Source organism: Polypterus senegalus, chromosome 4 (genome assembly GCF_016835505.1).
Source record: "Polypterus senegalus isolate Bchr_013 chromosome 4, ASM1683550v1, whole genome shotgun sequence".
In the NCBI taxonomy this organism is placed as follows: Eukaryota; Metazoa; Chordata; class Cladistia; order Polypteriformes; family Polypteridae; genus Polypterus; species Polypterus senegalus.
Window position 1 is genome coordinate 75,454,350 of NC_053157.1, and position 144,179 is coordinate 75,598,528.

The window sequence follows — 144,179 nt, forward strand, 5'->3', positions numbered from 1 at the left end:
CAACTCTTGGGGAATAGGAAATTAAGACCTAAACTATTTCACTTCCAGTTAAGACTATAATATGACACCAAAAACTCAGAATCAGTGTCTCCATGATGGGACAGTTAACTTCGTAAGCTGGAATGTTAAAGGCCTGAATCACGAATTAAAGAGAAAGAAAGTACTTTCTCACCTAACAGGTCTAAATGCTAAAATAGTATTTTTACAGGAAACCCACTTACTAAGTAAGGATCAGTTCCGGCTGCAAAAGACTGGACTGGCCAAATGTTCCATTCTAGTTTTACAAAGAAAACTAGAGGGGTGGGAATTCTCATACATAGAACAGTACCATTTGTAGCATCAGATGTAGTATTGGATCCTGAAGGGAGATATGTGATGGTCATGGGAGACTTATCTAACTGTAAAATGATTTTGATAAATGTTTATGCACCTAATGTTGATGATAAGGAATTTATACAAAATTTATTTGCATCCATTCCCAATCTGAACACTCATAAACTTATAATGGCTGGGGACTTTAATTGTGTTCTAAATCCACTTTTAGATAAGACTTCCTCCACAGGGGAGCGGCAACTAACACCGCAAAGATAATTACAAAGTTTATAACTGATCACAACTTATCAGATCCCTGGAGGTTTTAAACCCAAATTCAAGAACATATTCTTTCTACTCACCAGTACATCATTGCTACTCAAGGATTGATTACTTCTTTATAGATAATAACTTCTTGCCTAAGATTAAATCTTGTAAATACGATGCTATTGTTATTTCAGACCATGCTCCGATGATCTTGGAGCTGAAATTACTAAGCCCCATACACTCACCCCAGATGGCGTCTCAATCCGCTTCTATTAGCTGACGAGAATTGTACTGAATTTATATCCAAACAAATTGAATTCTTTCTAGAGACAAATACATCCCCTGAGATCTCTGCAGGAATACTCTGGGAAACTCTTAAGGCCTTCTTAAGAGGACAGATTATCTCATATCTTTCCCACAGAAATAAATCCGAGCGAAGAAAGTAGCAGAGATAAAAGCGAAATTACTAAAATAGATGAAGAACATGCCAGACTACCAAGCGAGACTCTACATAAGAGGAGGCAGGCTCTACATTCAGAATTAAACCTCTTGACAACTAAAGAAACCGAACAACTAATTTACAAATCCAGACATCATTATTATGAACATGGAGAAAGCTAATAAGCTTTTAGCGCAACAAATTCACAAGCAAGATATGCATAGCGCAATCTCGGTAATTACTAACACGAACGGAGATAAAATCATCGAACACAAAAATATAATGTACACTTTTAGAGACTACTATAAATCCCTATATACTACTGAGTTTAAAGAAGACAATATACAATCTAATGCATTTCTGGATAAATTACAGATACCACAAATTGACGCTATTAGTGTGGAGGAGCTCGATAAACCTCTGTCATTATCAGAATTACTGGATGCTATAAAGTCACTCCAAGGTGGAAAAGCAGCAGGCCCTGACGGCTACCCTGCAGAGTTTTACAAGAAATTCTCCGCTCAGCTAGCTCCCGTCCTATTAGCAACATTTACAGAAGCCAGAGATAACCAATCTCTTCCACAAACCTTTCGCCAAGCACTAATCACTGTCTTTCCAAAACAAAATAAGGACTTATTACAATGTGCATCATACAGACCAATTTCACTTCTGAATAACGACGTTAAAATACTCTCTAAAATCATAGCTAGAAGGATGGAGAAAGTGCTCCCCTCAGTAATATCACAAGACCAAACTGGATTTATTAGGGGCCGACACTTATCTTCAAATCTTGACGCCTGTTTAATGTAATATACTCACCAACTAAATCAAACACCCCAGAAATATTATTATCATTGGATGCAGAAAAAGCATTCGACATGATTGAATGGAAATACCTTTTTACTATTTTGGAGAAGTTTGGGTTTGGCCCGAACATTTGTGCATGGATTAAATTACTGTATACTAACCCAGAAGCTTCAGTTTGCATCAATAACATTTGCTCAGACTACTTTAAACTAGAGCGTGGCACAAGACAAGGATGCCCTTTGTCACCACTGCTGTTTGCAATTGCCATTGAACCACTGGCAATACATTGTCGAAATACTGATCAGATAAAGGGGATTAGCAGAGAAGGACTGGAACAGAAAATCTCATTATATGCAGATGACATGGTACTGTATATATCGGACCCAGAAAATTCTGTGCCTGCAGTCTTAGCAGCACTCACAGAATTTCAAAAGCTCTCTGGTCTCAGAATTAATCTGAATAAAAGTGTACTCTTTCCGGTGAATTCGCAAGCATATAATATTAGATTAGACACCCTTCCTTTTATCATTGCAGAACAGTTTAAATACCTCGGGGTAAACATCACAAGTAAACATAAAGCTCTTTATCAACAAAATTTCGTCGTCTGCATGGAAAAAATTAAACAAGACTTGCATAGATGGTCAACCCTTCATCTCACACTAGCTGGAAGAATTAACACTGTTAAGATGAATATTCTTCCTAAGCTCCTTTTTATTTCAAAACATACCAATATACATTAATAAATCGTTCTTTAAGCAATTAGATTCAACAATAACCTCATTTATTTGGAATTCTAAACATCCACGCATCAAAAGAGCGACCCTACAAAGACAAAAGGCAGAAGGCGGCATGGCTCTACCTAACTTCCAGTTTTATTACTGGGCAAATATACAGTCGATAAGAACCTGGACACAAATAGAAGAACATACACAGGCATGGACCGCAATAGAAGTAAAATCCTGCAGTACTTCTTTGTATTCCTTGCTTTGTGCTCCAATAAACACACGTTATCGGCAATACACTAATAACCCAATTGTGCTCCACTCACTTAGAATCTGGAACCAATGTAGAAAGCATTTTAAGACGGAGAAGCTTCTTTCTGTGGCACCCTGCAAAAGAACCACCTCTTTCAACCCTCACAAACATATGCAGTTTTAATATCTGGAAAAATTTGGAATTAACTTGCTTAGAGATCTTTATATAGACAACGTCTTTGCATCCTATGAACAATTACATTCCAAATTTAACATTCCAGCTACAAATTTCTTTCACTATCTTCAAATCAGGAACTTTGTTAAACAGAACCTTCCAGATTTTCCTCATCTTGCACCCTCATCCACGCTGGAAAAATTATTGCTCAATTTCAAGGAGTTAGACTCCATCTCTACAATATATAAAATCCTTTTACAATCCCTTCCTTTCAAAGATCCAAGAGGACACTGGGAAAATGACCTCTCAATTAATATATCAGAAAAGGAGTGGAAAGTAGCAATGCAGAGAATTCACTCAAGCTCCATATGCGCAAAGCATACAATTATACAACTCAAAATTATATATCGAGCACATCTGTCTCGACTAAAACTCTCAAAATGTTTCCAGGGCATGATCCAACCTGCGAGCGTTGCAACCAAGCCCCAGCCTCACTAGGTCACATGTTCTGGGCCTGCTCCAAATTAACATTATTCTGGACAAAAATTTTTAATTACCTCTCAGACAGTCTTGGACTCACAATCCCTCCTAACCCATTAACAGCTGTGTTTGGGGTTCTTCCAGAGGGTCTTAAAGTGGAGAAAGACAAACAAATTGTGATTGCATTCACTACACTGTTGGCACGCAGACTTATTCTGATAAACTGGAAGAACCCAAACTCTCCTCTTTTAAGTCAGTGGGAAACTGATGTGTTATATTATTTAAAATTGGAAAAAATCAAATACTCAGTTAGAGGATCTGTGCAGACTTTTTTCAAAACATGGCAGGATCTAATCAGTAATATTTTGAAATGATTTTATAAAGCACAGAGAATTTGTTGATTTAGGTATTTTTACAAGCCTTAAATTTTACACCGTTTGGCTTGCTCTCTCTCTCAAGGGTGGGGATCGATCTGTTCTTATAATTCTTTTTTTTTTGTAAAAACTTGATTGCTATGTATTGATTGTAATAAAATTAATAAATAAATAAAAATAAATAAATAAATGCATAAATAAGTACATCCATCCATTATCCAACCTGCTATATCCTAACTACAGGGTCACGGGGGGTCTGCTGGAGCCAATCCCAGCCAACACAGGGCGCAAGGCAGGAAACTAACCCTGGGTATGGCGCTAGCCCACCTCAGGGCGCACACACACCCACACACCAAGCACACACTAGGGACAATTTAGGATCACCAATGCACCTAATCCACATGTCTTTGGACTGTGGGAGGAAACCGGAGCACCCGGAGGAAACCCATGCAGACACGGGGAGAACTTGCAAAATCCACGGAAGCAAACCCGGGTCTCCTAACTGCGAGGCAGCAGCGCTACCCACTGCACCACCGTGCCATCCTAAATAAGCAGATAAAATAAATATATACACATACTTTGGTCTGAACACACACCAGAATGACTATAAAGCAAGAAAATTCAAAAGAAAGAAAAGTTTTGACACAGGCGCAGTAAGGCATTTTGCAGACATATTGCTATTGGTATAAAGGACACACTTAAAAAGTCTTTGGCTGAAAGTATTCAGTATTAGTGTGTCAAAAAGAGGATGTGGAGCATTGTTCATAATCAGTTTGCTTTAATTCTGTCCTTCGCTACTTTCTCCAGGGGGTCCAGAGTGCATTCTGTAATGGAGCTTGCCCCTTTTAATTAGCTTGCTGATTCAGTGGACCTCTCTTGAAGTGATGTTACCAGCCCAGACCACCACAGCTATGGTAATCACAGAGTTACAGAAGAAGTGAAGGATGTCACTTCCCATATTAAAGGAACACAGCCTCCTAAGGAAAAAAGAGCCCGCTCTGCACTTTATTGTATAGTTCCTCTGTATTCCAAGACCAGCTCTCCATTCATAGATGATACAATGCTTGGTTACTAAAATTCAAAATATTGCCACATTTACTGTATAATCCCTACTTCCCAAACCACCTCAGATATTATGCAACAAAGGAATTATGATTTAAATGATATTATAAGAAGATTTTCATTCCGGTAATGTATATAAACTGCATTTCCCATTTCTCATATCATTTGTGAGATCCAAGTATTGTAGCAGTGTAATTTATTTGCTGGTTTGTCTTTTGTCTCTCTATGTGAAACCAGTCTCTGTCTGAGCATATCTACAGTATAGTATAAGATGGGCAGGTTTGATATATGTAAGTAGGGAAGACCTTTGTGAGTTGCAAGTCTGTTGCCGTGATTTCCAGGAGGGTGCCATGGAAACACAAGCGGATATACTGTTAAAAAAGAGCGCAAAAAGGCAGGAAAAGAAGAAGAAAAACAGCCATAGCTTTATGGCGGAGGGTAAAGGCGTGACCTATCTGAGGCCAGGAGACTGTTTCTTGTGGAGCACCAAAGTCCTATACAGTTGTACATATGTGCGGAATGTGTTTCTGTCTTATACAGTTTCTTTGAAATACATTTTTGAAATCTGCTCTTTCATTTTGAATAGCCATGTATATATACATACAGTGATCCCTCGCTATATCGCGCTTTGACTTTCGCGGCTTCACTCCATCGGATTTTAAATGTAAGCATATCTAAATATATATCATGGATTTTTCGCTGGTTCACGGATTTCTGCGGACAATGGGTCTTTTAATTTAAAGTACATGCTTCCTCAGTTTGTTTGCCCAGTTGATTTCATACAAGGGACGCTATTGGTGGATGGCTTAGAAGCTACCCAATCAGAGCATGTATTACGTATTAACTAAAACTCCTCAATGATATACGATGTGCTTCCCGAGTAGTGCTTGATTGTTTGCTTTTGGTCTGACATGCTCTGCACCTGATAGAGGGGGTATGAGCAGAGGGGCTGTTTGCACAGACGCTGTTTGCCTAGAAGATATGGACGCTACTCTAAAAAATGCTGAAAGACTACCTTCACATTGCTCCCTTCTTTGCGGCTGCTTTATCGCGGTGCACATACTTAAAAGCCCAACAGCACGTATTGATTTTTTGATTGTTTGCTTTTCTGTCACGCTCTCTCTCTCTCTCTGACATTCTCTGCTCTTGACGGCGCTCCTTTGAAGAGAAGATATGTTTGCATTCTTTTAATTGTGAGAAAGAACTGCCATCTCTGTTTTGTCATGGAGCACAATTTAAACTTTTGACTAAAGGGTGTTATTTCATGTCTAGAGGGCTCTAATAATTTAACAGTGTGGGAGAGTTTATAAGGGCTTAAAATATATAAAAATAACCATACAAACATATGGTTTCTACTTTGCGGATTTTCACCTATCGCGGGGGGTTCTGGAACTCAACCCCCGCGATCGAGGAGGGATTACTGTACATATCCTTCTATATAAAAGCGGTTGGGATTGTCCTTCCGTCCCATGAGTGCTACGCAGGCGCGGAGTTTCACACACACCCCGTCCATTTTGCAATGCACGATGGGATTTGTAGTTTAGTTTTTCCAGATAAAAGATGATTTTCTACTCCAGACTGTGCAATATCTTCTTCTTCTTTCTTACTATATAAAAGCGGTCGGGATTGTCCTTCCGTCCCGTGAGTGGAAAGTGTAGCGGTATTACGCTTATAATAGACTTACTACTTGCAGCTTGCGGTACAAAGCGACCTGATGTGAGCAGTGTTCTGGTGCTCCCATCGTTCCCTTGCTTTTGTGCGCGATGCGCTGGAAAAATATACAAAATTATGTCTCTGGAAATAATTAATGTTGATGTAGTACAAATACCTCACCTCGTAGTAAATATCAGGGGGGTTCAAAAGGGCGACCTCAATATAGAAAAAAAGTTTAAATTTCATCACAAAAATAACTACGAGTATTAAAGTAATACCGCTCAAATGCAATATAACCAAATTAATGAGTTTTTATAAAATATCAAATTGATCTACATATTGAATTGCCTTAAGAAGTGGTCAACTTAAAAATCGGTCGCCTTAAAAGGCAGGTCAGCCTAGTATATATATATGTGTGTACAGTACAAATACACAAATATGGAAATACCATACACAATTGAAACTTTGGAATAGCAGTCTTGAATGCCATTTGAGATGGCAAAAACAGATGAAAGATAAGTAGAAATTAAGGATGGTTTGGAAGTACTATCTCTGACAAAACAAAAGCTGGCCATTTCTTCAGGCTTTGCCCCATGGCGTTTGGCTTATTGATCTTCGAGGTGGCCACTTTCCTTGGTGGATACAATTCCCTGCACCAGTAAGGTTTCTAGTCACTGTGCTGCTTCCTTTCTCCTCTTTCCACACAATTGATTTGAGCAGATTGATCATAAAAAAATAACCTTTCTTGTTCATGTATCTTTTTAAAACCTTTTAGTGGCATCAAATTCCCACTACCATAACAACCTGTAAGCAAATCCTCTTCCAACCAGTGAACATTGTTTTTGAAGGGCCTTTGTGAGATGCTGCCAGTTTCCCTGGACTTCCACACATAGCTACCATTCCATATTCTGTGCAACACAGGGACAGTAAAACAAACACAATAGTAAAGGTGCTAAATGAAATTAGAAAATACTAAGTGGAAGTACTACAGTTTCCCCACCCTCTAAATCCTTCAAGGCCACCTTTATTGTATCTTCCTCATAATATGGTAGTTGTTAGGTAGTTGTTTAGCCATCCCTTCTAGAAATGGCACCACCTTTCCATACCTTTTGAGATGTAGAAGAGTTGACCATGGCATAGTACAAACATTATGATTCACATCCCATCATTATTTTTCAATTTCACCCCATTTCTTTGATAGCTCAGCACCAAGGCCCATGTTGTGCTTGTTGCATCCGCAGAAAGATAACTGGAGATGTTGTTGCAGATCAGGAAAGTAGACAATAATGTCATCAATGTATACAAAGCACAACTTTCCTATTAACTGCTCAGGATTTTCTCCATCAAATGCTAAACACTACTTGCAGTATTTTTCAGGCCAAAAGGTATATCCTGGAATTAAAACAAGTCATTGGAGCCTGTTGTCTGTGCAATCTGAGCTGCCTTTTTCTTTTTGCACTGTTATGAAAAAAAAAACATTATAATGGTTACCACATATTTTTATTCCAGAAAGTATTTCTTTTATTGTACCACCTATCTTTTGATAGAACTGAGACCTTGAAGCATACATTAATATTATATAATGCCCATATAGATCACAGTGGGACTAAATCCCAATAGAAGCCCCGATTTCTCTGTATTGGCAGATATAGGACCTATCTTATTGGCAGCGTTGCTCTCTGCTATGCATTGAGTTTTTTTTCTGTGGAACATACCAGTGCCCTGTAATACCATCCTGGTTCTACTTGCAACAGAGACAACTGCTTGCCAGCTGGGCCCCCCACCTCAGAATCCTTTTAATAAGTTTCAATGTGATTTGAAATTGCTTATTTAAATAAAAGATGCGTATAAGACATCAATTCATTAAATGAAGTCCCCAGAGTAAGTTGCACAGGGTGTTCAATTTTATTTTACTGATGTATATTTAATATGTAGCTGCTGAATGCTGGAATCAGTGTTAAAAGTTGAAGCTTTGTAAGTATGAGAAAGTTCCACAAAAATATTAATTCTGGCCTATTAATTTGCTCAGTTCTGCTATAAACAGTAAAACAGTAAAAAAGTAAATATTAATGTTTTTATTTATTAGTATTACAAAATCATTACCACACATATTGTATACATTGTAAACTACAATAAAAAATCAAAGCTTTTATTAATAATATTAACATAACAAAGTCAATATTTTTAAAGGTTTTCAAATGACATTTTGGCTTTTCAAAGAAGCAGATGAAATGTCAGCAGTTAAAAATGCAACAGACATTTTAATAGTATAATATTGTTCTACAATAAACAACAAGAAAACAATTTTATAATAACCTATACACTATATTTTTATTAATTCACCTACTGTATGTAGGTATGATGCTACTGTTACTTTAATGTTAGTGTATGCTCCCGTGCATCATAAGAATGTTAATAGAAGCAGAATCAAAAAACTTTATTAATCCCAAAGGAAATTACTTAATAGAATTTTAGATTTTATTGCACATTGTGCTCAGTACGTGTTACATGCTTTGAATGCAAGCTACGAGTTAACTCATATCTCATTGAGCAAGACATGACATATAAGAAAATTAATATTTCAGTATATAGCCTCAATCTTAGCTTCCGTGTCTAAGTTGCCTACTACAGTTCTTCATCTAGTAGATAGCCATGGATTTTTTTTGGTGGCAAAAGATTGCCGAAAATAGTGTTATACTGTAAATGGACAATCCATAGTTATGTTGTAGTGAAAAAGGTATAAAGCAGCTGATGTTTTGAAACAAATAGATTTGTTGCAAAATGAATATTTTGAGGATATGACAGTGATCGAGATTGTGATGTGGAACCTATTGGCTCTGATACTGATGTGAATTGCTGCCCTGAAGGTGCTTCTTCATCACAAGCCATCCGACCTGTCAGGACTATCAGGATATCACTACATGGTGTGGAAGCCAGCCCCAGACACAGACAGATAGACACCTCCATGTCTACAAAATGCACGTTTAATTGATAATAAAGTCCACACACAGCACACAGTGCCTCTGCACCAATCACCCTCTTGAGTCCTTCACAAGGTCCTTCACCACTTTCACTCCTCTCCACCGAGCTCTGTCCTCTTCCTCCCAACTGCAGCCCCCGAATTGAGTGAGGCGGCCCCTTTTATTCAGCCCCGGATATGCTCCAGGTGCCTGATGACAGACTTCCGGCAGCACTCCCCAGTGTGGCGGAAGTACTGCCCTTGCACCCGGAAGAACTCCGGGCATAAACCATCACTGGTTTGCCAGTACTTCCTGGCATCCCAGAAGTGCTGTCCCCCAGGGATCAAGGACCGGCAGAGTACCCAGGGAAAAGAAGTGCCGCTCTCCCGGTTCCTCCTTCCTCCAGGCATCCTGGCGGGGCAGGGCTCCTGGCCGTCTGTCACAATGGAAATTTTGCATGTTGTTGGTGAAAATAAAGTAATTAACAGTTTCTTTCTTATTTTGCACATTACATTTGATAGTAAAATTGCTGCTTTCTAATACATTTCTTTAGATTTTTTACAAGTTTTGGTACAGTTTGGTATTTATCATATATGAATAGAACATTACTAGAGCATCCTGGAAATAAATGGTCCAGAAGTCAATTTGTTAATCAGTACAAAGCACGAAATATAATTGGAATACTAGATGCAGTTTTTGTGTCTGTGTAGCAAAAAAAAGCATATCAAAGCTACCAAAGGTCAAGACAGATGAGCGCCACTAGGCTTATAACAGGACGGTGCAATATGAGCTACAGCAAAATACTGATGAAGTGCTTCCTTATAGTTAACAAAGGTTAATACGTTACATGATAAAAGTGTTTAAGGTAATCCTCCCTCTCTTCCTTGCCTCTGTTCTTCTACTGGTTGAGATCTTGTTCCAAGTCAACTTCCAACATGGCACTAAAACAGCCTTTGAGCCTGTATTTGCATTAAACTCCACCATATTATCACTTCTGTCCAAGATTCAAAATGACTTCCATAGTCAGAGGCATTCCTGCTTTTGCAATAGAAGCATCAGGCTAGAATTAACTGTTAGAGGCCCTGGAATCAATGAATTCCTGAGAATTCTGTGTACTTTAATAGATCTCCTCCATTGTGGGAAGGTATGCTGTTTTCTACTTTTCCCCCATGATCTTCATAAAAAGTTATATTTATCTAGCTCCTAATTCCCCTATCTGTAGTTCTTCTCCCTGCTTTGGCAAGTCATCACATGCCAGTTTGCACCACCTGTGCTCTGTTGTAGAATTTTGATGGGCCCTGTTGATGTTGATGGGCCTGTTTATTCAGCATCCTATCCTATATGGCAATCTATCATATGTACAATATATATATATTGTGATGAAAAATAGCACTCCAAAACTACAAAAAGAGTTGGGGACTGTCCCCGTATAATGTACAAAGGACAAGGAATTCAAAAAAGCCAGAAATGTGGTTAAGTAACTTTACAGTCATTCAACAACATACAGCAGAAAAATGGCATTTTTATACAGAGTACAAATAGATAGATAGATAGATAGATAGATAGATAGATAGATAGATAGATAGATAGATAGATACTTTATTAATCCCAAGGGAAATTCACATAATCCAGCAGCAGTATACTGATACAAAGAAACAATATTAAATTAAATAGTAATAAAAATGAAAAGAATTTAAATAAAATTAATGTTCGCATTTACTCTCCCGGGTGGAATTGAAGAGTCGCATAGTGTGGGGGAGGAACGATCTCTTTAGTCTGTCAGTGGAACAGGACAGTGACAAAAGTCTGTCACTGAAGCTACTCCTCTGTCTGGAGATGACACTGTTAAGTGGATGCAGTGGATTCTTCATGATTGACAGGAGTTTGCTTAGTGCCCGTCGCTCTGCCACAGATGTTAAACTGTCCAACTTTAATCCTACAATGGAGCCTGCCTTCTTAACAAGTTTGTCCAGGCGTGAGGCGTCTTTAATCTTTATGCTGCCACCCCAGCACACCACCGCGTAGAAGAGGGCACTCGCCACAACCGTCTGGTAGAACATCTGCAGCATCTTACTGCAGATGTTGAAGGATGCCAACCTTCTCAGAAAGTATATTCTGCTCTGAGCTTTCTTACATAGAGCATCAGTATTGGCAGTCCAGCCCAATTTGTCATCCAGCTGCACTCCCAGATATTTATAGGTATGCACCCTCTGCACACAGTCACCTCTGATGATCACAGGGTCCATGAGGGGCCTGGGCCTCCTAAAATCCACCACCAGCTCCTTGGTCTTGCCGGTGTTAAGGTGTAAGTGGTTTGAGTCGCACTATTTAACAAAGTCTTTGATTAACTTTCTGTACTCCTCCTCCTGCCCACTCCTGATGCAGCCCACAATAGCAGTGTCATCAGCGAACTTTTGCGTTGCAGGACTCGAGTCATATTGGAAGTCTGATGTATATAGACTGAACAGGACCGAGAAAGTACAGTCCCCTCGGTGGACATAAGTGAGTTGGCAGGAGATAACATCATGGCTGTCAGATAGAAGTGATGTCATCTTTGGAAGCCAAAAGTGAGGTCATTGGGGAAGAACTTGAAGTGACGTTATGGCGTTGGCGCCAGAAGTGACGTGGTCCCTGGGAGTCAGAGGAGAAAGTGACAGTTGGACACCATCTTGGGAACCCGGAAGTACAGAAGGTACTTTATAATTTTTCTTTTTGTCTAATGAGAGAGAGAGAGAGAGGCTTTAGTACCATATATCAACCCCTTGTCTCACGATATTTATATATATCTATACTAATAAAAGGCAAAGCCCTCACTCACTCACTCACTCACTCACTCACTCACTCACTCACTCACTCACTCACTGACTCATCACTAATTCTGCAACTTCCCGTGTAGGTAGAAGGCTGAAATTTGGCAGACTCATTCCTTACAGCTTACTTACAAAAGTTGGACAGGTTTCATTTCGAAATTCTATGCCTAATGGTCATAACTGGAAGGTATTTTTCTCCATTAACTGTAATGGAGTTGAGCTGGAATGACGTGGGGGCGGAGTTTCGTGTGACATCATCACGCCTCCCACGTAATCACGTGAACTGACTGTCAACGCAGTCGTAAAAACCAGGAAGACCTCCAAAAAGCGCTTAAGAAAACATGCATTATATAATTGAGAAGGCAGCGAAAAACAATAAGAAGCGAGCGAGTGACATATACTACCATATTCATGAGTGCTGCTACCTCGGAAAGAAAGCAAGGTGTAAACCTAAACTTGAAATTAAGTTCATAGACAGGCTACCGCTGGCGTTTCACATGCCCACAGGTAATGTGGGATACAAGTTTAATGAGAGGACGCAGGATATAAACGAGAGTTTTGATCACTTTGTAACTAAGTTAAAATTGTAGGTGAAGGGGTGTGCTTATGCAAATTCCGAGAGACTGTGTTTGTGGGGGATTGACAGTTAAGGTGGGTGGGGGAGTGATGTCATCATCTCCCCTCCCATTCATCTGATTTCGCTCTGAGCTGAGCTCCGCGGCTAACGGCGTCTTCCGAAGCAACTTCGTCAGACTGCCACCAAATACTCACAGAAAAATCCACAAGTTAATACACGCGCTGTCTCTAGAGTTTCTACACACTGAATCCTCCAGGCACTACTTACAAAAGGTCACATTGACAATCGTGTTACGTTATTTTAAAATCTTTCCTTTTCTTAGCACAAGCACAGCTGAGAAGCTTGATGCATGTGCTCCATAAGCGTTAAAAATAATGCATTTAATCACACTTTGCATTACAAGCAAAGGGGAGCTTTTGTCAATGCATGATTTCCTGGTAGACCGATTACATTGATCAACGCATCCCGATTAATTTTACCCTCGCACCACCTTAGTTTGAGAAGAAGTATGAAAAAATATGAGGTTAACACAGAAAAACAAATCACCAATTAAAGCTTTATGAATAATCGATTCGCCATCAATAATTGTTTTGATAAAGCCATCCTCCTTCCATTTTATAATTTTTCCGCCACTAGCCATGATTAAATGAACGGTAAAAAGTAAGAGCAAAGCGAGGGTGACTTATTTAGGCAGGCATATATATGACAGCAACACTCATGACAATGTCAATCATGTTACGTTATTATTAAAATGTTTCCTTTTCTTTTCATTACTTCTTTAACACACTACTTCTCCGCCGAGGGAGGGTATTTTGCTATATATCGATACTAATAAAAGGCAAAGCCCTCACTCACTCACTGACTCACTCACTGACTCACTCACTGACTCATCACTAATTCTCCAACTTCCCGTGTGGGTGGAAGGCTGAAATTTGGCAGGTTCATTCCTTACAGCTTCCTTACAAAAGTTGGGCAGGTTTTATATCGAAATTCTACACGTAATGGTCATAACTGGAAGCTGTTTTTCTCCATTTACTGTAATGGAGATGAGCTTCAACGCCGGGGGCGGAGTTTCGTGTGACATCATCACGCCTCCCACGTAATCACGCAGTACATAGAAAACCAGGAAGAGCTCAAAAAAGCGCTTAAGAAAACATGCATTATATAATTGAGAAGGCAGCGAAACAATAAGAAGCGGCGAGTGACATATACAACCATATTCATGAGTTCTGCTACTTCGGAAACAAAGCACGATGTAAACCTACACTTTAAATTAAGTTCATAGACAGGCTGCCGCTGGCGTTTGTAATTTAGTGCCTGCCCATATAAGGCCGTCCGTCAGCGGCAATCCAATAGCAAACTGCCACGGGTAAATATTCACGGGTGAAGGACTGTGCTTATGGAGAGGAAGATGAGATGGTCAGGGTGGTGTTTGACACAAACTCAGCGAAACTGTGAGAGAAAGTTTTAAGTGCCAGGACTAAGGTAACATTAAATACAGCCACGGACATAGCACGAGATGGCACCAGCACAGCTGGGAACCTTCGATGCATGTACACCGAGCGGCTCACGTGAACTGACGCAGTGCACAGATAAAAAGCAACAGTTCCAAAGAGCGCTGAACAAAAACCGAATTACACAATTGAAAAGGCAGCAAAAAATATGAAGCGTCTGATAAGCATATTCATAAATCCAGCTACTGCGGAAACAAAGCACACGGTGGAAAAATCAATGTCCCGCTAAAGGAAGACAGTGTAAAAAACCCGTGCATGCAGTGTGTCAGGTCTCAGATAAAGAAGAAGACGAGCTGTTTATTGATGCAGTAAGAAATGAATGAACACAACACATCCTACAAATACGAACCTGATTGAAAGAAATAATGATAATCAAATCCTTGATGACAGCAACACTCAGTAACACTCACAAAACAAATACTGTATATTGACAGTCATGTTACGTTATTTTTAAAATGTTCCCTTTTCTTTTTCTACCTTTTTTAACACACTACTTCTCCGCTGCGATACGCGGGTATATATATATATATATATATGTATATATATATATATATATATATGTATATATATATATATATATGTATATATATATATCCCGCTCTACATACTCGAATAATGGATACTTTATTCGCCATCAATGATTGTTTTGGTAAAGCCATACTCAGTGTATTCATTAGATGAACGGTAAAAAAGTAAGAGCGAGGGGAGGATGACTCATTGAGGCATGCAGGCTGTAGTGCGCGTCAACTCTATCTGAATTGCGCGATCACATTTGAAAAAACATATCTTTTCAAGTTCTATTTAGTCCATATGTGTCAAACTCAAGGGCCGGGCCACATCCGCACGGCGTGTAATTATATCCGGCCCGCGAGATCATTTTATATACTGTATTATTGTTATTAAAACCCGAGTATATGAAGCGCTGGTAACACAATAAACTACAGATCCCATAATGCAGCGCTTCAGCTGCCTTGCATCAGGGTAACCTGAATGCAATTCAGAAGATACAGAAAACAGCATAATTAAATAAGAATCTGACACTTCAGCGGACGTTTTAACCCGTGCACAATCACAAAGTGATTTCAAGTGAAGCTGCTTTTATGGGAGACACAAATGCACCAGTTCACCTTGCCCCACTTTCCCTGTTGCCAAGTACTGTTAAACCAAGTCGTCACTATGGTGTTCCCAAATACGCACTTTGCTGATAAACTGGCGCACTGCGCACTGAGTTTGCACGGCGCTTTGGTGACTTTGATGAACAAAAAGTTCGTCTACATGCGGCTCGAACCTTGGGCATGTTTGGTAGCACATATCTGTGTGAGAAGCTCTTCTCAGTGATAAAGACTAACAAAACGGCACACAGGAGACGCCTCACTGATGAGCACCTGCAATCCATCCTGAGAATCTCCACAACACAGAACCTCACAGCAAACAGAAACAAACTTGTGGCCAAAAAAAGATGCCAGGCGACCAGCTCTAAAATGACATCTGAGCAAAGACAACTGAATGATTTGATTTGTTATTGCACGTAAGAGCGGGAGTTATCCGTTTTAACAAGCAGCGTATTGCACTGATACGAAATAGCTGTGTGTGTATATATGTAGATATGTATGTATATGTATATATATGTTTATATATGTGTGTGTGTATATATGTATATATATATATATATATATGTTTATGTGTGTGTGTGTAAATATATATATATATATATATATATATATATATATATATATGACAACAACACTCATCACTCACAACAGTGACAAAACAATTACATTGACAATCAGGTTACGTTATTTTAAAAATGTTTCCTTTTCTTTTCATTGCTTCTTTAACACACTACTTCTCCGCTGCGAAGCGCGGGTATTCTGCTAGTATATATATATGAATGACCTCCAAAGAGCGCTGAGACTTTTGATATCATGAGCGTGTCTGCAAAACTGGGGTCTCCTGCCTAGCAAAAGTCGAGCAGCCAGCGACGTGCATAGCTGTGCCGGCCTTTGAGACGCTGACTGCGCTTCTGCCTTAAGTCAAAGTGAGCACTTTTAATTTTTTTCATCCTCCCCCTGCGCTATAGCCCAGACAAGTGCAAACACGGGACCCCTTTTCTACGCCACGGCAAAATAATATTAAGGCGATTCACACTTTCTTTTGCACGTATACGATTATGAGGTCCTCACCTCGGATTATGAAGACACGCACAGGAGTGGAAGACTGACAGTGCCATCACAGCCGATTAATGGCGGGACGTCTCACCAGTCTACACAAGACCCACGCGACTGTCCCCAAAAGGCGATCATAATGTCAGCGAACACATCTCTATACTATATAAAAGAAAAGGCAACTTTCCTTTCTTTACACTTTTTTCCTTTTATCCCAAACCAAAGCCTTTCTCTCTTAACACTGCAGAGGACACAAAACTAATTTTCTTTAAATGCCGGTAAGGCACATTACCAGAGGCACAAATTTGAACGTTCACATAGAAAATGTAATTTCTATATCACAGCCGTCGTGTAGCGCCTTTCAAAAGGGATCTACTACCGAGAGATGATCCATATACATTTTAGCTGCTGTTAGTTACTTACCTGTTGTGTTACATAGTCTTTAAAATGTAGTTTACCAACCACTCCAGTAGTGCTCAATGTACCTGTACTTCTTAAAACGTTAATGTTTTACTGTTTAATAACTTATAGACTATATTTTATTATTTTTCCCTTGCACTCAGTGACCAAAGCTATACACACACATATAGACACATACAAACATACACACAAGTATATGTATGTGTATATATATATGTATGTATGTGTATATATATATATATATATATTTATATACACACGCACACCCCTATCTACATATACAATACATATACTATATCTACTATATACATATCTACATATCTACATATACATACATATATATATATGTATATATATATGTATGTATATATATATATGTATGTATATGTGTATATATGTATGTATATATATATATGTATATATATATATATATGTATGTATATGTGTGTGTGTGTGTGTGTGTGTATATATATATGACAAAACAGTAAAAGGAGGCGTGTCACACGTCGTGGTACATTTTCTGATGCAGCTAGCGAAAAAACTTTGTGACGCTGCCGCCAAATACACAAAACAATTACTTTGACAATCATGTTACATTATTTTTAAAATGTTTCCTTTTCTTTTCATAACTTCTTTAACACATGACATCGCTGTGAAGCTGGGTATTTTGCTATATATATATATCACAGCGACACTCATAACAGTGACAAAACAATGACATTAACAATCATGTTACGTTATTTTTAAAATTTTTCCTTTTCTTTTTGTACCTTCTTTAACACACTACTTCTCCGCTCTGCCTTGGTATTCTGCTAGTATATATATATACAGTATATATATATATATATATATATATATATATACAGTATATATATATATATACAGTATATATATATATATATATATATATTGTGGTGGATTGCCGGCATTTTACTCCGCCTCACCCCTGGCGCTAGAAGGAGCTCTCCGAGAGCATATACAGGCCCAATTCCAGCAGGGCCTCATGGACTATGTAGTTTTTATACACAGCCCTGCTGGATACCTTGGGGGCCACTGGAAGTCGCTGTCGGGAGGCCAGTAGACTCATTTGGACATCATGACCCGGAAGTTCGTCACAGGAAGAGCGACGGGCTTCCGGGGTGAAGAAAAGTACTGTTTACCCTGACCCGGAAGGACTAAGGACTTGTGGAACTGTTGGGCAGAAAGACTCCCGGGTCAGGGGGAATAAAAGGACTCTGGGAACTCCCAGACAACGAGCTGAGCTGGGTGGTAGGAGGGCAACGCGTCTGGGAGTGGAGGATTGTGATTATTGATTTGGTATTGTGTATTGGTTTATGAATAGTGTAGAGTGGAGGGTGCTTAGTGCACGTAATTATTATAATAAAAAGAATTATTGTGGCACTTTTACCAGGTGTTTGGCGTGGTACCTGAGGGTTCAAGGGAGCACTACTGCCCCCTACTGCGACAATATATATATATATACACAGTCATATGAAAAGGTTTGGGAACCCCCTCTCAGCCTGCATAATAATTTACTTTCAACAAAAATGATAACAGTGGTATTCTTTCATTTCCTAGGAACATCTGAGTACTGGGGTGTTTTCCAAACAAAGATTTTTAGTGAAGCAGTATTTAATTGTATGAAATTAAATCAAATGTGAAAAACTGGCTGTGCAAAAATTTGGGTACCCTTGTAAATTTCCTGATTTAAATGCATGTAGCTAGTATGGGATCGTCAAAGCAACTCTCAAAAGATCTGAAAACAAAGATTGTTCAGTATCATGGTTTAGGGGATAGCTCTTAGTTTTTAACTTTAAGAAATGTAATCAGGAATTGGAAGGCCGCAGGAACAGTTGCTGTTAAACCAAGGTCTGGCACGCCAAGAAAAATACAGGAGTAGCATATGCGCAGGATTGTGAGAATAGTTACAAATAACCCACAGATCACGTCCAAAGACCTGCAAGAACATTTTGCTCCGGATGGTGTATTCAGCGCAATTTGCACAAAGAACATCTGTATGGCAGGGTGATGAGAAAGAAGCCCTTTCTGCACTCACACAACAAACAGAGTCGCTTGTTGTATGCAATTACTCATTTAGACAAGCCAGATTCATTTTGGAACAAAATGCTTTGAACTAAGGAGACAAAAATTGAGTTATTTGGTCATAACAAAAAGCGATTTGCATTGCGGAAGAACACCGCATTCCAAGAAAAATACCTGCTACCTACTGTCAAATTTGATGGAGGTTCCATCATGCTGTGTGGCTAATTCAGGGACTGGGGCCCTTGTTAATGTCGAGGGTCAGATGAATTCAACCCAATATCAACAAATTATTCAGGATAATGTTCAAGCATCAGTCACAAAGTTTAAGTTATGCAGGGGTTGGATATTCCAGCAAGACAATGACCCAAAACATAGTTCGAAATCTACAAAGGCATTCATGCAGAGGGAGAAGTACAATTTTCTGGAATGGCCGTCACAGTCCCCTGACTTGAATATCATCAAAAATCTATGGGATGATTTGAAGCAGGCTGTCCATGCTAGGCAGCCATCAAATTTAACTGAACTGGATAGATTTATATTTTGTATGGAAGAATGGTCAAAAATATCTCCATCCAGAATCCAGACACTCATCAAAGGCTATAGGAGGCGTCTAGAGGCTGTTATATTTGCAAAAGGAGGCTCAGCTCAGTATTGATGTAATATCTCTGCTGGGGTGTTACAGTATTTCTTATTTTATTTTTATTTTCAAAATAAAGACAAAATTGTAAGAGACTTTTTCAAACCTGCTCAAAGGAAATTCACATACATTGGAAGCTAGAGACTATGTCAGAAGTATTGGGGGCAAGGCAGAAAGCAGCCTTGATAAGGCACCATTTGATCACAGCAGCTGAATCACATATACATGAACAATTTGGCATTGACAAGTTATCTTATATGCATACATTTTGGAAAGTAGCAGGAAAAATAGAGTGCAAAGCAGAAAGCCCACACAGACGTGAAGGGAATGTTGAAATTTCACACAGGCAATGACAGAACGTAGGATTCAAACTCTCTGACCTGTTCACTGGGCTATTCTATGAGAATCCACTGTGCAGTCCTACGATGTACACTGTGCAGTCCTACGATGTACAGTAATATGGGTATTATATAAAATGAATGTATGCACCGGTACTTTTTTGATATATTCCATTTTCCTAGATACATTTACATCTCAACAGATAAGAGCAAGTGAATACTTCCTTTTTCATCTCAGTTAAGTGCAGTCCTATGATTTACAGTACAGCCCTATGATTTACAATAATATGGATATTATATAATATTAATGTATGTACATGCATTTGGTATTGCATTTTTTATTTTTCTGGCTACATTTACATTTCAACAGGTAAAAGCAAGTGTCGGTTTTCTTTTTCATCTTAATTATCTAAATAAGACTGGTCAATGGAAATTTAAAGTTTCTCCAAAACAAATTAAGCATTTCCTTTTATTAGAATGATCTATTAGACCTCCTTTAAATAAGGGAAAACTTTAAACATGGTTTCATTAGTTTTACTAGTAGAAAAGGGTGTTGTTATTCCTCCAAAGAAGTAGTGTGAAGCATTGATCCAGCAGGAAAGAAGGTTTTGTCTGAGTCAGCAGGGAATGGAATAAAATGCAAAGGCCAGAATTAATCATACGTAGCAATGATACCATTTAGTGTTTGTTTGTAATGAATACAAGAGCTAGAATAGGCAACTGATTTATAAATTGATCAGCACTTGGCAGATAAAACATAATGCATTTTAATGTCTTGTATATTACTTAAATGAGGTGTCCCTGAGACATGCTGATCCTGGTAATTCACCTAGACCAGAGGCACGGAGGCTCACCTTAAAACCTTGAGAGAAGAAAGACACTTTTAATCAATGTGACTGCAGCAATTTTTGGAGAATTTGAATGAACTGTGTTAAGATTGGGCACTATTAGATTAAATTAGTCACTTGGGATATCAGAAATACCATACACTTTGTGAAAAGAGCTTGTGATTGAATTCATCATCAGCAGGGGTACTTAAGAAAATTAGCTCAGCATTTAATGCCATTCCCCTGACAATATCTATTGTGTGTTTAGTACAATAAGAAGTCTTATGCAGAGCATTTGAAACCTTAATAACATTAAGAATAATCTTTAACACTTCTGCGGTCTCATTACTTTATTGAAGTATAACAGTTTAATAATTTTAAAAATATTATTCAGCTGTCACTTTTTTAATATTTTCTTCTGCTTAAGGCAATCTAATAAAATTAACAGGTTGAACTATATAAAGGAGATATTGTTCTGTTGATTATTTATAACCATCTGCCCATTTTGAACTCATCAATAATGCTCAGATTTTCCTTTGAGCATTCAGCTACAAGGAGGGAACCAGCACTAGATGGGATGCCAGCTCAAAGATACTGTTAAACAAAATACCATGTACTTGCTGCCACTGTGCCAGTTTGTAAATAAACCCATGATCACCTCTATTCCTCTCTGCAGTGGGCTGGCACCACGCCCAGGGTTTGTTCCTGCCTTGCGCCCTGTGTTGGCTGGGATTGGCTTCAGCAGACCCCTGTGACCCTGTGTTAGGATATAGCGGGATGGACAATGACTGACTGACTGACCTCTATTCTCACTCATGAAAAACAGCTTGAGTTTTTAGACCTCCTTAAATTGGGAAGCTACACATTGCAAAGGACCCTGTTTTCCAGCAGAGGATCATGGACTCAGATTTGGCGGTGTTAATTCTAATCCCAACTAAGGTATACTCAGTTTAAATCCATGCCAGTAGACAACAAAGTTGACAATCTAATAATGGTAAAGAGGAAAGAGCTGAAATGCCCAGGTTCCCAAAATGGATAACAACTACACCTCATCTACACCATTGGCAAAGTTTGGACTCTACACTTAACAGCCTAGCAGTTTAGTTCACTTAAATTATGGTCATTATATTTCAAAGAAAAAGTATTTGTTGTCAGTGTTGCTGTTGATGCAATATCAAAAAACACTTTGACAATACAGTACCTGGCACAAAGACTTAGTTAGCTGACACACTTCATGATAATTAACAAAAAGCAGTTCATATCAATATAGACATCAATCAATTTATAACAAGCAAAACCAAAAAGTGAATTAGTGTAAGCCACCCTAATTCTGGGTGATTAAAAGAAATGTAATAATTTACATAATGAGGTAAAAGTACCTAATAATTAACAATATTTGCATCAAAAATGTAAATATTAAATGTACTTCACTTTTTAAAGTCTACATATTCTTGAATGTAATAGTGGGCTAGATCCCTAGTAACGGGCTAAAAATCAAAAATAACATCATATTCCTAATCACTGAAAATGATACCTCACATGCTTACATTTGAATTGTCATTTTTAACCTTCTGAGAGTGTCATTTTAGAAGACATGGACCATCAGTAAAGAATCTAATTTCTAAATTACTATCATATGCATGATCTGCAGCCACGAATAGCATAAAACAACACCCTACATGCCTATACTGTATTACAGATCCCCATTTTAATTTTTTTTTTTTAAAAGGAGTAATTTTGACCCCTTGTATCGCAATAGGGGTGAACCCCCCTGAGGCTGATTGATGTGGCATGCACAATTCCAAGTCCTTATGGTTATTATTTCTGAAGATACCTATTGGTTTATTCTTTATCCTGCACAAAATATGGTCCAAAAAGGGCTTAAAAATTAATATGTGTTGTATTACAGTAATCCCTCGCTATATTGCGCTTCGATTTTTGCGGCTTCACTCTATCGCGGATTTTATATGTAAGCATAACTAAATATATAATGCAGATTTTTCGCTGTTTCGTGGGTTCTGTGGACAATGTGTCTTTTTACTTCCTGTACATGGTTCCTCAGTTGGTTTGCCCAGTTGATTTCATACTTTGAGATTGGTGGATGACCAAGAAGCTAACTAATCAAAGCACGCAGTTAAGTTCTCCTGACTGAGAAGCTAACCAATCAGAACACGCAGTTAAGTTCCTGTGTGCTGAATGCAGTGTTAACCAGGAAGTCTCGTCTCGCTCATTCAGCATCAATGTGTTTCGCTGTGTAAAGAGTTAACTTTTGTGCTCTTTTGTGTTTATCTTTGTGCATTGTCAAGCCCTTCATTATGGCTCCAAAACGATCTGCTCCTGCTGCTGCTTCAGTGGCCGTGCCCAAGTGCCAACGGAAGATGTTAACGATTGCCGAAAAGGTAAACGTTTTGGATATGCTGAAGGAAGGGAAAAGCTACACCGCTGTAGGATGCCATTACGGCATCAATGAGGCTACGATTCTTTTTATTTAAAAAGTAGGAAAGGAATATAAGATCTACAGCCGCAGTGTCCTTTTAACCAGAAACGGATGCAAAACGAGTTGTAAGTGGATGTAATAAGACAGTAGTCTGGATGGAATCTGCTTTAGGGATTTGGATTGAAGACTGCCAGAAGAAGAACAACGGTGCTACACATTTACCTGAAGTGGCTCCCTTATAAGAGCTGTAACGCTCTCCTTTGTTGTGCAGTAAAATTAAACTCATCGTTATCGGACAAGTCATCGTGTCATTGTTGGTGAGTAACCATAATTAATTTTCTACTTACAGTACTTAGTACATGTACGTACGTTTAGTGTCACTGTACACACATTTACTGTATACTATTTTTCTTGCATTGTACGTATTTATTGCTGTTGGCCTGTCTATCGTAATGGCTGTAACATGTGATATCAGAGACACTCGATATCTTTAAAATAATATTTAGGTTTTACTGTATATAAACAGTGTGTTTATATACATAATTTCAATGAATCTTACCTAATATCTAAGAGAATACAAAGGGATTATGCTGTATAACTCTGCGGAGAATATTTATAAACAGTGTGGGAGAGTTTATAAGGGCTTAAAATATATAAAAATAACCATACAAACATATGGTTTCTACTTTGCGGATTTTCACCTATCGCGGGGGGTCTGGAACGCAACCCCCGCGATTGAGGAGGGATTACTGTACTAAATATCAAGACGCATTAAACGGTACATCAAATGTGGGGGTTTTCTCCCACCAGTGAGTCAAGAGGCACTGCACCAAAATAAAATGAAGTGATTTTAAGCTTAATGCTTATGAATGCATTAACAAATACATGACAACATTAAGTGACTAGCAGAATGGCCAGTAACAGTAAATCAAAGTGTGAGGAAGTTTATTGCTGGGATGTACATGGCTCCGAAATGATGGACAATGTATCATTTAGATAGCTCTCTAACCTCAGTAGGACCTTACATTCTAAAGAAGTGTATTTTCCTGTGATGGTGCAGATCGACTCCATGCTACCAGGTCCATCCAGGAGCCTCTTGAACCTTATACTGATAACCTTATAACCTGAGTGATGAACCTAGCAAATGAGGACATACATGCAGCAGCAAGGCCTTAATAGCTAAATAGTAAAAGAGGAAGAGGATGAGGTGGTTACAACTGGTGACATAAATGAATGAATTAAGCTTTATTTATCTTTGGTTTTGAATTGAAAGATGAATAGAAAACTTTATTTATTAAACTCTTAAAGGTACATGTTTGACACATTTTTAATTCATGGTTAACTGTATACTTATTACAAAGATGCAAACTGAACTGTTTTGAAAGTATGAAATTGACTTTGGCACAATCAAAAGGATTTTTTTTGTATTTATTTGCACCTCTTTTGTTTGCCACATTTACTGTTCCACTGGTATCCAGGCCTGCTTAAACCACAAGTGAGGACATGGGTCGTCACAGAAAACGGTTGCCTAATGTGACATAACCAACAGCTAACTCCAATTAGTCTATGACTGGCTCCAATAAAAGCAGACAGTTTTTATTTTGTTTTTAGCATTAGGGGCAGACTTGTATGCATCAGAACTGACAGACCATGAATGCTCTTGAGGAAGTACAATGCATAGAATGTGGTGATAAGGAATAGGGGCTGCAGGTGTTTTAAATCTCATAAACAAAGAGAGGCTTGTCTTTCTTATGTCTTTTTGTACTAAAAAATGGATAAGATCTGCAAAGTTTTCAAAACAGTTAAACATTTCTAACTTAACGGTTGATGCTTCAAAGCAGCATTTATTTCTTAACCATTGCTAATGTCTAACAGTGAATCATTTGTTTATACCTCTCTGGTATGAAGTCTTCTTTAGGTATATCCTCCACAAAATCAACTACCACGACCATAAGGTGGTAGATTAGATAATATCTGTCATAGATGTTGGCCACTAGGAAACAAGCTTCTACAAACCCCAACATGAAGAAGAACTGATATTACTGTGGCTTCATTTTTAAAATTTTGGGTGCAAGGGATTTTATTTGTTTTTTTGTCTTTTAACAATTTAAACCAATTTAAAGCAGAAAACAGTACCTGTGCTACATCTACTGTCACTCTAAGCCCCAGTATTCACTTCTAATTATACTTTGAAATGACTTTGTGCATTTGTTACAAAACCACTGTCATGTCCTGCTGTGTGCCTCTGTCTTTACTGAAGTATGACTTTGATGCTGCTAGGCCTTCACCTGCTTCCTCTTTCCAGCAGTAGCTTATGCTGTATCAAAAGCCCCTGGCTGTATCCAACAATAATGTTCAGAATTTAATGTATTGATGCCATTTACCCTACTGTTTACAGATCAAATTTTCAGATTACCATTCTTTTATTTTGTGCTTCATCTCTTGTGTCTTTCTAGCACCACAAGTTCCCTGGCTTGTGCACATATTAAGTTATTTTCATTTATGCTTTTCTAATTCTTAATTTTATTTTCTATGTTTCCACCAGTAGGTATGCAGCTTCATTGACTCTTTTTGTCACAGAGACCTCTGTGTTCTAGCAGCTATAAATGGGTGAAACATTAGAGAAGAATGAATAAGGCAGAGAGGACACTCAACTTAAGCAAACTCAAAAAATGTTTCTTTTTATCATGGTGAAGTCTGTATTCTTGTAGCTCTGAACTATGAACAGTGCGTCCTTGGGTCCTATTTCACATTTTATTTAATAATGAAAACACAGAAATGTTATTTATTGGAGGGAATGAGGCATACAGCAATAATATTCTGCCACATTTAAGTTGGGGTTGGAATTATTTAATTTCACTGAATCAGCACACAACCAAGGCATTATTTTTGACACTAACATAAAACAACTCTTTTCCATCATGAAAATGTTGGGAAATTAAGAGGTTTTCTAATTATGTAGCACATATGTACTGACACATTAATTAATGCATTTATTTTTAGTAGGTTTGACTACTACAATGCATTTTTCACTGGCTGTTCAAATCGTTCTTTATGCAGCTTTCAGTTAATTCAAAATGATGCTGTAAGAATCATCACAAGAACTAGGAAGTATGACCACATTATGAATGTCCTGAAGTATTTACAATGGCTTTCAATTATGCTTTGGGCTGAATTTTCTTAAAGTTTTAAATTACTAAAACCCTGCTTAGTTTTCTTGAGCTTATTGCTAAAGACATCAAGGATTTACAAAGTAACACTGGGAGGTTGAACTGTTTGTTACATGGCCCAAAGCTATGGAACAATTTGCTTGCTTATACAGTACGAGAGATGCCCCTTCAGTCTTGGCTTTTACGTAAATCCAGTCTGAATTCTCACTACTTTTGTACAGCATACCCTGACTAGAGCTGCTGATTAGATGTGCATCTCTGTTTGTTAGTCATTTGCACAAAAATATACATATTACAATAATTATAAATCATTACTAACAGTCTTATTCCATTTCTCTTCACAGTTTCTTGCTGTGACACTTGGTGCTGCTGTTCTTTGTCTAAGCTTGTCTATGGAAAAGACATCTGTGATATTGGGAGCCTTGGAATCAGAAGATGGAAAGATTCTGTAATTAGATTGGATGGCTCAGCACACACTCTACTGTAGATTGCCAAGAGACAATGGGTGGCCAGTGCCCATGTCTGACTTTTTCTTTGACTTCCTCTCTTCTAACTGACCAATGACACCACTGAGGTTTATTTTTTCCAGTAATGCTGCTGACTGAGTTGTTGCTTTATCTCCCGTGTTTTCAACTGTACATAGTTCATTATGTAATTAGTAATATGTAAAGTTTGTATTTCTATTTTCCTTCAGAACCTGTCACAATGCTCTGTACCTGCAGAGAAGCATGCTATACAAAAATAAGTAGACTTGAAGTTTATTCTGTAATAATATAAGTGGGTAGCAACGTACTGTGTATAAGGCTTTCAATCACATATATGATTGTAACTCTTGTGAACAGGAAAGAGACCTGGATAACACTAAGCCAGAAGAAAAAGTGGAGAAAGAAGTGTGCCGGAGCAGCAAACAGAGGAAGACAGTACATATAATGCAGACCATGAATGAATTTGTAAGTAAGAATCAGATGAGGAAGAAGAGTCTCCTGCAGAAATGGAAGATACATTCTGTTCAAAGATTGGAAATTTGTTGTGGTGTTCATCGGGTAAAAATGTTATTGGAATGACCATAGAGCCATATAAGCATGCAGTGTCCCAGGCTGAAGATATGAATTCCAACTTTGAATGGCTTCTAAAAAAAACTATTAAAAGGACAGTGCTAGATGTGACAAAAATTGAAAGATATGTGTGTATAGTGATAGTTGGAAGAATTAGGTTGGCTGCACGCTAAACCACTTTAAGTCAGACAGCATGTCAGATGTAACGACTGCAGTTGCCAAATCTTGTTATTTTGGGGATGTTAGATTACATGGCTAGTACTCACACAGGATGATGGATTACATGAGTCCTTTATGACTTATCAGCACATTTTCAAACATTTAAAGAATTAGTATCTTGCTAAATTTTGATAGCCAGCTAAAGTTCTGTCTGATAATGCTGGCTGCAGTACAAATGTTTTCGGAATATGCATTTGCAGTCTTGGCCTGTCTTTTTTCATTTCCCATTCTGTTGTGAAATGAGAAGCACAAGGGCTTGGACAGACAATCCACTCTTCTGTTTGGGCTGTCCAAAACACCTGTTTTTCATGTTTCCATTCATCTTGTATTGTACTATTTGTATTTCTGCCATGAACACTCATTGGTTGTCATCTTTCACATACACGGAAGCTTTGACTTAAGACAAAATTAGGCTTATCTGATTTTATCATGGCGAGTTGCAGACTAGTATGATTGAGATGCTGGGGATGTTAAACTGCACAAAAGAAAGCCACGGGCACTCACCACAACTACAAGTGAAAATTGTTGGAAATGTTTTGTACCGTGACACAGACTTTAGATAGCGCTCTGGTGACATCACTTCTTCAAAGACTCAAGCACATTCACTGCACGTTATCCTGTGTCACTTTGTTGAGAAATGTACAGGAAGCAAGATCTTTTTCTCTTGCAGCTACCCCCCAAGAAAAATCAAGTCAGGTTTATTCTTGTGTTCATAGTACATTAAAAGTCTTACATGCATGTCTCCTCAAGGCAACTGACAAAAATACAATAAAAATAAATAAATAAATAAATGTTTACATAGTATGCAACTCAGATAAGTGTTTTTTTATTAAAAAAGCAATATACCAGAAGCACAGAGATGCATCTGTTAGTAGTAGCAGTAGTAGTAGTAGTAGATGTAGTAGGAGGAGGATGAAGGCTAGTGTTGATATAAAACCATATTAAACAGCCTTTAATCTACCTCAAATACAACTGGCAAAATGTTGTTCAGTGCACATAAGAGTCAAAAGGCAATGTGGTGTCACGAGAAGTACTCCCAGGTCCAATATAAAGAAAGCCACTGCTTCTCACTTAGGGAGTCACAGTTAAGTGGAAAAGGATAAAGCTCACCTGAAAGAGAGGAAGGAGAAGAAACACTAAAAGAGGGAAGATGATTACTGTTTGGATTTTGTGTACTATGCAATGTTTAAGAGAAGCTTCTGAGAGGTATTTATGGAAAATAAAATCTTTATTTGTACCCAGGACCTGTATTTGTGTTTGCTTTGGGGGCCACAGGTTGAGGGCATGGAAGCCCCACCCTGTAGGGGCCCGTGGTCACCGCCAGGAGGCGCCCCAATGCCTTGGGGACCTGTTACCTCAGCACTTCCGCCACAACAGGAAGTGCTGGGTGGAAGAATTAAAAGGACGCCCGGAGAGCTGTCGGGAGAACAGCCGGCACTTCCGCCTTGCTGGGGTGTGGCCAATGAAGGAGTGTCGGGAATCACCTGGAGCTCATCCGGGAGAATATAAAAGGGGCCATCTCCCTTCATTCAGGGCTAGAGTCGGGTGGAAGTAGGAGGAGGCACGAGGAGAGTGTGGAGGCGGCCCGAAGAAGAGGCATTTGTGGCCAGGACTGAGTGTATTGGGGTGTTTTGTGCACAATTGACTGGGTCTTAGTGACCATTATATTTGTAAATAATCTATACTAATAAAAGGCAAAGCCCTCACTCACTCACTCACTCATTCACTCACTCACTCACTCACTCACTCACTCACTGACTCATCACTAATTCTGCAACTTCCCGTGTAGGTAGAAGGCTGAAATTTGGCAGACTCATTCCTTACAGCTTACTTACAAAAGTTGGGCAGGTTTCATTTCGAAATTCTACGCCTAATGGTCATAACTGGAAGGTATTTTTCTCCATTAACTGTAATGGAGTTGAGCTGGAATGACGTGGGGGGCGGAGTTTCGTGTGACATCATCACGCCTCCCACGTAATTACGTGAACTGACTGTCAACGCAGTGCGTAAAAAACCAGGAAGACCTCCAAAAAGCGCTTAAGAAAACATGCATTATATAATTGAGAAGGCAGCAAAACAATAAGAAGCGAGCGAGTGACATATACTACCATATTCATGAGTGCTGCTACCTCGGAAAGAAAGCAAGGTGTAAACCTAAACTTGAAATTAAGTTCATAGACAGGCTACCGCTGGCGTTTCACATGCCCACAGGTAATGTGGGATACAAGTTTAATGAGAGGACGCAGGATATAAACGAGAGTTTTGATCACTTTGTAACTAAGTTAAAATTGTAGGTGAAGGGGTGTGCTTATGCAAATTCCGAGAGACTGTGTTTGTGGGGGATTGACAGTTAAGGTGGGTGGGGGAGTGATGTCATCATCTCCCCTCCCATTCATCTGATTTCGCTCTGAGCTGAGCTCATGCTACGGCGTCTTCGAAGCAACCGTCAGACTGCCACCAAATACTCACAGAAAAATCCACAAGTTAATACACGCGCTGTCTCTAGAGTTTCTACACACTGAATCCTCCAGGCACTACTTACAAAAGGTCACATTGACAATCGTGTTACGTTATTTTTAAAATCTTTCCTTTTCTTAGCACATGCACAGCTGAGAAGCTTCGATGCATGTGCTCCATAACACGTTAAAAATAATGCATTTAATCACACTTTGCATTACAAGCAAAGGGGAGCTTTTGTCAATGCATGATTTCCTGGTAGACCGATTACATTGATCAACGCATCCCGATTAATTTTACCCTCGCACCACCTTAGTTTGAGAAGAAGTATGAAAAAATATGAGGTTAACACAGAAAAACAGATCACCAATTAAAGCTTTATGAATAATCGATTCGCCATCAATAATTGTTTTGGTAAAGCCATCCTCCTTCCATTTTATAATTTTTCCGCCACTAGCCATGATTAAATGAACGGTAAAAAGTAAGAGCAAAGCGAGGGTGACTTATTTAGGCAGGCATATATATGACAGCAACACTCATGACAATGTCAATCATGTTACGTTATTATTAAAATGTTTCCTTTTCTTTTTCATTACTTCTTTAACACACTACTTCTCCGCTGCGAGGCGCGGGTATTTTGCTATATATCGATACTAATAAAAGGCAAAGCCCTCACTCACTCACTGACTCACTCACTGACTCATCACTAATTCTCCAACTTCCCGTGTGGGTGGAAGGCTGAAATTTGGCAGGTTCATTCCTTACAGCTTCCTTACAAAAGTTGGGCAGGTTTTATATCGAAATTCTACACGTAATGGTCATAACTGGAAGCTGTTTTCTCCATTTACTGTAATGGAGATGAGCTTCAACGCCGTGGGGCGGAGTTTCGTGTGACATCATCACGCCTCCACGTAATCACGCAGTACATAGAAAACCAGGAAGAGCTCAAAAAAGCGCTTAAGAAAACATGCATTATATAATTGAGAAGGCAGCGAAACAATAAGAAGCGAGCGAGTGACATATACAACCATATTCATGAGTTCTGCTACTTGAAACAAAGCACGATGTAAACCTACACTTTAAATTAAGTTCATAGACAGGCTGCGCTGGCGTTTGTAATTTAGTGCCTGCCCATATAAGGCCGTCCGTCAGCGGCAATCCAATAGCAAACTGCCACGGGTAAATATTCACGGGTGAAGGACTGTGCTTATGGAGAGGAAGATGAGATGGTCAGGGTGGTGTTTGACACAAACTCAGCGAAACTGCGAGAGAAAGTTTTAAGTGCCAGGACTAAGGTAACATTAAATACAGCCACGGACATAGCACGAGATGGCACCAGCACAGCTGGGAACCTTCGATGCATGTACACCGAGCGGCTCACGTGAACTGACGCAGTGCACAGATAAAAGCAACAGTTCCAAAGAGCTGAACAAAACTGAATTACACAATTGAAAAGGCAGCAAAAATATGAAGCGTCTGATAAGCATATTCATAAATCCAGCTACTGCGGAAACAAAGCACACGGTGGAAAAGTCAATGTCCCGCTAAAGGAAGACAGTGTAAAAAACCCGTGCATGCAGTGTGTCAGGTCTCAGATAAAGAAGAAGACGAGCTGTTTATTGATGCAGTAAGAAATGAATCGATGAATGAAACCTGTCATCTTTACAACGATTGACAAACACGGAATGTAACTTGAACACAACACATCCTACAAATACGAACCTGATTGAAAGAAATAATGATAATCAAATCCTTGATGACAGCAACACTCAGTAACACTCACAAAACAAATACTGTATATTGACAGTCATGTTACGTTATTTTTAAAATGTTCCCTTTTCTTTTTCTACCTTTTTAACACACTACTTCTCCTGCGATACGCGGTATATATATATATATATATATATGTATATATATATATATATATATGTATATATATATATATATATATGTGTATATATATATATATATATATATATATATATATATATATATATCCCGCTCTACATACTCGAATAATGGATACTTTATTCGCCATCAATGATTGTTTTGGTAAAGCCATACTCAGTGTATTCATTAGATGAACGGTAAAAAGTAAGAGCGAGGAGGATGACTCATTGAGGCATGCAGGCTGTAGTGCGTCAACTCTATCTGAATTGCGATCACATTTGAAAAACATATCTTTTCAAGTTCTATTTAGTCCATATGTGTCAAACTCAAGGGCGCGGGCCACATCCGCCTGGCGTGTAATTATATCCGCCCCGAGATCATTTTATATACTGTATTATTGTTATTAAAACCCGAGTATATGAAGCTGGTAACACAATAAACTACAGATCCCATAATGCAGCGCTTCAGCTGCCTTGGATCAGGGTAACCTGAATGCAATTCAGAAGATACAGAAAACAGCATAATTAAATAAGAATCTGACACTTCAGCGGACGTTTTAACCCGTGCACAATCACAAAGTGATTTCAAGTGAAGCTGCTTTTATGGGAGACACAAATGCACCAGTTCACCTTGCCCCACTTTCCCTGTTGCCAAGTACTGTTAAACCAAGTCGTCACTATGGTGTTCCCAAATACGCACTTTGCTGATAAACTGGCGCACTGCGCACTGAGTTTGCACGGCGCTTTGGTGACTTTGATGAACAAAAAAAGTCCGTCTACATGCGGCTCGAACCTTGTGCATGTTTGGTAGCACATATCTGTGTGAGAAGCTCTTCTCAGTGATAAAGACTAACAAAACAGCACACAGGAGACGCCTCACTGATGAGCACCTGCAATCCATCCTGAGAATCTCCACAACACAGAACCTCACAGCAAACAGAAACGAACTTGTGGCCAAAAAAAGATGCCAGGCGACCAGCTCTAAAATGACATCTGAGCAAAGACAACTGAATGATTTGATTTGTTATTGCACGTAAGAGCGGAGTTATCCGTTTTAACAAGCAGCGTATTGCACTGATACTGAAATAGCTGTGTGTGTATATATGTAGATATGTATGTATATGTATATATATGTTTATATATGTGTGTGTGTATATATGTATATATATATATATGTATTTGTGTGTATATATGTGTGTGTATGTATGTATATGTGTGTATATATGTGTGTGTATATATGTAGATATATATGTATGTATATATGTGTATATGTATAGATATGTATATATATATATGTTTATGTGTGTGTGTGTAAATATATATATATATATATATATGACAACAACACTCATCACTCACAACAGTGACAAAACAATTACATTGACAATCAGGTTACGTTATTTTAAAAATGTTTCCTTTTCTTTTCATTGTTTCTTTAACACACTACTTCTCCGTATTTTGCTAGTTGTAAATAAACGTGTGGTGGTTTGAAAAACAACATGTCCGCCTGTCCGTGTCCGGGTCGGCTCCACAATATATATATATATATATATATATATATATATATATATATATGCAATGCATCCGAAAGTATTTTCACATTTTGTTATGTTACAGCCTTATTCCAAAATGGATTCAATTCATTTTTTTCCTCAGAATTCTACACACAACACCCCATAATGACAACATGAAAAAAGTTTACTTGAGGTTTTTGCAAATTTATTAAAAATAAAAAAACTGAGAAATCACGTGTACATAAGTATTCACAGCCTTTGCCATGAAGCTCCAAATTGAGCTCAGGTGCATCCTGTTTCCCCTGATCATCCTTGAGATGTTTAATTAGAGTCCACCTGTGGTAAATTCAGTTGATTGAACATGATTTGGAAAGGCACACACCTGTCTATAGAAGGTCCCACAGTTGACAGTTCATGTCAGAGCACAAACCAAGCATGAAGTCAAAGGAATTGTCTGTAGACCTCTGAGACAGAATTGTCTCGAGGCACAAATCTGGGAAATCTTGTTGTTTATAATTTTTATCATTCTACTTGTCATGTCATTCCTGTGTCATTTTGTGTAGCGATCACCAAAATTTTGATGCTTGCTCTTCATGACATATGACTTCATCATGTCGAACCTACAGTATCCATGTCTTTGGATTGACAATAAAACAAAAATCATACATTAGTGATAGACAGGGGTAATTGAAAAGTTAGTTTTGAAATTGTCATAATTCATAAGGTTATTTTTGCATATTTGTTACGTGAAATATTCTTTATTTAGTTATTTGGTCTATTTTATTTTATGGCAATGCAGAGTTTTGAAACTTCATGAGTGCCAGTTGCTAATCATGTGACCCTTATCATGTGTAACATAATTGGGCCCACGCACAATTGATGGCAGCAATAAGTAGTCAGTATTTGCTGTAACTTGCCTTTCTTTTGACTTGATACTTTAGCTTAAGCCTTACGATTTGCTTGGGTTTGTATTATCTTTTTGATATTTTGACTTCTAGTTGCTGAGTTTGCTTTGTTTTCTGACCATTTTTTGCACTTTTCTCCCGAGTAATTTCCTGGTCCACTTTTTCAACCCATTCTGCCTTTGTACTAGCTACAGGTAGTATAAAAACATTATTTTCTTAACTTTGGTTTGGTTTTAGCGTTCTGATAATTTCTGCTTACATTTTCCCTCTGGACCTTTTTTTCTACTTGGTGTCTATAAACATAAACATCAAAGGAACAAGAACAAATCTCTGATTGTAATGCATGGTTGGGCATACAGTATGAGGAACAGGAGTTCACAAACCACCCTTTTACTTGGGATACTTACGCCTTCATGGAGACCCTGTACAGTAAATATTTGTCATTTTCTTCACTTCATTTTTATTTTTATACCCTTGTATAATAAACAATGAGCAATGCAACTGTAATATATAATGAATTAGATATTCATTGTGTTAGATATTCATACATTATCTTAAGCCAGTCATTTAAGTTGTCAAAGACACATGCAGTTCCTCCAGTCTAACTAGACAATTGCAGGTGGAAATAGTGACTTTTCATAGTCACAGAAACACACAATTTTATTAATTTAAAAATAACAAAAAAAAAAAACAAAAAAATAAAGACAGCTCATACTGCTAGGAATCAGCATTGTACTTTAAATTCTAATAATAATACAGATTATTGCAAAATTGGAAGAAATGTTGACTGGGGTCCATGAAGCTTAATCAAATGGGGAGATTTTACCTATACAAGAGAATTGTTAGTCATGCAGTATACATAATGTACATGATACCAATCACAAGTAATCAATATAAGATTTTTCTTTTACTTATATTTCTTAACTCATTGTATATAAAATACTTTAGTGCAATGGTAAGAATTGTTGCTTCACAGACTCAGCAGCTTAGATTTGAATTCCACTCCTGGTCATCATTTATGTGGATTCATGTTCTCCATGGTATCTATGAGGGTTTTCCATTCACATTCTCAAACACATGCGTGTTAACTTAACTGGAAATTCAAATCTGGCCCAGTGCATGTGGTTCTTTCCTTGTGTTCAATGGTATTGGAATAGGTGAGTGTGAGAATGTTATGTTATTTGCCGTTAAAATTTGCATTGAATACAAATTCAGTCACTCAATTGACATTTGGAAGAAACAAACTTCACTCACCGGTTGGCAGGTGAATCAATGAGTGCTGTATTCATACCCCGAATCCCTCACTCTGCTTGAGAAGTGGTTCAAGACTCCTGTGTCCTCTGAATCTCTTTCTATTTGATGATGGTTTTGAAGCTTGGTTCTTTGTAATGAGCTTGTGTTGCTTTGTTTGGTTTAGTGCTCTTTACTTGTGGTGGTCAAATCCCACAGTCCTTGTTTCCAAACAGTTTACTTAATTATGTCAACACTTTTTGTAAAACACTTTGGGTAAAAACGTCTGCTAATATCTCCTAAATGTAAATGTATTGATTAGCTTGTCGACAAGGGGAGCAGAATAACAGTATTACTTCCACTCTTCCAGTGTAGCCCTGACATTGCTATTTTATAGTTAAGTGAACAGGGATGGTACTGTCAGTCAAAGTTGTAAGGATTAGTGCCCTGTCACTGTGATTGACAGTTCTTTGGTTACAAGAGAAAAAAGAACAAATAAGTAATGATAAGATAACTGAATGTCAAAACATGGTAACAAAGTTCTTCATACTATAAACTTTTAACCTTCTTTCCTTTTTTCTAATGCCAAACCCTTTATGTCAGGTCATCTTCTAATCTTGGAATAGAAAAAAGACATATACAGTACTTTACTTAATAAACAACTAAATAACTGCAACAAATGTCATGTACTGTGAGTTTCTTTTTTTAAGAACTTACTGAAGTCCATGCAGTCTTCATTCTTTCTTTTTACCAAAGTAATCCTTTTATTCTATCAAATCAAGTAATGTTCAAGCCATGTCCGAGAGAATTTAGTCTTGGAGCCCTTTATTCAATTAGTTTTATTCTGTCTTTATTCTGTTTTCTTTAATCTGTTACTTGTATTCAATGAAAGCATTATATGGATTATACTCACTTTAAACATCATCAGAGAGACCACCAGTAGTGTTACTGCAGAAGGCTGGCCTACTTCAGATTATTGAGAGTCTTATTCTGGCAAAAATGAAGACAAGGGTGTTTCTAAATACAGTGAAATGAGCCGATACGTAGACAGTGTGCTAGATCTCTTATACTTAAATTACAAAGATGAGTGATGAGCAGAGGTGAGTGACACAGGTAATTAAACCATAAAATTACCTATATAGGTCATCCTGCCTGGATTTCCTGTCCAGATAAACAGTCAAAGTCCCACATTCCAGTCAAACACAACAACAGTCTATCAAAGCTGTACATAAAAAAGAAAATGTAAATACTGTACTTTACAAGTTTATAGGATAATTTACTGTCACATATACAAATTACAGTGAAATTCATACTAGCATATGCTAATCAACATGTAGCAAGCTGCCACTTTCAGGCACCATGATCAGTTAGTATAACTACCTTATCTCAAAACTTCTTTCTTTCGTACTTGAAAAATCTTAGAACACAATCTCATAATCTAGAAACAACATCATTTTGTGCTTCAATTTTTATTTGAAAATAACTACTTATGTCTGGCAAATTAAGTTCTAAAGTTCAACTACCTGCTCCCCACTAAATATCCCAATTCAGATGCATGCAATGTCAGCTCAAAGTAAAACAAACATAAGATTTCAGTGCCACCACCCATCAACAACGTTGTTTTCGTCATCTTTTTAGTTTTGCTTCAATCTGCCACTTAACATCCCCCTGCAGTAGGTACAGTAACTAAGGGCATCAGTTCCACTGTTTCAGACATCACACTTACATGATTACAGGAGTAAAGAGATTGAAACAACAGTATGCACAGAAGAAATGTTTATAGTTAAATAACATGGAGCCTCCAAGTGTAGATGCAAGCATGTCACCCAGTGATTCTTTGTAGTCACTTTGTCTGTCTATTGTAGAGTCACACTCTCACACTGAGACAAATAAGTGTAGATAATTACCATGATCTGCTCCACATTTGTTCAGCTAGCATATAAAAATGTATAAACTTGTGCTGAGAAATTATTATTTACTTGAAAACCAGAGCACACATTAATACTTCAAGATGGCAGCCTGATTAGGATTCCAAGGATTAATAAAATAGCAGTGGGCGGTCAAGCTTTTAGTTACAGAACCACCTAACTTGTGAAATGATTTGCCTGCCATTGTAAGAGATGCCCTTTCAGTCTCAACTTTTAAATCCTTGCTGAGGACTTGCATACCCTGACTAGAGCTGTCTGTCTATGAGTCATCTGTGCAAAAATATAATTAAATTTGATATTTATGAAACGTTACTAACCCTTCTCTATTCTGTTTCTTTTCTGGTGCCACTACCCTACTGCCAGGTTGTTTTTCTGCCTATGGAATTGTCATCTCAGATAAAGGGGCATTGGAATCTTCTGATAGAAGAGTCCTTTCATCAGAATGGAGATCCCCACACTGACTATAGAATGCCCAGTAGTGGGTAAGCAGCCAATTGGCTGAGGTCTCCAGGACTCTGACTATATCTGACTTTGTCTTTGACTCTCTGTCTTACAATTTCATCTTCTCCATTGACAACTGGCCGTAGTTCTACATTGGACAGATGTTGTTGGTTTTCTTTTATGTTAAGTGCTATGTAAGCTTCTGCCTTGGTTTCTGTGTAGTTTAGCAGATTTGTATATTTATATGTGTTCATTTTGCATTTAGAGATTGGTATAATCTATTCTTGCATTTTGCCTTGGGAGTTGTTATTTCCTTATTGTATTTCTGTGGTAACAGTGATGGATTGGCCATTTAGCTCAGAGAAGAGGATTACTTTACTCTGTCTGGTGTGTTGCATTTACCCAATTTTTTGATACTCATTTCATGCTCAATGTACCTGGAAGGGATTCTCTATTTGAATTGCCCTCAAGATTTCTCCCATTTATTTCCCTGCAAGTTTTGTTTTGGAGTTTTGTTCTTGTCTTCTTTGAGAGTCAAACTCAGGGGCTATCAATTAAACAGGGCCTGTTAAAGCCCATCGACCCATTCTTTGTATGATTTTGGGCTATACAAAAATAAATTATTATTGTTTTTTTCTATGTAAAATAATTAATTATAGTTTTTTTTCTTTTCCATTTATAATTGGTTATAAGAGGTGCCTTTAACTGCATGGTAGATCTGAGAGAAACAGATACGGCAGCAGCATGGAGGCACCTTGCAAGTGAAGTTCAATCTGGAGTGAGGAGGCTTGTCATGCTTCTCTTGATCCATCGAGCACCAGCATGTCAACACTACTTAGTTACTTTGTGTTTGCCAAGAAAGACATTCTATTGGATCTGTGTGTAGCAGAAGGGTTACCAGATGGTGAAAAAGCATGTATAAGCCAGGTGTACAAAGGATCCCATAAGAGTTAAACTCACACAGCAAAAGTGAGAAAGCACAGTAACTAAAAGATTTCTGAACAATACTTTTCCGATGTGGAATAATTAAGTTCAATATAATGGAAAGCCTTGGATAAATACCCTATAACTCGTTCTTTATTATTCCTCTTTAGGGAATGTCCTTGATGGTCTGAACTTGCAAGAATTCCCCATATGCGCAAATGTTTTTTTTTTTATATCTTCAGATTTTTGCCAACAAAAACAAGCATCTAAATTGGTTATACAGGTTACGTTATTAGAAATTCTAAATTAGTGAGTAAGTGGGCCATGTGTTGATTCCTGCAAAATGCCGAAAGCTTCCATTATGGCTCTGACTCTGTGACCTAGTTTTGGGAAATGTGGGTTTAAATGATGAACAGACCAATGAAAGATTATTATGCTCTCCTGATCTTGTGTGTGGAAATTGGTTTTGTGCAGCTTTTCACATTAAGATCAGCACCTACAGTCAAATGTCAAAGAAAAAAAATGTATATTAATATATAGGTGTTATATGTTTTATTCAAAAAATCTCAAGTTCTCTTTCTATTATATTCATGATAATAACCTTGTCATATAATGCGGATGCCATATTTAAAAAATGTATCAAAAGGATGCGATTAATTTTATAACACTTTGGTCAATGTGTTTTTAACTTTAGTCAGTATGATGTAATCCCTTATTTTTCCAAAGGTTATTTCTTTCATTTAATGCAGATGTTACTGTTATTGTTATTTCTGATTCAAAATGATATACTGATAGAACAGAATATAAGAATAAACAATAAAGCAAGAAACCACTGACAAAAATGATGTGTTTTGGGTGTTTGACATATGTATCTCATTAAATATGCATTTATAATAAAAAAAAAAATTAAGTGGCAAAGAAGTGAAGGGTGTATCCTGTAAATGACAGAGTTAAAAATGTGAAAAGGTAAATTAGAATAACATTTTAATATGCTCAAGAAATCTTTCCTAATGAGGCACGTATGTGAATTGTTAGATAAGCTTGATTCTGTTGAATACCAGCGGAGAAAGCAGGCAAACCAGATGCAGAAGGAAAGACAAGAGTCTAATCAAAAAAGAAATTGAACTGTTATCTTTAAACTTTGTACCATGATAAAAAGTGAATACCAGTGAGGATAAGGATCATTTTAGTTGGATTTACAGTAGATGGACTTGGATTGGTATGTATTTTTATATAAGATAAATTCAGAAATAAATCTTAAAGGGAAGAGCTGGGATTTATAATTTGAAGAAAAAAGAACATTCTTTCTTTGCTTTTTCAGTTTCCTTATCTCTTCAGTTAATTACATAAAATGTCATATGAGTCCAGAGGTAGCATAATGTTTAATGTCGTAGAGAAGTAAAACACACAGATAAAATAGTGTTAATGGCTAAGGAATGAATGATATTCACTCATATAAAGTACTGTCAAGAAACCAGACCACCCTGGCCTACTAGTGAAAGCCTTGTCTAAAAATTAAATCAGGCCAAAAATGCACCGGAGAGACTCAAATAATAATAATAATAATAATAATAATAATTAAAAAAAGAAAAAAGCTGAAACTGGCTTGGAGAAGTTGAAGTTAAGTAATGGAAGTGTACATGAGAATGATAATAGCACAATTATGGTCTAATTCTACCCACTAATCTCAACCTTTGTACTGAAAAGGTTTCTGAAGTTCATCTATTAAGGTAGAGTCCTGTGTGGGATTATAGAAAAACTACAGGAAAACTAAATTGCTTTTTACTCAGATGTTATGCTTTGAAATATTGTTAGATTTTAAATCATAATAATGCTGTTTAGATAATAGTAAGCTTGAAGCTTGGGATAAATGTAATTAGAAATACATAAGTATTAGCTATACACATACTTATACATTATAATTATATGTTTTATAGGTTGTTAAATATAAAAACAAATTGTTTATTTCAAATATTACACAATCTTTGAAAGGAGAGGGTGAAACAGAAGTTTAAATAAGAAAGAGGAGGATCCGAAAAATTTGGTGCAGGTTTTCTTAAAGTAAAAATCAAATTATATTTTAAAATAAGAGAGATCTTCATGAAGATAGAGAGGAAGGTATGAATCAGTGCCATCATTGCTAAATTGGTATAAGAGTAATTATTTGTAATATAACTAATGTTTTGTATTAAATACTTAATCTTTGTATTGTATTTCTGTGCATCTCGATTCTTACCTTTTTCTGGTCTCAGATGTTCACATTGGGGATTGGGTGTCAATTTAGGGGTCTGTCCAGATACTTTATATATATTAAAAAAAGCACCTGCTCCAGCACTAATCCCTATGGGATACCACTTTTAACATCACCTAAATCTGATAAAGTTCTCCACACCTTAACCTTTTGCTTTCTGTGTTTGAGCCAATGTTGTACCCACATACTGCCACAATCATCACCAGGAGTAGTGAAGACATAGGGTGTAAGTGAGTGAGTGAGTGAAGAGTTTATGATCATCCAGCTATACTTCAGCAGATTTCATAAAGGTGCCCTTGCTCCTTACCTTCCAATCATTTGACTGTCAGCAACGACATGATTAATTATAAGATTAATGACTGTTGCAGTATTATTAACATATACCATGAAAAGATCTTGAATTGAAAGTGGCTGGTGAGCAGATCTGGTATGTTAATCAAAAAATTCTCATAAATGTCACCTAGGTATTGGAACAAAGAAAGGATTACAAATACTGTTTGCATTATAATGGACGTTTTCTATATCACATTGTCAATGTTGCAGTTATTTCCCACCTAGAAGGTGTGTGAAGTGGTTCTTGAAATGGTAATGCATGCTTAATGTACTGTTTGACATTGGTTTGGCTTACCTGGAATCTTAAACAATAATCAACTTGCCTTTAAATTTAGAATATAGGATAGTGTAGTGCTGTACTCTTAAAATTCACACAATTCTTGGATTCACTTTTGAATTCAGAAATGCCTTCATGTTAATGTTTAAAAATCAACCTCATTCCTCAGTTCAGGTGCTCAGAAATGAGAGACAAGTAGCAGCAGACCACTGGCATGATTTCAGTTTGCAGATCTGATTTTTAGATAAAACACATAGAGAAACACAGACTAGCTGAGCTCTAATTTTAGATAGACTAAAGTTTGGACACTGATGAGACCATTAGGATTAGCCAGTTTCTTACAAGTTCTTTGGTATTTATCCTCTTGTATTTCTTACTGTCTGAGAATATTCATTTTTTCTACATTTAGTACGTCTAGAAAAATAATTTATAAAATACTAGCTGTCACCCGCAGCTCCACCAACATAGTAGTGAAACGGGACAGTTAAGAGGACCCTACTCCTGACTTCATGCTTCTCCCTCCCCTTGGCCCACAGCCTCTGTCTTGGATTAGCGCGAATATATTGCTCTTGCAACTGAACTATGATTCTTAGCACGATGAGGGAAGTTGCAAAATCAACCGGAATGTTCAAGCAAATTATAGAAAAAACACGATATAAATCTGTTAAGCAGTTCTCTCGTGAAAAGTGGACAGACAGACATACATACATACATACAGAGAGACAGATTTTGGATTGTATATATATAGAGATATATAATTGTTTGTTAAATTATAGATTCTTATTCATGGTGGCTCACAAAAATAGTGGCCCACCTCCACCGAGGTGACTCATCTGCCGCTGGACAGGCGGCGGCGGTCGAGTCACTTGCCTTAAAGTGAATACCAAATTTGATCATTTTTTTGCAGTCATCTCGGTGGAGGCAGGTCACTTTTTCGTGGGCCACCCTGTGTTATATATAATTATTTAGAAAGCCAGAATAGCTCAGATGTTTCCATGACTTGGATCTCCTGTTGTTTATTACAACTTGTGAACATTATTTTATCTACTGTGTGTATTGTATTATAATACAGTAAATAATGTTGCCAAGCATTATGCTTGATTCTGCACTAAAACACCCTATGTAGATCTTTAATGTTGTCCTCATGTTGTGTGTAGTTCCTCAGAGTTGTCTATTGCCTACTTGATATCCAAAGACACTCTGATAGAATATTTTCCAACTGCATATCTCCCTATTATGACTATGTATGTTTGCCCCACAAAGGACTAGCATCCAAGTCTAGGGCTGTTTTCGTCCTTGCATGTACTGTCACTGGGACAGATTCTGTCTGCCTGTAAACTGAACTGGATAAGGTGGACAAAACATTGAATTACTTCCTGTTTAAATATTAGCTTCATTCCCAGCTACTGGACTCGTCTGATTAGATTAAAAAAAATACAGTATTTCTGTATATTATGCTCTGGGAGGTCAAAATGATGTGTAGTTTTCCTGAAAGTAACAGGCTGAAGTAGGCAGGTCAATTGATCAATTCATTTATTGGATGTATTTAATCAATCATGTGTTCAGAAGTCAAATATTCATATTCTGTAACATAAGACTTCACTTTTATTAAAAGTTGTTTAATATTTTGGTCACACTAAACTTTTTTTTTCAGCTGACCTTTAATGGAAATATTTAGAGGCAGTAATTTTTCAATGGTCTGAATTTTCAAAATTTCAACATTAAGTGAATCTTTTAATAGTAGTTTTTCTCTAGTTTTAAGTATATTATTAAAATGTAGCCTGTGTGAATAAAGTATAGGATATATAGAAAAGAAAAAAAGAGGAGATGAAACAGAATAATACTTTTTAAAGTTCTCTGGATTGCAATATTGCCATCCTTTGCTTGGACTTATAAAACTTCTCAAGAAGTGTATGAAATCATTTTGAGCTTAAATTATTAAACAATTTTTCCGAATTTGCAAGGAAGCAGTCAAATTAATGCTTCTAAAAATTCATTTTTAATTTCTTCAGAAACATGAATAAACAGTCTGAAAAAAAAATCCTGCTGCTGATGAGCAAGCAACATGCTTTTGCCTTTGCAAGAAGTAGTTTAACCGGAGATCTATACCTGCTATTCGCAGATTCTGGCAGTATAGTTTATTTATTGTAATGATAAAACAGAGTCCACATGGAACTGCACCCTTCTGAAGGGGAAGAGGCAATTTCACAGGATGGGAAGATTCTGGGGTACGATTTTCTACTATCACAATCTCATTATGTTGCGCAATTTTGCGGGGTTTAAATTCCGTAAAAGGATGACAAAGACTCCAATATTTAACATAATTATATGCATGAGTAGTCCAGGAGCATTGATAGTTCACGTGTGCAGTCAAATTAATGATCACATCTATAGAGTAAGCCAGTGTTTCTTAAACTATGAGTTAGGACAAACATTTGGTCACGGCCATGTTTGAGATGAGTTACCACATGATCATGTAGTAAAGTTAGCCTAGTTAATCCAAGTCCTAATCCTGTGGTGAGTGATATGCTGCTGTCTGTTTACCATACCATTTATTGTGGTAGTATGTGAAGCAACACCATTGACACTATGGCACTAAAATATAATTAGCAGTAGTGCGTTGTACCGTGTTAGCCATAGATTGATACAGGAGAAAGTAGGGTGAAATTACAGCTTTTATTGGCTAACTAAATAGATTACAAATGCAAGCTTTCGAGGCAGCTAAGGCCCCTTCATCAGGCAAGGTGTAACCATAGCTGCCTTGAAAGCTTGCATTTGTAATCTATTTAGTTAGCCAATAAAAGCTGTAATTTCACCCTACTTTCTCCTGTACTAAAATATAAAAGAATGCTCCCCCTGACAGCACCTATCCTCTCAAAACCAATGAAACAATTAAAGTAAGATGACTGACAATCAAAGCCATGTATAAGAATGGGGGAAGGAGGAGGGAGAGTCAGACAAACGTGTGAAGTGTAGGGGCTGTGGTGCTAGTTTCAAACTTTGAAGCAAAATTAACAGGTGCGGCATAATTTTTGGAATGTTTTGAAGGGTGAGTGATTAGAGTTGAGGTATATATATATTGTACAACAAAAGCAGTTACAGTGGCCATGGACAACTGGTCGTGTCGAATTGTGTGTTCGCTGTTACAGTATACAAAGTAAAGAAGATTTTGCTTAATGTTTAATGTGTCTCAGTGCATTAAATTGTTTTAAATTGGCTCAATAAATTTGGAAATCTACTGGTTATGTATAAAAAAATAGTATTTAAAACAAAGTAAATAAACTGCATCAGTGAATTTGTTTGACTACTTTGTCCCTTATCCAGTGCCATGAATCAGGTAAGTTAAGTGATCATTCATACTATCTTTTCAAAAATCATCCTATCCATGCATTGCACCCCAAAAAATAAACTTCTGTCAGCTTTACTAAAGCTTACACCTAGTATCTGCATATCTTTCAATTGAAACAAAACATTAACTGATTTTTATTGTATGGCCATTGTTAGTGGTCTATTGATGGCTCCAATGAAATTTTGATTATATTCCTCTTCTTGGGTGCCAGCATGGTATCAATTTTCCTACTTGGATCCTCAGATTAAAAATGTTTAGATACCTTGGAGCAGACAGTCGTTCCACCTCCACGTCACCATTAATACCGCCTGGAACAGCATTGGGAAACAATATAGTCTGTATTCTAAATAGGACTAATATTGAATTATTCCCCAGTTTTCCTGAACCTATATGTAGATGTATTTATGTAATGCAGGAACAAACTTACAGGTATATATCATAAAAATAGACACAAACTCAGATTTATTTATATTTATGAGATGTTTAAAATAACAAAACTAAGTACCTAGATTGGAAAATATTGGTCTGGTTACTAGCAATTTACAGTAACACTTACTGGATTTCATATGAGGCAATGTGATGCCAGAGTGGCCAGCACAATTCTCTCAAATGTACAGGGTTCCAGATATTTAAGTTAGATGAACTGGCAAATCATTTATTTGCTGTCTACGAGTAAATGGGAAAGGGTGTGTCTGTGTACTTTTGCCTTATAGAGTTGGTTTTTATCCGAGCATAGTTCCTTTATTGTACTTGAGTATTGCCAGGGCAAGCTCATTCCCTCCTGGCAAAACCTCGCCGACCACAACATGGTTGGATAATCAATAGGTAGACTGATAGCTTTATAAAAGTGCTAGGCAGATAAATAAATGAAATACAAGGTTAACACAACTGGTTCTAACTTTGTACTTAATTGACACTTGGGTATTTTTTACTGAAGCATTCATATTATGTTTTTGCTAGGTGACCACCTTTAAGATTGAAATGAATGCTATATTTCTTTATGCAAATAAATTCAATAAGTTCAATTTCATCAAAATACAGTCTAACAATTTTTGTCATTCAGTCTTGTTAATTTCAAGGATTGCATGTATCACATATGTGACACCATATTACTATTCCAACTTTAAAATGCATTACACACTTTAGCTCTGGTATCTAAAAGATAGCAAAGGAATGCAACCAACCATTTCTGAAGAGTTATTTCACATAAACAAGTAGTAGCAATAAAGATGTAAAAGCTAAAACAGAAATTACAATTTATTAGTAAATGTCTGAAACAAATTACTTAAGTCATCATGTATGAATATAAATTCAGTTTATAATAAATCTAGTTATACTTTTATTGTTTAAAATTAAATATTATTTGTAAACATGCTTGTTCATTTGAATTCTGATCTGGTACTTTAGCTGTCTGCTGCATGTAGCCAGACTAATTCTACATCTAATGAGTCTCATGCTATAGCTGTAAGAATCCCTGCTGGTTCCAATCATTCACATGCTGCTCGCAATTAACTGTGTGGGTTTAACCTTAATGCAAAAAATCTGTTGCTGGAACTTTATTACTGACTAAGCAAAAATGACTTTGTCGAACAAAACTGATACAAAAGAGCTGTGCTTGCAGTCCAAGAAAGCAGGTCTTTGTACAAATTCAGCCAACACAGAGCATTTCTATTATACCGTTTAATTTAAGTTCTCCAGTTGTAAATGTAAACAAAGAACAGAACAATATTTCATGAAAAAGGACTTAGAATAAAAATGTCTTTATGTGTTTTTCTTTAGCATTACCTTTTACTCATTTAATCTTTTCAGAATTTGATTTATGACTCCCAATCTGCAAAGTTGCATTGTTTTTGAGGTGGCCTTGGAGATGGAATTTGTGCACAGTTACTTCAGACAATAATATGGCTATTGTCTCCCATTAAAACATCCTCATAAAGTATGTCATTTTGCTTAAGTAAAAACTTACATTTTTGTTGACAAATGTCTGCAACTAATGTTTGTTTCTGATTTGAATTTTGATCTACCATTTAAGATATGTTTTGCTGAAAATTTCAAACTGAAATTGATCAGAATATGATCAGAGTCATGATGAATGAAATAAATCTAAAACTTCTCACGATTAGTTAATATAGTCCATACCTTCAATCATGTCTTGCATCATCGTGGGCAGTTTAACTGTATAAGACATTAGTGTATATCACCTATTTCAGCCTTCAGTTTGCCAACAGATAAGGCAGACTAAGTGCAGTACATACAATTATATTAAGTGCTTGTTTATTCTGACTGCAGAAGGCCTGAAAATATTATCAGCTATATAGGTCTATTTATAGTACCTCTCTATAAAGCCATTTGTACTTCCTTTCTGTACATTTATGAAAATGACAGGTATCTTTTTGCAAAATGTGGGACACTACAGCAGCTGCTGTTTTATTTTGCCAAGCATCAGACTGATGGAATTATATATTTTGTAAAAAAAACATCTCAGAAAATGAAATATTTCTCCTTTTATCTTATTATTCTATTCTTTTTTACCTTTATACAGTATATATTGTGACATGCAGGCAGTTCATTGTTTGAGGGAATGGGAAGGCTGGGAGGACAGGTTTCTAATTGTAAGGAGTGGGCACACATCTTAGGGGGTGAGTGACAGGGGCAAGGCTAAAGAAGGGGCAGAAGTGCAGGCAGGAAGGACCAAAGATGACAAAGTGGTGACAAGTGAAGTGGATAAATACGAATAGCAGCTGAGACAGCAAAGCTACAGGGCTTTTATAAGTAGCTAAGGTTTTGGAGGCATGCTCTGCAATCCAAAACAGCGGACCTAATGATACCAAACAAAGCAATAAACTCCAAGAGCAACGACAGCTGTGTGTCCTCCTGTTAATATTTACACGTATTGCTACAATATATTGTATGCATACAGCACTTTATGTGTTTATGTCTATACTGTATATACATACTATACTGTATATATGTTACAGCCAAAACTCAAAGTTCGACCAGTTCCCGATATGGCTGGCCATTTCACATTTTGGCCAAAAGCTGTAGCCAAAGTCCGAATTACTAGAAATGTCTAGTGTATATGCTACTTTGCCTGACCATTTCTCAAAGTTCAATTCAATATGCTGATGTAAGACTCTCCGCTCCAGGTGTGAAGATGCTTAAAAATTTCAGATGCAGATTCAGAAGTGAGTTTTCCATTCTGCACAATAAACTGCTCAAGGTAGGTCTTGTTCACAAAGCGGACGCCACTTGAGACGGCCTTCCCCTCGGCCAAACACTAACCTTAAATTAAGGTCAATAAAATAGGTCCCTGATGTTAAGTCACTATTTTAGGGCTAAAATGATAACAGAAATGTGAATCCTACTTATATACCTAATCTTAATTATTGTGAAACAACCAAGTGGCATCCGCTTTCTGAACAAGAGCCGCCAAGGCTACACTTGATGCAATTGCAATACTAAGTGTGCAACAAATCGCTATTCATGCTTTTTTTCTTCCAACTTTGGCCAATCGCCCCATGCTACTTTGCAAACTGGCTGGCCAAATCCCGAAATCTAGGAAAAGATTGCACATTGGTTGGTCAATTTACAGTGACATTGGCCGTTTCCTGATTTGTCCAATTTGGACACTTCCCACTTTAGCCGTAACATAGTCATAGATGGACTAAAAGAGGAAGCACTTTGCATGATTCACCAGCAAGGAAATAGCAAGCTGAGCGGTGCAGAAAAATGCCCATCACCAGTGAGCTAAATGTTTCTGAAAAGGAAACTTTCATTAAAGTAGCTAAAGCTTCTGCAAAAGTGACTTCTGCAAAAACAACTGCACATTCCTTTGGAAAACATAATGCTGTTAAAAATTGTGATTGGAAATAGGGTGGTAAATATTTATGGACTTTCAGGCTTTTACAATAAATAAAGCTTTGAAAAAAGACACATAATCATATTATATCACATCATAGCTACACAAATATGAAGAACAGTCTTGGCCAGACTTCTATGAACTGTCTATGAACGAAAAAACTTGTAGATCCGTCCCACCTTAAATTGCTTCTCACCTCTCCGTCAGTGTCTTTTGTCTTCTAAATGTGTGGATAAACAGCAAACAGTAAGAAACCTACTATCACATCCCCCCACCACTCACAGTTGTCTCAGCTCAAGTCTATTTTACTGCGTGTCAGTTGCTTAGAGTTGTATAGAGTGAGAAGTCAAGCAAAATTACACCTTTTTTAAACACTATATTGTTATTTGGAACACATTTCATGTGTGTTCCGTGTCTACAACATTTTCTGTAAACACATCATTAAAACAGAAACGTTTTTTCATGTTTTGGTAATAATTGACAAAATGTAGACATGAAGTATATATATATATAATGTATGAAGTCTGAATTCCAAATATCAAAGAAACACTATCACAAAAGGTACATATAACAGAACAAATGTGCTTTTATTCAAAAATATAACTGCAGAAAAACAACCCGAATTTACCTGCAACATTGACAGACAATTGATACGACAACAGTATCAGCTGCTGACTTGTAATCAAAGCTTTACGGGTTTGACCCCGGGTGAGTCTGTTTTGAGAACTAAACTGCACATATTCTTACTATTTTAGAATAAAAACATACATTTGATTCTATTCTGTAACAGCGGGTGTGATTTATGATACTTGTAAAGGTTAGCTTTGTTTTTTTTTCTGTTATTCTCTCAGCCGCATTCACAATCCCAACTTCCCTCTAATGTTATTTACCTATTTACCTTGAGTTATTTACTTACATGACGAGGGTTCTACATTGGATCAAGAATGCACTTTTGCCATCTCTGTACTTTGTATATGTACATGGGAAGCTCTGTACTCCTGACTTTACGCTGTAGGAAATAAGTAAATAAATAAAGGTAAATAACATTTGATCCTTACATACAAAGGATGGTGCATGTGCCCAAAACATTAACATTTATATGTTACTTACATAAAAGCCAGATCTATAGGTTTTTGGGATGGTGAACGCGGCAGAGAGAATAACAGGAAAAAAAACCAAAGCTAACCTTTAAAAGTATCATATATCGCACTGGCTCTTACAGACTGGAATCAAATGTATGTTTTTATTCTAAAATAGTAAGAATACGAGCAGCTCAGTTCTCAAAATGGATTCAGCCTGGATCAAACCCGTGAAGCTTTGATTACAAGTCAGCAGCTGATACCGTTGCGCCACCAAAGCTGTCGCAGCAAATGCGTGTCAATGTCGCAGATAAACGCGAGATGTTTTTCTGCAGTTATTTTTTTGAATAAAAGCATATTTGTGCTGTTATATTTGTATCTTTTGTTAAAGTGTTCCTTTGATATTAGGAATTCAGGCTTCACACACTATATACTTCATGTCTACATTTTGTCAATTATTACCAAAACATCAAAAAGTTTCTGTTTTAATGATGTGTTTACAGAGAATGTTGCAGACACAGAACACACATGAAATGCTTGTGTTCCAAATAACGATATAGTATTTATAAAAGGTGTCACTTTGCTTGACTTCTCACTCTATACAACTCTAAGCAACTGACACGCAGGTAAAAAGACTTGAGCTGAGACATCTGTGCGGGGTTGGGGGATGTGATAATAGGCTGCTTGCTGTTTATCCACAGATTCAGAAGACAAAAGACGCTGACGGAGAGGTGCGAAGCTTTTTAAGGTGGGACGGATCTACGAGTTTTTCATAGGCTCTGGTAATTCTAGTGTTAAATCTGTCCCTATAAGACTGGTGCAATGATCTAATTCATGATTACATAATAGTCACTGTTTCACTTTTCTCTGCTGCACCATAGAACATAAATGTAAACCACTTTTTAATTTATAAATAATGCTTCACTAAGCAGCACAACTTAAAGTGTTCCATAATTGTTAAAAATAATTTCCACTTCAAAAATACTATAATTATCCTGTAAGATTAGAATGACTTTTCAGGTAGGCTCACTCTCTTATCGTATCATTTGTATAAAATGATCCCCAGTATATCTTGATGAACTCAGCATTCATGTATCTTAAGTTTGATCTTTGAATTTATATAAAAAACACATGAGGTGAAAAGCTGAAAAACCTAAAAGGTTATTTAATGAACATAAATTCATTAACTTTTGACTGCTTAGTTTTGATCTTTTTATTGTCAATTGGCTCCAGTTGACGCTCTCTACAAACCAAGGTTTCTGAAAAAAAAACCCTCAACGTTCATCCAAAATTCATTCATAAATGTATGTTTTACAAAATTAAAAAAATTTCTACATCTCACATGAAAATAAAATATATTTCATCCACTATCATCTTTACAGAAAAAGCATATTATTAAACATATTCCTTATTATTCTTAATGTCGGATGACTGAGTGGTGCACAGGGAAAAGTGCTTTGATGAACAGTTAAAATAGTTTTTAAAAAGTAAAATTCTTCATGCTAACATACGAGAAATAATTACCTTTATGCCTAAAAATGACTACATGAACAACTCATTAGACTGTAAGTGAGTTTCTCATATGCTGAAGTGATTTGATGCTGGCCCATGGACACAATAAAATGATGCATTCTCTATGAAGACAGAAAAGTATTATGTGTAAATTATTTAAAAAGATATATAACCAATTCAATAATTCAATATTTCTCACAAAAACAATATAGGTGTTGCATGTTAAATGACCATAGACATAAATTTGATTTTAATAATAAATTGATTTTCCAAACAAATTCAAATATTAGTAAATACCTGAATGAATGACTGAATGTATGCCACTGTTGCATGGGTATGCTAATATTTGTGCAGGTAATATTTAATCACACGCTTCTTGTAATATGTTTCTGTATTCTTTTCAGATTTACTTAAGAATACATTTCAACATTGAAAAATTCAAATAATTGAAATATGTAACCACGCATAAAAGATGCTACACACTACTACTTTAATAGTGTACAGTATGTATTTTCTGCTCTTCTAAACCATAATGCTCTCAAGATACAAGGGCAATAAAGTGTGAAGGTTTGCAAAAAATAATGAGATGTTAATATGTTAAATGTATTGCCGTTAGTAGTTCCTGTTTTGCAGCATTATTCTTATTTTATTCATTTGAGGTCCTCAATTTTTAACAGAACAGGCAGGATATATTCCTTGAAAACAATTCTCTTTCACAGTGGCATGAAAATAATAATAAATAATAATACATTTTATTTATATAGCGCCTTTCCAAGGCGCTTCACAGAGTATTAGAAAAAAAACAGCAGGGTATATGTAACATAGGATACAAATGTTTTCCTGAATACAACAATGAAAGTTTACAAAGCATTAAATACAATAAAGGACAATAAATCAGAGTAAAATACTAAATTCAATACTAAAAGAAAAACTAACAAATAACCTAATTTGTGATATAACAGACACACAAATTATCCTGAGCACCTGGACAGAGAGGTAAACTGAAAGAAAGGGCAGAATGTTAAGTTAAGTTAAAAGCCTTTATAAATAGATCAGTTCTAAGTTGTTTTTTAAAAGAATGAATGGAGTCAGCTAATCTGATTAATTTCGGGATGTCATTCCAAAGTCTGGGTGCTATGGAGCTGAAGGCCCTGTCACCTATAGAGTGCAGGTTAGTGTGAAGCACAATAAGATTACCAGAATCAGAGGACCTTAGTAGGCAAACAGGAGCATAGTGTTTTAGAAGGTCACGGATGTAGTCTGGTGCAAGGCCATTTAAAGCTTTGTAGGTTATTAATAGAATTTTGCATTCAATCCTGTAAGACACAGGTAGCCAGCAAAGGCGAAGAAGGATGGGTGTGATGTGCTCACTGGTTCACGTAAGCACTCTTGTAGCAGAGTTTTGAATCAACTGGAGATGTGATATAAGATTAGAAGGGGCACCTGCCAGCAGTGAGTTACAATAATTGATGCAGGATGTGATAAAAGCATGGACAAGCTTCTCAGCATTAGAAAAGGAGAGGAATGAGCGAACAAGGGATATGTTACGGAGGTGAAAGTAACAAAGTTTCCTAATGTGGTTTATGTGGGCAGTATAAGAAAGGGAGGAATCAAAAATGACACCAAGGTTCCTTGCATCAGAAGAAGGTCTGGGGCCTCATGTATAACGCTGCGCTGTATGTAGAATTCACACTATAACATGGCATACGGGCAAAAGCGGAAATGTGCTTACGCACAAAAAAATCCAGATGCATAAATCTGTGCGTACGCCAGCTTCCGCATTCTTCTGCTACATAAATCCCGGTCAGCGTGCAAAGTAACGAATGTGCACGTGCCTGCTGTCCCGCCCAAACTCCTCCCAGAATTACACCTCTTTGAATATGCAAATCAATATAAATAGCCCTTAAGCTCAGCCTTCTGTGAAAAGGCAATCGCAAAAGCAAGAGAAAAAATAGAAGAATTTCAGCAAATACCAAGTGGAGGCAAAGAAAAACGTACTATTTGTTGGTTTAAGCAGTGGCATAAACAACAAAAGGAAGTTGATTGAGTGACATAGTGTGTCAGAGAAACTCAAAAGCTCTCGTTCACAAAGTCGCACAGTGGCTGAAAAAAAAAGAAGTTCTCAGATATCCAAGTCGCCGTGTAAAGGTGAGTCGTAGCCCAACGTCTGAGTGTCATATGAAAGCTTATTAGGGTACAGAGAAAAAAAAAGGCACACAGTGGGAAAAAAGCATGAAATGTCAACTTTAATCTCTAAATTTCCACTTTAATCACATAGTTTATTTTGTCATTAAAGCAGAACATCATAAACTTAATCTTAAATTCATTTAAGTTACTAGTTTCTCAATCCCATCGTAAATAAAGTAGTACGTTAAATGCTTTGTTTTGTATTTGATCTTCTATGTGCTCTATGTGTGTGAATCACTACATGCTTCCGGACATTCTTTTCCTCTGACAGGACACAGAATCCATTACATTCATGATATTACAGCACTCTGAATAATTAAAATACTGAGATGTATACGTGATATCATTTTCATGATGATAGGAGTTAAAGCATGTTAATAAGATGCTTGCTGCCCCGTGTGCTACCTTCGATGAAATAGTTTATTGTAGCAGTACTGTCTCTTTCAAACGAACTAACCTCCAATTCCTGTCCTTACTTTTCTTTCTCCAAATAACCAATTGCCACACAATCAGCTCTGTAATAGACATTAAGAATAAGCATAGTAGGATTTATTACAAAATGCACATGAAGATACCAAAACTCGGAGGTTTCAACATACAGACACATACATACAGCACTGGGTATTTTAGACAGGAGAGCTGCATTCAGCTGGGTGTAAACCTCAGATCATTTCTTAGTCATTAAACATGTATAGAAGGAATCGAGAGCAATCCAGTGTATAAATTCTAATCAAGAAGACAGACCATTCCTGGCACAGTGCAAAGATATGTCCATAGGGGTTGTCTAGTTTGCCACAGAAAGATTCGGTTTTACCCGAGGCTGCAAACCCAGTCAAGGCATAATCCAAATCAACACAGTTCGAGTCAATTGCATCCATGAACTATACATACAATAAAAAGAAAGTGAACAATTTCAAAAAGTTTAAGTTTAACGCGAATTGTAACGAAAAGTATTGATAACATGGAAGAGCGACAGCAACATGCGTGCACCAGCGTCCCCTCCACAGTTGCCGGAAGGGCCATATATGTACTGTATGCAGAGTTCTTTATTATAAACATTAACTTACCTAGCTAATAATATCTATCACCATTTTACTCATAACTTTGAAATATGCAAGTTTCATGCCACAAAAAAAAAATCAATCAAACAATTTGATGCTGGTACCTGGAATCAGATCATTTTGATACCCTCTAACATCATTGTCATCTCATAGAATACAGCCATACAGATTTTAGCTCTAAGTAAAGTAAGAACACCACAACCACCCACTGTGCAGGAAAATGTATTAACAATGAACTGCCTAAATTGAAATGGCAGCACCTCAAGGTTAAAATTGGAGCATGGAAAGAGCATCCAGTTTACAAACAGTTGGATTTTTCAAATTTTACGCTATTTTCCTCTGTGGTGGGTAAAAATCAAGATACAGTGTAATGTCTTGTGATATATTCCGTCCTAAAAGTGGTCTCTTTTTTTGACTATGGCTACCTTTATAGGAACAAAAGGTGCTAGACTTCTTCTACCACTTTGGTGGCATATGCTGCATGGCCTCAATTAGAAAATGTTGAAAGTTCAAACGCACAAGTAAAAAATAAAATAAATAGACAGTTCTAATTTTATTATAGACTATGCTCTTCAAGTCCCATCACAAAACTGAAAAATGCAGGTATAACCCAAGGGCCCAAAGAACATTGCTTTGCCAATAGCTCCAGCTCCTCAGCTGCAGATAGGTTTGCATTATCCAACACAAAGACAATTTCACATTCCACAAAAAGCAATATTTTCCTAGACAAGAAATTATATTGAACATATAATAGAACATTGGAAAAATGTCCAAGAAGACTAAGCTGAGGGTTGCTACAAACATTTTCACAATACATTAAATTACTGAAGGAAGCTTTTTTGCTTATTTTGCACAACTTTGGGTGTGGCGGTGCCCCAATGGCCCCTAATTCAGAAACACCACTACTGCTAACTCTATGTCATTTTATAGAATAATCTGGTCACAGAAAACTGGGAAAAATTCCTCAGACTAACCATAGTAATGAGATAAATAAAATTATTTTTTTGCCCAAACTTATTAGTTATTTCCACTTTACTAAAAATACAAATATCAGAGCATCATGAATGAATTTACAAATTAATCCTAGACAGGGAACCAACTTATCATTTCTTTCTTGTAAAAGAAATGCATCAGCATTGAAGAAAGGCATCATCGTTGAACATTTAAATGTAAGTCTAAAGTTAGGGTAAGTTTATAAACACACAAAAAAAACTAAAATAAAAATGAATGTTAAAACAGTTTTTAATGTATAAAAAAATCAATTTGATTGTGACATAGCTGGGGAAATTGTATTTTTTATACTGTTATAGGGAAATACAATGAATATCTATATATATAATTCACTAAGGCAAGACACCCATGGAAAGCATAATTCACTAAGGCTAGACACCCATGAAAAGCACGCCGGAAGGAACGTGGATTCACTAAGCTGCCGACAAGTAAGACACCTATGGCTCACGCAGGGAGGAGCCATGCCCACCAACTCCAAGACTATTGGATACGATGACAACAGCTCGGACGTGACGACACAGAAAAAACGGTGTCATTTATATTCGTCTGTCGTAGCGGCCTCATGCACCTCCGAGCCACCTTGACTGTTCATAGAGCATGTTTCTCGCGGAGGAGAATCGCCATATGCAGCGCGTAAAACGTTTTGCGAGGGGTATCCCATGGGATCCTTAAAACAATCCTTTACAACTGAGATTAAAACACAATGAAGTAAGCAGTCTTTAAAAACCGAGTTTTCGGTTATGACGCACGAACGCGTGCACCATAGCAAACTTTTTTACACGCTACATACAGCAAATCGCATCTGCAACAAACATGCGTCTTCTTCACTCACGGACAATTATATGTTGCGCTCTCCAGAGTTCCATCTTTTCATTCACTTTCTGTTGTATCCTCAAACCCTCCCTTTTTAGACAACTGTGTCTTTCCAGAAGTGTTCAACCATTAATAAATAATTATGCGGCGTTTGTTATGTCGCGGGTTCACTATTGTGTTGTATTTTGCTCTCTCCAGAGTTCCATCTTTTCATTCACTTACTGTTGTATTCTCACACCAACCCGTTTTAGACAACCGTGTCTTCCAGAAGTGTTTAGCATTCAATAAATAATTATGCATGAGATTGAGCGTGTGTCTACCTGGCGCAGAGAGGCGTGGGTAAGCTGTTGAACCCCATTCGAGCTGCAAACCGTGGAATTACCACTAAACGCTCCCACTGGTTACGTCCCTACCCTTTGTACACACCCTCCTCCCACCTTGCTACTACCGTGGTCGGGTGTCTTGGTGGATTATATATATAAAAGCAGCCAAAACCGCACAGAGCAATGAAACGTCTACGTGAGTCACAGGTGCATCTGGACTGTGTAAAGACGACAATGAATAAAGTGACGAGTTGTAGGTGGGCACATGAGCAGGCAGTGCATACTGAACGAGAAATCAGCAGACTAGCATGATGGAGGAGCTGAATGGACGTTCATCCCCTCTCCTCCCATTCCACACTCGGTCCGCTAGTTTTCAGTCACGGATGATTGTGTGTTGGTTCGTTCCGTGCATTGTTACAATGTTGCTTTTCTTGTTAATCTATTACATTACCGATTTTTCAAATGTTAATTTTCTCCCTGTGATTAAAAATCATTAAAAAACCAGGCTGATTATGCGGCGTATGGTACTCCACAGGTTGGCTAGTATTTTATAATTAACTAGCCACTGTACCTGTTGAAGACATGTAATAAAATAATTTAAATATATTTGCTCTCTTGTCCTACGTGTGCAATCAGCACCTTTCCTCCTATATTTGCGTGTGTGAACATCTCTTTAAACAGTGCTCCCTCCCTGCATTTGAGTAAAGTCTGTTTCTCTGATTCTGCAGTTATTTTCAAGGTGCCCAGCTGAATATTTACGGTCTTTGAAGGCAACTTTTTCAGCATGCCTCATATACCTTTACTCCTCCTTGTGCATTCTATACTTTCTCTTATGACACATCACCAATAAATACCAAGCTGACCAATCACACCAAAGCCATACCGACCAAATAGATTGCTCAGAGGAACTAGATACACAGACCTCAGTGTTTTAATATATAGTAGATGTCTAGTTTATAAATTTGGCATGAAGGCGTTTCTTTATTTGAACTGGCATCTACTGTACGGTAGGAGGTCAGTAACCATCTAACAATGCCTTTTGCTGATTTTCATTTTAACATGCACATTCCATCCTTTGGATATACTGCAGTTAATTTTATGTTACTGTGTTTATATTATAATTGTGTGCTAGTATATTCTCAAAAATGTTGTTTTTGATATTGTTTTAGCATTTCCTTTTTGGAAATCCTGGAAAGCATTTTCATTGTTACATGATTTCTTTACTTTTCATGTTTATTTTATTCAACCATACCTTTGTTAAGTTTATTGTTCATTATATTATTAGAACACATTAAGCTATTGAATTAGGGCTGTTGCACAGTTGGGAGCAGAAAGCTTAGAGCTCCCCTTACTGTTACACATGGCTTCCCTGTCCAACAGTGCCTCTCAAGTTCAAATGCAACCCATCAATTTGCATTGACACATAGGTGACATATCTTCCAAAGGAAACTTGAATGCCCCATAAACCTATGCCCTTTCCTGTGTACCAGCTTTCTGAATATGTTTAGCTTTTTTATCTCCTTTCTTTTCAAAACTTGCACATACTACAGGCTATTTATCTGACAAAACAACATGGACCCTAGCCTTTAAACATAGATAATATAGGTCAGTAACAACCTTTCCTTTGTTAACTGTAAAGGTTTTAAGCAGTGATGACTGCATCCAAAACTGCTCTGGCCATAAGCTTATAAACATGTCCAGAAATGTTTCTTACCTGTGCACTGCTAGACTTTGTGCCTTTCAAGAATATAAAGTATATACAGTATGTACCCAAACAAACACACTTTATTTTTATAGATAGATAGATAAAGATCTATCTATCTATCTATCTATCTATTTGTCCCCAGGGGGACATTTGGCTTTTTAAATAAATAAAAACATATAAATAAGTAAATAAATAAAAATGCACAAAGATTTTGGCCTGAACACACATTAGAATGACTATGAAGAAAGGATATTAAAAAGAAACAAAACTGACTATGCTGTCATAGGCTTAGTGAGGCATTAGTCCGACGTAATGCTACTGGTTTAAAGGAACCCCAGTATGGTTTCTTGACATACTTCTGAATAATTCGTTGGTTGTATGTATTCAGTGTTAGTGTGTCACAGAGAGGACGTGCAGCATTTTTCATAATGGCACTCAGTTTTATTTTTAACTCTTTCCTTGGCTACTACCTCCAGGGGGTCCAGAGTGCATCATATAACTGGCCTTGCCCTTTTAATTAGCTTGTTGATTTGGTGAGCTTCTTTTGAAGTGATGTTACCAGTCCAACACACCACAATGTAGAAAAATGTACTGGCCACCACAGAGTTATAGAAGATATGAACGATACCACTTCCCACTCTAAAGGAAACAGTTTCCAAAGGAACTGTCCTTTCATATATATTGCCTCTATATTCGGAGACCACTATAACCTGTCTTTAATATTGCACCTCAAGTACTTGCAGGAGTGGACTACCTCTACATTCACTATTTGAATAGTGACTGAACATACAGGCTCTTTCGTGCGGGGAAAGTCAAGAACCAGTTCCTTGGTTTTGCTGATGTTGAAATGGACCAAGAAACATAGTTCTCCACTTGACTCCTCTCCTCAGTCGCATCCCCTTTATCAAAACACCCCATAAGTGCAGAATCATCTCAGAATTGTGGCAAGTGACAAGACCCGGTGTTATAGATATAGTCTGAGGTGTACAGAGTGAAGAGAAAAGACAGGACTGTTCCTTGTGGTGCTCACATCCATAACAGAAACATTTACATAGAACACAAGTTGTTATGAGATTTTTTTTTGTACACACTTACAATTTGGTGTGTTTCTTCGCTTAACTTCCTGAAGTTGAGAAATAAAACCTTTGAATCAAGACATGCTGGGTAAGTTTATAATATTATGTTTGGTGCAGTTATTAAAACAAGGTCCACTTGAAAAGAAAATCATCTTCATGCACAAAATTCAATGTTTCACAAAATGGTAGTCTGTTTTCCAGGATAGGCTCTGTTGATTACATTTGCTGACTTAATAACATGGTGTTTGACCCTATGTGGAGTTCTGACATTCTTAACAGCCGGAAGGGAACAGTCCTTCCCTTCCGTTATTTATTTATTTATTTTATTTTTTATTTTATTACACTTTTTTAATCCCAAAGAAAATTACTTGGTTTTTCGCATACCCCTTAGGGTCAGAGTGCAGGGTCAGCCATAGGGTACTAAAAATAGACTATCCCCCTCCCACTCCCCTAAAAAGAACGTTAGATTAAATGCACCATTATAGAGATAAAAAATAAGTAGTAAATAAATAAATGAGATCTTTATATACATGTATATTTCCAAATAAATTAGGGTTAAAAACAGAATTAAGTAATTAAGATTAGGGGTAAAAGAAGGAAATACATAAATAAATATGACCTACACTGACTTCTCATAAGGGACCTATTTTTACTTATTTTAAGGTTAGGGGTAGGGGTAACGGGTAGACCTTTATTATTTCTTTTTAAAGAAGACTAAGTTTAATATTAGGGACCCTATAGTGAGTCTTCTTTTAATATCAGGGACCGTATAGGGAGTCTTCTTAACACCAGGGATCCTTCTATAGTAATTTTAGGTTCAGGTTTGGGGGTAGGGGTAGATCTTATAATCTATATTTTTATGAATATTATGGCCTCTATCTAATTTTTAACCTCAGGGCTCTACAACAAAGGAATGTTTAACATCAGGGATCACAAAGGGATAATTTTAACATCAGGGCTATACAACAAAGGGTACATTTAACATCAGGGCTATATAACACAGGGTACTACCAAATCAATCTTTATCAAAACATGCACAAAATCCTTCAGTAGTTAGCAATAAAATGCTTCCTTAACAGAAATAACTTTTAGTGTTTCTATCCTTTAAATTGTATCATAAACGGTAATGCAGAGAAGTTGCTGCACTAACTTCATTTTGCTTGCCTGAAAAAGTTGAAGATTTGATTTAGTTTTTTTCAAAACAAAGGAAAATCATATTGTTATAGGAAATAATGAGCTATCTTGTTAAACTTTAAACTCAGAAACTATTTATTATTTGCAGTAATCATATATAAGAAAAATACTCTCTTAGCCTGTAATGTACTTGTCATTTATGTTGACAAAACTAGAAAATTCATTCTTTTTTCATTGATTATTTTACTAGGTGCCCGCTTGAGAGAAAAGAATATAGTAAATGGTAGGCCACTTCATTTCTGTTATGCTATTTAAATAAAGTAATGTGATATTTCAAGCAGTATACACAGTCTTTGGTCAAATAATTGAAAAAGCCATACCTCAACTACTTTTGAAATGCATGTTTTTCAAACAGCTCCAAACAGCACCAGTATACATTCTTGTGGAAGTAGAAATTCTTCTTTTACTGTGTTCCAATTAAGATAATTGGTTGCATTTGACGCCTCATGCAGAAACAATTTTCTTAACCAATTAAAGTTTACCATTACATCTTAAATGAGCTAGTTTATTTCAGGAAGTCGTTGCTGTCTAAATGTTCTTTTATAGTGATTTTAATGTCTATAATTTGGATTCCTTTTAGTGAGCATCTGTCAGGTGCAGTTTTCAGTCTCTGGCAAATGCATGACAGATTGTTTTATATGCAGTTTGAAAAGTAATGTTTGATCAGTCTTTGTTTACTTCTTCCCTCATTGTTTGTTTCATTGTGTATGTAAGTTGTTTTCAAATGAGTCTTGATGCTGTATATTCTCAAAAAGGCCCTAAGATTCTTGATTTGTTGCATTAATTCAAGAATTTCTGCTAAAAATTATTATTTACCATCAAGTATAATGGATGGCACAATGATAAACAATGTTGTTAGAAGGCTATAGGGATCTACGAACCCAAATGGTGTGACTTGGCTGATGGACAGATTTATATGTGCACTGCATGCTTAAATCTTTCAGGGTACTGAAGACATCATTAACATTCTTTGTGCTTAAAACATGTATTACTCTCACTTTTACACAGTGTTCCAGACATGGTGAAAGGGTCTGAGGCCTCCAAAATAAGCCACGAAAGCTATGAGGACCTTCACTGGCCTGTTTGGAACAAACCTACCCCAAGGTAGGCAGTACCTAAATGTTACAAGCAGGTTTTGGCCTTCTCATGCCCAAATAATGAGCAGCTTGCTTCTTTAGTTCAAAATATTGCAAATGTCTCAAAATGTACAAAAAGGGAGAGAAACCATTAAGAGCACTGGCTTGTAAACAAAAAGTAAAAGATGTATCTTTGTAAATTGAGAGTTCATTTAACAAAAGATGGGAAATACTTAAAAAAATGTTCCAAAGAAAATCTGAGGAAACGAAGTCTAATTCACAATACGAAAGTAATCTAAGAAAAATAGTAGGCAGAAAAATAAAAAAACAGCTACTGCAAAGAAAGGAAACAATATTTACAAACTCAGTGCTCCAGTGCTAGGTCTTCTCTTTCTGACTAAATACAAGCCAAAAGGGGGACCCAGTAGCAGTGACTTCATGGTGGTCCTTCCTCATGGGTCTCAGCACACAAAACACAGAAAATGGCAGTACATTAAAAGAGACAGAATACAAATAACAAATTCTCAGATGACTTTGTACTTATGGGGTGTATTGATAAGGGGGTGACACAGAGTATAGGAGTCAGATGGAGAAGTTTGCTTCTTTGTGCAGAAAGAACTGTGTGTAACACAACATAACATCAGCAAACTAAGAAACTGGTTATGGACTTTTCTTGCACCAAACAGCCTTAATGTCCAGTCACTATTCACTATGCTGCACCCACTACACATTGAAAGAACTCGGGATTCCGGTTGGCAACCCCCCAGGCAGACACGTAGTCCAGTCCCACCCTCCGGAAATTACCTTTTATCTGCCACAGCCAGGTGTTACGTTGGCGACCCCTTGGCCTGGTCCAGCCACTCGGGTCCCCAACAATGAGGATCTTACAAGCTGGATCACCTTTGGGGAAATGCGCCACATGGCCATAGTGCCGTAACTGACGATCCCTCACAATGCAGGTAATGTGCCTCATTCAGGACTCCATTCGACACAAAGTCAAACTAACAGTACCCAAGGATTTTCCGAAGAGACACAGTACCAAAGAAGTCCAGTCTTCATCTCAGGTCACTGGATAGCGTCCATGTCTTGAAACCATATAGCAAGACAGGAAACACCAGGACTCTAAAGACTTGGACCTTCGTCCTTTTGCATAGATATTGGGAGCGCCAATCACCCCTTTCCAGCGACTTCATGATCCCCCCATGCTCTCCCAATACATCTACTGACTTCATAGGAAGAGTCACCAGAGACATGAATGTCACTGCCAAGATAAGTAAACCTCTCGACAAGGTCAACACTCTCTCCGCAAACAGACACACTGCTGATGGCTGTGCTCAAGAGGTCATTAAAGGCCTGGATCTTGGTTTTTATCCAGGACACTCTCAAGCCCAGACACTCAGAACCCTCGCTCAGTCTCTCGAGCGCCCTGATCAGAGCCTCCATTGACTCTGCAAAGATCACAGCATCATCAGCAAAGTCAAGATCCGTGAATCTTTCTTCATCAACAGATGCCCCACAGACGCTGGACCCCATGACCTTGCCCAACACCCAGTCCATACAAGCATTGACCAGAGTAGGAGCAAGAACACACCCCTGATGAACCCCAGAATCAACTAGGAAAAACGCAGAGGTTCTGCCTTCACTCTGCACAGCACTCACAGTACCAGTGTACAGACCGGCCATGATATCCAGCAACCTTGAGGGGATCCCCCGAACTCTCAGGATATCTCACTGGGCAGCTTGATCAACTGAGTCGAGCGCTTAATGAAAATCAACAAAGGCTGCAAAGAAACTCTGCCGATATTCACGTTTGTGTTCCATGAGAGCCCTCAGTGCCAGGATGCGATCGATGGTAGACTTCTTAGGTGTAAAACCTGACTGTTCTGGTCACTGAGAGGTGAGCAAGTGATCACGGATGCTATTGAGGACAACCCTAGCGAAGGACCTTACCTGGCACTGAGAGCAGTGTTATCCCCATGTAGTTGCTGCAATTCAGGCGATCATCCGTCCCTTTCCAGATAGGAACGACAAGTCTCATTGTCCACTCAGTTGGGATAGACTATTCAAGGAGTGGATGAAAAGGTAGTGCACTCCTACAAGTAGTTGGTGGTCAACATTAATGACAGGCTGGACTGGTCTCATAACACAGTGAAGCTACATAAGAAAGGGCAGAGCAGGCGCTCTTTCCCTAGGAGACATCCTTCACATCTTCTACAAATCTATGATGGCCAGTGTAATTTTTTACACTGTGGTGTGCTGTGCTGGTAACATCATTTCAAGCGAGGCCCACCAAATTAATACGCTAATCAAAATTTCAGGCTCAGTTATGAGATGAACCCTGGTTGTAGCACAACACAGAGAAGAATTTTAACCTTGGATACCATTGCTGCAAAATTAGATTTGCCCCTAATTGAAGTCCATTTTTTTCAAAACATGCTCTTGCTATCTCTCTGTATGACAGATTATTGGGACACACAGCTCCAGGATCAAGAAGTAGGCTATATGCTGTATGGTATGTTTGGGGCTTGAGTTGTGGTTGTAGGCGATGTGGAGACATCCTAACCCTTTACTTTTTTCTTTTTTCAGCAATTTTGGCTGTACCATCTCTTATGACAGGCTACAGGTGGCATAAAGATGATGGCTTTCTTTTACTATTTCAATCAAATTGTTCATGTCTTTAATTGTTTAATCTATATATATATACTGTATATATATATATATATATATATATAGGTCAATGTGTGTATGTATGAATGTATGTATGTATGTTTGTTCCAGCATCACATCTGAATGGCTGGACCGATTTTCATGAAACTTGGTTACATGTTTCGCATAGGTCAACCAAAAATACTGTAGAGTGAAATCAACCCTAACCCACCCCCTTCAGGGAAAGGGTGAGAGGTGATCTTATGGTCTTGTATGCATGTGATCATCCAGTTGACACTCAGAACGATCACCAGAGGGCAAACTGGAGGTGACTGCCAGCATTCTTTGTTTAAACACCACCGCGCCCCTGTTGCTTTTCAAATTAAATAGAGTTGGCCGGTTCCGAGCATCAACTGGATGATAACATACATACAAGACCGCAAGACAAGCACATTAGTGAGTCTTCATTGTTTGTTAATTTATTTTTATTTTTAAAGCTGTGTTTTTTTAATTATATTTTTCGCAAACAATTAAAAAGAAACTCTTTATTTTTCTCCCAGGCAACGCCGGGTATTTCAGCTATGTTAACTAGTTCATTAAAAATTTGATCCCCAGAAACAGTAATATAGTGGTTATGTTAAAACAGATGTAACATATTTCTGCTTAAATGAAAGGTTAAATGTATTGTAAATTTAACGAGTTAGAAAATGTATACATGAAATAAAATCCGGGGTTCATTCTGGAACTTAGTTAACTGTTTTGGAAGTCAGAGCATTTTAATTTTTGATCATTTATTTAATCAAAGTCAGAGATAAAATTGTTTATTACATATTTTGTAAGAATAAATTATTATCAAAGTCAAAGTGAACTTTATTGTCATCTCAACCATATACAAGTATACAGATAGACAAAATTGGGAAGCTCAGAGTCCACAGTGTAACAACATGATGTGCAAATAGTAAATTAAGAATAGAATAAAAATTTAAAAATTTAAAATTAAAACACAAACAAGACAAGACATTGTGCAAAGATAGGACAAAGAAGTAGCAGCAATATTGATGTGTAAGATATGTAATATAATAAATAAATGAATAATAAATAATAGATATAGATAATACAGAAATTATCAGTGTATGATAATAGTTGTTTAAGACGTGTGTAAACAATGACAGGTCAGAATGTTTCATAGCAGAAGGATATCAAGAGTGTCAAAATACTTAAAGGTCAGTATGAGATTTTCAGTTCTTTTCTACATGCACACTCATCTTTGCAGGATAGTGGTTTTCATGTATAAAAGTTCTGTTTTTAGTGGTGGTTGAGGCCGTGTGGAAGGTCCCGGGGGCAGCCTGGTGTTAAGGAGTCTAACAGCTTGGGGTAAAACTCTCCTGCAGCCTGGCAGATTTGGCTTTGATGCTGCAGTATCTTCTTTTGGATGGCAGAAGTGTGAAAAGTCCATGTGAGGGGTGTAAGGGGTCCTGCACAATGCTGCAGGCCTTGCGGACACTGCGTTTGTAGTGAAGGGAGAGGCACCCCAATAATGTTCTCTGCTGTCTTCACTATCCTTTGCAGGCGATTGCGGTTGGATATGTTGCAGTTGCCATACCAGACAGTGATGCAGCTGGTGAGGACACTCTCTATGGTGTCTCTGTAGAACATGGTGAGGATGGAAGGGGGAAGACATGCTTGCTTCAGCCTCCTCAGGAAGTGTAGTCTCTGCTGGGCTTTCTTGATTAATGATGAGGTGTTATGTGTCCACGTAAGTTCCTCAGTTAAGTGCACACCGAGGAACTTGGTACTCCTAACAATCTCCACATCTAAACCGTTGATGCTGAGCGGGATGTGGGCAGGACGTGATTTTCTGAAGTCCACGATTATCTCTTTTGTCTTGTCGACATTGAGAGATAGATTGTTGTCTTCACACCATGCGGACAGCCATTTCACCTCATCTCTGTATGCTCTTTCATCATCCCTGCTTATCAGTCCCAGCACCGTCGTATCATCTGTAAACTTGATGATGTGATTGGTGTTGTGCGTGGCTGTGCAGTCGTGAGTCAGCAGGGTGAAGAGCAGTGGACTAAGCACACAGCCCTGCGGTGCTCCAGTGCTCAGTGTGATGATGCTGGAAGTGTTGTGGCCCATCTGAACTGACTGGGGCCTCTCTGTCAAGAAGTCCAGGATCCAATTGCAGAGGGTGGTGTTTAGGCCCAACCTGCTCAGTTTTACAACCAGCTTTGGAGGGATGATTGTGTTGAAGGCAGAGCTAAAGTCTATGAATAGCATCCTGACATATGTGTCTTTTTTATCCAGATGTGTCAGGGAGAGGTGAAGGGCAGAGCATATGGCATCCTCAGTTGACCTGTTTGAGCGGTATGCAAACTGAAGAGGGTCAAGGGAGGCAGAGAGATTAGTCTTTATGTGTGACATGACTAACCTTTCGAAGCACTTCATTATGATTGGTGTGAGTGCAACTGGTCGGTAGTCATTCAGGCATGTCACTGATGACTTCTTTGGCACTGGTATGATGGTGGTCGACTTGAAGCATGTTGGGACTGACGACTGGCTCAGAGATGTGTTGAAGATGTCTGTGAGGACACCAGCCAGTTGACTTGCACATTCTTTGAGCACAAGACCAGGTATGTTGTCAGGTCCTGCAGCCTTCTGTGGATTGACTCTGGATAGAGTCCTCCTCACATCTGTTATGGAGAGACAGAGTGCTTGGTCAGTGGAGGGAGGTGTTGCTTTTCTCGCAGGCTCTTTGTTCTGTGCCTCAAACCGTGCAAAGAAGTTGTTCAGCTCATCCAGAAGGGAGGCATCACCATCACTGCTGTGTGGATTGGGCTTGTAGTTTGTAATTGCCTGAACACCCTGCCACATACGACGTGTGTCTCTGGTGCTGCTGAATTGTTTGTTGATCTTCTGCGCGTATGCCCACTTAGCTCTCCTTATAGCACGAGACAGGTTGGCTCTGGTCACCCTGAGGGCGGCCTTGTCTCCAGATCTGAAGGCTGCATTTCTGATCTTGAGCAGCTTGACACTTCTCTTGTCATCCAGGGCTTTTGTGGTAACATCCTTGGTAATAGTAACATCCTCTATGCATTTGGAGATGTAGCCAGTCACAGAGTCTGTGTACTCCTCCAGATTGATGGAGACACCATCCATAGCAGTCTCTATGAAAATGTCCCAGTCTGTCAATTCGAAGTCTTGGAGAGCTGAAACCGCACCAACCTGCCACACTCTGATGCTCTTGCGGGCTAGTTTAGTGTGCTTCAGCAGGGACTTGTATGCAGGAACCATAAAAACGCTGATATGATCTGAATAGCCCAGGTGAGGGTGGGGTAGTGCCTTGTAGGCGTTAGGAGCGCTCGTGTAAACATTGTCCAGACAGCTTCCCCCTCTAGTTGCAAAGTTCACATTCTGGGAGAATTTTGGGAGAAATGACTCCAAGTTGGCATGATTGAAGTCTCCAGCAATAATGAAAAATGCCTCGGGGTGCGTCGTTTGCAGTTTGCTGATGATCTCGTAGAGTTCTGCTAGCGCCTGGTTAGCATTTGCGCTAGGCGGGAGGTAGACGGCCACTACCATCACGCAACTGTATTCCCTCGGCAGGTAGAAAGGCCGACACCTTACTGATAAAACCTCTATCAGCGGGGAACAGTGTCGCGCAACTGAGGCAGCGTTCGTACACCACTCGAGGCAGCGTTCGTACACCACTCTCTGTTCACATAATATAAGTTATAATAATAATGTCTTACATATAATTATAAGTGAGAACGGAAGGTCATTGAAGACTCTTATAAGATTGATTCTTTAACAAAATCATCAACGCTTTTAAACAGAATATTTCAAATTTCACAAATTTGGATAGCAATGAGAATTGACCTTTCCCAGCATATCTGCGAGAAGGAATAGTATACCAAATTTCAATTTTTGCATTCTTTGCAAATACGTCTAAAATAGTTGAAAGCTGATTGTCTAAGGATTTCAATGTCAGTGTTTAAATGATGTCATGGCCAAATGCTTTTTTCATGCTTTTTGATGTTAAAAGACTGACACTTGTGTCATTGTCATCTTAAAAAAGGGTCAATATTGGAAACACTGTGCTTCACCTTGTATTTAGTGAAATACAAAGGTTCGTCTGCCTTGTTTCATCTTCTGATGTGAATGGGACAATCACTACATGAATCATTTTACTCAGTTGAGAAAAAAAATGTTTGCTAAGAAAAATAGCTTTCTTCTTCTTCTTCTTCTTCTTTATCCTAGCGTTTATCCTGCTTGGTAGGGTCCGCTTTTCTGCAAATCCGTCTCCATTTGGTACGATAGAGGGCATCTTCTGGGGCGTCATTGATGATCTTCATGTCTTCCTTTATTCTGTCCATCCACCTCTTCTTCGGCCTGCCACGTGAGCGCTGACCACCAGGATCAAGCCTCATAGCCGTTTTTGCTACCGAGTTGTCGTCTGCGTCCATGCGTGCCTCGCGCATTTTCTCCGTGATTGGTGCAATGCCGAGTCGCTTTCTGACGTCTTCATTCATGACTTGGTCCCAGCACGTGAGACCTAGGCACCACCTCAGCATTTGCATTTCCATTTTGTGTAGGGCCTGCTCGTGCTTGGCTTTGACTGGCCAACACTCCGATCCATACAGGGCGACTGGGTGGACTACAGTCTTGTAAATCTTGGCCTTGAGGTGGTCAGGCATTCGGCGGTCACACAGCATGCCCGTTACTTGACGCCACTTCGCCCACGCGGCGTTGATCCGAGCTCGCACGTCAGGAAGGATGTCCCCGTCGTTACTGACCGTCGATCCCAAATACTTGAATTCATGGGTCTTCTTTAGGTCTTCTCCGTCGATGCCGATAGTGCCATCAGTTTGGAGGCCAGCTTCCATATATTCAGTCTTCTTGATGTTGAGTCTCATGCCATGGTCGGTCAGGCATGTCTTCCATTGCTGCGTGTGTTGTTGCAGCTCACTTCTAGATTGGTTCGCCAGGAATACATCATCGGCGTATAAAAGTGACCATGGTTGGGGAGTTTGGAGATCAGCAGTCGTTGTGTCCATACAAAGGATGAACAGAAGGGGCGAGAGGGCCAAGCCTTGGTGTACTTTCACGTTAATGGCGAAAGGGGGTGAGATTCCCACGGGACATCTGACTACACAGGTGAAGTTTATGTAGAGCAATTTGATCCAGTCGACGTAACCTTCCGGGACTCCGTGAGATCGCAGGGCATGCCAGATAAGTTTGTGTGGCACTCTATCGAATGCCTTCTCCAAGTCCAGGAATACCATGTGGACCATTTGATTTTTCTCTCAGTGTTTCTCCACCAGCAGTCTCATGGCGTGTATGGCGTCAGTGGTTCCACATCCCTTAACAAACCCACACTGGTTAGAGGTTATCGTGACGATCCGTCGCAGACGGGCCTCTAGGATCCTTTCGAATATTTTCATAGTGTGGCATAGGAGGTGGATTGGTCGGTAGTTGGCGCAATCGTGACATCGCCCTTGGCTTTCCAAATGGGGACGGTGACACTGGTTGTCCAGACCACTGGTATCCTGCACTCTCTGATGATATAATGGAATAGGGTGCTGAGCGCGTGCGCTCCTTGCTGGCCGAGGAGTTTCCAGGCTTCGACGGGAATGTCGTCGGGGCCAGCCGCTTTTCCATTCTTCATTTTCTACACGGCATCCTTGATCTCAGCAGTCGTGATCGGCGGGACTGGGCCATAGACGGGGTCGGCGCTGTGGATTGGTGGGTGGGGAAATTCTTCATTGCTGATCTGGAAGAAGTGCTCACTCCAGCGTTCGAGGATAGCTGGTGGATCGCGCAGGACCTGTTGATTGCTAAGAAAAATAGCTTTGATTGTATTTAATCAGAATTCACATTGACACTGGATCAGCACGGTGGTGCAGTGGTAGCACTGCTTGCTGCTAATAAGGGATGTGGAGTTTGCTTATTCTCCCCATGTCTGCATGGGTTTCCTCTGGGTGCTCTGGTTTCCCTTCACAGTCCAAAGACATCCATCCATCCATTGTCTAACCCGCTGAATCCAAGTACAGGGTCACGGGGGTCTGCTGGAGCCAATCCCAGCCAACACAGGGCACAAGGCAGGAACCAATCCTGGGCAGGGTGCCAACCCACCGCAGCAGTCCAAAGACATGAAGATTAATAATACTAATACTAATTTAGTAATACTAAATTGGCCGTAGTGTGTGGTTGGTATGTGTGTTCACCTTGTGAAGGCCTGGTGCCTTGTCCAGGGTTTGTTTCTTGCCTTGCACCCTACACTAGCATTCCCCATAATCCTGTTCAGGACAACTGCTTTCAATTAAATTCTTAGGCATTTAGTTTGTTTACTCCTCACTTTTCACAAAACCCATTAAAAGTATTTCATTAACATGTAGTATATCTTATACTCCTTTGAGAATGGAACAATAATTAGTTTTAAAGTTTCCTTGTTACTCAGAGTATATATTTATTATACAAATTAAGTTCATTTATTCAATACTATATAAATTTTCTTTTCATGGTTCTGATTTGCTACTAAACATTTAGAGTTAAGACAAAAAATAAAATTACTTCATTATGAGACACATACGTATTGCAATTTACAAATGAACCAAATATAATTCTGCAATAAACAAAGCCTGCTGCGATGCAAGGTCAGGTTCTAAGGCTGGATGAATAAGATTTGTGTTTTTGTTAGAACCTTTCATAATGTTAATTTATAATTTCTGATTTTTGATCTTATTTTGCTCTAGAGATTCAAGGTGGCTACCATAATATTACAGCATGACACAGAGATAGCAAGGTCACATAATACAATGATCATAGTCATGCAATTTTTGTTGGACCATGGTCCTTTTTTTAAAGCATACATGAAGGCATTGAATAACATTTAGCTCTTCAGTCTTTTTCATACATTTGAAAGCAATCTTTCTATCTGTGTACTTTAGGTTTGGCAGTGTTATTGTTTGGTTGTGGAAAAGGCTGTTCATCTTTATTACAGGTAATTTGATAGATGTCAGTAAAATGTATGACAGAGGTGAAAGCTGTTACATCTTCACTAAGAACAGCATTTAACAAACTATGTTCAACTAATTGACCTGTTCTCATCAAAACTAGTCTTAATAGACCATTAGATTGTTGTAAATAGTATGTATAATTAATTTAGGGCATTCAGCCTAACAAAGCTCATTAATTTAAATCTCTTCATTTCTCCAAAATAACACTGAGTCAAATTTCAAAGATCTCCAAAGTACTACTTTTGTTACCATATCCGCTGGTAACTTGTTCCATGTATTTTTGAATCTCTATGTGAGGAAACTTTTCTCCTATTTCCATCTATGTATCCCTTGTTCTTTCTGAAGAACTTATTTTAAAAAGCAGCTGAGATCCACTGTACTAATATCCTTCATAATTCTGAACACTTCAGTCATGTCATCTTTTAATTAAATCATGTCATCTCTTATTTACTGCCTAAGTTGAAAGGTTCATGTTCTTTTATTTCTCATAGCAGATACCTTGCAGCCCTGGAATCAACCTAATTGCCCTTCTCTGGACTTTTTCTAATGCTGTCCTGTCATTTTTGTACTATGGAGCCCACAGTACTGCCATAAAAAAAGACTCTCTAGTCCATATAATTTAAGGGTTCCCACCTTTGAGTTGTTGAAGGATTGTCACTTTGTGAAGATGTTGCTCTTGCCTTGCGCCTGATGCTTGCTGGGTTAAAAATATGGATAATTATTACCATTATTATTGTTTTTCCTAGCTCCTGTTCCATGTTGACACAGGGCCTGGGTTTCGGCATGTCACTTTTCACTTCTTCTGAACCAGGACATCTCCAGGGGCAGTATTGACTTTGCGAATATAATGCCTTAACTGACTTTGGGGGTGCTTTAACCACATTTTTGGAGTGTTTGTGATGGTCCAGGGTTAGCTCCATGGTCCCTGGCAGTGTGAACCTGGAACTGTTGATAGTCATAGACTGAAAATGAGCTGGGGAAATGAAGATACACATACAGTGCGACGTGCTTCTGTACTTTTATTACAAAAAAATCAGCGTTGAAAAGTGCAGTGTGTTTTAAATAATAAACTAGCAAAATACCCACGCTTCGCAGCGGTGAAATACTGTCTGAATATTTTTATTAATAAAAAAGTAAACATTTTTAGACTGAATGAAAATATGTAAAAAATTAATTGTTAAGGATCTCTCTGTATACCACGTTGTCAGTTCGGCCCTCTGGTTGTAATATGACTAAGCTGTGTGCTGAGCTCACTCTTGAGCATGCAACATACAGTTGGCCATGTGAAAAGCAATCCCGCCTCAAATCAATGCCAACCTTTTGTAGTGTTTGTCCCTGAGACTTATTAATTGTCATTGCGAAGCAGAGCCTTACTGGAAATTGAACACGTTTGAATTGAAATGGGAGATTAGATGGTATAACGGGAATAAAAACTGTGTCACCTGAGGCACTGCCAGTAAATATAGTTGCTTCAATTAGGTTGTTTTGTAGAGAAGTGACCTGAAGTCTTGTGCCGTTACAAAGTTTCGGTGGTTGTAAGTTTCTACTTCCTTGGCGAAGGTCGTAAACGAAAGAAGACACCGCAGTGAACACAGAAGAGAACCCGTGGATTAAATAAAACCTACACAATAACTGTAACAATCGTAACAAATGAACAATAAAATAGAAGAGAACCCGTGAATTAAATAAAAAGGTTGCTTCGTTGGTGAAGCAAGGAAAAAGCACTTTCTTATATGTCGTTCGTTTTTAAAACAGTGCAGAAGCTGTGAGAAAGCTGCTTCCTTGGCGAAGCTCGTAAACGTAAGAAGACACCGCAGTGAACACAGAAGAGAACCCGTGGATTCAATAAAACCTACACAATAACTATAAAAATCGTAATAAATGAACAATGAAACAGCGGAGAACCCGTGGATTAAATAAAAAGGCTGCTAAGTTGGCGAAGCAAGGAAAAAGGACTTTCTTATATATCGTTCGTTTATAAAACAGTGCAGAAGCTCTGAGAAAGCTGCTTCCTTCGCAAAGTAAGGAAACGACTGAAGAGACGGCGGGACGCGTAAGTGTTCGCAAGGCAGCTGAAGCGCTGCATTATGGGATCTGTAGTTTATTGTGTTACCAGCGCTTCATATCCCCGGGCCATTAATAACAATAATACAGTATATAAAATGATCTTGCGGGCGGATATAATTACGCCGGGCGGATGTGGCCTCGGGCCTTGAGTTTGACACATATGGACTAAATAGAACTTGAAAAGATATATTTTTCGTACATCGAGCCAGCGTGCTATTGTGGTTTTGCCTGCATGCCTCAATAAGTCATCCTCCCCTCGCTCTTACTTTTTTACCGTTCATCTAATGAATACACTGAGTATGGCTTTACCAAAACAATCATTGATGGCGAATAAAGTATCCATTATTCGAGTATGTAGATCGGGTATATATATATATATACATATATATATACCCGCGTATGCAGCGAGAGCGTAGTGTGTTAAAGAAGCTATGAAAAGAAAAGGGAACATTTTAAAAATAACGTAACATGACTGTCAATATACAGTAATTGTTTTGTGAGTTTTACTGAGTGTTGCTGTCATCAAGGATTTGATTATCATTATTTCTTTCAATCAGGTTCATATTTGTAGGATGTGTTGTGTTCAAGTTACATTCCGTGTTTGTCAATCGTTGTAAAAATGACAGGTTTCATTTATTGATTCGTTTCTTACTGCATCAATAAACAGCATCTTCTTCTTTATCTGAGACCCGACACACTGCATGCACAGGTTTTTTTACACTGTCTTCCTTTAGCGGGACATTGACTTTTTCCACCGTGTGCTTTGTTTCCACAGTAGCTGCATTTATGAATATGCTTGTATGTATCAGACGCTTCATATTTTTTTGCTGCCTTTTCAATTGTGTAATTGTTTTTGTTCAGCTCTTTGGAACTGTTGCTTTTGTCTGTGCACTCGCGTCAGTTCACGTGAGCCGCTCGGTGTACATGCATCGAAGTTTTCCAGCTGTGCTGGTGCCATGTCGTGCTATGTCCATGGCTGTATCTAATGTTACCAGTCCGGCACTTAAAACTTTCTCTCGCAGTTTCGCTGAGTTTGTGCCAAACACCACCCTGACCATCTCATTTTCCTCTGCATAAGGACAGTCCTTCACCCGTGAATATTTACCCGTGGCAGTTTGCTATTGGATTGCCGCTGACGGACGGCCTTATATGGGTAGGCACTAAATTACAAACACCAGCGACAGCCTGTCTATAAACTTAATTTAAAGTTTAGGTTTACATCGTGCTTTTTTCCGAAGTAGCAGAACTCATGAATATGGTTGTATATGTCACTCGCTCGCTTCTTATTGTTTCGCTGCCTTCTCAATTATATAATGCATGTTTTCTTCAGCGCTTTTTGGGCCTCTTCCTGGTTTTCTACGTACTGCGTGATTACGTGGAAGGCGTGATGATGTCACACGAAACTCCGCCCCCACGGGTTTCAAGCTCATCTCCATTACAGTAAATGGAGAAAAACAGCTTCCAGTTATGACCATTACACGTAGAATTTCGAAATGAAACCTGCCCAACTTTTGTAAGGAAGCTGTAAGGAATAACCCTACCAAATTTCAGCCTTCTACCTACACGGGAAGTTGGAGAATTAGTGATGAGTCAGTCAGTCAGTGAGTGAGTCAGTGAGGGCTTTGCCGTTTATTAGTATAGATAAATAATCTATAAAATATACGTGCACGTGGAGGTTAAAAAGTTCAACAAATTGATACAATGAAAGCAAGGTTAAAATTTCGTCAGGAATCTGTTCATTCATTTAAAACAGAAACGAGCCACTGTGCAGCCTTTCAAAAACAATCTCCTCCGCTTACTCTGCATGGGATCTTGCAGTCTAAGGAGAGGTCCTTCTGACAGGCACAGCCAACCCTTTAACCGGGTTCATGTTCTCACTGCCAGACCATTGACTTCCATGAGGCAACTGAGACTTGCTCTCTTGTCTCTTGCTGCCATTTCTCAGATCATTCAGCAGGAGTGACAGTTTCCTCTTGTGCAACAACTACACACTCCTCTCCTAGGACTCTTTTCCTGGCTGCCTGCCTCCACTCCTTCTTTCTAAATTTACTTCCAAGGTTAATCAAATTAAATCTCAAAACAACAACAGCATTAAAAGTGGACTAATATAGTCTCTGCTCACCAAAACATAGTGCTATCTGGTTAACAACAGCAACAACTACACTGCTGAACCTTCAATAGCTTTTAATGGCCCACTGTCTCTTTGGTAGCCTCAGGATGATGCTGATTAACAACAACAAAAAGAATTTCTTTCTTGCATAGCCCAAAATCACACAAAGAATGTATCAATGGGCTTTAACAGGGTCTGTTTTTTGACAGCCCCCAGTCTTAGGAAAAAAATGGAAGAAATCTTGGGAAGGGCAATTCAAAGAGAGATTCCTTCCAGTTAGGTAGGACATGCAATTAGTGGTAAAAAATAACAGTTACACTGTCCCAGTCCTCATTACATAATCCTTGAGAGTAATTTTTGCTACCTAATTTTCCTGATAATAAAGACTGAATTCCTGTTTGAACTTTCTTGAATGATCCTTTAAAGTACGTACAACATGGTCCCAATTCATGAGTCAAACCCTCTTGCTTCCCAGAGTGTACTTTGAGGTTCTGGTACCGCTCCTTTATTGTCCTTGATACTTCATTTGTGGAGAATCGAGTCCACCAAGGAGTTATACTGATTCCTAGCAAACTGTCCCTCTCTCACACTGACCCCTAACCCACTAATCCCAGCCAATGTCTGTACCACCATCTAAAAACTTTGTAATGCTATACAATGAACAGATGTCACGAACAGGCCATCATTTAAAACTACAATTATTAAAAAGTAGTTCCATTCTTAGCAAAATTACATTAACCTATGCTTTTGCTCTGTAAAAGACTGCCAAGCTTTCTGTCTTGCTGATGACATTTTTCACAAAAAAACAAGGCATGGCATGAAATCTAATGATTAAAGCCACCCATTACATACAGCACAGAGCTTAATTTGAGGTTAGTTGTTTTAAAAACACACAAACATACAGTATTTGGTTATTCTCCACCCCCATTGGCAACAAGTTTTTAACCAAAACAAGCAGTGTAGAGACGGACTACGAATTTTTGGCTTAACTCTTTAAAACCTTAAGCCCACCATTGTGACTGGCACTTTTCTATTTCTTTAACTCAATATAGTGCATTCAGTATTAGGGTGACCAGATTTCCCTGAAACCAACAGAAAGGCAGTTGGAGAAAGGCAGTTTTACTTCTTGTTTGGGCTGCTTATAATGATTCATATTCAATTACTTTTCACTTTTGTAAATATCTTGATGTAATGTCCATTTTATAAAAGAAATGACAAGTCCACATGATTGGTGCCAGCGTATAGAACAGTCTCAGAAAATCCAGAATATGTGGTCACCTTAATGTGAATTTTGAAGCAGTTATACAGGATAATTTTCTTTGCATAGTGTTTTGTCTTGGTAGGGTTCTATATTACTCTACTTTCGCCTTTTGTATTCTTTATTGTGTAACTTTTGTCAGAATACCTCAAATCCCATAGAATTACCACTGTTTACAAAGTATTGTACCATAGAACTTCTCCCCACTTTCCCTTCTACATCTACAACCTCAGACAATTACATAGAGTAAAAGAGAAGCAGGAGTTCAACTACAACTTTAAATAATGTATTACTGATAATATTCATAAAATAATAACAATAAGCAAAATACATTTGAATATTGACAACCATACAACCTGATAAATTCTGATATGTAGTTTCAGGTGGCACACAGGCTTGCAGTTACTTTAAATGTCTCTAGTTAAGTCGTCATTTTATGGCTTTCTTCAGGCCGCATGCCTGTCTCAATATGGCTGCCGAGTTGTGCTTCTCAGTGTTGTCTTCTTTTCAGTTCATGGTGTGTGAGATGCTTCTTCATCATGATGGTGAGAGAGAAAGAGGGATAAAGCAATTGAATTTATACATCCTTTGTCCAAATTCTTACTCCAATAGGGTGTTGGGCTACAGAATGGCCTCTGATTCAAACCAATCCCAAACAGCCATACTTAAGATCAATGGGGGCACACAGTACCTTTTACACCTGTCCTCAAAACCATTTGTTGAGCTCATGCTTGCCAGCTACGTAATTTGGCTTTCCTTTTGGGGTTGACTGAGAGAGCCCTGCAGAGAATTACTTGCCAAACTGGTTTTAGACACTTCCTCCGACCCTGTCATAAAATTTCTCACTCAATCCTAAACAACAACAACATTTATTTATATAGCACATTTTCATACAAAAAGTAGCTCAAAGTGCTTTACATAATGAAGAAAAGAAAAATAAAAACCAAAATAAGAAAAGTAAAATAAGACAACATTAGTTAACATAGAAAAGGAGTAAGGTCCGATGGCCAGGGTGGACAGAAAAAACAGAAAAAAAAAACTCCAGACGGCTGGAGATTAAAAAAAAAATTTGCAGAGGTTCCAGGCCATGAGACCGCCCAGTCCCCTCTGGACATTCTACCTAACATAAATGAAATAGTCCTCTTTGTAGTTAGGGTTATCACAAAGGCACTTGATGTTGATGGTCATACAGACTTCTGGCTTTTAATCCATCCATCATTGCTGGAACATCACAGTGCTTTGAGTAGATGGTGGTGGCACAGGCCACCACCAAAAGGATACCGGGAAAGGAAACAGAAGAGAGAATAGGGGTAAGTACAGATTTTAGAACCACCATGAATAGTTATTATAATGAGTTGGAAATACAGAATCAGAATTTTAATTACAGTGAAATTATGAGAAGGCCATGTTAAAGTAATGTGTTTTCAGCAGTTTTTTAAAGTGCTCTACTGTATCAGCCTGGCAAATTCCTATTGGCAGACTATTCCAGATTTTAGGTGCATAACAGCAGAAGGCCGCCTCACCACTTTTAAGTTTTGTTCTTGGAATTCTAAGGAGACACTCATTTGAGGATCTGAGGTTACAATTTGGAATATAAGGTGTCAGAGATTATTTAAGGCTTTATAAACCATAAGCAGAATTTTAAAGTCAATCCTGAATGACACAGGTAACCAGTGTAGTGACATCAAAACTGGAGAGATGTGCTTGGATTTCCTTTTCCTAGTTAGGATTTTAGCAGCTGCATTCTGCACTAGTTGCAAAAGATTTATGTCTTTTTTGGGTAGTCCTGAGAGGAGTGCGTTACAGTAATCTAGTCGACTGAAAACAAACGCGTGAACTCATTTCTCAGCATCTTTCAGTGATATAAGAGGTCTAACTTTAGCTATGTTTCTTAAGTGAAAAAATGCTGTCCTAGTGATCTGATTAATATGCGACTAAAGACTGTTGGGGGCAGTTCGTAAACATCAAATCACTGCTGTTCTTATCAATGATATAACACTGATATTACATTGCTCTGTCTAACTTACAAATAAAGACATACAAAATATTTACCAACTTATATACAGAACAGTGGCATAGCTAGAGTTCATGCCGCTCAGGGCGGGGTGGTGCTTCAATTTGCCACCCTCCAACATATCTGAGTATGTTAACCTATTTAAATAGAAAATTAAAATGATGTATAGAGAAAAATTAAGATAAATCTTGCATAGATTTATTCATATATAGAGAAACAGCAGTAATTTTAACATATAATTATTTATAAGCATCAACTAAACAAGCATATAGCATAGATGCACTGATAAGCCATGTTCTGATTATTAGTTTAATATAATTAAGCTGCAAAAACCAGAACCAGTGTAGTGTACAAGTGATAGGTGGGGATGTTCTCTGTGCAGAGCAAGAACGCATTCGGATTAATAACAAAATGAAATTATACATTGTAAATTAGTTGTTTATCTTCCTAGAAATTATCGTTGTAATGCTTATGTTTATTTATGTTATTGCCTCATAAATTTCAACTGCTGTGTCTGGTGCCGTCACAGAAGGACAGTCTGAAACTTATTTTTGAAGCATTTGTGGATACAAATCTGAGAATTTTACTTTTTTCATTCATGAGTGATATTTATCCGAACCCTGCTGCTTACACACGAATTGTACTGAACCTTTTGGCCAATAATCCCAACCCCAAAAATGTGATGCCCACTCTGCCAGCCCCTAGCTACGCCACTGATACAGAATCTCACACCACAACACGTGGTATATATATTTATTTATGAAATATTTGGGACTGTTTCTAATTGTTTTATTTTTCTTTCCTGTTTTTGGTAGAAGCCAGCTATAAAAAAAAAAATCTTTGAGCCTTTAATCTTAATTATATTGCTCACTTTTGCAAAGTTATTTAATGTCTTTATCAAAATTAAATTGGAGAAAGCTGTAACTAATAAAATACCACATGAATGTGCTTTAAATTTAGGCTTTAAGGGCATAAGAGCTGGTGCTTTTCTATTATAAGTTTGAGAAAATAATAATTGGAGTCTCCTTGAAGGATTGTGTAATTAAATTAATGCCCAAATTCATCTTGTGAAAATTAAATCAATCTTAAGGTCAGATCCTGAATGTTTTATTGAAGACTTAAAGACAAATGTAATTTTAGACAGTTTCATTTAAACATTTGAGAAAATAATTTATTTAAAAAAGAAAACAACATTGCTTTTTTATATGAAACAAAATGTCAACTCAGGATCTAACGATTAACAAAACATTCAAATTTCTGTCTCTCCCCCAATTTTTCTGAGTTAGTACACCATTTAGCTGAATAGTTATAAAATAACTTTGTGACTTTTTATATTTAAATTACAAACATATTCAATTTGTTCAAAGGACTGTAAAATAATCCTTAATTTACATCCATGACTCAACAGTTAGATTCATGTTACTGTTAATTTAAGCACAGAAAATATCAACATATGACATTTTGCTGCATGGCTGCTACCTAATTTTTTGGAACTTTGTATTGTGTGCTGAATGTTATGTTAATACTTTTTTGTACTGAATTTAAATATATGAAAATACGTGGAAACAGCTCATAAGTTCATAGAAGTAATTGTGTGCCTTTTAAGGCTTAGAAAAGTGAAGCAAAACTGTATTATCTCATAACTGGCTTTATGAAGTGGACACATGCAAGGTTGCGACAAGCAAAAAATATCACACAAGAAAACATAATAATGTAAATTCTAACCCAACATTTAAATATAAAATGTAACATATTAAAAATAGCTTGCTAAAAAAAATCAAGAAGAAAACAAATGAGTTTCAGTTGTACGTGGAAGAGCATAATTAAGATATTATAGCAATAATGGAAACCTGGATAAATATCAAAAATGAGGATGAGTATACGTAACAAAGAGGAATACACATTTTTTAGAACGAATAGACAGAACAGAATAGGAGGTGGGGTTGCTGTTTATGTCAAACAGAATGTAAATGCAAGTCCTCTTCATTTGGACAATGAGCCTGATCCTAGTGAAGACATGTGGGTTTGGCTGGAAAGCATTAGGGAAAGATGCAGACAATAATTTCAATCAAAAGGGTAAGTTGACAGATAGCCCCGTGACCCGATCTCGGATAAGCGGAAGAGGATGGATGGATGGATGGATGGAAGTTTACAGGGAGATATTATAGTCATGGGGAATGCAAATTACCCAAATATTAACTGGGTTATCCTGGCAAATGGCAGAACACAAGTTTTTTAACAAGGAATGTTAAAGCACCAGCAAGGGGTGAAGCTTGTCGGGATTAAGTATTTTGTAATAATCAGGATAGAATTGAGGGTGTAGAGATGATTGAAACACTAGGGTCAAGTGACCATAATATTTAGTTCTCATTGTTCTGGAAGTGTGTGGATGCAGATACCAAAACTGCTTTAGTAGGGCAAATTTTGAGCAGATGTGGCAAAGTCTGAGGAACATAAACTTGAGACAGTCGAGGAGCAATTAAACTAATTTGGAATTAGTAGAAAATTTAAAAAACTTTGCAGTGGGTTAATAAAGAAGCTGCACAATAGAAAACAGCTGTATAAGGTGTATTACAGCTAACATCCACAATGTGAATCACATGGCATATAAGGAGATGAAGGCAAACATTAATAAGGATATTAGGGAGGCTAAAAGAAAATTAGAAAGGATTATAGCAGATAAGGTGAAAGATGGCCCTAAGGGATTCTTTCAGTATTTTAGTAGTAAAAGAACAATCAAGGAGTAGTAAAGGGGAATTAAAAAATACAGAAAGTGAAATAGTGGATGCACTAAACTCTCATTGTTTTGAAGTTTTCACAAGTGAAAAGGGACTACTAAGGAGGCACTGAGTGATTTCAAAATTGTGGAGGGAGAAGTACTGCATAGATTAAATAGACTGAAATCACCAGGACCAGATAATATTTACCCTTGAGTTTTCAAAGAGGCTAGCGGGCTAGCGAGTACATACAGTATATACACCCTTGATGCATATTTTAGGAAGTCATTGCGCACTGGAAACATTCTGAAGGCCTGGATAATGACAAATATTATTCCATTATTTAAAAAGGGTGACCAGGCAAATCCAACCAACTATAGGCCAGTAAGCTTAACATGAGTCACAGGAAAATTAATGAAAAGAATTAAGGATAAGATTGAGCAACACAGCAAGCACAGAAGTTTTACTGAACATGAGTTCAGAAGAGGGAGGTCATGTTTTAGTAATATGTTGGAATTTTATGAGGAAGCAACAAAAGGGTATGATCAAAGTGCAGCGTATATTATTTATTTGGACTTTCAGGAAGCATTTGATAAGGTGCCACTTGACAGGTTTGGGCATGAAACTAAAAGAAGTGAGAGTTCAGGGTGATGTTTGTAGATGGGTGCAGAATTGCCTCAGGCACAGGAAGTAAAGGGTTATGGTGCGTGGAACCTTATCATAATTGGCTGATGTTAACAGTGGTGTTCCACAGGGTCAATGCTAGGGCTGCTGCTATTTTTAATATATATAAATAATTTGGATAGGAATATAAGTAATAAACTGGTTAAGTTTGCAGGTGACACCAAGATAGGTGGATTGGCAAATAATCTGGAATCCATTGAATCATTACAGAGGGACTTGCACATCATACAGGCTTGGGCAGATTTGTGGCAGATGAAATTTAACGTCAGTAAATGTAAAGTGTTACATGTAGGAAGTAAAATTGTTAGGTTTGTATAAAAAAATGGGAGGCCTGAAAACTGAAAGTATAACTTATAAGAAGGATTTAGGAGTCATAGCGTATTCTACATTATCAACTTCCAGGCAGTGTTCAGAGGCCATTAAGAAGACTAACAGAATGTTAGGTTATATAGTACAATGTGTACAGTACAAGTCCAAAGAGGTTATGCTTTATAAATTTTATAACACACTGGTTAGGCCTCATCTTGAGTACTGTGTGCAGTTTTGGTCTTAAGGCTACAAAAATGACAGCAGCACTAGAAAAAGTTGAGAGAAGAGCAAATAAGCTGATTATAGGCCTACAGGAGATGAATTATGAAGATTAAAAGAGCTGAGCCTTTTCATTTTAAGCAAAAAAAAATTAAGAGAAGACCAGATTTATGTGAAGGTAATTATTAAAGTGGATTAAAACCAGTATTTTAAAATGTGTTCATCAAAAATACTGGAACACAGCTGGAAACTTCTCACAAACTTTAGGAAGTTTTTTCTTTACAAAGAGAACCATAGACACTTTAAATAAGCTGCCATGTAGTGTGGTAGCCAGTAGGACTTTAGGCAGTTTTAAAACTAGACTTGATGTTTTTTTGGAAGAATTCAGTGGATATTGACTGGCAAGCTTTGTTGGACTGAATGGCCTGTTCTAGACTAGATTGTTCTAATGTTCTAAGAACACCTCGATAAATACAGGTGGAATCCCATTATAATAAAACTCACAGGACCATAAAAATATTTCATTATAACAGAAATGTTTGTTATAATGAATATGGAGAAAATACATATAGAATTATGAGTGGAGCTACTGGCGATTCACCATGTCTAATGGCAGTAGCGCAAGGACAGTTCCATAGCTGCTGTGCTGCTTCTGGTAAACAGTAAACTAAGGGCAAAGCAATTGTTTTTTCTCTGTTGGATCAGGATTACTTTGCACCATGTTTATCACACAATGTTTAACATTTAACATTGGGCTTTGATCTGCTATTTCTCACAGTCTCTGTCTTCTAAAGACTGCATCTGCCATAGCAGTGTTCCGTGCCGCTGGTGTTCTTCTAATCTGAAGCTGGGAGTTAAAACAGGACAAGCGCCTATATCGCAGCTCCTAAGAGCTCCTAATCTGAATGAAGTCTTGAGACTGTACCTGCCTTCTCTCTACAGTATTAAAGTACCTGTATTTTTCCTGAAAACCTGTACTCACCTTCCTGTCTCTCCTGTAACTCTGTGACCCAAGCTTGACAGTACCTGTGCAAATATATTAAAAAAAAACAGCTTCTTAAACTGCAAAAAATATTTTACTTGAAAATTAGATGTTAGATGTAACTTAAAAAAAAAATAAAAATAAAGGTATGAAAATATGACGTAAGATATAACTTTTTCATAGAAATACAGTTATGAAAATACAGAATGAAAATGAGAGATTGGATGTAACTTTTTTATAGAGAATAGGTATGAAAATACAGAGTGAAAACAAGTTGTTTGATGAACATGAAGGCACAATTCCAAAATGCTTTCGCCACATTTTTCTTCATTCCGGAATCATCTTTTTCCTTTTCCAGGATTGTTAATTTTTCTTTCAGTGTAAACTGATGCTATTTCTGACTTTATTTTCATTTCAAAGAAAACTTTGAGAAGCGCTATGAAACTCCAACATTATGGTATAAGTACACAACACAACTACCCACGCAGACACTCGGTGGAGCACTGACTCAGAATTGAGCAATGTGTATGATGTCATACCTACACACTCGCCAAGACTGCCCAAGACTGGAAATTTTGCAACAGACTGTCTCTCTTTCTCTTTTTGAGATAATCTATTGCAGGAAATACAGTATGGAAAGTGTAGGAGTGGCATTAAGTATTTTTTGTATTGCAGCATTGCATTATTATCTTCGATGGCCATTTTTGATCAAAAACATGTTTGTTATACTGAGATGTGTATTTTGTTAAAACGAAATTCGTTTAACATAATGTTCTATGAGTGTTTGTCCAGGCCCAGAAAAAGTATTCGTTATTCTGAAAATTTTGTTACTTCAGTATTCTCTAAAATGGGATTTCACCTGTATATTGTTGTGTACTTCAGTGTTATATACTTTTATCCATCATTTAAGCTTGTTTTTCATAGTTGAGCTCAGAGAAAATTGGGTGCTTTTGTAATGAAAATTACCTTCTGGCCCCAGCTTTTTCAGGAATTCTTAGTTACACATATACTCTTTCAAAAATATTATCGGGCAACATGGAGGCACAGTGGTAGCATTGTTGCCTCGCAGTAAGGAGACCCGGGTTAGCATCCCGGTCCTCCCTGCGTGGAGTTTGCATGTTCTCCCGTGTCATGGGTTTCCTCCGGGTGCTCCAGTTTCCTCCCACGGTCCAAAGGCATGCAGGTTAGGTGCATTGGCAGTCCTAAATTGTCCCTAGTGGGTGTTTGGTGTGTATGTGTGTGTGTCCTACAGTGGGCTGATGCCCTGCCCGGGATTTGTTCCTGCCTTGTGCCCTGTGTTGGTTGGGATTGGCTCCAGCAGACCTCCATGACCTTGTGTTAGGATATAGCAGGTTGGATAATAGATGGATGAAGGATGAAAAATATTATCTTATTCCATAAGCTGAGACAGAGTAGAAATGAAGAACCAAACAAAGCTCTGTCAAGGGATAGTTATTGTGTTACAGCCAAGGTTTTTACCCAGGCTTGTATGCATTTTGTGTTTTATTATGGTTATTATGGTTCTTGTTATTTTTTAAAATTATTTCTGTATTTGTATGCAATTTCTGTTGGTTTATTATTTAATATTTATCTACTGTGTCTTTAAATGTGGGAGGATCACCAGAAGACGGGGGCAACGTTTATTTCACTGCTGCAGAATCCTCCCTTTGCCTTTATATTAGGTCAAAGAGAGGAAACCTGTAGTAGATCATTAAGTTTGTTATAAAGTTTTGCAAGTGTTGCTTTTTGTTTGTTATTACTGGTTAATGGTTTATTTTTGCTTCTGGTTATCGGATTCAGCTCTTTTAATTGTGATTTGAGACTTGTTCACTTCAGATGGCCTTTTAAGGCAAATCTTAAGGACCTTTTCATGTCTTTTTGTTATTTTTTCTATTTTTGTTACTAAATACTCAGTTGATAAAGATTCCTGTTTAGATTATTAAAAGCCACAGTTTTATTTATTATTCTCTCCCTCATAAGATATTTTTGATATCTTTTGGAACTTTTTTACATTTTCAGCTTTTAAAGCCAATTCCTTATTTTGGGTCTGAGCAGGCAAAAACTTATAGGTAGTGTTTGGGGACTGGCTGCCTTGGGATAATGTTACCTCTAAATAGGCCAATGAAGGTCCTGACCTGCTTTATAGCTCCTTTTTGGAGACCTGAAACACTCAGGAACTTCTAAAGACCAATGCTGGCATTCTAAGTAGTCCCTAGAAATAGAAAAACCCTTTGGACACATTTGTTTAAAACTGGTGCAGCTAGATACAACTTTAAAAAGTACTGAAGATATCAGGCCCCTTTAGGTTCTGTTTAATATGAGATTTTATTAGTTCTTGTGATTGATTGTTACATAGCCTTCCCATTATTTTCTATTCATGTTTTTGTGAGATTGCACTTATTGTCACAGTAATTTTGATCAGGTTTTATCTCCTGGCATTAGAAAAGGACCTTTGAGTAGATATGTATCTTCCGATGACAAGCCCGATGTTGGACTATCATTCTATTTTGTAAAACATTTACCTACTCTGTAGTTCTGGAAGTAGCTGAATAGAAAACTGGAATGTTTTAGATAAAATCCATAAAGACTGTGTTTTTGTCATCTTCATTTTCATTTGGCAGTGGCTTCATATATTTTTTACTTTTACATGTTAAACAATAGTAACTTAAGTGATAAACAGGCTACAGCTATGCATGTTTTGAACATGTGCGAATATTCTACTTCCTTATAAAGACCATAATAAAGCATACAGTACATAGAAAAGGTACATAATATCTAAAACAAAAGACCCTGTACTCTTTAAAATATACAGTACAGTACATTATATTGTCATGCATGCATGTTAGCAGATCACTTTCTGGGCTTGTTCAAGGCATATTAATACCCCACTGGGACGAAAGTGATGAGAAGATGCCTAGTAAATGCAACTCAATCCACCTCTTCTGGTTGCAGGTACATATTTCTGAGCCAACCACAGAGAGGCATTGAACACATTGCGTATGTACTTTCAAAGACTTGGAATTAAATGGTGAAGTCCAGGTTGGAGCCCCAACATTTTCATGGGTTGATTGTCGTTCCTTATACCACCAAAATATATTCTTCTCATCATCTCGTCATCTCTGAACAGACTAGTGTTTCCTAGTGGGATATTTTTTGTGCAAATTAAGAAGCAATTGATTTAGATTAAGGGTAATAGGAGACTGCTTTATTGGTTAACACTGCCCTTCCCATATAATTTACTGTTTATCAAATCAAATTTTATTTGACACCTACAAATTATATAAACAGTACAATACAGTATGTAGTGAAATGTTTGGTTGCTTAACTAAAATGACTGGGCCTTCAGGGAGCATATAATCGGACAATAACAATAATACATGAATTTATAAATATCAAAAAAATTATTAATAGAATTTTAAACATGTCATAAATAGTAACTAAATAATTAACTTGATAACTTAAGTAACTTAATCTAAGAGATTTAACAATAGGGCATTCTCACTTTCCCTGCTCAAGATGTGTATGGGCTATGGTCTGACATTGATTTGTAAAGATGTCCTTTTAAGTTTGGAGTGCACACCTAATGATGTGTTTAGCTCACTGAACCACTCTCTACAGAGCTTGGTGGTCCTGCTGTGTGCTCTTCAGCAAAAGAAAACCAACAATAATAACCGATTTTAGACAATATAAAAATAAACTCAAATACACCCCACTGGCTTAGCCCAGCAAACCCTAATCCACCGGATCTGAGATGGCTATTTAAATAGAAACACAATAAGAGAGAGAGAAAAAAGTTGATGAGTAGACTGGCGCACACACCATGGAAGAGTGCAAGACGAAGTATGGAAGAAAACCAAAAAAATAAAAAACAAAAACAAGGAAAGGTAGACAGAAAAACTGCCTTAAGGAGCAACTACCAACCAGCTCCTTACTAACTGAACAGCATAAAGCCAAATTCAGTTCAGGCTCAGTGGAGAAAGTTCAAGAAGGATAAAGTTGTAAAATGAAGACTCCCAGATTTCCAGAGAGATGAGGACAGGAGATTTCCAGCAAGAGACTAAAAGCAGTTTAGCTGCAATGGTTTTAGTCTTTAAAAGCCTCTACTAAGAGACAGAAAAAGAAGATGTGGAAAAGTCCAGGAATAGAAGAACTTGAGAGGATAAAGGAATGGGGAAAGAAAGAATCATGGAGAGGGATTCAGCCACATGGTACCAGAGGACATTCCCTGGAGAAAAGTGCCAGGGACCAATCAGATAATGGCTCCAGGGAGAAGGGCACAGTCTATAAACAAATTTAAACTGTATGTGCTGATGATTAGGATTTTTAAAGCAAATTTTTGATATTTAGAAAGATGGTTTGCTAGCTTAATGCAGTAGATGAGGAAAGATCTGTTAGCAAATTAGACATTATTGGAAGAGTTTTGAGGGAAGCTTTGCAAAGGAAGGAATATAGACAAGATACTGGTTTGGACATATTAAAAAGGGATGAAGCACATGAGTACAGGAGGTGTATTGGAAGAGGGGAAAAGAATTCCACATGTCCTGAGGACAGACCTCAGCTGCGAATAGAAAAAGTTGGGAGTGGAAGGGATAGGATGTCTAGATCGAAGTGAAAGGAATGCTTCCAGCCCTGACTCATTAAACATATCTCCTAACATAGATATACAGTGGACTCTTGACTTACGAACTCAATTCATTCGCGAGGGCTGGTTGTAACTCAAGTTGGTTGTAAGTCGAGACTATTTTTCCCATAAGAAATAATGGAAATACCCATAATGTGTTCCGAACCTCCTACTGCAACACTTACTTAACCTTTTCATAATAAAAAAAGGGTTGTATAATGTGCATAATTTACCAAAACACCAATAATTTTTCTAATGTACTAACCAAAAAGTTATAAAATGTGCCTAGCCTACCAGAAACAACAATTTCATACTGTACTCACCATTTAATGTGACATCTTTGAGCTGCAGGAATGGAGGAGGAGGAGAATGAAACGGAAGGTGGTTATTGTTTAGAAGGAGCCTCCTTATGCAAATCTTTTCTTTGTAAAATTGTCAAGATGGTGGATTTTGACATGCTGTACATATTAGCGAGATCAGTCACACGAACACCACTCTCATATTTCCGCACAATTTCCTTCTTCGTTTCGATTGTGATCGCTTTTTCTCAAGTTAATAATGACAGTAGTCGAGCACTCAGTTCAAAGCTGGTTGTGTTGTGAAATGCTGTAATAATACACTCCAAAGCAAACCGGTGCTGACTCAGCCTGATGACATCATCATCTGCCACGCCAGCCCGCTAGCTAAGATCCCTTAACAATCGCTTTCTTTACCTTTGTTACCTTCTCTTCCATCCTTAGCAATTATGCGTCTTGCTTGCCATGGTCTTTAGTGAATTATATATATAGTGTGGTGTATGGCCGGCTGTTTATCCCAGCCAATACCCACAAGCCGGCAGGTGGAGCCCTTCCTGCAGTATGGAGGTTCCCCGAAGACCAGCAGGGCATCATGGACATTGCAGTTTTTATACACAGCCCTGCTGGATGCCATGGGGGCCACTAGGAGACGCTGCAGGGGGGAACAACGGTTATTTACCCTATGCCCCGGAAGTACGTCCAAGTCACATGGACAAGGGGAATGACGTGTTTCCGGGGTGAAGAAAAGGACTTTTTACCTGACCTGGAAGTGATACAAGATCACATGGACTGGAGTTTGGGAACACTTCCAGGTCAGGGAATATAAAAGGATTGTGGGAGCTCCCAGACGGTGAGCTGAGCTGGGTGGTAGGAGGGCAACGCGTCTGGAAGTCGGAGAATTGTTTATTGTGTATTATTGTGATTGGTCTATGAATAAAGTGGAGGTGCTTTGTGCACTGTGACAATTTAATAAAGTCATCGTTTGGACTTTTACCTGGTGTCTGGAGTCATGGACAGGGGTTCAAGGGAGTGATAGAGCCACCTATCTGTCACAATAGATAAATCACTGCACTGACCGAAATTACATCCACAAACACATGTATCTGGGCTCCGACTGACGCTTACGAACGCTCTCGGCTGTTTGTTTACAATCGCACAAACGGATACACGTGACCGCATTCGGGTCATAACGCAAGATGTTGGTCGTAAATCAAAACAAAAATTTTGCCCATAAATCATGTTGTTTGCATGTCAGGCCGGTCGTATATCAAGGGTTGACTGTACCAAACTGACACCAAGAGGAGGAAGAAATTGGACAGCCTCCAATATTTAGGGACAAATTATGAAACAAAGGAGTGTTGGGGTACCATCTGGCAAAAGACACATTAATTTTTCAAAACCTTTCCACATCTAAAGGATATAAAACACAATGGGGCCAACAATAGGAGAAAGGGACTTTGTTTTCTTAGAAAGAAATGGAAATGAAGTTGAGCATTGGGGGGAAATATAATTTGTTACTATGGGCAACCAGGAAGGAGGACTCTGGGGAGGACAGACCCAGCTGCACACTAGCCTTAGAATAAAGGCAAGGTGGTACAACTTGAAATCAGGGAGGGAGACACAACCATCTAACCCATCGCAGATCAAAGTGGAATGTTTAATAGATGGTCTCTCATGATTCCAAATGAATAAAGATACCAGAAACAGATTGCAAGAACTTATGTGGGAGAGAAGATGGAGCATAGAGCTAACAGCTAAATTAATTCTGGGTAGCAAATTTATTTTAATAATTGCCTGTCTGGATTGGAATGAGAAAGGAAGGTGGGACCAAGAAGATACTGAGTCTCTGACACCTTTCAGAACATGGCAAAAGCAAATAGCTGCAAGCTCCTACCCAGGCATAGATGTCCAAATTAGGCAATGCAGAGAGATGGCAGGAAGAACTCAGTGGCAACAGAACAGATTTAGACCAGATAATCAAAACCAGACAGGGCTTCATAGATACTAAACAGATCAAGGACAGGCGGCAGATGAACAGGGGAATTACCAAGGTAGAGAAGAACATCATTCACATGCAATGAAACTTTTTGGGGGTACAGTATGTAATAATTATGGGACTGATATTGTGTAAGTCGTGGAGCTACTGCCAGAGGCTCTAATGAAAGAATAAAGAGAAGCAGGGAAAGAGGAAATAAAAGAAATAGAAATAAATCCTTCAAGCTTAGGAGCCAAATGAACAACAAATGTAGGGTTTTCAAACAGAGATGTATTAAATTTTCATTGTGGAGCCCAGGAGACCAGAATGGGCAAAAACATGTGTGAGGCAGGAGGAGGGGAGAGGAGAGGAGACTAGCATTAGTAACAGCAGAAGCTAGAGAGCAAGAAACAAAAATGTAATCAATGTGAGACTAAGACTTGAAGCAGTGAATAAAACTCTTAAACAGAGAGGTTAATTAAATGATATGAATCAACCAGATTAAAATTAGCAACAAATTTACAAAAACTGTGAGTTGAAGGAGGGATAAGAAGAATATTTATCCAGAAGTAGGTCAAGCACAGCATTGGTATCTGTGCCAATAATAAGCTCTTTGTCATGGAGTGGAAGAATCTGGCTATCCACGTCCTGGAAGAAAGTGCCATGCAAGGGGATGTGAGAATACATGGCAATGTATCCAATCTTCCTACCATAAACCTCAAACAGGAGATAACAGTACCTACCATAAGAATCACATCCAGAGCACAGAACCTTAAGGTGAAGAGATCGTTGGACAAGTATCGCAACTCTACACATTTGGGAGGGTGCAGATAACAATGAGACAACTGTATAACGTTTAGAGGTAGCCTGTGGTAAAGTGAGGTGCGTGGCTCTTTGACAGCTTTCAATTAAATAGTCACTGCTATGCGTCTTTGTGGTTGGAGTTGTAGCATGTTGAGAGCTGTTCACATGCACAATGCAGGGACCAAAGACTTAGTGCACAGGTGTAGGATAGCCCGCAACCCTAATTGATGTTGGGAGCTGCTGATTGAGACAGCTGTGTCACATTCCCATTTTAAAAGGGAAGCATGAGAGAGGAGAGATTAAAGAAAGAAAAAGAACCAAGAAAAACAAAAGATGGAGGTTAAAGGGATAAAGAAAGAGAAGGCAGGACGTGAAAGGAGCTGGTGCGAGCGAGCAAGAGGGAGTAGGCTTGAGGGAGAGGAAGCAGGCATCTGGGAAGGAGAGCCCCTTGAGCAGAATGAGAGGCTGACACCCGGGGGATGAAGGAGTGATCACTCTAGCTGAGCAACTTAAGGAGCCGGAACAATGAGTTTTAAAAGGAGCAACTCGCTGCAGAAGACCAAGATGGCAGCGGTAGTTGAAAAGGCTTGGGAAGAGAGCTTTAACATGAGCCCCATGGCCATTGGGGTCCCAAGCCTAGTTCCGGAAAACCATAGCCATGGGACAGCAGGGACCCGAATGTCAGCTACGTTTGTCAGTAGGGCGACTTCACTGCCCGTATGGGATAAGCAGGGGAGACTCAGTGAGAAAGAAGGTACTGGGCTTTTTAGTAAAGAAAGTTTTTCTGTCAGGAGATTTTAACTCTGTTTTCATGGATTTTTTTAAGTGATCATTTTAACCTCCACATCAACACTTTTTATGGATTACTTATTGAACTTTTTTTGAGCACTGCACTGTGGGACACTTCTTTTATGAATCTTTTTTTAAATAAAAGCACTGATCACTTTTACACCATCCCCTTGCTCCAGGGGCCTCATGTATAAATGGTGCGTACGCACAGAAATTTTGCGTAAGAACTTTTCCATGTTCAAATCGCGATGTATAAAACCTACATTTGGCGTAAAGCCACGCAATTTTCCACGGTACCTCATGCCTTGTCGTGCGCAAGTTCTCCGCTCGGTTTTGCAGACTGGCGGCACCCAGCGCCAAAGCAGTGCTACTGTTCCTGTGTGGTTACTCATTATTTTCCTGACGCAGCTTTATAAATACACTGAAACTAAACGCATATTGTTTATTAGTGTAATGCATCTGATTGTAATTAACTTGTAACAATATAATGGTCCAGGGAATAGCCATAGTATTCCAAATACCATAACTGCTTTAGCGTTGTTACTCTCACTTCTCCTTCTTCTTCTTCTTCTTTCAGCTCCTCCCGTTAGGAGTTGCCACAGCGGATCATCTTTTTCCATATTACTCTCACTGCACGACTCAGAGTATTTATATCACTGTATCTGAGTGTGAATCACAGCAGCAGCTGATCGGAAAGAGAATTATTGGTATACAGCTTCAAGGACACGCTGTCTCAGCCACTGTAAAACGTTTTAAAGCCTTTCCTGTACAGACCTCGCGGTTCAGAAACAGTTTCATCCCAAGAACTTTAAATGCACTCAATCAATTGCACCTTGTAGAACTGTTTGTACTTATAAGTACAATCACCCCACAGTAAACTTGCACTACAGTTATAATATCGCACAACCTGAGCCACTTTATAAAGAGCGTATTTACATATGATGACGATATCATTTTTAAGGTGAAATGCAGCAAAATATGTTTATTAAATTATACAGATAAAACTTTAACTTCATTTAAATAATCTATATTCTTCACTGGGAATGTCGTTAAGGATAGAATAATTAAACATGTACTACGAAGATATTTCAATGTTCAGTAAATGTTTTGAAGAATCGGCGCTAAGCTTACAGATGGCTTAACGTCTATTACAGAGCTGATTGTGTGGCGATTGGTTACTTGGGTAAAGAAAAGCACTGACTGCAGTGACGGCTACGCCAATATATATTGAATATAACACAGAAAGAGAAAATAACAACACAGCTAAAAACGCGACAAATTTCGCAAAAGTTAAATGCTTGTGTCATGAGCACGAGGCGGCTATGCAGTGTCTGCAATGGACATGGCCATCCACCGTGCATAAGCTACTTTACTGACATTGGCGGGCGAAGGAGCCACCGATTCTTCCTCTGCCCAGTGCCACCACAAGCCTAGAGCCCCTGAGTACTGCTGCAATAAATTATTTCATCGAAGTGAAAGACATGTTTAATAACGTGCTTTAACTCCTATCATCATGAAAATGACATCACATATACATCTCAGTATTTTAGTTATTCAGAGAGCTGTAATATCACGAATGTAATGGATTCTGTGTCCAGTTGGAGGAAGAGAGCCGGTTTAAGAAGCAAGTAGTGATTCACACACATAGAGCACATAGAAGATCAAATACAAAACAAAGCATTTAATGTGCTACTTTAATTACGATGTGATTTGAAAAACTGGTTAATTAAACGATTTTAAGATGAAGTTTATGATGTTCTACTTAAATGACAAAATAAACTACGTGATTAAAGTGGAAATGTCGAGATTGAAGTTGACATTTCGTGCTTTTCCCCACTGTGTGCCTTTTTTTCTCTGTACCCTAATAAGCTTTCATATGACACTCAGACAGTGGGCTTACAACTCGGCTTTTCACGGTGACTTTGATATGTGACTTCTTTTTTATTTCCGGCACTGTGCGATTTTGTGGATGTGAGCTTTCATGTTTCTCCAACACGCTATGTCACTCGATCAACTTCATTTTGTTGATTATACCACGGCTTATTTGAACAAATAGTATGTTTTTCCTTTGCCTCCACTTGGTATTCGCCTGAAATTCTTATATTTCCCCCAGTGCTTTTCCCATTGTCTTTTCACAGAAGGCTGAGTTTAAGGGCGATTTAAATTCATTTGCATATTCAAAGAGGCGTAATTCTGGGAGGAGTTGGGGCGTTACATAAAGCACGTGCACGAGCGTTAGTTTTCACGCTGATCGGGATTTATGTAGCGGAAGAACATGGAAGTTGGAGTACGCACAGATTCCTGCATTTGGATTTTTCTGTGCGTAAGCACATTTCGGCTTTTGTGCTTACGCCATGTTATAGTGCGAGTTCTACGCACGGCGTTATACATGAGGCCCCAGGTGTGGTTTGTCCTCATCTGCCAAGCTCATCTTGGTTACAGTACTGATGGTGTCAGGTTCAAGAGGCTCCCATAATAGAAGAGGAACCTGCACCATCACACATCTTACTTTAACAAATGCAAATACGTTGCAAATAAGAAAGCAAGATCAACGTTGTGTCTAAGTGAAAAGTCAGTCACACAAGACCTTTTTTCAGGTGTTGTCAAGTCTCTAACATTCCAAGATGCTATATTCAAATTAGCTATGGTCTTTAATAAAGAGAACAGTAAATGTAAAAAGGAAGAAAAACAGAAAGATGTGCTTAAAGAGCCATGGGTAATCCTGAAGCAACTCACAATTTACCGTTCATCTGTGAACTCAAAAAAAACTTCTCGGTAAACCCCATAAAACCCGTAACCTTGTGCTCTGGATGACCACCACCTCAGCGATTCGGAAAGCTGCTTGTGAAACATTAAACTAGACACTGCCCAAAGCACTCACACCCCCATCTCTGTCCTTGCATGAGTGAAGCAAAATGTCTACACTAAAAAACCTGGAAGAAGTAGTAAAAAGGCTTACAAGCAAACACATACAACCCAAGGATGCAATACATTGGAGTTAACATTTACACGGCGCCCATTACCAAACCATGAGCACATGTCCAACCATCTGCTTAATAAAAAGATAAAGAAATATGAAACAGAAATGAAAGCCCTTTAATCATGATCAGCAGTTATGCAAAATATAAGCTAATACCCAGACCCTGCTGATCACTACACAGTATTACTCTCCAAGGTTAAATTGTAATATCAATAATTACAAAATTTTAAATTAAAATAAAGTCACCAAAATATTAAGGGATAATCAGTCCTTGTAAAATTATTTGATAAAATAACAGTAATTAACAGCAGGACATTAGCTGCTGCTACTAGTAATTCTTGGGGATTAATAAAGTATCTATCTATCTATCTATCTATCTATCTATCTATCTATCTATCTATCTATCTATCTATCTATCTAGCCTGCACAACGTTGCCTGTCAGAAAAGTCCTAGTGACAGCCCAACAGGAACTAAAGGGTGCAGGCATCCAGCAAGGGTCAAAGAGGAAAGGTGCCAAGTGATTCAAGTCATCTAAAACTTTACTCACCTCGGCTGGAATGTTGTAGAATCTATGCTGACCTCCAAAAGAGATGAGCAGGAAATACCAAAAAAGTAGAATCTCCTAATTCCTTTGCCCTTCTGATCATCATTCTGACTGAAGTCTGAAATAAATTTTATGTCTTTCAAAGGAGAGGTCCTGAAATTTTCTTGACTGTCTAATAACTGTCAGGCAGTCTTGGTAATTGATAAACCACATTAAAATAGTGGAAGGGTGAGATGTATCATCTCATGCACTATACATCCTGTTTGCCCTCTTTATAATGGGCTCAAAGGAAGTAAGAGCAGAGCAATCTTTTGACCAGAGCTGATGATGGAAAGTTAACATATTGTTTCCTTTTCCACCAATCTATATGCTAATAAGTCTTCCATCTCGATGAGCTTTGCCAACACCAACTCAACCTCCCCATTGATGCCAGTGATGTCTGCACTTAGGCGGCCAGCCATTGTTTTAACAGAGGCAACGTCCTTCTGCAGCATCTTGAAGTCAGCCCTTAAGGCGTTCATATCAGTTTGGAGTTCGGTATGTTTCTGTTGGATTATGCCATGTAAAAAGTTCATCTGGTCCCCAACAAATTTTTTCATCTCCTCAACAAAAGAAGCCAGGAAGGGAGAGATGGCGTATTCCTTTGAGCTGCCTGCAGGCTGGGTATCTTTTTATCTGGACTACTAAGGGAGAAATAGGATCTTCTTTGTGAAGAAGCCATAATCAGATGCTCCAAGGTAGCTGAATCCTATATGTTGTTTTGGAAAAGTTTAGACAGCAAGATCAATCAGTGGTGAGAAAAAGGTGGAAAGGACAAAAGCAAAAGCAGAACTATGTTGCCATTAGCAGCGTATGCAATGTGATTGACCCCCCCCCCCCCCAAACACACACAGAAATAATGCTACTTACAAAAGACAGGTAAGAACTAACTAAACCACGTGCATGAACAAAATAAAGCTAAATGGATAAAGCTAAAGATTCAGGAGGCATTAAATGAGCCACTGAAGTGGGTGACTTGATGTAGTGATAGCATTGTTATATTGTATCAGGACTGTAGCTTGTAGCGGACTAAAAAACTCAGCTAAGATTCTCACCACCTTTGATGGTGATTTATTTATTTTTTCAGGTGGGGATCCCAGGAACACACCCAGCTTTGGCCCTACTCCACCAGACAGTCCATACACCAAACAAGAGATGATCCAGGACAAAACAAGAATCCACAGATATTGAACAGGAAGGCAAACAGACAGGTGACTCCAGACACGAAACAACAAAAAAGTCTTTTTTTTTCACTGTATAACTGGCCTCTTAAATCTTGCGCCAGCCTTCTTGTCCCCAGCAGCCCCTGCACCCTCAGCAGATGATCAATTAGAGCCACTGCAGGGACTGCTAGGAGTTGAAGTTTTTACTCCCCAGTAGCGCCACTACAGTGTTCCTTGAGTCCATGCACTCCACAGGTGAGTGGTGCAGTATTGTAGCAGTCACTGCATGAGGGTAAAATCTATATATTATAAAAAAAATACAGAAAACAAGCACTTGATGGTTCTTTATTGTTTAACTGTATTAACAAAAACCAAAACAGGCAGAAAAAATGATCTTGGAATCCTAATATAAGTAGGGAGTCATGCATGCATATCTGAGGGACACCTCAAGGACTCATGCCAGGTATGTAATGCCCCACCGGGGTTAGAGGGGGCACTGCCACTAACAGGCTCATCTCTTTTCTCTTCCTCAGCCCAGAGATGATGACGCATAAGGGCAAATGAAAACATCCCTTCCAGTAGGACTAGTATAAAAAGGAGATGCCCCCAGATGTCTGTGTCTCATTTGAAACATGAACATTTGATAAGGATGGAGCTGCCAAGACGTGTGATCTTGAAGAAACCACCCACATTCATCCATAGATGCAATTTATATTTGTTTCTGTGCCATTGAGCGCCTGTTTACTTTATTTGCACAACAAATAAACTAACTGACCCAGTTGGCACTCCAACACTCAGTGAGAGCGTCAAATGTTCCCTCCACCCATCCACAAGTGTTTGGTTAATTTTTTTTGTTGTTAGCTTTTGTATAACTGAAAAAAACCTTGAATGGCTGCTCTCTTGTTCCTGAATGACATATACATTCCAAAAATATTCTTATGCTGGATTTTGAATATATGTTTTGAGATTTATGCATATCTTAATTTAACTCCTTATCATTTACATCTGAAATATTGAATCATGTACTTTACTGTTTCACTTTCATTTTGCTTTAATATTTAATCTTAGGGCTGTTTTTTTTATTGTTTTGCATTCATACTGCTAAGCCATCTTGTATTAGAATAGTTACTGCCATTTTATTTCACAGTTGCTTAAACGATGGTGGGTTACTTTGGGTTTAAAACTGGTTTATATTATTGTCTGTCCAATATGGACCACCAGGAGGCATACAGCTCCCCAGCCCTGACACAGACAGTCAGTCTTATCACACAGCACACCTCTATTTAAATGGGGAAGTGCTTTTCTTTTATTCCTCCCAGCACTGTGCAGTACAAGAAACAAAAAACACAGATGTTACTCTGACCTACCTAAATATTATTGCAGACAATGTACACATCATCATGGTAATGATGGCAGTGGCGTCTTTCAGCAGGACAGCTTGTACAGGAATGGTTTGAGGAACAAGACAAGGAGTTCATAGTGTTGAAGTGGCCTCCAAATTTCCCAGATCTTAATCTGAATAAGCATCTCTACAAAGTGTTGGAAAAATAAGTAAGGTCCATGAAGACCCCACCTTGCAACTTACAGTACTTAAAGGATCTACTGCTAATGTATTAGTGCCAGATACCACAGGACACCTTCAGAGGTTTTGTGGAGTCAGTGCTGTTTTGGTGGTACAAGGAGGACCTACACAATTAGGCAGGTGATTTTGATGTTGATCGGTGTATAATAACAAATACCGCTTGAAGCTGAAACATTACAAGCAATTGCATTATCAAATTTTTGCTTCATTGTTTATTAAACCATTCATAAGGATTAATTGAACTACAGCTATTTTCACTTTTTCACGCTTGCACATTTAATTGTGAATAATGGAATGTTTTAAAGTTTGGTTTTACATGCATAATCTAACATTCTCACACCTGTTTAATCCTATTAAGTGTCATATGAATGGGGTTAGAGCCTATCCTGGCAGAAGGCATGACACAGCTCTGGAATGGAGGGGTCAGTCTTTTATACTTGTTTTTTCTGCTTTTTATTTATGCCCAGGACTTACATTTAAATCTTAAAACTAAATTAAGTTGTTAACAAATTTGTAAGTAATGAAACAACAAGAAAGGGATATTTTTTATTGAAATGTACATTGTTAAGCTTGTTAGTGAATAATAAACCTTTTTATGCAACTGTTGCTGTGATCAAAATTAGACATGAAACAAGAAATGCCAAGCAGTTACTTATTTTTTAAGCATATTAGGTAATAGTCCACAAGCCTGCCAAGGAAACCTGTTCTAAGACATATTTCTGATTAATGATTCCAAGTTTGAGATGCACCAGCAGCATTTGGGGAAAAGGACAGATTTTCTTAACAAAGACTGCAAGTATGAGATGCCATCAGCAGCATTTGGGTAATTTACATGTCCCATTATGAAGCTACAATGCTCTGTTAGTTGCTTTTCATTATACAAACTATAAAAATGTTAATATGTACATAGTGTTTAAATACACGTGTGTGGTGCTGGGAATAAAAATCCCAAAAGCTAACATATTCTATTTACAAAACTGATTGTTGGGTAAAGGTGGTGTATCTTTAAATAAAGCAATTTTATTGATTGCCTAAATTGTGGAATTGTTTATCTTGAAAAAAGGCTGCAAGTACTGAAGAGCCATGAATAAATAATAAGTGCAGAAAGAAATGTGAATGCATGAATAATTTTATTTAATAATTCATTTCTTATTTGGGTTCTTATTCCTAGCAAGGTGCATTTGAATGCTGCACCTAAATTAACATATTTATAGAATAGATCCCAAATTCTTTAATATGGTCTTTAAAAGACTGATCCTCTGCCATCTGAGTAGAAAGAAAGAATAATTGAATCTAAGAATATGATGAAGCTTTCGAATATCCACAGGATGAGCATTATCTTCATTTCAATGGTAATGATTTCATAACTGGACAAATGGGGAAAAAGTTCATTCATGGAATCAAAAGGAAATTGGAATACACCTTTTTCCATCCTTGCATTTTCTAACCTAAATTGCACAATGAGGAGACACAAAGCTGGAACCCAACTTAGACAGGTTGTATATTTAGGGGAATAAACTAGAACATCCACTGAAAAATATATTACTAATAAATGGAAATAAAGTGTTCCCATTTGAAGTCATATATAACTGTTAAATAAAAGAAAGGGAAACAGAGTTAGAAAAAAATGAGGCATCAGTTGGGCAAAAACTAAGTATAAGCAGTGTGTCGAATTATTTGTGTTAATCTTGGGGTCCATTGATGGCAGAAGACTGAAATTTTACTCTGTTACTGTGAAATACACAATTGGTTGTAAGCATGCTACCACTTAGGATAAGCCATGCCACCTCATACTTCTGACCAAGCATTATGTACATCTGACACATTTAATGACAGATAAGCACCTCTGTGAGGGACAGCAGAAGTTTGCAACTCATTTTCATAGCAGTGCTGACGTTTGCTTCAACAGCAGCAAAACCTTCAGTTGAACTTTCAGCAATTGGGGTATTTTTATTTTTGTGATTACATTTTTAAAAGTAAATCCAACATGTACAGTCAGAAAACTTTATTTCCTTTGTTTCTGAGCAGAATGGTTAGACAAAACTTCATTGACCTCATTGCTGCAGACCAGTACTGCATCTGTACTTAGTCAAAAACATAGAAGGCAGAAACCCAGCATTTCATGGGTAAAGCAGGCTGAAATAAAAGGAAACTATGGAGTAAGATTGCTGTCAAAAATAACTTGTAATAATTTAAGTCAAATTTGCATTCAATGCATGTCAATTATGCTTGCGCTTCAGAAAATTATGCTTGCATCTAAAAAAATATGCTTGTACTTCTGAAAGTTATGGTTGCTTCTGAAAATTACGAGTACAATTCGTTAGTATGAACAAACTGTCAAAAATATGTCATTGGGTACACAAGGCATTCTCTATTGAAGAAGAAACAATTGATTTTTGTTACTGCAAATGCGTCAAAAAGGTAGAAAGCTGGAGTTATTTTTGACAGCAATCGCACTTTATACTTAGCACCCTTTCAGTGGCTCCAAAGGGCAAAGGGCAAAATGCAAATTACAAAATATAACTGACCCAATAAAATTAATTAAACAATGACAACATACCATTAACAAAAAAAAAAAAAAACGAAGAAGAAACAATTGATTTTTGTTACTACGCATGTGCCACAAAGGTGGAACGACTTAGTTATTTTTGACAATGATCCTACTCCATATACAGTATACAGGCTAAAGCTTTGGTCATTGGTTCAATTGCCGCCTTGGTGTTACGTGTTTGTGATCTAATTGGAGGCCTCAGGCACCAGAGTTTTCCCTAGAAGGATTTAGTGAACATCTGCGGGCAATCAGCCCTGGCTGTGACACTAATCGATCATGGGGGTGCACTATTGGACCCTCTTATTTACTTCATCTGCGAGTCTTCAGGAGGTCTGGTGTAAATCCCACAGAGATATGGAGAGAATGTAACCATTTCACGTGAGCCTGAAGTTATTTGCTTTCAGCCAGTTTCTTATTCACGCAACTTGTGCAAAGCACTTACTTGTTCAAGTAAGCCAGTCAAAATATTCTGCAGCATAAAATGATATTAACGTGCATCACTTAAATGGGCCCTTTATTTGAAGAAAAGAAATTAGTTTTCCACATTTTCTACCTGATCGGATACAAAGGAGTTACATCAAACTGGACCAACTTAATTTTCAAAGTTTTGTGATAAACTAGGTTCCTTTGTTAAATGGCAGTTCAATTTTGCCCAGCTCAATGACAAACTTGGCACACTGTCATATACACCGAGTAAGATGTACTCTTATGTTTAATGGACACAGTAAAGCGTTAGGTGATGTTAAGCAGCCCTCATTTTCATGGCTTTGTGACAAGACAGATGCCTTTGTTATATATGAGTTGTGTATGTGGGTCAAATTGACAGGCAAAGTTGACACATTCCCATATTTAATGAATGGAATTAGATGTTTAATGGGCACTGAAGAGGGTTAGATTGCATTGGGCTATGCTAGTTTTGAGAAAAGAAAGACGCCTTTGTTAAGTTGCAATTGAACTTTCGGTACATGGGTCAAATGGACTGGCAAAGTTGTCATATTCCCATATATCTAATGAACAGATTTCAATGTGATGTTCGACTGGCATTATACAGGGTTGAATGCCACTGACCCATTCAAATTTTCAGAGAAAAGCGAATATCTTTGTTAAAGTGCAGTTGAGTTTTGCTGTAACCGGTGCACTTACATGGGTCAGACTGACTGGCAAACTTGGCAATGAAGGAAATTAACTGTAATCTTAAATGGGCACAGTAAATGGTTAAATGGTGTCGGACCACCCTAATTGTCACAGTTTTGAGAAAATACAGATTCCTTTGTTCAGTTGCAGTTGTGTTTTGCGCAGACCAAAGTGACTACCTGTCTGAAATTGACTGGCAAATTTGCCACATTCCCATTTTTAATTACTAGGAATAACTTTGATGTTTAACAGGTGCTGTAGAGAGTTGTGCAGCATTTTGACACCCTTATTTTAATAGCTTTTTGATACAATTCCTTTTTTTATGTTGCAGTTGACATTTGCCTGGCACAAAGTGACTTCATGAGTCAAATTGCCTGGCAAATAATAAGTTTCTGAAAAGATTGAGGCCTTTTTAAAATTTCAGTTGAGTTTTTCTCATCCCAACATGGGTACATGGGTCATACTGACTGGCAAAGTTGGCACACTGTAATCTGATGAATAATATTTATGCGATAATTGGTGCAGACAAAAGAAAAAAGCTTAATGCTTCCTGGATAGGCTCAGTGTTCCCTGTGACTCTGCCTCTGCCTCAGCTCTGGATAAAGTGGGTTTAGAAATTGGACGGATGCATGGAAAAATACACAAATAAATAAATACAATGAAAATAAATAAAAGTATTTTGAAAAGTGACACTAAATAAATAATAGCATGAAATGCAAGTATAAATAATTACATGTGTCACAAAATATGCCTTTTGTTCCTTATTCCTTTATGTCAGTCAGTCATTTTCAAAGTTCTGAACAGGGTCGTGGACATCTGACAGAGCGAGCCTATGCCAGCCAGCATAGAGTGCCAGTTTATTTCAGGGCGAACACACACACACAATTAGTACCACCAAAGAACCTAACCTGCATGTCTTTGACCATGGGAGGAAATTCCCGCAGGCATGTGGAGAACTTGCAAACTCCCATATTTAATGTTATTATGTTTTGATTGCCAGTTCTTTGATTTCCATCCATCCATTATCCAACCCACTATATGCCAACTACAGAGTCACGGGGTTCTGCTGGAGCTAATCCCAGCCAACACAGGGCACAAGGCAAGAAACAAACCCCAGGCAGGGCACTTGCCCACCGCAGGGTGCGCACACACACACACCAAGCACACGTTAGGGCCAATTTAGAATCGCCAATCCACCTAACCTGCATGTCTTTGGACTGTGGGAGGAAACCGAAGCACCCGGAGGAAACCCACGCAGACACGTAGAGAACATGCAAACTCCACGCAGGGAGGACCCGGGAAGCGAATCTGGGTCTCCTAACTGCGAGGCAATTACTCCATTATAAGGGCATAACATTCTCCACACTTAGTTTTTAATCTAACTCATTGCTTCCACAGCAAAATTGAGATCATTAAAAAAATTCACTTAAAAGCAGTGCCGTCACAAGGTGGCCACTTGGTTTATATTGTGCAAAGCCCCTGATCTTTATGTCTGTTTTGTATTTTTATATATATTCATATCCAACCCCAAATCTATGACCAAGAGTGCTGAGATGCAAAGGCTGGGAGCCTTCTGAAACATCTTGCTCTCCTATACACTTATAACTAACATTTGGACACTCGACCACAAGCTCAAAACGCACTGCAGTTAATCGATTAATTATAGGCTCTCACATTTTTTTATTTGCTTGTTGTCGTTGTTTAATTAACTTCATTGGGTCAGTTACATTTTGTTATTTGCGTTTTGCCCTTTGGAGCCACTGTAAGGGGGCTAATTATGAAGTATGATCACTGTCAAAATAACTCCAGCTTTCTATCTTTTTGGTGCATGCGTAGTAACAAAAGTCGATTGTTTCTTCCTCAATAGCGAATGTCTTGTGCGTCCAATGACACATTTTTGACAGTTTCTTCACGCTTATTGAATTATACTCATAATTTTCAGAAGCAAGCGCAACTTTCAAAAGCACAAGCATATTTTTTAGAAGCAAGTGTAATTTTCAGAAGCAAGCATAACTTTCAGAAGCGCAAGCAGAATTGACATGTGTGAAATGTAAATTTGACTTAAATTATTATGAGTTATTTTTGACAGCGATCTTACTCTATAGGAAACAATCTTACAATGATCTTGTGAATTTGTTTTTTAGCACATGTTCTTTGAAACAACCTTACAATGATCTTGTGAATTTGTTTTTTCATGTTCTTGGAAGCCCAGTAATGGACATGGAGTTGTTTATGACATCATAATGTGTTTCTAAATTTTATCTTCAACTTTCACCTAAAATACACAATTAAGATACTTCTAGGGGGTCAGACGTGTTAATTAGTTTGTTCACAGACCTTCTTCTCAATATTATCTTGAGTTATAAGGATTCTCAGGCAATTTAACTGACTGTGGAAACAGCTTTGGGACAGTTGTCATATTTCCTGGTCTTTCTTTTCTTTTCTTTTTTTTTTTTTACTAATGTTTTCTATAATTTTACTTTTGTTTTCTGCTCCTTTATGTCCATTTGTTTAAGGGTGTTGATTTTTTTTTTTTCAATTTTGTAGTGTTTCATTTTTGGTTACAAAAATCTGTAGTATCTTCAACAGCATCTGCTTTTCCTCTATAATTGTCAGATGCTTTCCTTGTTCATTTGTTGAAATATTGAAGCACTTCTTAACTAATTCTACTTAAGCCTGTACTTGTGCACATTAATTCCTGTAGTGTTTTAGGCACAATTTGTTTATTTATGATTGTTAGCTTTTCATTTTGATTCAGCATCTGTAGTGTTTTCATACACATTTAAAAGCTAATTTATATGGACAGGTGTACCAAGCTCTTCTAAACGGGGATGACAGTTATTCTCCTTATCGAGCAAATGTTGTGGATTTATTAAACAAAACAGACTGTGAAACACATTTTGTGTTTATAATGATATTCATATTTTTATGTTTACATGTCAACTATTAATGACAACAGGTGAACAAAGCAAATTTTTTTAGATTTCTCCATTAAGCCCTAGTAGTTAGCATCAATTCTTAGGCTATTTATAAGGATCATTAGAGCTTTTACACCACATGTTACTTTCAGATTTTTTGTCTGTGTCTATAAAATTTAACTTAGTGGCACATATAGGATCTCTATATAGTCGTCTACAAAATAGACACCAGGATAATTTGACAATATCCCTATGATATCAAGATGTTATGGAAGTCTTAAATCAATGGTATATCACCAGGAAACACAATGAATAATGCAAAGGCACAATACAGTGCAAAATAAATCACCAAATTGCTGACAATTTTGGCATGTACAACAATTTCACCCTGTTTTGTTTATTTCGTTTTTGGCTTTCTTTTTTTGGTATTGTTTGTCTGGCTGGGTTCTTGTGATTGGCCGTGTCATAGGGCTTAGTTTTATTTAAAAAAAACCCATCTATTAAAAGATTGTTTTTGCTGTAAATAGTGATGTAGTGATGTGGCAGTTACCTTCAATGGCATTAGAAGATGTTTCTTTATAGAAACAGGTGTGTAGCTGTAGAGGTATCCATGCTGGAGGCACATGGGGGTAATGGATTACTGTGGTACCCATGTGCACTTCTTGGTAGGGGAGTTTGTCTTATGTGGTTCCATTGCTACAAGGTGGCGAAAGTAGGTTGATAAAACTGTTGGAGTCTGGAATGGAGGGCTTATGAGCAAAGCATAGGTGAGCTTACCAGACAGGGGTGAAGCCCATATGTCTGAGGACATGCACACTTAAGGTAGTGATATACAGAGTTCTTACCTGAACAAAGCACCTAACGTGTGTAAAGGTATCCGATTGCACTGTAAGGGACAGGATAGTTGTTAGCAGCAGTTGAAGAGCAAAAATATGCAATCCTATAAAATGGGATAACAGTCACTAGAGGTTGTATTTTCTTATTATGTGTCTGCTGTTGGTAGTTCCTGCCTCAAAGACCTTCTGAATTAAGTATAGAAGAAAAAGGAGTTCAAGATATGCATTAATGACCCCTGATGGTGTATGTGGGGGTAAAACTGGGGAGCTTGTTGCCGGCTTATCAAATTGTTTGTGTATAGATTTTTTGAGATCCTTTTTGCTTCTTGAACAGCCCACTGAATGAAAAAGAAACAGAAATTGGATTATTATTATTTTTCTTCTACATTTTCTTCTTTTGCTTGTTTTATAATTTTACTTTTTATATCACTGGAACAGCGTTAAAAGACTTTGTTGATGACTTCATACTGAACATCACTTTTTGCTGACACTTTTTAATAAAAACATCTGCCGTTTTCTTTTGTACCATCTATTGATTTTTCTGTGTCCCTATGTACAACCCTGCTTTACCTCAGCCATGAAGTACAAGATGTCCCACGGTTAGGTCGGTGCAAGGGAATTGGTTTGCGTAGAGATTAAAGTTCTTCAATTATTGTCTTAGATCTACAGCTACCACAAAGTTTTGCCATCAAATGGCCACATGTGCATAGAACAGTTAGTATAGACACTTGAATCAGCATATAACATCACAGTAATATCACAGTATTTATTTTTCCCCTATAAAGCAACGTATGGAAAGATGAAAAATCTGTCCATTTTTCTTACTTTTTTAGTATAAAACCAAAATGTAATTTTGATATGAATTACCTTTGGTATTTTTCATTATTTCTTAATTCTCTTGCTTGTGCTCTTGATTTTTGGTTTTTGTGCTTATTCTGTATCAGGTAGTTATTTCAACAGTGTATTTATATTGGGAAAAGGATGTTAAAGATAGGGCTGCCAGGCAAGAGGAAAAGAGGAAGGTCTAAGGGAAGGTTTATGCATGTGGTGAGAGAGGACATGCAAGTGGTGCTTGTAACAGAGCAGAAGACAGGATGATATGGAACAAGATGATCAGCTATGGCAACCCCTAACAGGGGCGGCCGAAAGAAAAAGAAGTTTCAAATAAATGAAGCAAGTCCTTATAGGCTGTTTTATAAGGACTCCATTTTTCAATTCTTTCATCATGCTAGTATCAGAGACTGTTAGACATCTTCTTTAATTAGTATTGTCTCCTTTTTGCTACCACAATCCAAGTGACTCAATTGCACATTTTGTGGCTCCTTAAAATAGTATTTGGTTTTTGTGCTTACTGTTCACATCAGCCAGTTTTCTGAGCTGCAGGAATTTGTGAATAGTAAATCACCTTGGAAGACCATTCACCATGGCCAGAGCAATAATATTATCAATGTGGCAGAGGTGCAAAAACAATATATATATATATATATATATATATATATATATATATATATATATATATATATATATATATATATATATATATATATATAATCTAAAATATTGGTTCATGGTATGTGTTGATGACTGATAAGACCCATTGGATAACATTGAAAAGCCTTGTATCTGTCACGTAGCTCACATATGATCATATTATATAATTTTCCAATCTGGTGTGGGTACAAGGAAAGAAACACACCTGGACACAACAGCAGACACACACACACACATGAACACACACGCACACACATGTCCATTCTTACACTCCCACAAGAACCATTTTTCAAGTGCCAGTTACCCAGTTAGCCTAAACCTTATATCATTTCACACTTGGGAAGAAAACTCATGCAGAAACAGGGAGAGTATGTAAACACAGACGACGTTTAGGATCCATAAAGTGATATCAATAACTTCCAAACTTTTGTGCCACCATACTTTATGTACAGTCCAGAGGCAAAAACATCTTTGCAGGCTGTAATGGGAACAAACAGGAACCACAAGCAATGTTTTCCAGAGGTGACTCATTAGTCTACATGCACAATGACATTAACAGGAGCCACTTGAATAGTATAGTTACAGTATGTATAGCAATTTCTTATTCAGTCACATTAGACTTCAAGACAGTGGTTACCATAAATAAGTCACCAAGCTTAATATACTCAATGTCAACCTCAATTTTAGCAAATTCATTCTATCTGAGTCCACTATCAGCTTTCTTGTTCTAGACAACAGGAAATAAATTTAAAATAACTAAAAATGTTAGACCCATAGCTGATTTTTCTATGTTTTTGCAACAAGTGTCCACCACATAGTACACATGTGAGCCTGTAGTGATATTTTAACAATTGCAGTTAAGTAGGCACAATGGCACCAAATGGTAATGTTCAAAATGTATTGTCCTACTGGAAAGATGTCTTAGTTTTGTTTTAACTTTTCTAACCTGAATTTAATTTATTTATTTTACTCGCTCCCTGTTAAATACCATATTAATTTAAAGATTTGACTATTAACATTTAAAGTTCTTCATAGCTTGGTACCTTCATATCTTTTGGATCTGCTACATATTTATACACCTGCTCGTACTCGTAAATCTTCTTATTTAAATCTTTTGGTTACACCCTCTGCTCGTTTATCTGCCATGAGGTCTAGATCCTTTAGCTTTGTTGCTCCTCGCCTCTGGAACTCCTTCCCTCAAGATATTCGCAGCATTGATTCAATTCCCATCTTTGAATCCAAATGTAAAACTTATCTTTTTAAACTTGCCCACTCCCCTTGATTTTGTCCCTTAATTGTACAGCGTTGTACTTTTATGATCATATATACATAATGTTATTTTAATTGTACTGTATATTGTTATTTTTATTGGATTTTTTCTTTTTGTTTATTGTTTATTTAATTTAGTATTTATGTCAGATATACTAGGGGGGTTGGGGCCTTCGGTGCCCAAACTCCAGTTGCAGCAAGAATATTAGTAAAATCTGTAAATGTACAAAAGAAAAATTATTATTTAACAGAGTAAAAATCATGAAATGAGAATAAAATATTTACTCTCTTACTAATTGGAGTATTCCCGTTAAACTGAGGTCCATTATGCTCGATGAGTGAGAGAATAAATAAATGATGAATTTGTTTTAACTGACATTCTTGCAGATAAAAAAAACTTTTTTTTAAAAAATGACATTTAAATAACAGGAAAAATCACGGAAAACCACGACTAAAATTCTGAAAAGAATGATACCAAACATATATGTAGGTTTTAAAATAAGCCAGATTTAAAGCATGACAAAAAAGTGACATAAAAATGTCACATAAACTTGTTTCCACAAAATCGTTGCACTATTTTATATATAGAAAGTAGATTTATATTAATTCTTTGAATTGGTAAATTTACTTTTGACTTTTTGAGTGCTTGGGTGCCTTGAAAGGCACCTTTAAATAAAATGTATTATTATTATTATTATTAGTAGTAGTAGTAGTAGTAGTAGTAGTAGTAGTAGCAGTAGTAGTAGTAGTATTTACTTATTTACTTGTTTCCTTATTTTGCATCTATTGTTTTGGGGAGTAGAATGATTGTGTTTTAATCTGAGCCTCGTGTTTTCTAAAGTAAAAGCTCTACTCTCTGCTAATTAAATGTAAAAGGAATATGTTAGGAAAAGAATTAACATAGTTCAACTTTTCAAAGCATGATTATTATAAAAAGGTAAAACGTTCTTATTCAAAAAGCCTGCAAGTCCATTTTATACCACTTGGAGAACGGCAGCCACTGGATAAGAGTAAAACAAAAACTTAAAGCAAATAAAACCTTCCCTTTTGTGCCTGTGTCCATGGGTTTCTGTTCCTTTGTATTGTGTGAGGTTGCTGTCTCTTTCTCATAATTAAGGTTGAGTTCTTTTTCCATTACATTGAGATCTATAATCAATCTCCCTTTCCCCCTGCTGTTTTTATCAGTCTTACTTATAATCAAATTGTGGTTCTTTTGTCTCTGCCTTAGGGTGCTTTTAAATATAGTCACTGTGGGTAAATGAACCATAAAGTAAAATTACCATATAACAGTTTGCATGCTGCATTATAATCCTAGCACAATGCATAAAGGAACATCACAAAAGTGTAAGAGTATAGACAATAGAACTAAAAACATTTGGCAGTACAAATGTGTGGATCGGTAACATGGTGTTGAGTCACTAGAAATTATCAGACTCAGTAAATTCTATTAAAACATTATTGACAAAACAAAATATACTAAACAACAAAGTGTGTAGTTTGGCCTATAATAAGGAAAAAATAAAATAGTTTTTCAGCATATTCCCTGTGTTAAAAACAAAAAAATAATTGATTTAAATACATTGACCTTTTGTGACTCTGGTACTCTTTTTTAAAAGCAGCACCTGCTTAATTGGAAGTTGTTAGGCTCTGTTTCAGATTTTATTCATAGATTTTTTTAAGAATACAATCAGGAGGCTGGTCAATAGAATTTTTAAAAAATAAAACAAGATCTGGCTATTTGTGCATAATGCTGCTGCCTCTTCTAGCCTATTTCTCAGACTCTACCCCTTCATTTTCATTTGGTCCAGATCAGATCCTGTTGAATTCCTCACAAGTCAACTTTAAGGAGCCAGGTACAAACAAACAACCCCACTTTCAAAATACACTGATCAATATGGCGTGTCTTCTTTTTAGCAAGCACACAGACAACAGAACCAACAAACTGAAAGAAAACTTGCATGGGTATCTTGCCACTGGCTTCACTTGGCTGTATGCTGCTTCTGAAAACATGGTGGGGTTCCTTGCTTTGCGTGGTGCAATTTTATTGTTTCCTAACCTGTAAAGCACACATCAACAGGTACTTTCACTTTATTAATAACTCTCTTAAATGTATTGTTTTACCTGCTTGTGTCATGTGCATTAATAACTATTATCAGAGGTGGGTAGAGTAGCCAAAAATTTTACTAAAGTAAGAGTAGCGTTACTTCAAAATAATTTTACTCAAATACAAGTAAAAAGTAGTCATCCAAAAAATAGACAGACAAAAATATAAAATAATGTGCAAATTCTGCTATTTCCAAATAAAAAATGAGTAAAAATAAATAACATCTTTACAAAATAAAGATGCACAAATAACACAAAGTTCCAAATCTCAGCTTTTCACAACAAAGCTTTTGAAGCCAATATCTACAGTGGGTAACATGTATGTCTGAACAGTGACAAGATATACTGTACACTGACAGTATAATACTGCATATGCACTTGCCCTCCAAATAGCACAGCTGATAGAAAATAACATTAGAACAAGGCAGCTTATGCACGTACAAGAAGTCTCACTTTACCTTGACTTTCTGTGTCTGTGCATGTTTGGTTAAAATGTGCTTTTTCTTCACTCAGTGAAGTGATGGTTAAGCTTCAGCAGGAGTTGGCTCTCATTTTTCATGTACAAGTGGAACCTTGGATTGTGAATAACTTGGTTTGCGAGTGTTTTGCAAGATGGGCTAAAATTTTTAATAAATTTTGACTTGATAAACGAGTGAAGTCTTGCAATATGAGTAGTCCATATACACTTTGTCTGCTAAGCGTCACGTGATCATAACTGATCTGATGGTTCTTCTCTCTTTCGCTGCGGAATTGTGGGCAATCGTCAGTCGGCGTGCCTCACTCATATAGTCAACATACGTACGAGCTTATACTGTTTACTACAGCATTGTGATCACATGTGTGTGTACTGTGACGTGTGAGTCCCCGTCTTGCACTCCAAAACACAAAGCTGAGTCTCAATACTTTAGCAACTCCATCTTTATTCAGCTTGAAACAGGAACAGAGAGGTTATTTATTGTAGCAGGATCTGCCACTCTCCTATACACAGACACAGCACTCAGGCAGGGTCATGTCCGGGTTAGAGACCAAGTAATACTGTGCCCTGCACATTTATAATGTTCCTTGTTCCTTGTATCACCCACCAACGGCAGGTGCTTATAGCATGACCGCGATCTTTTCAGATTTGCTTTTACGGCGAACTGCTACAGTGCTGGGAGCCTGCTGTTGCTTTGGGACACTCTTCCGCGTGTCGTCCCATTGGGTGAAATCTCACAAGAGTTTAGAAACTCACTCACACCAGCCATGATTCTTTTCAAAGGTAAAGCGCAGGTTAATTTGTTATATGTATTTTTACTTTATATTTTGTATTAATTATTTTTATATGAATAGTATTGGGTTGTGGAACGAATCATCTCAGTTTCCATTATTTCTTATAGGGAAATTCGCTTTGATATACAAGTACTTTGGATTGCGAGCATGTTTTCCGGAACGAATTATGCTCACAAACTGAGGTTCCATTATTCTTTCTTTCCCTGTCTGTTGTCTGTGAGGAGTTTGTACCGCTAAGCCGCCACAGTTTGTGTGTGGTCATGTGATTGCATGGCTACGTCTGATTTGTGAAACGGAGCCATGTGATTATTGTTGCCACGTCTGATTGCTGAAATGAAGTCTTGTGATTATTATTGCTACATCTGATTGGTGAAACAGTCATGCAGTAGATCCACATAGCGTATCTAATGGAAAAAAGTAACGTGTTGCCCAATGTAGTAGAGTAAGAGTAAAAGTACAAAGTATGGTGCAGTAAAACTACTCTTAGAAGTACAATTTTTTAAAAATGTTACTCAAGTAAATGTAACGGAGTAAATGTAACCCACCTCTGGCTATTATGTCTACCTACACTCATTAACAAAACAAACAGTATAAAAAGTAAAAAAAAATATCAATGAAACAATATATTTAATAATACACTAAAAAATTCACAAATGATTAAAAGCAATGAGAAGGCAGTTATACAGTCAATGGACCAAATTCATATTTTTGTTGAAATCTTTTTTTTGTTAGGGAAGTCATTACAAGATAACGTAATGTCCTCTTAGCGAACACTGACTATGTAATTGCAAAGTTGGTCGAAAGGTAGTTCTACACATTTATTGGGTCTCATACCAGTGAAAAAGATGCTTCATAAATCAAACAAAAGCACTAAATAAAATCCTTGTGAATTTAAATTCTAATAACCCGAATGATGATTTTTGGGGGTGACTGTATTAATATTAGCGGAAATTGAACCCTCTAAAAGCCAAGGACCCTGTTGTATATAATGTAAAAGAAAGACAAAACAAATATAAAGGTTTGGGGTTTCCGACCCCGTATACTGTAAAAACAGTAGAAATATGACAAAAATAGCTGTCAAAGTCAGTACACATTTCCACTACACAGTTGACATTGAAACATGGCGGAGGAGGAAAATTTATGAGGAGGGGCCGGAAGTAGAGAGGTATGCTGGGAAGGAGCCGAGATGGATGGTGAGATTGCTGACGTCATCAGGAGTTGACAGAGGAAGGGCGGAAGTAGCGGTGCCTGGTTATTGATGCAGACAGATTAATGCCGGCGGTGCGTCTTTCTTTATGCAGGAAACAAAGAGAGAAAGGTTAGTACCCCGCCATTCCCTTCCGGTATATGAGTTCACGATACCATTTAGGTCTGTCCGCGGCCCCCTACTCGCACGTGCGTGACACGACCCCCCCACACAGCCCAGACCCGTCAGGTCGGGTGGACCGAACCGAGAGGTCGTGGATCTGGGAGAGGGCATCGGCATTGGCCTGAAGGTTGCCCCAACGATAAGTGACGGTGAACTTGTATGGCTGCAGGTCCAAAAACCACCTGGTCACTCGGGATTCGACTCCTTATGAAGTGACATCCGCTGAAGGGCAGCGTGGTCAGTCACCAGAGTGAACTCGCGACCCATCAGGTAATACCTCAGATGAGTCACCACCCACTTAATGGCCAAGGCTTCCCACTCCACTACCGTGTACCTGGTCTCCCGGTCCAGCAATTTCCGGCTCAGGTACATTACGGGGTGCTCGACACCATTGACGCTTTGGCTCAACACGGCGCCCAGGCCTGTGTCCGAAGCATTGGTCTGGAGAATAAAGGGCAGAGAAAAATCAGGGGTTTTTAATATTGGTGCCGAGGTTAGGGCTTTCTTTAGGTCACTGAATGCTCGTTCCGCTTTATCATTCCATACCACATATAAAGGAGCCCCCTCTTTGTTAAATTAGTCAAGGGTTCTGCCCTTTCAGAGAAGTGGGGTACAAACCGGCGGTAGTATCCCACTAGCCCTAAGAAGGCCTGCACCTGTCTCTTGGTATTCGGTCGGGGCCATTCCAGGATGTCTTTCACTTTGGAGCATTGTGGTTTCACCTGTCTCCGTCCCACTAGGTAACCTAAATATTTGGCCTCTTTTAAGCCGAAGAAGCATTTGTGGGGAATGATGCGGAGGCCGGCCTTCGCTAGCGTCACGAGGACAGCGAATACCTGCAATAGATGCTCCTCCCAGGTGCCGGAATAGATGACTACGTCATCCAGGTAGGCGGCACAATAGGACTGGTGGGGCTTTAGCACTCTGTCTACCAGACGTTGGAAGGTCGCTGGTACCCCGTGCAGCCCAAATGGAAGGACCTTATATTGCCAATGCCCACTAGGTGTACTAAAGGCAGTCTTCTCTTTGCCGTTAGGGGAATTTGCCGGTACCCTTTAGTCAAGTCAAGGGTATTCAAATATCGAGCCGTACCCAATCGTTCAATGAGGTCATCTACCCGGGGCATCGGGTAGGCATTGAATTTGGAGACCTGGTTAAGACGTCTAAAGTCATTACAGAATCTCCAGGTGCCATCCGGCTTGGAAACGAGAATGATAGGACTAGACCAGGGACTATGACTCTCTTCAATAATGTCCATGTCCAACATCCGCTGGATTTCAAGTTCTACCTCCGCGCGTTTTGCTTCCGGGAGTCGATAGGGTCTCTCCCGGACTACCACTCCAGGCTCAGTGATGATGTTGTGCTCAATCAGTGAAGTACAGCCAGGTGACTCGATCACGTTTGTTTTAGCTCCTGCCGCTGGAGGGGCGTTAGGTCTGGTCCGAGGTTAAGGGCTGATGTGCAAGCGAAAAGGGAGAGTGCCGTACCAGAGTCGGGAGGTTCCTCCCTGTCTCTCCAAGGTTTTAACAAGTTTACATGGTATACCCTCTCGCTCGGCCGACAATTCGGCTGTTTCATCAAATAATCAACGAGCCCCTTTCTTTCCTTAACCTCGTATGGCCCTTGCCAATGGGCCAACAGTCTGGAGTGGGAGGTGGGAACAAGCAGTATCACTCGGTCCCCAGGATGGAACTCCCGGAGAGTCGAGTTGCGATTATAACACCGTGCTTGCGCGCGAGTCATGTGATCTTTTAGCAGAGGTCTAATTTTATTTAGTCTGTCGCGCAGTTGCACCATATACTCTAATATGTTTGTGGAGGGCAGAGCCTTGGCTTCCCATCCTTCTTTTATTATATCCAAAAGTCCCAGAGGCTGGCGTCCATATAACAGTTCAAATGGGGAGAAACCTATGGAGGCTTGAGGTACTTCCCGGTAAGCAAAAAGCATGAGAGGCAAGAGCTGATCCCAGTTCCTACCATCTGTGCTGACTACCTTGCGCAGCATCTGCTTGAGAATGTTCCACCAGCCCGTCTGTTTTCGGGTGATAGACAGACATCTTCAGATGCTTAATACGGGGTAACCTGACAACCTCCCTGAACGTATCCGAGGTAAAGTGGGTACCCTGGTCCGTGAGGACTTCTTTAGGTATTCCCACTCTAGAAAATAGGCTGACCAATTCCCGTGCGATGTTCTTTGTGTTAGCGTAGCGCAGCGGAGCCGCCTCTGGATATCGAGTCACATAATCGACCATGACCAATATATACTTATGGCCACGATTCGAGGGCTCCAGGGGTCCTACAAGGTCAACGCCTATCTTGTCAAAGGGAATGTCAATCAGGGGTATTGAAACGAGAGGAGCACGGTCCCTCCTAAGTATCTGATGTGTCTGGCATTCCGGGCAGGACTGACAGAAACGTTGGACCTCCTTGTTAATTCCGGGCCAATAAAAACGGAGCTTTATCCTCTCCAAGGTTTTTTCGGCCCCAAGGTGGGCGCCTAGGAGGTGGCCATGAGCTAGTTTGCAAACCTCCCGCCGGAAAGTACGTGGTACTAGCAGCAACTTCCATACCTCGCCCTCATACATCACGACTCGATACAACAGATCATTTTCCAAAACAAAGTAGGGCTCCCGAGGTATGGAACTGTCAGCCGGGCGGCTGCCAGAGAAAACAATAGCATTCCGGGCAAACTTCAGGGAATCATCATTCCACTGTTCCCTTTTAAATGACGCAGGCGTAGACCTAAATTGATGATCCATACTGTCAAGAGAATCTTGTGGCTTGGGGGAAACAATGGTTCCTCGGCTTGTGCCCTCACCGGCGGATACTTCCGGGTCAGGGTCCATCACCTGAGAATCTTCCCCCCGGCTTTCTACGTCATCACTGTCTGACGGCGTGGGGGTCGGGGAGGGTGCCCCGCACATCCATAACCAGACCCAACGAGGCTACAGGAGTAGTTGTTATTCTACCGCTAGTATTATGTGACCAGTTGTGTCCCAAAATCACTGGAAAAGGTGGCTCAGGTAATACAGCTACCGCCAACCGACTTAAGTCCCCTTTCCAGCAAATATAACACTTCGCTGAACGATACAATCTGGTCTTACCATGTACACAAGTGACCTGTAATTGCTGTTTTAGCCACTGTTGCGGCAGAATATAACAGCGAGCCACAATGGTTATGTTGCTGCCGGAATCAAATAAGGCCAGTACCGAATGTCCGTTCACCAATACCACTCCCGTATTAGGTATCGCCAGGGGATGTGACAGAGTACAGTACCTTTCAGCAGTGGCCCAACTGCTGTCCATAGGCTCGACATTTAAAGGGCAGGCTGGTAATAGATGTCCGGCCTCACCACACTTGAAACACCGCGGTGAGGCCGGCTTTTCTCTGGGCTTTGTCGGAGCTTCCGCAGCGGCGAGTGGGCTCGGGGGTAATGGCACGTCCCTGTTGGGCCCCGCGAGCTGATCTCTCCGACCCCCTGGTTTGGTGTACCGCAAGCTGACGCTCCAAGACGTCCAGTAGACCCTTCATGTCATTGAATGGGTGTCATCGGACCTGCTGGGCGAGATAACTGGGCATGGCATTGACTAGCCCCTCAAATGCCACTTGTTTGACTACTTTCCGAGCTTGGGGACCTTCGGGCCGTAGCCAGCTCCCCATCTTGCCCCAGAATTCAAAGGCTTGTGCTCGGGCCGGGCGATTGGGGTCAAACTGCCAGTTACGCCACTCGCTCGCCTGCTGGTTCGACATAATGCCACAGCGACCTAAGATCTCTGCTTTCAGGAGGTCATAATTCGCGGTCTCCTCCTCGGGGACGCCGTAATAGGCTTGCTGCACGGCACCCTTCAGATACGGCGCCAAGATGGACGCCAACTCAGTCCGCTGCCACTGGTTCTGGGTGGCCGTCCTCTCAAAGATGCCCAGATAGGACTTGATATCGTCCGCTTCAGTGAGTGGGACGATCGGAGGAGGTGGAAGTCCATCTTACCGTCTCTGCTGTGGCCAACCTTGCTTTGGTCTCTTCTTGTTCCCGCTTTGTTGTGGCCTGCTTGAGTTGTAGGGACTGGATTTGTGATGCCATCTCTTGCAGTACGCTGTTGAGGTCCTGTCCTTCTGACATTTTCGGACATTCCCTCTATCCTGCCGGCTACGCCACTGTAAAAGAAAGACAAAACGAATATAAAGGTTTGGGGTTTCCGACCCCGTATACTGTAAAAACAGTACAAATATGACAAAAATAGCCGTCAAAGTCAGAACATATTTGCACTACACAGTTGATATTGAAACATGGCAGAGAAGAAAAATTTATGAGGAGGGGCCGAACGTAGAGAGGTATGCTGGGAAGGAGCCGAGATGGATTGTGGGATTGCTGACATCATCAGGAGTTGACAGAGGAAGGGCGGAAGTAGCGGTGCGTGATTATTGATGCAGGCAGATTCATGGCGGCGGTGCGTCTTTCTTTCTGCAGGAAACAAAGAGAGAAAGGTAAGTATCCCGCCATTCCCTTCTGGCATATGAGTTCACGATACCGTTTAGGTCCGTCCGCGGCCCCCTACTCGCACATGTGTGACAATAGCTAGGCAGAAATTCTGTTGAAATGTAACTATAATTCTAATAATAGCACCTTATTACAATGAAAATTAGATCTCATTGTATCATTTTATATAAACTTGTTATTAAATAGTTAAGTTCCTCTCTCTCTCAATTTATGAACAACAAAACTTAAATATTTTTATATATAAAAGTACATTTGTATTTACACAGTACAAAATGCAATACATAAAACAACTTTGTCTTACTGAAAGTTCATGGAGCGGAGGCATATCTCACACAGGCACGTAGCTCTCTGCAAACACCCAAGTAAGTTGAACTGAAGTAAAGCCGGTAACTGACCAGGAGAAATAACCGGCAGTGAGAAATCAAAGTTGATTACTCAGCGGGTGGTGGAATCTTAAAGCCGACAGTCTCTTAGTGATTCAGCTGAATGCGGAAAGCGCCGAAGCACCTACAAAAATGGAGAAGATGATATCAACACTAAACATAAGTTTGATCTGCTCACTGCCCATTGAGAGCACATTTATATGTTGTGTGTCCTGCAGCATGTACAGTTCAGGTTTTCTGGCCACAGTGTAGACAGCTTCACCTGCCAAAAGTGTTTAGTTAATTTAGAGTTGGTCAGGAAAAAATGTGAATTGGAGGACCATGTTAGGAACCTGATAGCAATTAGGCAAACTGAAAATTGGATCGAGTCAGTTTGTTTAGACAATTTGGCTACTTCTTATTCAGATTCAGTCTCTCCAGGTCCCACTGCAGTCAGTGCGTGGCTGAAGTCAGCAGTACCAATTCAGCCACAGGGCAGTGGGTAACAGTAAGACGGGGTCTAAGAATCCAAAATTTAGTCCCCAGCACCCAGGTCACCAATTCGGACCCAGAACAGGTTCTCAGCTCTCAGCGCCTGTGGAAACTGAGAATAAGAAAGTGCTCATAATTGGCGATTCCATAGTGCGGAATGTTAGAATTCCAAACTATGTTAAACCAGCAGTTAATGTTAAATGACTTGCAGGGGCCAAGATTTCTGACATAGAGGCTGCATTGGACCGTGTCACTGATGATGAAGTATCTACCTTATTGCTGCATGTCGGCACTAATGATATTTATTTACAGCAATCTGAGGTATTTAAGAGGAACTTCATCTCTCTATGCACCAAACCTAAAAAAAAATATCGGAATTTAATTGTATCTGGCCCATTACCAAGATTATATAGAGGGGATGTGATTTATAGCAGATTGCATTCCCTTCACTGCTGGCTAGAAACCTGGTGTGCAAATAAAAGCATAGCATTTGTGAACAATTGGGATGATTTTTTGGGAAAGGCCTGGATTTTACAAAAGAGATGGTCTTCATCCTAACTGGAGGGGATCTTATGTATTATCCCAAAATATGGCAGCAAAACTGCCTGGTTGACTGATCAGAGCACCATCCAGGCCGCAGTCATGTGATCTTAAATCACAGGCTGTTGTTTATCCCACCTGTTATTTTCCTGAAGCTGTTACCCATAATCCCTGTTGTGGGGCATCCAGTAAATTTAGTCTTGATACAAACCATAATTAATTGATAACCAAAAATAAGGTGTATAATTAGACCAAGGGATAAAACCAGACCTCCACCAGGGGCATCTGTAATAGAAATTTAATTCAAATTAAAACAAAAAATATATCAGCAGTTCAGAAAGAACCATGCAGTTTTAAATGCTGTTTATTGAACATTCGCTCTCTTGGCACTAAAGCTGTTTTGGTAAATGATATATATTAAGTACAAAATCTGATCTGTGTCTTCTTACTGAAACCTGGCTTAGTAAATGTGACACTGTTCCCTAGCTGAGGCGTCACCAGATGGATACTGTTCCTTCATAAGTCTAGAGATTCTGGTCGAGGAGGAGGCCTTGGAATAATTCATTGTAACAAAATGCAAATCACTCCTAAAAATTTAGGCAACTTTACATCCTTTGAGGCATTCATTTTAAATATTAAAACAGATTCCAACACAATTATAGTGCTAGTCTACAGACCACCAGGGCCATATTCATTGTTCATGACTGAATTTAGCAACCTTCTGTCTGATTTGGCTATAAATTATGATCACGTAGTTCTGATGGGGATTTTAATGTACACATTGATGTGGAAACTGACACTTTTAGCAAATGTTTTACTTATTTGTTAAATTCAGTAGGATTTTGTCAGATTGTCAAAGGTCCAACTCATAATCATAACCACACATTAGATTTAATTATAACTTACAAAGTTGAAATTCAAAATTTAAATATTACTCCATTAAATGTAGTTATTTCCGATCACTTCTTAATTACATTTGATTTAGTTCTGCCCATGCCAACGCACTCACAGATTAAAACAAAGACAGTGCGACATCTAGATTGTAATTCTGCTTCAAAATTTATAGTGAAGTCGAGTGTAATTGTGGAAAACCATTTAGATCAAATAACATCAAATGTAAACGTGGAAAACAATTTAGATCAGCTAACATCACATTATAATGTGACCTTGAGAGATGCTCTGGACACAGTGGCTCCCCATAAAACAAAAGTGATCAAAGCACATAGAAACTCTCCCTGGTTTAATGAAAACACTCGAGCTCTTAAATTAGAGTGTCAAAACTGGAGCAGATGGAGAACAACAAAGCTACATGTCTTTCAAATTGCATGGACAGAGAGTGTTAATAAATATAAAAAAGCCCTCTTTAAAGCTCGCTCAGAATACTATTCTACATTAATAGATAGCAATAATAAAAATCCTAGGGTACTTTTAGAACAGTGGCTAAATTAACAAATGGGAATTCAGATCAACAGTGCAAAATACCAACAGATATTAGCAGTACAGACTTTATGAACTTCTTCAATGAGAAAATTAAAAATATAAGATCCCAGATCTCAGCATCACAGTACAAACCAAATACTAGCTTAGCAGACCCTGCTCACATTGCATTCAACACTTTAGTAATTTTAATCCTGTAACTGAGCAGGAAGTCTTAACGTTAATTTCTAAAATGAAGCCCACTACTTGTTACCTAGATCCAGTGCCAACAAAACTAGTAAACAGTGCAATGGATGTTCTTGCAGCGTCTATTCTAAACATTATCAATAGTTCATTATTGCACGGAACAGTACCTGATGCACTAAAAGTGTCAGTCATTAAACCTTTACTTAAAAAGTCAGACCTAGACCCACACATACTAAATAACTATAGGCCTATTTCAAATTTACCATTTCTCTCTAAAATACTAGAAAAGTAGTCGCCAGTCAGCTTCAGTCACACCTTACGCATTACAATTTATTTGAGAAATTCCAGTCTGGTTTTGCACTGGTCATAGTACAGAAACGGCACTAACACGGGTTGTAAATGACATTCTGATATCCTCTGATGAAGGAAACTCCACTGTAATTATGTTGTTGGACTTAAGTGCAGCATTTGACACCATTGACCATTCTATTTTACTGCACAGGCTAGAAAATGATGTTGGGCTTACAGGCCCGTGCTCGCTTGGTTTAGTTCTTATTTATCAAATCGATTCCAATATGTACAGAAATGTGCTGACAGTACTCCATCATTATACACAGAAGTTCAATATGGTGTCCAGGGCTCAGTACTGGGACCTTTACTGTTTTCACTTTACATGCTTCCACTGGGATCTCTCATTAGGAAACATAATGTTAATTTTCACTCGTATGCAGATGACACCCAGTTATACCTTTCATTTAAATCAAATGAAGTTTCTCCGATGTTGTCTTTAATTAGTTGTGTTAGTGAATTAAAGGAATGGATGAATGAGAACTACTTGTCTTTAAATACAGATAAAACAGAGATGTTAATTGTTGGAGGGAATGACGCTGATCACAGCAATATTTTGTCATCATTTAACTCAGTTGGAATCCCAATTAATTTTACTGAATCAGCCCGCAATCTAGGAGTTATCTTTGACTCTAGCATGTCATTTAAAGCATATTACAAAGTTGTCCAAAACATGTTTTTCCATCTTAAAAATGTTAGGAAATTAAGCGCTTTCTAAATAAACAGGATTGTGAGAAATTAATTCATGCATTTATCTCTAGTAGGATTGACTACTGCAATGCGGTGTTCACTGGCTGTTCAAACTGTTCTCTATACAGCCTCCAGTTAATCCAAAATGCGCTGCAAGAATTATTACAAGAACAAGAAAATATGAACACATAACTCCAGTTCTTAAATCTTACACTGGCTCCCAGTTAATTTAGGGCAGATTTCAAAATCCTCCTTTTAACATATAAAGCATTAAATGGCCAAGGTCCGCTTACTTGTCTGAACTTATCATGACTTACAAACCTGAGCACATTAAGATCTCAAGATGCCGGTCTGCTTAGGATTCCAAGGATTAATAAAATAACAGTGGGAAGTCGAGCTTTTAGTTACAGGGCCCCTAAACTGTGGAATGATCTTCCTGATTCTATAAGAGATGTCCCTTCGGTCTCAGCCTTTAAATCACTACTTCAGTTTAGCATATCCTGACTAGAGCTGCTGATTAACTGTACATACTGCATCTCTGTTGTTAGTCATTAGCACTAAAACATAAGTAACATGATAATTATATTTGAATACTAACCCTCACCTATTCTGTTTCTTTCTTGGTACTCAAATGTGGCATTGGTGCCACGCCCACCTGCCAAGTTGTTTGCCTGCCTATGGTAAAGTCATCCCTGATGGAGGATCACAGGAATCATGGGAAAGAGGGTCCTTTCATGGATTGGCTGGCAACTGTTTCAGTCGTGGAATGGCCAAATTGGGGAGGTAGCTTGATAGATGAGGTCTGCAGGGCTCTAAACAAATCCAAGTCATATTATGTGATATCATCTACTGTTAAACCGTACTTCTAAAATGTTTATTATTATGCTGTATTAAGGATTTGTTCTGTTCTGTGTATTGTATTGTATTGACCCCCTTCTTTTTGACACCCACTGCACGCCTAACCTACCTGGAAAGGGGTCTCTGTTTGAACTGCCTTTCCCAAGATTTCTTCCATTTTTCCCTACAAGGTTTTTTGGGAGTTTTTCCTTGTCTTCTTAGAGAGTCAAGGCTGGGGGGCTGTCAAGAGGCAGGGCCTGTTAAAGCCCATTGCGGCACTTCCTTGCGTGATTTTGGGCTGTACAAAAATAAATTGTATTGTATTGTATACCAATAACATTCTCACTCACAAACAAAGTACACTTGCATATCCTGTTTCATTACATCATATAACAAAAAAACTCCTTGCTGAGAAACATTCATTATCCCTTTATTTTCATAACTGAAATCATCATCTTTCCAAAATACTAGACCAAACATCCATTTTACATTTATTTAGCTTTGATTAAAAATCCATTCCCAATAAATGCCCTTTTTCCCATTCCCCTGTATCCACAAACCCTTCCATCTATCCTTAGCAGCTGTGAATCCCTGCATCTCAATTTACTTCTTAATTTTTCCTTACATCTAGCATCTCCTGTCCTTTCCTTTGCCAGACTAATAATAAGCTGTATCAAAAAGGTTTCCCTTGAACATCTGCCATTGCCAGCTAGACCTTTACCTTTCAAAATTAAATCAAAAGACAAAACAACCGAATCTTCTACCTTTTGCAATAGTCCTTCCACATACAACCACATTCCTTATTCCAAACTGCACTTTAAAAACACATGTCTAATTGTCTCCACCTAGACACAGTCTGGCCTTGAACACCACCTTGTCTAGCCATCCTCTCCCTCACAAATAATCTCCCCCACAGCATTATTCAGTTCAAGCCCTTTAAAGTAATTTTCTAGCCCTGTTGTCTGTACCACTGTCCATATCCCACTTCAAATATTATTGTCTACCTCCTTCGTTATATGCCTAACAGCTTTGCCTTGAGTTTTTGTAGCACAAAGCAACATGTACAAATTTTTTTTCAATTTTGCTCCATATTCATAGCCTCACGTGTCTCCTCTGCCTTTGTAGGCCTCACTACTAATTTGAACCACAGAGCCACAAAACTTTGGAATTTATGTACAAAGGCCAAATGCAAAGCCTTGCACAAAGATGCATTAAAACACAATCCATCTTCAGTTGAGTGTCTAAGATATCTCTACCTCCATTTTACACACATTATTTCATACCAAATGTTTTATACCCTCATACCTGGATACCAACACAAAATGAAACACCATTGCTTTAACATTTACCCCCAAATAATGAGGCAAAGGAAAGATCATCTAAATTCATACATGAAGAGAGTATCTCAGTTTGTACTAATAAAGCCTTCCCCATAAAGCCAAATTTCTTCCTTTCCACAAATTCAGTCTATCTATGATTCTTACTTTGTCTTCCCAGTTTTTCTTGCCACTTCCTGTAAAAATCAACTCCTAGGATCTTTACATAGTTCATGTTAAAACCCACAGACAGCATCTCTCCCCTCCTTCCATTTTCCAAAATACATCACTACAGACTTATTCCGATTTAATTTGGAACCTGTTGCCTCCTGTAAAAGCTCAAAAATATCACAAGTTTTAACCAAATCTCTATCATCTGTTATAAATAGGGAATATCATCTGCATACTGAGATACCTTTAGCCTTACTCCTCCACTCAATGTTTTCATTTATTTTATGTGATTTAATTAATCTTAACAGTAATAATTCTGTTTTATAGGAAGCAAAAAAAAGATACTTTTCAGATGTCTGATGTCTTGTGTCTCGAGTACTGTTACAACATGGAAGACCCAAAGAGTGTCTGATTTAAAGAAAGCATGCCGGAGAGCTGAGCATATATGAAGAAAAACTAAATTGATTGTCCACTATGAATCATTGAATGCTAAAATAACAGTATACAACAATGTAGTCCGTGTTGAGAGGGGTTGTTATTTCTTTAAAATTATAAATAACAATGCTGAAAATCCAAAAGTTTTATTATCCAGTATTGATTGTTTGCTAAACCCAGGTCATTCAATGGAATGTCTCCAAAAAACTTCCAGTGAAACTTGTGAGGCTTTTGCTATATTTTTTAGATAGATAGATAGATAGATAGATAGATAGATAGATAGATAGATAGATAGATAGATAGATAGATAGATACTTTATTAATCCCAAGGGGAAATGCACATAATCTAGCAGCAGCATACTGATACAAAAAAAAAACAATATTAAATTAAAGAGTAATAAAAATGCAGGTAAAAACAGACAATAACTTTGAATAATGTTAACGTTACCCACCCGGGTGGAATTGAACAGTCGCATAGTGTGGGGGAGGAACGATCTCCTCAGACTGTCAGTGGAGCAGGACAGTGACAGCAGTCTGTCGCTGAAGCTGCTCCTCTGTCTGGAGATAACGCTGTTCAGTGGATGCAGTGGATTCTCAATGATTGACAGGAGCCTGCTCAGCGCCCGTCGCTCTGCCACGGATGTTAAACTGTCCAGCTTCATTCCTACAATAGAGCCTGCCTTCCTCACAAGTTTGTCCAGGTGTGAGGTATCCTTCTTCTTTATGCTGCCTTCCCATCAGACAACCGCGTAGAAGAGGGCACTCGCCACAACCGTCTGGTAGAACATCTTTAATCACAAAATGAATGATATTAGAAACAATATAGTACACCCCCAATACTGATAATTTTTAATGAATTAATTTCACCAGGATAGATTTACCTGATTTATATAAAATACTTTCTCAACTGAGGCCCTCCACCTGTGTCCTTGACCCAATACCAACAAGTTTTTTCAAAGAAGTATCCGGTGTGCTAATAGTGTTCTTGACATAATAAATTCATCATTAGATATATGGGTCTTCCCAGACTGTCTTAAGACTGCTGTTGTTAAACCCAAGAAAGATAATCTCGACTCTTCTGTTTTTGAAAATGTTAGACATACTTCTAACCTGCCTTTCTTAAGTAAAATCCTAGAAAAGGTAGTCATTGTGATGAACACTTGAATAAACATTCTCTTCTTGACAAATTTCAGTCTGGTTTTAGAACTCCGCTAGTTAAAGAAGTAAATGACTTGTGGGTAAATGCAGACAGAGGCCATTTATCTGTTCTCAACCTCTAGATCCGAGTGCTGCATTTGATACCATTGATCACAATATTCTTAGAAATCGCCTTTGTCAGTGGGTGGGCCTGTCTGGGAGTGTCTTAAATTGGTTTGAGTCTTACTTGACAGGTAGAAAATTCTTTGCTAGCTGTGGTAATTATACTTCAAAGACACATGATACTCTATATGGTGTTCCACAAAGATCTATCCTGGGTCCACGGCTCTTATCGATCTACATGCTTCCATTCGGTCAGATTATCTCAAGACATAATGTGAGCTACCACAGCTATGCTGACGACACACAACTGTATTTATCAATAGCGCCTGATCACCCTGACTCTCTTGGTTCACTGACACAATGTCTACTTGTGTTTCTGAGTTGATGATTAGTAATTTTCTCAAACTAAATAAGGAGAAAACAGAAATCTTAGTGATTTGCAAAAATGTACTGTATATAGTGAGGGTATTAGAAATAAACTTGATCCATTGGGCTTAAAAGTCAAGACAGAGGTAAAGAATTTAGAAGTAATTATTCACATATTAATCAGATCACTGGGACAGCATTTATTCACTTAAGAAATATAGGAAAAATTAGATCCCTTATAACTTTACAAGATGCTGAGAAATTTGTTCACACTTTTGTTTTTAGTCGACTAGATTTCTGTAACACACTCCTCTCAGAACTACCCAAAAAAGACACCATTTAATTGCAACTAGAGCAGAATACAGCTGCTACAATCTTAACTAGGAAAAGAAAATCTGAGCACATCTTTCCAGTTTTGATGTCACTACACTGGTTACCTGTGCCATTTAGAATTGACTTTAAAATACTGCTTACGGTTTACAAAGCCTTAAATAATCTCGCTCCACCCTATATTTTGGAATGCCTCTCACCTTACACTCCAAATCGTACCCTTAGATCTTCAAATGAGTGTCTGCTTATAATTCCAAGAGCTAAACTTAAAAGAAGAGGTGAGGCAGCCTTCTTCTGTTATGCACCTAAAATCTGGAATAGCTCACTGATAGAAATTTGCCAGGCTAATACAGTAGAGCACTTTAAAACACTGCTGAAAACATATTACTTTAACATGGCCTTTTTATAACTTCAATTTAACTTAATTCTGATACTCTGTATGTTCAATTCTTCATAATAACTATTCATGGTGGCTCTAAAATCCGTACTGATCCCCACTCTCTCTTCTGTTTGTTTTTCCGGTTTCTTTGTGGTGGTGGCCTGTGCCACCTCCACCTACTCAAAGCTTCATGATTCTCCAACAATAACGGATGGATTAAAAGGCAGAAGTCTACGTGACCATCATCATCAAGTCCTTCCGTGAGAACCCTAAATCCAAAGAGGACTGATTCATTTATGTTAGGTAGAATGCCCAGAGGGGACTGGGCAGTCTAATGGTCTGGAATCCCTACAGATTTTATTTTTTTCTCCAGCTGTCTGGAGTTTTTTTTTTTCTGTCCCCCCGGCCATTGAACCTTACTCTTATTCTATGTTAATTAATGTTGACTTATTTTGTTTTCTTATTGTGACTTTTATTTTTCTATTCTTTATTATGTAAAGCACTTTGAGCTACTGTTTGTATGAAAATGTGCTATATAAATAAATGTTGTTGTTGTTGTTTCTCATTGCTTCATTTTAGTGTAACCCTGATATTGTGAATATGCATTTAATTATTGCTTTCATCATCGCTCCACATCCCCTGCTATCTCTGCTGTTATTTTTCTGGTTTTCTGTGGTGGCGATCTGCGCCACCACCACCTAATCAAAGCAACATGCAGTGGCCTCAGAACCATGCAGATTTAGTTTTTTTTTTCTCCTGCTCTTGTAGTTTTTTTTGTTTTTTTCTGTCCTCTTGGCCATCAATCCTTACTTTAATCTTTGTTACTTAATATTGCCTAATCTTATTTTTATATTTTTCCTTTTTTTCTTCATCTTGTAAATCACTTTGAGCTACATCATAGGTATGAAAACGTGCTATATAAATAAATGTTGTTAGTGTTTTTGATGTACGGTGAGCAACAAATTTGCTAGTGCATCAAAAAAAATACCATAAAACAACTTCCACAACCACACCAAACCCTCAGCATTCAGAAAAAATCGATTTATTAAAAGTCTTACTTTCTTTCCAACTGTACAAAGGTGTGGAGATGCCTTGGACCACAATGCAACAAAAGGGATGGATCTTTATGCAAATATTGGCAAGTCGTGTACAGAAAACATGTTAATTTAAGTTAAAACAACTTATTTCAAACATGTATAGTGAAAATGGGCATACCATGTTTTGAGTATTAGATAGATAGATATAGATAGATAGATACTTTATTAATCCCAAGGGGAAATTCACATAATCCAGCAGCAGTATACTGATACAAAGAAACAATATTAAATTAAATAGTAATAAAAATGAAAAAATGAAACAAATGAAAAAAATAAAAATAAAATTAATGTTAGCATTTACTCCCCTGGGTGGAATTGAAGAGTCGCATAGTGTGAGGGAGGAATTAAAAAATTATTATTTTATTTTATTATTTTTAAGTATTAAAAAAGGTGTCAATTTTGACATAATCTAGGTGAGTAAAAATTAGTTAAATTACCTTAATTTCAATAAATAAAGTTTTTTTGAGTGTAACAGCTAGTGGGTATTCATGGGTCCATTTAGAATAGATAGTTTAGATTTATTTTGTTCCTTTGCTTGGGACCATTGTACGTCATTTATGTTCAAAGTTGTTTTTGTAGAGGGTTTAATTAGTATTTATTATTTGTTATTCAGGTTTAAAGGTAACTAGAATTGATCATCTTCAAACCAAGAAATAATAGCGGTAAGCTTTTAAAATAATGCAATTATTGCTTCCCAGTTCTTATGTTTGCTTTATGTGAATGGCAAGTTTACAATGTTATTTGATGGAATACATAGTCAGTACTTCCCATTTGGCTTTCAGTGATCTAAACAACTTCTTATTGTCAACAGAAAAACATTGAAATACTTTCGGGTTCATATGACTTGTAAAATATAAACAAAAGAGTCAATATAAATATTGTGTCTCCGGCCAGGAATTACCAATTTCGCAAAAAAAGAAAATCAATTTAACAACTGAAAATATGACCATTTTTGAGGGAAATTGAGGATTTGACGCTCTCTGGTGGTTCTCAAAGAAAATGCATGAGTTTTGCTCTCTGTAGTCTACTGCAGTCAAATGGCAGCTTCTTTCTGTGCTGCTGGTTTTTTTTTTCTGCCAAACTAGACAAAGCAAGGGTCGCGGAGGAAGTGATGTCAAGTTCCTACCATCTGCTGTTTGTCTACAATAAAGAGGGATACAGATGCTTAGTGAATAAACATTCCACACCAATTTACACCCACATGTTCTATTAGTAAAAGTACGCGTCAGAGACTCACGAAATCTGTGTGTGACACACTTTCAAAAAAAGCAGATCAATATACAAAGATTTTGTTTTAATTCTCTCCCCATATTCTCTTTCAATCATAAAGAAGACAAAGATGGGTCCAGTAAAACTTTGAAATTTTTAAGCCTCAGATGACCCACTGTGCAACAATATGTAATATTTTTGTTTCCTATGTATATGGCTTTATTTTTCCAGTACTTGCATTAAATATAATTTGCCACATATCTCCTTTAAGCAGAAATTTATTCAGTTCCAGGACTGTCTAGCTGTAGGGTGTCTACTAATTGACCTAGTTTTGTTTCTTCTGCAGATTTAAGTAAGATTATAGTAGAAGTCATTCATCCAGAGCAGTGGGGAGCAAGAGTGTATGACCTGCAGTACTGGACAAACAGCAGGAACCAACTCTGGATGGGCTGCAAGTCAGGCTCCTGCTAATAACATTTTCCTCTAAATTATTTATATATAATAAAAAGAGCAAAGGCCTCAACACTGAGACTTTCAGAAGCCTGCTTTTGAAACCAAAAAAAACATTATATAGTAAGAAAAAGGTCCTTTCACAAGTCAATTGTGGGCACCTCCCTGAATTTCTATAGTGTGATAACTAGCTACTCATGTAGCATCTCATTAAAAGGATTTTGAAAGTTAAGGTAAAAAATTGTTTATGTTACATGACATTCACATTCTTTTATTTCTTCTTCTTAAAAACTGTATTAGTCAAACATGATCTCCTATTCTAAAAACAAGGTAAAGTATTACAGATAGACAATACACGTCAAGTTAATTGTATTTATAGACAACATTTAAAACAACAGCAGTTGACCAAAGTGCTGTACGGTTTCCATAAATACACTAATAAACATCTAGATACTTCTTCTTCTTTTGGCTGCTCCACTTAGGGGTTGCCACAGCAGATCAACATTGTTCCATATCTTCCTGTCCTCTGCATTTTGCTCTGTGACACCCATCACCTGCAAGTCCTCTCTCACCACATCCATAAACTTTCTCTTAGGCCTTCCTCTTTTCCTCTTGCCTGGCAGCTCTATTTTTAACATCCTTTTTCCCCAATACATCCAGCATCTCTCCCCTGCACATGTCCGAACCAATGCAATCTCACCTCTCTGACTTTGTCTCCCAACCGCCCAACCTGAGCCGACCCTCTAATGTACTCATTTCTAATTATGTTCATCCTTGTCACACCCAATGCAAATCTTAACATCTTTAACTCTACCGTCTCCAGCTCTGTCTCCTGTTTTTTGGTCAGTGTCACCGTCTCCAACCCATATGACATAGCTGGTCTCACTACCATCCTGTAGACCTTCCCTTTCACTCTTTCTGATATCCATCTGTCACAAATCACTCCTGGCACTCTTCTCCACCCATTCCACCCTGCCTGCACTCACTTTTTCACCTCTCTTCCACCATCTCCATTACTGTGTACTGTTCATCCCAAGTATTTGAACTTATCCACCTTCACCAACTCTACTCCCTGCATCCTCACCATTCCACTTGCCTCCTTCTTATTCACACACATGTATTCAGACTTGTTCCTACTGACCTTCATTCCTCTCCCCTCTAGAGCATCTCCTGTTCTCCACAGTCTCATCAACGTGCTTCTTACTCTTGCTACAGATCACAATGTCATCAGCATCAATAAATATATAGATAAATACACCAAAATAAATAAATAACAGTACTCTCATGCAAGTTTAAAAGGATAAGGCAAAAAGACCAAAGTTGTAGAAGTGACCAAAGTTGGTGCTGACCTAATATAAAAAGTAGACTATTCTGAAGCTTAGAGGGCAGCTGCTGCAAAAGCACAGTCATCTCTGAGCTTAAGTCCAGATCTCAGCATGACCAGTATCTTCTGGTCAGAAGACCTAAATGATCACAAGTAAGAGCATGGTTGTAAGAGGTTAGTAAAATAAGAGGTGGATAAACTATTCAGAGAAATAAGCAATAACATTTTAAACTCTATTTCTGTAAGGAACTGGAAGCCAGAGAAGAGAAGCTAAAATTGGTGTGATGTGATTATCTTTTTGGGTGCCTGATAGAAGCCTGGCCGCAACATTCTGGACCAGTTGAAGATGAGCAATGGATGACTGATTAACTCCAGTATATAATGAGTCAAGCCAAGAAGAGACAAAAACATGAATTAGTTTTTGAAAATCATCTGTAGAAAGAAGAGGCTTGACTTTAGCTAATACTTTGAACTGATAGAAACAGGCTTTAACAATGGAGTTAATTTGTTTGTCAAATTTGAGGGCATTATCAAAAATCATGTTAAGATTCTTTGCAAAGTGATTACTCTAGGGTGTCAGAGGACCAACGATACTTGCTGAAGCACAAACAAGATCAGAAGATCCAAAACGCATACTCTGTTTTTTTTTGTCATTTAAACTAAGACAATTTAGTGGCGTCCATACTTAAATGTCTTTCTAACAAGGGTGTAAGAGAAATTTGTTTTGCTTTGTTTCAGTGGAAAATACATCTGTGTATCGTCTGCATAGCAAGAAAAAGAAATTTTACATTTTTTTTTTCTTCCAGTGGATCCTAAGTCTACATGCACAGTCAAAAAAGAATAGATCCAAGGATAGATCATTCAGTGACCCCACGGGTGAGATAAGCTGAAGAAGAGCAGAAGTTGCCCATGCTACCTGAAAATCATCTGCCAGTTAGATATGACCTGAACCATTCCAAAGTAATATCAAGATGAGTGATAAGGATGTAATAATCATCTGTATCAAGTGCTGCAGTTAGATCTAAAAGCAGCAAGACAGCAATATCTCCCGAGTCACTAAAGTAATAAGAGTTTCTTTAGAACCCTTAAATGTGCTGACTCTGTGCTTTGGTGTGCCTTAAAACCAGACTGAAATATTTCAAAAAGGTCTGCAGTTGTAAAAAGACAACCCCCTACAGAATTTTAGAAAAAAGTTTGAAATATCTGTAAAATTCAGATTAAAAAAAAATGAATTAAAGGCTGTACCACAGCATGTTTAAAATACGCTGGGATTGAATCAGTCTTACGGCAGCTATTTATCATGTCCAAAATACTAGGTTGAACCACTTCAGAAACATGTTTAAGAAGACAAGAGGGAACAATATGTAGTGAGCAAGTTGTGGGTTTAAAGTTAGAGATACAAGCTCAAACTGACAGAAAAACAGCTGAACATATAAGAGGAACAGAAAGGAGCTAATGTCAGTAAAATTTTGAACTACAAATCTGAGAAAATACACAGCTGCACATATCTACAGTACCATGACTCCAAGCTTAATTAATTGTTTTATTAGCACTACAGAATGGATGAATGATAGTTCGCTTTTGCCAAACAAATACAAAATCTTTGGCTGTAGGCCGAGGTAAAATAAATGAGCATCTTATGGGAAAACTTGATCATTTAGCCTTTACAATCAAAATGAAAACTAAAGAATCCAAGTGGCATTATGGATTCATAACTAAAATTTAAATCACACATTAACTACATTACTTTTTTAGGGAAAATAGTATGTGTTTGACCTTTTATCAATGCAAGTAGCTCAAAAATTAGCATGGTTTGTGTTATAAATGCAGCAAGAAGAACTGTAGCTAAGAAAATAAGTTTTGCAAGGTCAAAAAAGATACTAAGTGAAGCCAAATCAAGCAGCAAGCAATTTTCTGAGAACTAGTCAGAAAAGAAGATAAAAAGAGAATTTAAGAAACCTCAAGGCCACTAAAGAAGAAATCACTGTAAAGGAGAAGGTAATTGCAATTGAAATGAACAAATATTTAATTGAAGTATTTAAAAAGAAAGAAACGAATTGAATTCCCCATACAAAGGTAAATACAAGCTCTGAGTTCATAGATTTTAAAATAGAAAAATGAGATATGCTTGAAATCCTTAATACATTGAAGACTAATAGAGCCATTAGACCTGACAGGATTTTTTTAATTGTACTGAAAGAAATGAAAGGTGTCATCTATAAACTCTTATTAGGAATACTTAAATAATCACTTAAGAAAGGAAAAGTACCTGAAAACTGGAAATTTAAATGTGACTGCAGACTTCAAGCAGGGAGGGAAAATGGATCCTGGTAAATATGTTCCAATCAGTCTTAATTTATGTACCATGAAAAATTATGGAAACTATAATATGAAGTTAACAGGAAATAGGAAGCACCTATATGAAAATAACATACTAAATAAAGAGCCAAAATGGGTTTATGTGAGGAAAATCTTGCCAAAGCAAGTTGCAGTAGTTGACAAAAGCAAAACATAAAACATAATTTATTTAAACTTTGACTCAGTCTCACACCTAAGATTAATTCTGAAGATAGAAGCTGTGTTCATCAAAGCTAACCTACAAAACTGAATCTGAAGTTGGTTAACTGCCAGAAGACAAACAGTACAGATAGGAGGAGATGTGGAGTGAGGTCACCAGTAAAGTTCCTCAGGGGTCTTTGATAATAAAGACATAGATTCTGGTCTTTCTTCCAACACCAAAAGCAGCTGCTGAGTACGTTGATCCAGTGGAATTGACACAATTGTGAAGGACACAGGCAAGCTTTGTAACATTATTCATTTTTTTTAAGTTATGATCCTTTCTGCTATTTTCTGAGATAACTGCAGCCAATTTGTGTCTTTTAAGGTAGCCCTGTTAGGAGTGCATTACAGTATTCTAATCAGTTAAAACCAAAAGTGTACACACATTTTTTCAGCATCTTAAGATGTTATATGAGGTCTAACCCACAATACTTCTTAAATGAGAGAACACATTCTTGGTAATGGCGTTAATCTATGACTTGAATTTTAGAATTTATAATAACAGCTTGATTTGTATGGCCAGATGATCAAGCTGAACTCTAAGCCAGATTGCATTTTCCATATAAAATCATTTTTATTCTTAATTAACCCTTTGAGGCCCTTTATTCAAAAGATGCCTGATTGTTCTCTAAACTATGCATTCCGCCTTACCTAGAACAGGAGACGCTATGCACCTATGTATTTATTCTGTGAGGGAACGCTGTATGTGCCTGGCTGCCACTTCTCTCTGAGAAAAGAAAAGCTTTGTTTTCTTTGTTCCTGTTGGTGAACTAACTATTATTTCATACTACAATCTTTTTGGATAATTTTTCCCGTTTTTGCAGTTTTGATGTTGTATGGATCTACCTGTCTGATCTGATTTTGGATTTGTCATTTACTACATACCACATTTCTGGCATTTAAGAATTACACCTACTGAGGAGGTTTCATGCAACAGGCTTGTTATGCCCACCTTCCTGATTGCTGCAAGCCCTCTACCGCAGTATACTATATCCTTTCATAATATTATGTCTGTCAATCCATTTACTTTTTCCCATTTCTTACAAGCCTCCTGATCTGTCCTGTTTGGGTGACGTGGTTTCTTAATACTGTATAATTACATCCGTTCTAATATATTTAATTATTTTTCTGTTTAAGAGCCATATAGGTCCCTGCTGCCCATTTTTCCCTATGGTATACAACAGAACAGTCAACTGTTCACCAGCTTGAAAGTGGGTGTTACCATCTTACAATCTTATTTCATTTTTTTTAATTTTTAATACATTTTCAAAAATTTCAAAAAGCCTGTTGTTGCTTTGCTATTCCAAGGTATTAATTGTTGCTTGTTGTGGGAAAAAATGAATTTAAATTGTTTTAGCATAAGGCTGCAATATACTTTCTCAATCCACTATAAAATCTCTTATCAAATCAGCTTATTATGACCTTTGCAATATCACACTTCTTAGCCCATTACTTAATATGAGAGATGCAATAACTCCTGGTTTACTGATCCTCCTATTAAAACACTCATTATTTTGCAAAACAGAACACATTTGCTAGAGTTCTCACATATACCAAGTGTACAGACAGTCCTATCTTTAAACTGGCAGCCATACAGAAAAGTATCTTATACATATAAAAGACAAACTCGCCCTCACTGACTCATCACTAATTCTCCCACTTTCCACATAAGTGGGAAGCTGAAATTTCACGTGCTCATTACTTACAGAAGTTAGGTATGTTTAATGTCTTATTGCAACACCCAAGGGAGAAAATGGTTGTACCCCCTAAACTGTATATATAGATAGGGGAAACCCCTCCTCACTATTTCTGCAACTTCCAATATACGTAGGAAGCCCAAATTTCCCATGCACATCCTTTACAATTTACTTAAAAACATTAAGCATGTTTCATTTTGCGCCATGCCCCGTAACAAACTTTCAAAAATAATGTCTTCTTTTTGGCAGTTACCACCATTATGCCATAAGGAACTTTTAGAACTGACCTCTCCTTTTAGCGGTTTTATTCTTTTAGGGCAGGGGTGCCCACACTTTTTCAGCTTTTTACTTTTAAAATGACCAAATGATCTACCTACATTAAAAATGATATATATATATATATACTAGCAAAATACCAAGGCTTCAAGAGCGAGAAGTAGTGTGTTAAAGAAGCAATGAAAAGAAAAGGGAAACATTTTGAAAATAACGTAACATGATTGTCAATGTAATTGTTTTGTCACTGTTGTGAGTGATGAGTGTTGCTGTCATATATATATATATATATATATATTTACACACACACACATAAACATATATATATACATATCTATACATATACACATAAATATACACACACACATATATACATACATATATATATATATCTACATATATACACACATATATATATATATATATATATATACATACACACACACATATATAAACATATATATACATATACATACATATCTACATATATACACACACAGCTATTTCAGATCAGTGCAATACGCTGCTTGTTAAAACGGATAACTCCGCCTTACGTGCAAGTCTGCGTGGATATTATGAACTATCGATTTGTTCAAGTTCTATTTAAATTTTAAATAGAAGGAATTTTTATTTAGTCGACAGAAATATCTTTGGTAGGAATGGTAAAAACAGACAGGAATATTATTCGTGAATAAATCAACTCAAACCTTAAACAACTTATAATATTTTGCTCTCCATAAAAATATATCCTGTCTAAATTATACAAGTTAGAAATAAAGTAAATGTTAAAAGAACAAACATTCAAATTTCTTTACTCTTATGTAATTTTATATAAAAAATAAACTTAGATTTTAAATATCCCAAAAGATTTTGCTCTCCATAAAAATATATCCTGTCAAAATTATACAAATTCAAATATGAACATGCTGCATAACAAAACCTAGAAATATAAATAAAATGTGTTCCTTTCAGCAATAACAAATCAAATCATTCAGTTGTCTTTGCTCATATGTCATTTTAGAGCTGGACGCCTGGCATCTTTTTTTGGCCACAGGTTCGTTTCTGTTTGGTGTGAGGTTCTGTGTTGTGGAGATTCTCAGGATGGATTGCAGGTGCTCATCAGTGAGGCGACTCCTGTGTGCTGTTTTGTTAGTCTTTATCACTGAGAAGAGCTTCTCACACAGATATGTGGTACCAAACATGCACAAGGTTCGAGCCACATGTAGACGGACTTTTTTTGTTCTTCAAAGTCACCAAAGCGCCGTGCAAACTCAGTTTATCAGCAAAGTGCGTATTTGGGAACACCGTAGTGACGACTTGGTTTAACATTACTTGGCAACAGGGAAAGTGGGGCAAATTGCACTGGTGCATTTGTGTCTCCCATAAAAGCAGCTTCACTTGAAATCACTTTGTGATTGTGCACGGGTAAAAACGTCCGCTGAAGTGTCAGATTCTTATTTAATTCTTCTGCTTTCTGTATCTTCTGCATTGCATTCAGGTTACCCTGATGTTTTGTCTCATAGTGCCGTCTTAGATTAAATTCTGTAATTACAGCCACATTAGCTCCACAAATGAGACACACGGGTTCAGTAAACATATACTCAGCCTCCCATCGGTTTTTAAAGGCTCTATTTTCAGAATCAACTTTTCTCTTCAGCATCGTGTGAGCTAGCTTCGCAATAACTTGCAGCATCATAAGCTACACTTGATTAACGCGTAAGTGTTCGGCAAGGCAGCTGAAGCGCTGCATTATGGGATCTGTAGTTTATTGTGTTACCAGCGCTTCATATACCCGGGCCATTAATAACAATAATACAGTATATAAAATGATCTTGCGGGCCGGATATAATTACATGCCGGGCCGGATGTGGCCTGCGGCCCTTGAGTTTGACACATATGGACTAAATAGAACTTGAAAAGATATATTTTTCAAATGTGATCGCAATTCAGATAGAGTTGACGACACTACAGCCTGCATGCCTCAATAAGTCATCCTCCCTCGCTCTTACTTTTTTACCGTTCATCTAATGAATACACTGAGTATGGCTTTACCAAAACAATCATTGATGGCGAATAAAGTATCCATTATTCGAGTATGTAGATCGGGATATATATATACATATATATACCCGCGTATCGCAGCGGAGAAGTAGTGTGTTAAAAAAGCTAGAAAAAGAAAAGGGAACATTTTAAAAATAACGTAACATGACTGTCAATATACAGTATTTGTTTTGTGAGTGTTACTGAGTGTTGCTGTCATCAAGGATTTGATTATCATTATTTCTTTCAATCAGGTTCGTATTTGTAGGATGTGTTGTGTTCAAGTTACATTCCGTGTTTGTCAATCGCTGTAAAGATGACAGGTTTCATTCATCGATTCGTTTCTTACTGCATCAATAAACAGCTCGTCTTCTTCTTTATCTGAGACCTGACACACTGCATGCACAGGTTTTTTACACTGTCTTCCTTTAGCGGACATTGACTTTTCCAACGTGTGCTTTGTTTCCGCAGTAGTTGGATTTATGAATATGCTTGTATGTATCAGACGCTTCATATTTTTTGCTGCCTTTTCAATTGTGTAATTGGTTTTGTTCAGCTCTTTGGAACTGTTGCTTTTATCTGTGCACCGCGCCAGTTCAAGTGAGCCGCCGGTGTACATGCATCGAAGGTTCCCAGCTGTGCTGGTGCCATCTCGTGCTATGTCCATGGCTGTATTTAATGTTACCTTAGTCCTGGCACTTAAAACTTTCTCTCGCAGTTTCGCTGAGTTTGTGTCAAACACCACCCTGACCATCTCATCTTCCTCTCCATAAGCACAGTCCTTCACCCGTGAATATTTACCCGTGGCAGTTTGCTATTGATTTCCGCTGACGGACGGCCTTATATGGGCAGGCACTAAATTACAAACGCCAGCGGCAGCCTGTCTATGAACTTAATTTAAAGTGTAGGTTTACATCGTGCTTTGTTTCCGAAGTAGCAGAACTCATGAATATGGTTTGGCCATATCTTTTGCTAACCACTGTATGTATATATATATATATATATAAATATATATATATATATATATATATATATATATATATATATTGTGGTATATGGCTGGCCGTTCATCCCGGCCAATACCATCAGGCCACCAGATGGAGCCCTTACTGCAGCATGGAGGTGGCCCGAATTCCAGCAAGGAATCATGGACAATGGAGTGTTTATTCAGAGCCCTGCTGGATACCATGGGGGTCGGCAGAGGACGCCGCAGGGAAGCTCAAGGAATATTTTCCCTACAGCCCAGAAGAAGTTTTTCATCCGACCCGGAAGTGTTGCAGAGTCACATGGACAGAGATAGAGAAACACTCAAGGTTCAAGGACTTTAAAAAGGACTGTGGAAGATCCCAGCATTGAGCCGAGTTGGGAGGAAGGGCGACTGAGCTGCTGGGAGGTGTGGAGGAATTATTGTTGTGATTATTACTGTATTGTTTATGAGTATTGTGGAGTGGAGGGTGCTTTGAGCACATTATTATTATTATAATAAATCCATTATTTGGACTTTTATCTGGTGTCTGGCGTCTGGTCTAAGGGTTCAAGAGGACGACAGTGCCCCCAATCTGTCACAATATATATATATATACAGTTAGGTCCATAAATATTTGGACAGAGACAACTTTTTTCTAATTTTGGTTCTGTACATTACCACAATGAATTTTAAATGAAACAACTCAGATGCAGTTGAAGTGCAGACTTTCAGCTTTAATTGACTGAGGAGATCGTTCCTCCCCCACACTATGTGACTCTTCAATTCAACCTGGGGGGTAAACACTAACATTATTCAAAGTTATTGTCTGTTTTTACATGCATTTTTATTACTCTTTAATTTAATATTGTTTTTTGTATCAGTATACTGCTGCTGGATTATGTAAATTTCCCCTTGGGATTAATAAAGTATCTATCTATCTATCTATCTATCTATCTATCTATCTATCTATCTATCTATCTATCTATCTATCTATCTATCTATCTATCTAATTCAGTGGGTTGAACAAAAAGATTGCATAAAAATGTGAGGCAACTGAAGCATTTTTTAACACAATCCCTTCATTTTAAGGGCTCAAAAGTAATTGGACAATTGACTCAAAGGCTATTTCATGGGCAGGTGTGGGCGAAGCCGTTGTTATGTCATTATCAATTAAGCAGATAAAAGGCCTGGAGTTGATTTGAGGGGTGGTGCTTGCATGTGGAAGATTTTGCTGTGAACAGACAACATGTGGTCAAAGGAGCTCTTCATGCAGGTTAAAGAAGCCATCCTTAAGCTGCGAAAACAGAAAAAACCCATCCGAGAAATTGCTACAATATTACGAGTGGCAAAATCTACAGTTTGGTGCATCCTGAGAAAGAAAACAAGCACTGGTGAACTCAGCAACGCAAAAAGACCTGGGGCCTCATGTATAACGCCGTGCGTAGAACTCGCACTATAACATGTCGTAAGCACAAAAGCCAAAATGTGTTTATGCACAGAAAAATCCAGATGCAGGAATCTGTGCGCATCAACTTCCACGCTCTTCCGCTACATAAATCCCGATCAGCGTGAAAACTAACGCTCGTGCACGCGCATTATGTAACGCCCCAAATCCTCCCAGAATTATGCCTATTTGAATATGCAAATCAATATAAATCGCCCTTAAGCGCAGCCTTCTGTGAAAAGACAATGGGAAAAGCACGGGGGAAAATATAAGAATTTCAGCAAATACCAAGTGGAGGCAAATGAAAAACATACTATTTGTTCAAATAAACCGTGGTATAATCAACAAAAGGAAGTTGATCGAGGGACATAGCGTGTTGGAGAAACTTGAAAGCTCACATTCACAAATCGCACAGTGCCGGAAATAAAAAAGAAGTCACATATCAAAGTCGCTGTGAAAAGCCGAGTTGTAAGCCCACTGTCTGAGTGTCATATGAAAGCTTATTAGGGTACAGAGAAAAAAGGCACACAGTGAGGAAAAAGCACGAAATGTCAACTTCAATCTCGACATTTCCACTTTAATCACGTAGTTTATTTTGTCATTAAAGTAGAACGTCATAAACTTCATCTTAAAATCGTTTAATTAACCAGTTTCTCAAATCACATCGTAATTAAAGTAGCACGTTAAATGCTTTGTTTTGTATTTGATCTTCTATGTGCTCTATGTGTGTGAATCACTACTTGCTTTTTAAACCGGCTCTCTTCCTCCAACTGGATACAGAATCCATTACATTCGTAATATTACAGTTCTCTGAATAACTAAAATACTGAGATGTATACGTGATATCATTTTCATGATGATAGGAGTTAAAGCACGTTATTAAACATGTGTTTCACTTCGATGAAATAATTTATTGCAGCAGTACAATCAGGGGCGGCTCTAGGCTTGTGGTGGCACTGGGCAGAGGAAGAATCGGTGGCTCCTTCGCCCACCCGTCAGTAAGGTAGCTTATGCACAGTGGATGGCTACGTCCGTTGCGGACACTGCATAGCCGCCTCGTGCTCATGACACAAGCATTTAACTTTTGCCGAAATTTGTCGCTGTGTTTTTAGCTGTGTTGTTATTTTCTCTTTCTGTTTTATATTCAATATATATTGGCGTAGCCGTCACTGCAGTCAGTGCTTTTCTTTCCCCAAGTAACCGATCGCCATACAATCAGCTCTGTAATAGACGTTAAGCCATCTGTAAGCTTAGCGTCGATTCTTCAAAACGTTTAAAGAACATTGAAATATCTTCGTAGTACATGTTTAATTATTCTATCCTTAACGACACTCCCAGTGAAGAATATAGATTATTTAAATGAAGTTAAAGTTTTATCTGTATAATTTAATAAACATATTTTACTGAATTTCACCTTATAAATTATATCGTTTCTGTTTCTGAACCGCGAGGTCCGTACAGGAAAGGTTTTAAAACATTTTGCAGTGGCTAAGACAACGTGTCCTTGAAGCTGTATACCGATAATTCCCTTTCCGATCAGCTGCTGCTGTGATTCACACTCAGATACAGTGATATAAATACTCTGAGTGGTGCAGTTAGAGAAATATTGAAAAAGATGATCTGCTGTGGCAACTCCTAACAAGAGGAGCTGAAAGAAGAAGAAGAAGAAGAAGTGAGAGTAACAACGCTAAAGCAGTTATGGTATTTGGAATACTATGGCTGTTCCCTCTACCATTATATTGTTACAAGTTAATTACAATCAGATGCATTACACTAATAAACAATATGTTAGTTTCGTGTATTTATAAAGCCGCGTCAAATAAGGTGTAACCACACAGGAACAGTAGCACTGCTTTGACGCTGGGTGCCGCCAGTCTGCAAAACCGAGCGGAGAACTTGCGTACGACAAGGTATGAGGTACCGTGGAAAACTGCGTGGATTTACGCCAAGTGTAGGTTTTATACATCACGATTTGAACGTGGAAAAGTTCTTACGCAACGTTTCTGTGCGTACGCACTGTTTATACATGAGGCCCCTGGACATCCACAGCAGACAACAGTGGTGGATGATCGCAGAATCATTTCCATGGTGAAGAGAAACCCCTTCACAATAGCCAACCAAGTGAAAAACACTCTCCAGGAGGTAGGCGTATCGATATCCAAGTCAACCATAAAGAGAAGACTGCATGAAAGTAAATACAGAGGGTGCACTGCAAGGTGCAAGCCACTCATAAGCCTCAAGAATAGAAAGGCTAGATTGGACTTTGCTAAAGAACATCTAAAAAAGCCAGCACAGATCTGGAAAAACATTCTTTGGTCGATTAAACCAAGATCAACCTCTACCAGAATGATGTCAAGAAAAAAGTATGGAGAAGGCGTGGAACAGCTCATTATCCAAAGCATACCACATCATCTGTAAAACACGGTGGAGGCAGTGTGATGGCTTGGGCGTGCATGGCTGCCAGTGGCACTGGGACACTAGTGTTTATTGATGATGTGACACAGGACAGAAGCAGCTGAATGAATTCTGAGGAGTTCAGAGACATACTGTCTGCTCAAATCCAGCTAAATGCAGTCAAATTGATTGGGTGGCGTTTCATGATACAGATGGACAATGACCCAAAACATACAGCCAAAGCAACCCAGGAGTTTATTAAAGCAAAGAAGTGGAAAATTCTTGAATGGCCAAGTCAGTCACCTGATCTTAACCCAATTGAGCATGCATTTCACTTGTTGAAGACTAAACTTCGGACAGAAAGACCCACAAACAAATAGCAACTGAAAGCCACTGCAGTAAATGCCTGGCAGAGCATTAAAAAGGAGGAAACCCAGCATCTGGTGATATCCATGAGTTCAAGACTTCAGGCTGTCATTGCCAGCAAAGGGTTTTCAACCAAGTATTAGAAATGAACATTTTATTTCCAGTTATTTAATTTGTCCAATTACTTTTGAGCCCTTGAAATAAAGGGATTGTGTTAAAAAATGCTTTAGTTGCCTCACATTTTTATGCAATCTTTTTGTTCAACCCACTCAATTAAAGCTGAAAGTCTGCACTTCAACAGCATCTGAGTTGTTTCATTTAAAATTCATTGTGGTATTGTACAGAACCAAAATTAGAAAAAAGTTGTCTCTGTCCAAATATTTATGGACCTAACTATATATATATATATATATATATATATATATATATATATATATATATATATATATATATATATATATATATATATATATATATATGTGTGTGTATATATATCCATCCATCCATTTATATATATATATATATATATATATATAGATAGATAGATAGATAGATAGATAGATAGATAGATAGATAGATACTTTATTAATTCCAAGGGAAATTCACATAATCCAGCAGCAGTATACTGATACAAAGAAACAATATTAAATTAAATAGTAATAAAAATGAAAAAATTAAAATAAAACATATATATATATATATATAAAAATACTGAGAATCAAAGGTGGGTAGTAGCGACTTACATTTACTCCGTTACATTTACTTGAGCAACTTGTTAAAAAAAAATGTACTTCAAAGAGTAGTTTTACTGCACCATACTTTTTACGTTTACTTGAGTACATTT